Source organism: Podarcis gaigeae (assembly GCF_964106915.1).
Source record: "Podarcis gaigeae genome assembly, chromosome: 7".
In the NCBI taxonomy this organism is placed as follows: Eukaryota; Metazoa; Chordata; class Lepidosauria; order Squamata; family Lacertidae; genus Podarcis; species Podarcis gaigeae.
The window spans coordinates 25,062,277-25,205,799 of NC_139683.1; the positions used below are offsets into that span (position 1 = coordinate 25,062,277).

Below are 143,523 nucleotides of genomic sequence, written 5' to 3' on the forward strand. Positions count from 1 at the left end.
GATCCAGCAGGACTCTTCCTGCTTTTAGTTTCTTGTTTTTCCTCTTATTAATCCCTCCCCCCAAAAACAATAATCCAATCTGCTCTCTGTATGTACTTAATGCTGCTGTGGCTACGACAAGCCAATGGATTCTTGTCCAAGCAACTCAAGAACTGTTTAGTACAGCTTGTCAGACACTTGGCTCAGTCCAAAGCCCTTCCTATTCCAAATCAGATGCTTCAGGTATTTTGCCTTCATTAACTGCGAATAGAAATCAAATGCCCATTACGGGCAGGTATTAAATACAATCTCACAAAGACAGTGCAACACAGAAAATGTGCAGAAAACTGCACCCCTTATGTTTTATGGTAAGAACCCATTATTGCTCCAACATTGATTTTGTATTTAAAACAAGAAGAAACAAAATCAGTTTTAAAATACTACATCCAGTTTTTTTTTCTGAATTGTATTGTCCGGTCTACAGGCAAAGGGTTAGAACCGATCCTGTTCGGTCAAACGGACCAGAACAGAATTCTGTTGACAAGCAGAATCTATTTTCGCAGAATTGCATGGATTAGAACACATGGATTTTATACTAAAAAACAACCAATTACAGATAGCACACAGGGATAGGGAGCCTGTGGCCCTCCAGATCTTGGTGAACTACAACTCCCATCATACTTGATCATTGGCAATGCATGCTGGGACTGATGGGAACTCGGGAGTTTGTTCCTCAAGTTTCCTTCCCATATCCAGATTTCAGGGAGACCTCTGAAACAACAATTATAGGTCTGCTACTTTGATTTTTTGTTCAACTATTTTGTTCTGAATAAACCGGTTTTGGTGAAAAGTTAGTCTTTTTAGGTGTTCTAATCCTCATCTAGGGACACGGGTGGTGCTGTGGGTTAAACCACTGAGCCTAGGACTTGCCAATCAGGTCAGCGGTTCGAATCCCCGCAATGGGGTGAGCTCCCGTTGCTCGGTCCCTGCTCCTGCCAACCTAGCTGTTTGAAAGCATGTCAAAGTGCAAGTAGATAAATAGGTACCACTCTGGCGGGAAGGTAAACGGCTTTTCTGTGAGCTGCTCTGGTTCGCCAGAAGCGGCTTAGTCATGCTGGCCACATGACCTGGAAGCTGTACGCTGGCTCCCTCGGCCAATAAAGCGAGATGAGCACCGCAACCCCAGAGTCGGCCACAACTGGACCTAATGGTCAGGGGTCCCTTTACATTTACTCCTCAGCTACAATTCTTATTTTTTAAAAAAAAAAAAATCTGTCATCTCATTTAACATCATTTTCCAAATAACACCACATTAAGGATTTTCTATGTCGCATAAACACACACTTGAAGCTACAGAGTATCCTGCTTTCATCTGCAATCTTATGCAAAAAAATTACTTTTCATAATGCATTAATTCCATATGGACATTGCAGTACTTGGCACTTCGATACTAGTTGATAACAGGAATGCAGTGTTTATAATTTTCATTCCTTCCCATCCATTTGTTTTCCCAAAGTGAAAAGCTAAGGATTACAGCCTTATACCAGAACATCAATCTGATTCTTGGATACAGAATGAGCTAAAGAGCTCCCTCTTGTGTGAGCAAAGCAGCCAACGGCACCCCAAACTTTAAGAAGAAATTTGAACTAGCCAACTGTGGGAGTACATTAGAAGCAAGAAGTCTTTTTTGGGTCAAATTTTCATTTTCATCATTATCAAGCCTGCAGTACTAGAGATTCAGATTTCCTTTTTACTGTGAGGGTCACAAAGGGGTGAACCATGTCCACTTCCGGTAGGGACAATGATAATTGACACAACATAGCCTTTTCTGCTTGAAGATTGTAGTCAGAAGAAAAACACACAATCACAGCTTTAATTTAAAAAATAACACCAGCACCAAATTAATCCCAGGTATTCGGGGCTTTATTTTTCACAGGCGAGTAACCAAAAGCAGAGTTGAAACCAGATTCCATGTGTTCATTAGATACTGTCTTTTTATACGTAACAGTGCTCCACCCAGGTTTAATACTGGCAGCTAGCAATAGATTTACTTTGGGTGGGTAACTTTTCTGTACTCTTGGCCTCGAGTGTGTGTGTGTGTGTGTGTGTGTGTGTGTGTATAAGCTTCTTCGCATCAGAGCTTTTTTTGCAAATGCTATAAACCGGTTGCCACTGTTTGGGCTGTGCCACAGAAAGTTAGGGCTCCCCCATCACTGACTGACAATACAGCACAGTCTCCAGCAGAACCATGTCAACCTCTCTCTTTTTTCAATAAGCACACAGTAAATAATTAATTTAAAAACAGCCACCACAAACTGGGGGAGTGAGAACGGTGGGATGAGGGGGACATGAAGAAGGCAGAAAGCAAGTTTCAAAGCATATAAATGGGAGCAAATACATTCCTTCCAGAATTCCCAACTCAAGGGTGAGAGTGCTACAGCCCCGGTGTGGAGCTCAGTGGTTATGGGACAAAACATTTGAGTCTGACCACATCGCATATTGGGACCTGATCAAAACCTGCGTTTTTCTAGTGGTCCAGGTTCCATTTCCATAGAAAGCATAGAGCACACACGTCACTCTGAACTGAGCGTGTACATGCCACTTTGAGATAGGATAAGCGATGGCTCTACAGAAAATCCCGCATTTCACGCAATACTTGAAGACTTTTACATAGCTGATATTTAGCAACATGGAAACATTCCTATAGGATGCTTTCCTTTCTATGAGGATTAAAGACTGTCCACTTTCTGACTGTCCACTCATGCAAGGTATTTTTAAATTCCTCAATGGAAAAAGTACACAGCCCAGGATTCAAAGTGTGTGTCTAAAGTACATCTGTGTGCACACAGATTATGTCGATGATGTTGGCTTCCCCTTCCAGCAGCAGTCCAGCCTCCACGGGATGCTACTTCACATGGTCCCTGCACCTTTCGGACCAGCCATTTCGGGAAGGCGGGGGTGCTAAGGGTGTGTCAGGGAGTTACTGCTGGAAGAGAAAGGCTGAAAAGCCCCAGTGAACACAAGGTGCATTGTCTTCCAGCCACAGTAAAATATTAACACTGATTTTGCCAAAGATCTGCATGTGCGCTCTATCTATGCATATAATTAACTGTGCATGTGAGCACTAGTTTCAGCTGACAAACATGGCTTTTGGCAGCACTGTATTATAACTAGGGCCACATCTCTACCAGTGTGAGTGGGAATTTTATTACTGACTCCAGCAGTCATATTTCTATGTGTTGCAGGCTCTGCAAAACAGGACAGGCTCTTTGGAAGAATGGGCATTATTAACACTAAACTGAACAGTGTGAAAAGTTCATTCGGAAGAGCCCTAACATTTTCTGACTTTGGTCTTGCATAAATAGAAAAACACACACATACACATTGGTCTCTCTTGAGTAACTGACTCTAAAGGGATTAAGACAGAAAACTAAGTGACCTTGAGCATCAACCAAAACAAAACCAAAAAACCAACCCATTTGGAAATTATGCAGCATGCTAAGAATACACAGATGTAAAAGTACACATATTTCAAAATATGATCAAGAAACCCAACATTTGTCAACGGGGAAAGTTCCAGACATGTACATTTTCCCCCAGGCCGGTAACATTTAGCACAGTTGCAGCAAATAGGATATAGCAGCTTTTGATGCAAGAGTTTGCACATTCATGATTGAAAAGAAAAACAGAGCTTTCCATGGATTAGCAGCTGCATAGTGAGCGCATTCAAAAAGCTGATCCTTTGTGGCACATAAGAAGTCATGGATTATGGTGGTCTTTTTTCTATTTACAGTCACTTCGCTTCATATCTTGCAGTGCATATCCCATGACATTATCACAGCAAGCAGCTCTTCCCAGCTGAAGTGCGAGGGAAAGGATGTGGGTTCTCACTTAACCAGTCACCTTAGCCATGTCTTTTGGAGTAAGTAGCCCCACAACGTGATTGGCACACACAAATCAAGACCAACTAAACACAGAAAGCAGAATCTACGCAAAACTGGCCTAATCCCAACAGTTTAAGATTTGGGGGTTCAATACTTCATTATTATGATTATTTCATTTCTTGGGAATGATGCCGTGAGACCAATTTTCCAATGGGTGAGGGGATTAAAAAAAACACACCAGGGAACAAAAACTGCTGAAGCATTCTGTAAAACTGACCCCTGGAAGAAGTGGAATTAGTTTGTATAAATGTGTGGGGGGGGTAATGTTACACCACAATAATACAAAGAACATTGTATCACCCATGGGGAAGCTGCTGTGTTAGGCCAGTTAGAGATTTGCAAAGCTTTAAGCATGAATTTTGGTTTATAATTTGGATCATTTTGCTGCTGTTGGGAGCTTAGGCCTTTAAAGAGAAAAGAACGGTGTAGCTGAAGTGATGATAAACATACAGGAAACTGGAGATGTTAGAAAATAATCAATATATATATATATGTATGTGCCAATGGCTCTGGGCCTGTCTTCTTGCCAAGGGCTGACACAGCCCTGATTGTGTAACAGAATGTCATGAACACAATGAACATTTAGCAATTATAAAAATGACCTGGACAAAAATCATGAATGTACTTTCTAATACTTAGCACCCTGCTGACTGAAATATGGAACTGTTGATTTCCTGAAAAAAATCTAACAGCACAGAAAAACTTAGGTGCCAGAGCATCTTTCAGTCAAAAAGGTTCTGTTGAAAACAAACAAGAATGTAAAAAGTCCACAACTGAAAAACGAACAAAAAACAACAACTGGTTGCCAGTTAACTTGGAGTTATCGTCCTCAATTAAAGAAAGGCCTTCAGAAGGCACCCACACACTACTTGAACAAAGACTATCACAGGAACCCTTCAGGAACAAGCAACTATTTTGCCTTTAAACATATTACTACGATTTTGAGTGTCAAGTGCAGAAGATCTGAGCCAATGGATGGCAAGTGACGGCAGCGAATGATTTGCGATACACGGATGAGCTCCATGTTAACAAGGTCCAAGGACTCTGGTTGCTGAAGATGTTGTCCCCCTGTCTCCTCCGCCTATTCTCTTGTCGACCTTCCAGCAGGGAGTTCAGAACCAGGCCCAGTTTTGCTTCTTTGCTCTCAGAGGCACACTTCTGGAACAAATCTAGAAACTGATTCTCTCTCTTTCTCCTCCTCTCTTGTCTGTCTCTCTATCTCTTGCCAATTCCATTGGTTACTTTTGTTTTCGAATGGCGATTCCTCCTCCTAGATGAATGGCTCTCGCTGTTGCTGGAGTGTTTGGGCGGACTATCTTCCATTCCTAACAAACAAGTCACATACACACACACACATTTATACAAGTGAGATGTGGTTATTTTAAAGAGCATCTTTTCTTACTGGCAAATGTAAATCTCTGGATTTATTAATGCATCCCGAGTCATTTTAGTTGAAACCGGTATGCCATCTAGTGGCTTAACTCCCAAATTATGTCCCCCAAATTATATCATCTGTTAAGAAAACCGTTTACCTACAATGTAATATAGTTGTCTCAACTCTTTCTTCAGTCTTGATATTAAGCTAGCTAGCACATGGAAACACTAGGTACTGGAGCAGGACTCTGGAGCAGAATAACTCTATAGACCAGTGTTTCACAAACTTTGGTATCCCGCTTTTTTTGGACTTCAATTACCATTTCCCCTGCCCACTGGTCTTGCTAGCTAGGGATGGTGGGAGTTGTAGTCCAAAAACAGGTGGAGACCCAAGTTTGGAAAACAACGGTCTATAGGTTTGCAAGGCAGGAGCTGTGGGTGAGATCCTGGTCTCCATATTCTGCTTCCCAAACCCTATGAAAATCTAGTGGGTGTGCATGTGAACTTTGAGGATCCTCAAGAGTGAGGGGTAGGAGATGAGAGCAGTGCACAACTGTAAGCAGATGGGACACTGCTGTTGGTGGGATGGGGAAGAGATAAAGAGAAAGGTTGAGAAGAAAGCAAGCAGAACAAACTCTTTACTCAGCCAACTCCCAGGAATGGTGGTGAGCTTCTTTGCAGGGGAATCAAGCAGTAGAATTCTAGCTGTGTGATTCCACATTTATCCACAGCTGCAAAGGGAACCACACTAACAGGACACATTTGTCATGCAGTTGACCGTGCCTACCTGGACCCCTGAATGGAGAAGTCTGGCCACCATGAGGCCACAGTTTTTTTGGCCACTTCTCCTGGGTGAGAAGTGCCTGCATGGATGTCAGATCAGGACAGGGATGACAATCAGCTGGGACCTATTTCTCAACACATGACAGCATTCAACCTGTGTGTGTGTCTGTGTTTTGTTTTGTTTTTTGTCACCCTGCAGTGTGTAGCATAAGGAGGCGGCCAGTTCTGAAGGCGAGACTTTTGCCTTGGGCTGCCAAAGCAGCCGATCAAACCCCAGGTTCCAAATTTAGAAGCTTTAACATTTAGTAGCTTTGGGAGGAATTCAACCGCAAGAAGCTTTGGGAGGAATTCAATTGCAAGAGCAATTTCCCCACTCCTCCCTGCACACTGTTCTGGAGATTCTTCTAACAGCCCCAAAGCCAAATTTTTTTTTGGGGGGGGGGAAGGAGAGGAAGGGGAGCCCCGCTGCACCAGCAGAATTCCTTGAGCAAGCTTCTGCAAGTGAGGGTCTGTTAGTTTAATCCAACCGTTTAATACGATTAAAGAATGGCAACGGAAAACAAGGAAGAAGTAGATGGTGGCATTATCGGACAGAAAAGTGTAAAAGATAAAACAACACAATTTAACACAGATGATGCTGGAAAAATTAGGGAACAAGGAAAAGGAACACTGGAGCCAAAAGTGGAAAAGGAAAGAAACTCAACAAAAAAACTTATCCCCAACATCCAGGCAACATGTTTAATATACCTTGGATGGAGTGTCGGAATAGTATTTGGGGCACAAATACATTTTTTTAAATGGCGGGGGGAGAAGGAGAGAAAAGGAAAAGGAAAAGCATTCTGTGGCCACTAAGCATGTTCAGCACTCCCTGGGCTGCTTTTTGGAGAGCTTCTCCTCTTTAGAGTTCCCTCACACCTCAAAAAATATTTCTTGAACTTTTGCAAACTTTGTGGTTCCCCCAAATCGGCCCCTTTTGTGTCAGTGGTGCTACTTCAGCTGCGAGTCAGAGAACTGAGATGCCCGTTAGCATGTACGATTCAGTTTTAGACCATTTTAATTCGATCCCCTTAACAACTAAACACAAGAAAGAAACATGCTGGTATGTTTCAAAAACCTAAATAAAATATACCAATTATCATCATTTATTAATTTATATAAGCACTTGCCAAAATGGAATATGCCACTAAAGCTGAAAAATATAAAGAAAAAAAAAATGTTTTCAGCACTGTAATATTTTGTAAGAAAAGTTTTTGTTTAGAATTTTTATAGATTTCAAGAAAGTTTTTAAAAGATGGGGGAAAGGAATTGCTAGGAAATTGTATTAAGAGATCATAGTACAGAAAAATGTGTTTTCATATGACGTAGAAGAAACACGAGTATATAAAAAAAAGATTACATAGAGCTTTAAAAAGCATGTTGAAAATCAGAAGGAAAAATCTGTGTTAATAAAAATTCTCTCTTTATATGTATATAGAAACAAGTGTTTCATTTACACTAAAATTTCAATTCATGACAAAGAACAATTGCTATATAAAGTGCGGGCTATTAAAATGCTTAACAGTAATTTTGTTTCATCCCCCACTCCATATTGACATAAGGACGGAGGGGCCTAGATCCAAGGAACCAGACAAATGGATCTGCATACCAAAGAGGGCTTGAACTTGGGTTTCTCAAATGGCAGCCCTACCCTGTAGCATCCCAACTCACAAAATGGGATGAGGACGTATTTCTTCAAAGAAGAAAGACAAACTTCCATTGGGCATGAACGTTGGAGAGCATCTGAAGAAGCTCCTTCGATCCCAGCCAATTTAACAATACAGCTGGGATGGGGATCGTGTGAGCCCTCAGAGGACTACAGCTTTCATTGTCCCTCATCGTGGACCACGATGGCTGGAGCCGTCCAGCAAAAAGCGGAGCGCCACAGGTGCTCCATCCCTCTGATTCAGAAGAGAGAGCAATCCTCAATGCATAAGCAGGCATTAAGAGATCAATGCAGACTCAAGGCAAGTGTGATGTTCCCTTTGTTCATCTATTCTCTTTTGTGCTACCGTTTCCAGTGTGAATTATTTCTAATGTTAAACGCAAGGCCATCGTTCACAATCCTTTGCCTGCGTGTCTTTGAGGTGGCTTATAAGTGCCGGCGTTAGTATAAGGGCACACGCCCTCAGAGCATCTCTGGCGCGTGACCCCTCCCTCGCTGCCACAGTCATCAGTGACGCCATGGTGATGAGGTCTGTCCTTGCTGTGGTGAAGCCTTCCGTCACAGCTCCTTGGCCCTTGTAGGCTGGAAATGTCATCTACTTACCCTAGAACCAGGGAGAAGGCTACAAAAAGCACTGAGTGCCCCAGAATCTTCAGTGCCCTAGAACTAAGTGCCCTGGAATCTAGACCTGCGAAGCCCAGTTGCTGCTTCACGCCACTTGGGGTGCCCATTTTCCTAGGCATCATCTTTATTGTGTACTGGCATGCTGCTGAAAGGTGGTCTATTAAACTAAATCTATCTATCTATCTATCTATCTATCTATCTATCTATCTATCTATCTGAGGGCCATTAAAAAACCAACTTGGGAATTCAGCCAAGAAAGCTGCTGAAAAGGAACCAACTAGGGTGGGTGGGGAGGGAGATGTTTGTATGTCTGTGTGTGAGAGAGAGTGGACACCCACACCCATATATCTCCAAGGACTATTTGGCTGGGACAGAATGTACCATACAAACCACCAGTACCTCTAGTAAACTTAGAGTTAAGCCAGGAAGCATCTGGGATGTATGAGCTGTCTTCACTTTCTGACAGCGTCTGTGGAGACAAAGAGGATCATCATGGGGTTTCCACCTTTGCAATCATTTACGCTTACTGCCTCCAAACTCTTATTAAACGTGCTTTCTGAAAACTGCAGAGATGACTGGTCGAACACTATACACGGTGCATTTTCCTCGCGCCTTCTTCCTAACGTACACACCGGGCTATACAGGTCTAACAGCTAGGAGGGGAGAGAAAAAGGCTTAATCATGTCCCCTGCACTTTGTTATGTAACCCAAACCTCCTCCTGCTGCTTGGCATTCCCATCTGCCCTTCCGCCCAGGTGCAATGACAATTTAAAAAATTGCTTTTCCAGCTGTAAGACTGGAATGATAGGGATGACTACACAGTAGGGAGTTAGTTGGGCCTGACTTCTGCTTAAGCAATGCAAGTCTTCCTGCAAAGAGCGGGCTTCTTAAATTTATGCATGAACAAATGCCATGTTTTTCCCCATTTACATGGTGCTCAATACCAAGTCAGCAGGCATATGATAGAAGGGATCATTTCCATCCTTTTTGGTAACAGAGCACCCACATCTATGTGGCGTAGGATTTATTGAGGTGCATAAAATCATGAGGTAAGAGCACCCGTTTAGTGAGGAGGGAAGGTGTTGCAAAATCAAGTTACTATTCAGTAATAAGACTGGCTAGATCTACAATTCAGAGCTCAAGAACCCTGCTGCATCAAGCCGAAAGGACCACTGAGTTCAGCATCCTGAGTCCACTGGACCAAAAGCCTTCTAAAGACTGAAGGACTCTTTCAGTCTGCAGAAGGCAAAATCTGGACCCAACCCATTAGAAATAGCCAAAATCAATGCTCTTATAATAAAATGCTTTTTGGGGGGTAATTTATTCTCTATGTCCAAGAACGGACCTTAGAATCTTGACACCTTACCCTCACCAAGCTCTGGCAAAATAGACTTTTAACATGGCTTCCACACAAGCATCTTTCAAAATGTGCCTTGTGCCCAGTTAAGCATTACCTTTTCTCGCTGTCCGTAGTGGTCCGCATACCAAACCATTCCATATAAACAAAGGAAAGTAGTAACGGCCTACAACATTGGGAAAAGGGATGAAAAGGAGGGAGAAGAGTCAAAACCTACCAGCTTCTACATTAATTCCTTTATTATTTCAGGCCATCACACCCCATCTTTCAACAAGTTGCCTCAGGATGACTTATAATGCATCGTTGGAGGTGAGCAATGTTGATGAACACTGAGCCTCTCTTCCTAGTGTATACATAAGTACCTATTTATACTACAAACATTTTTATTTTACACTACCACTATGAACAGGGAGGGCTATCACCCAATTAAAAAAAAACAAACCAAAACACAACTATGTATATGAATTTTAGGGTTGAATTCTACACCAGATGCCTGCTGCTTAAGAGGCGATAGCAAATATTAGGAATCTCTGGCCTGTGAGGTAAAGGAGGAACTTCTCCAGGCCTCCCTTTAGGACTCTCCTCAAGCGACACACCTCTCCCCAGTCCTGCTTTGTACACCACCCTTCAGTGTTTTGGCCTGGCTGGAATATGTACTCTAATCTGTGAATGCTTTTTTTCTTGTCTGGATGGAGGATAGAGAGAATAGAGCTTACTGGGTAATGGTAAAATTCACATTGAATGCTCTGTCCATTTTTCCTCTGGCCCCACACACCATTGGCGTGTGGTCCCTGAAAGGCTGCCCAGAAGAGCGTGAGACACTTGGGTTGAAATAAAAAATCCATCCCTGGCTATAGAATTTGGCAGAAGCTTCACTACGCCAGCAGAGCACCAGCCGGGGATAGATTTATTGGTGTAAGAATCCGCCATTTCAATTATTATTTTTAAGCAATGTGTCTAGGTTAAACATTGCAGCCCTGGTCACAAAGTTGTGTTAATGGGTAGATTGTGGCTTACATTTAGCCAATGACCAAAGAGAGATGGCAACTAACATGGTTGCCGTACCAAAGAGGAAGACCTAAGGAGCAAAGCATTGTGCAAAATAAAGAGCCACTTACCACACAAAGGAGCCAAAACACAACATATAATATCTGTGTTTTGGAGAAGAGGTCTTGACCAAATTTGATGCACACAATAGCTTCCAGGAAACCAATAACTCTGAGGGAATGACAAAAGAAGTACAGGCTGTTTTTAATTTAAGAGCATGCTTTGATATCTTCAGTGGGGGGCGGGGGTGTTTGCATGATTTTGTGAGCTAGTTTATAAATTGCTCTCATGTTATGGGGTGCTAAATAAGCTTTCAGGACCATCCATAATACAGCTCACTTTTGAAAGCCTTTAAAATCCTATACCTTGGGTCAGGCTCCGTCCCCCTTTATCAAAAACTCCTTCCATTTTTTGGTAACAACTTTGCTCCCCTTAATAAACAACCCCTTAGAGCATTTTTATATCTTTGTCAGAGCTGCTTTGTAATGCAAATGTAAAAAATGTACATGGGCTAGAATGGTAATTTGCATTACATGTGCCTCCATTTCTGTATTATCAGCAGGCGGGTGGCAACATAAATAGTATGTTGTGGATGTGTGAACATGCCATGAGAGAAGAGACTAGCTTCTGTCAAGTCAATAAAAGTAGTATCTGGTGGCATCACAGTTCAGTGGTAGAGCACATACTATGCATGCAGGGAGTCCTAGGTTTAATTCCTAGTATGCCCCATTATATGGGACGTGGGTGGCACTGTGGTCTAAACCACAGAGCCTATAATAGGGATGGAGAACCTGTGGCTCCAGTTAGCACGGCCAATGGCAGGGGTGATGGGAGAACTCCGGGTACAGGGCAGTATATAAATTCAATAAATAAACAAATAAACACTTCAACAACTTCTGGAGGACCACAGATTCCCTACCCCTGTTTTAATGTTTTAAAAAGAATGAACACGTTTCTAATTCTCATGTTTATGATGATTTCAAAAGCCAGAGGGGTATCTGAATAAAGTTTCTAGCGATGGAGGTCTTGTACAGATCCTTGCTTCTCTCTGTGATGATCTAGTACAAGTGGCAGAATAAAATTATGCAAAACAGGAGAAATTTGCATGATTATATGGGTTTCAAAATCCAGGTTTTCTTAATGAAGAATTTAAATTATGGAATTTCATTTCTTTCTCTCTCTCTCTCTCTCTCTCTTTCTTTTTTAAGCATACTGTGTGCACACATGCATAATGGCCATTATTTCTCTTAGAGCTTTCTTTTTCTTCCTTAAGTGTATTTTACAAGGATTTCACTGGATGAGCAAGTTCATTTAACTTACGGTTTAAGATTCTGCTTAAGGAAGGGAGCCTAATCCTTCTGGCAAGACACTAAGCAGCTTTTGCCAGATAGATGAAAATTCAGTTTACCACATTAAAAGAAAAACCAAGTGAGATACCAGTAAGTTGTCTGTTACATTAACTGTCTCTGATTATATTTATTTGTGTCTTGAGCAACTTGAACCAAGAGACGATCTGAACTGATGCAGGATTAAAATCCAACTCTCTGCCCCTGCTTCGTAACAGAGAGCATTAGGCAATCAAAGAGCTATGGCCAAAAGTAAAAAATGGGAACTCTAGTCCTATTTACTTCTACTAAGTATTGTGCAAGTATTTACGGGTGCATCTTACTTGTGCATCTTTACGTTTTTGGAAATTCAACAGCCATTATTTAGAAATAAGACAGACCTCTTAATTCAGACCTTTCTTACATTCTCTTTCCTCTTGTCTGGTCTTTTTTTAAAAAACTTTTGCCAATTGCTTTCATTCCCTCCCCTCCCTTTGTTGTCTTCCTCACACCAATGTCAAAATTTAGACCTTTGGGGTAGGGATCTGTCCCATTCCCACCAACCTTCTGTTATCATATCAAGGGGCACATACAGTGAAGGTGTTAAAGTAATAAAGAAACAGATGGAAGACTTGCCCCCAAATCCAGGTGCCAAGTTATTTCTTCCACTTCTTCTCTAAAAGTTATGGCTGTAATCCTTATATACTACCTGAAGGTCCCACTGAATTCAACAGAACTCTGAGAATACAACTACAGCAATATACTATCAGGCTCCATTCAAAGCATTCTAAAATGACAACAAAGCAAACCTTAGTCTAGATATACTACAGTCTATCTTCCAGCTTAGAAATGAGTGAGCTGGCCCAAACTAAGCACGGAATACTGCCAAGTAAAAGCAAGTTATGTAGCACAGGTGCTTCTCAGCCCTTAGCTCTGAATTTGTCTAAGGCACTTGCAGCAGAATGGATGTTTCCTGCATTTGTCTTAGTCGCACCTTGCTTCAGTCCCCTGCGCGTTAGCTGTATGCAGTCTGGATTACTGTAAAACACACTACAGTGATACCTCGGATTTTAGACGCTTCAGGTTGCGTTTTTTCAGGTTATTGACCCACCGAAACCCCGAAGTACAGGAATGGGTTACTTCCGGGTTTGGGGGGTCACGCATGCGCAGAAGCACTGAATCGCAACCCGCGCGTGTGCAGATGCGCCGCTGTGGGTTGTGAACGCTGCGGTTGCCAACGTGCATTCTGCACAGATCACGTTCGCAACACAAGCGCCCACTGTATGTGGGGTTTCTGCCTTACTCGCTCTGGAAGTTTCAAACGGTGCAACATGCAGCAGCAAAAACAATTCGAGGGGCTGGACGCTTCAATTTCACCTATGTTGCACTAGTAACTTTGGCTGCCTATGTATTTCCAGGTCCAATGTAAGGGGCTGGTAATAGCTCTTAATACCCCAGAGTCTGGGGCCAATAAAGACTTTTCTGTTCCGGTCAGCGTTTGGATGATTTTTTTTATTTTGGTGCTGTGTTTTAATAACTGTTTTATCTGCTGCTCTGATTTTGGCTGTGTTTCTTTCATGTGATTTTAGTAATATGGTTTTCGTTATTATGTTGGACTGCGTTGGAAAGGTAATGACCCTAAAAAGGTGGTTTAAATGGCTATTTAAGTAAAATAAATAAATAAACAGAAGAGAATTTGATGTCTCCGCTCTGAGAGCCCACTAAACTTTGTAGAAGGCAACCCCTGCCTCCCCTTTTCTGTTTAATTTTAATGCCAGTGGTGTTGTTCAACAAATAGTACTTAGGAAAGCAGGCTTCTTCTTCTTTGCCAAAAGTGGAGCAAAATTACGAATGAGACTTGGAGGATGGATCTGGCATGAAGTAAGTGATGACATGGGAATGTTCCTAGGCATGGCCAAGTCAACTGATTAAATTAGCCCGTTTAAATTTGCCAAGGGCACAAAGCAGCAGTTTAGAAGTCCCTCAGGGCCTATTAGCTCAGCGTGACCTTCTTAACAAGGGCAGACTATGCTGATCTGAACGCTGCTATTTTTGTAACCTCATGAGCTGAAAACCTTCCTTTGAAAGGCTTGGATGTTCTACACCAATTTGTTTCCTTTTCTCTTATGTTGTGTGCAGGAGAGAAAACAATCGGTTCCAGAGGATCACAGAAAGCTGGAAATAGCCTGGGGGTTGTCTAGTTCATACCAAACCAGATTTCTTCACACGCCAATATGCTCCACCTCATCCCCCCCCCCCCCGAATTCATGTTACAGAGTGCCACAAACAGAACCAACCGAGTCTGTGTGCACACTGTCCATTTAAGGCACATTTAAAGCACAGGACTTCCTCCATAGAAGGGTGCTGGGAATGCTCAGCTATGTTAGGGCTTTGGGAATTTTAATATCTATAGAGCTTTGAGAGAGACTGCCCCCCCCCCGAGTTATGTTATGTTTTTATATTAAATAAGGTAAAGGTAAAGGGACCCCTGACCGTTAGGTCCAGTCATGACCGATTCTGGGTTGCGGCGCTCATCTCGCTTTATTGGCTGAGGGAGCCGGCATACAGCTTCCGGGTCATGTGGCCAGCATGACTAAGCCGCTTCTGGCGAACCAGAGCAGCGCACGGAAATGCCGTTTACCTTCCCGCTAGAGCGGTACCTATTTGTCTACTTGCACTTTGACATGCTTTTGAACTGCTAGGTGGGCAGGAGCTGGGACCGAGCAATGGGAGCTCACCCCGTCGTGGGGATTCGAACCGCTGACCTTCTGATTGGCAAGTCCTAGGCTCTGTGGTTTAACCCACAGCGCCACCAGGGTCCCATTATTGAAATATTACTAAAATGCTAGCATGAATGGCCAGGGTTCCTGGTCCCCGGGACAGCCTCTACATGTTTAGCAGCCTTCCTCTCTGCACTCGTGTCCCCCCAAATGTGGCTGATGTGCTGGCAGAGCTGCCAAGGGATGCAGCTGTGGGGCAGCAACTTGGATGAAGTCAAGCAGGCTTGGTCGGTGCCAGGATAGGAATCTACCTTGCATCCCTATATCTGCCACCCTAAGTTACACAGAGAGCAAATAAGAACAACAAATAAATACCCCCCCCCCAGAGCGTGTAATTAAAAGATTTCGGGATGCAAAGTTGTTCTTTTCATTGAGTCAAACTACAACAGTCTCAATGTTTTCAACAAAAACTTACCCAAACACCCAGCACTGAGTTCCTACCCTTTTGCACTGTGTGTCTGTGAGATAAGCATAGTATTGCCTGGAAGTAAAAACAGAGGAGAAAATTTCAATGAAACAGATAGTTGCACATGTAGGCTATAGTTAGCAAAAGCAACAGGGCGGGGGCTGATATTCAATTTTTGAGGAAAGCAGCTCAGTTACTTGGAACACGGTAAAGGCTCAGCCATATTCGAGAACTACCTCAAACTTCTCTACTGCTATCTTGGAGATCAAGTAAATGCGACAATTGTAAACCAATGACTGAAACTTGTCAGCTATAAAGAGGGATATACAACTGAGGATGAGAAAGGGGGCAGAAAAGTCAGCTAGCATGTCAGTGGAATGTCTGTTTGCCTGAATGAAGCCACACAAAGGAGCACAAAGCAGCCACAGCCCTAAGCTTAGATTGACATGACTGCATTTTCTGCCAACTGTCTCTATTTTAATATTGTAAGTTGTTTCTCCTCCTTTTTTCCTTTTGAAATTGAGCTCCTGTGAGATTTGACTGAGGAAAGAAGGAATCAGAGTTTAGAAATTAAGAAGCGATTCAGGACAGAAATCTTTTGAACAATAAGAACGAAGACTTGTAATCCTTTGCACCTTTACCCAGAGTAAGCCCCACTGAATAAAAATGTGTTTTACTTCCAACAAAAAACTGCACTGCATGGAAATCTGTTGAATGGGAAACAGAATTGTGTTAAAAGCTTTTCAGGCTTGTAGCCAGGGGGGCGAGGAATTATTGAACATCTGGAATATACATTTGCCTAACACACTTGCTGTCATTTCACCCTGCTGTTTTACAGGTGATTTTACATTCCCTGACATGCTTGTTGTTATTTAATTGTATTAGTGTCTAAGTGAGCAATTGGGTGGAATGCCCTATGGCCCTTTTTGGACATACCAAGCCAGGTTTCCCCAACCAAATGCTCTCTAGGGATTTTGGACTACAAGTGCCACCACTTCTGACCACTGCCCATTCTGACAGACTGATGGAACTCATAGTCCAATCCCTGAGAGAGTACCGGGTTGAGGAAGGTTGCCCTAAACCTTAACAGCAGTGAATCTGGGGCTTATGTGCTCTCCGCTTCTCCTTTGGCAAAGCTGTGAGAAGGAGATCAAAAGCTCTGCTTCTTGTTTCCAGACTCTGGTTAGTTTGAGCTATGGCTTTTTTCAAACAAGTCAAGATCAAGTTTGTGATTCAAGGACCCGCCACCCGCTTGGGGATAAGAAAGACACATGGACACAGTATATTAGGTTAATGGGCTAAAAAAAGGCCACAACTTTGTGGATTACAGCATGTGAGAGGTATTGGCTTAGGCACTGGATAAAACAACAGAGCATGACTCCACCCCCTCAGGGAGGGGTGAGTCTATCAAGGGTTAACCACCAGTAGGGGGAGCCTGTTGATGCAAATACAACTGAAAGCTCCCCCCGTTGTCAGCGGGGGTCCTGCCATGGCCCTAGCCACCAGCAAGGGCGTCAGACAGGATCTACGACCGCTGGATTCCTTTACCGGAATACCCATAAAGTAGAGGGGTAGGCGATGGCCACACCCTGCCCTCCAATACACAACCATATTCCAATGCCTAACCGCCAATACCTAAAAGTTGTGACGATTTGCTACGAGGTAGGTGAAAAACCAAGTGGCCAGTGCCAAGGGGCCAGTTGGATAAAAATTCCTACCAGGCCCCTTGGCCAACCAAGGCGACCAACCAGAGGTCCATAGCAATGTCAAGAACCAAGCAGTGAACTAAAGGGAGGGTGGGTGGGTGATCCGACGAAAACCAGCAGCGGAATGAAAGGGAAGTGCTGCAGTGGCCACGTTTGAGTGGCAAAACCCCGCCCCCAAGCCTCCACCTGGTTGGTTGGCTACCTGGGGGCATGGGGCGGCAGCCAGGCCAGCTGGGCAGGGGGCTGCAATGCCCCTTGCCAACGTGGGAAACGGCTCCTGCTCACAACTCCTCCCCTCTTGTAAGGAGGAGAGGCTTTTTCAAACAAGTCAAGATCAAACAATGGCTTGTTTTAAGCTAAGCAGAGTTCCCTGGTTTGGACATAATGGAACACCCTGGTTAGTTTAAAATCTCTCTCTCATTCGGGAGGGAAGACATGAACACGAGGCTTGTTGCTGCTCATGTGTGTAACCCCAAATTATGGTTTAGCTTTACGTCCAAACCAGTTTTTTTTAATGTCCAAAAGTAAGTGGGCTGGAGCAAAGGCAAGGAACCTGTGACTACCCAGATGTTGTTGGATTCCAACTCCGACCAACCACAGCTGGCTTGGTGAGCAACATCTGTAGGGCCTCACTGGCTCCCCATCTCTGAGCTAGGCTTTTCGAGGACCCCAGCTGATGCCCAGCAATTTTACAGTGAGGAAGATTAAACGAACAAAAAGTACCTCACAGTGGGTGCTGTGATAATTCCAATGAAGAGGATCCTACCCCAGCTTAAGGGGTGACTTGCATGGAAAACAAAGATATGTTTCAAGAAAAATGTGTTCAGCTCGGTCAACTAAAAGAAGAAGAAACAGAAAGAAGAAAATAAGCTGGGAGCATTTGACATCCTAGACAAATAAGACAGATGCAACTTCTTAGCAACTGCTTACGTTCTGCTCCAGGACAATAAACATATGGCACTCCTGGTGGCCTGAGGAGAATTGTTGTCTCCATAAGGAACAGTAAATTATGAACTCCACAAAAAGAATTAAATTCTTTGGGAAAGTAATCAATACATTTAAATGCCTGTGTTGGGGAGCTAGATAAACCGCTTCACTTTTCTCTCTGTGTGTACAACTATGGAGTCAATTTACTTCTCTTTGCAAAAGTATCCTTTAATTGCATCCGGCCTAGCTTTATATAGCATGAGAAAGCAGATTTTGTAGTACCAATAAAAAGTATCACACTTGTAAATGATTATATTGATTTGTCTTTATTTTTACCACCATGAGGACTACATCTGGATTTTCTGTGTCAGGCCCCAGGCAGTTTTGTCATATCATATAGTTTTATTACAACATTTTTTTAGGCTACACTCCCTCAAGGAAGCTAAGGGCAGCACAAACAGTTCTTTCCACCCATGTTATCTCCATAACAGTTCTGTGGAATGGATTGGGCTGGGAGACAGTGACTGATCCAGAGTGAGCTTCATGGCTGAGTGGGGGTTTGTAACCTGGTTCTCTCCAGTCTTGGTCTTACACTCTTAACACGGGTATAGGGAACTTGTGACCCTCCAAATATTGTTAGATTCCAAATTCCATAAGCTTAAGCCAGCATGTCAACAGCTAAAATTTGGAAAGTTTAAAAAAATATTTCTGGCTTTGTTCAGTGCCTTTTTATAAACATTGGGTTTTTTTAGTTTTTACTGTTTAGGTTTCATGCTGGTTTTACTTTATGTGCTACTTTTTTTGTAAGCCGTTTTGAGTTACCTTTCATAAGTAAGCAATTAATAAGTGTAATTGATGATAATGAATTGTGTTAAAATAAAAATTCAAATCCATATTTTCATATGTTTTTTTAAAAAAACAACAACAACGCATTGCTGCAGAAAGGAGAAGGGATGGATTTGTGAATGAACACAGGTGAAACTAACACAAAAAGGAAACAGTCTGATCCAGTCAACCCAAGCTGAGATTCCCTGGGCTTTGTTTCCAATAGGTTTGCTGTTGTTGTTTTTACCTGCCAGATAATCATGAAAAGGTATACTCCAGCCACTCTTTGAAATGAAGACTTGGGATCAAACCAGCGAACGTAGGTCCAGCTTGCTGGAGTGAACTGTAACACAGCTCTCTTGATTTTACCTGTGGTGGTGTGAATGTCCCTGAAAGCAGAGAAGGACAACAGTAAAAAAAAGAGAAGGAAATCAACATTGCATTGCTATGTAACAAATGGTGTAAAATAACACAGCTCTATCATACTGGGGTTTGTAACAAGAAAGGTGCATTTAAGAAGCAGACCTATTGTAATTAAACAAACAAACGTTTGCGATCAGAAGAAGCAAACTTTTCCACATGCGTTATTTGCTCCTCAAATGCAACAAAGCTGAAAACGGGGGGTTATAGCCTATGTTAGGCATAGAGTAGACCCATTTAAATTAATGGGCATGGATAACTTAAGAGTCTGCTTGGAGAATAACTTAGTAGGAAACATCTCTTAATTTCCAATCCTATCAAAATACCAAGCTTTCAAAAAAGCAAAAAAAACCCCAAACACTTCTTTGAGGAAAAGTGTCTGAAAGATCTGAGAGCCAAGACCTCCCTATTTAATGTTAATAATTTAATTATCATGCTTCTAATTAAGGGCAAATAAGCATAAAACCACAAATTTTACTAACCAGAACCAGCCAAACAATTTTATTTTATTTTGGTATTTACAGTGCTCCTGAAGGTTGGGAGACCCTCTGGGGCAGCAGCCCATGAGGTGAAAGAAAGCGTAAGGCTCTCAGAAGCACCAGATTAAGAAGCTTAGAAACACCCCTCACAGCTTCCTGAGTTACCCCATATCCCATGATGTTCAGAGTAAATCTCTCCCTCACCGCTAGAGCTGAACACAAATCAAATTAACAACAAAAAAAGTAATTGTAATGTTGTACTCATTTCGAAATAATAACCGGGAAGTAACACAGAAAGTGACTTCCAATGTTCTGGTAAAATCAAAACATCATCAAATTAATTTAGATTCTTGGGTAATCAACTGTTAGCTGGATAAATGAATCCATGAGTGTGTATCACGGATGAGGAACATGTGGCCCTCTGTCTATTGTAGGACTCCAGTTTCCATCAGACTCAGCCAGCTAAGTCCAACAATATCTGGGTCACAGGTAGTGAGGTGCAACTGAAAAAACAGTCCTACTTTTCTTTCACTTTATGCTTTTATTTAACATTTTGGTCATTACTGGCCATGGTGTGTGACAAACAGTAAGAGGTGCAGCTAATGGGGAACAGGAAGTGAACTTAACTGTGCATGAATGGGGTTCTTTGATGCTGGCTTCTAGCGACAAACCCAGTGGATTTAATTACCATATTGGCCCGAATATAAGCCACACTTTTTTTTTCCAAATTCCGACTCTGCAAAGTTAAAGTGCGGCTTATATTCAGAGCCGAGCGCCAGCACCGGTAGCGCCAGGAGGCAGGCCGCACCCGCAAATAAGCCTTGAATTTCAAAGGTGCGGCTTATAGTCAGGCCAATACGGTACTGTCAGCAATGATAGTGGGTTTTATTTCCTTTATCTTCAGCAAAAACAGCAGTGCTAAGTATGTAAGGCATGCAGAAAGGTCAGCTTAGATTAAAGGTCTGAATCACATGGCTAAGTGCAAAACTACAACATTCCTAATCCCCACTCCTGAGGAGTACAGGATCAAAATTTAGAATGGAGGCTCTTTTCTCAGAGAGGTCTACAGAAAGAAAATCGTTTTAGAAATATGCTCTTGGCAAAAGTTTCATAAGGAAAACAAGCGAGTGAAACGGGAGGCCTTTAAAATACAGTTTTCATCTACTGCATTATAAAAAGAAGTATCAGGAAATAGTTTACTGTTCAGAAGTTTGGCCCTCACACTCCAATTCTGAAATATTAATTATATATTATTAAAAACCATGGGAGAGGTTTACTTGGACTTTATCAATAGAGTAAGATAATAGAAGTAAGGTGTATGTTCCATACTTATATGGGTGTCGCTTTGGAGAGATGAACCATATATTTTGGTTACATGAGTAACAATGCAATCCTACAAATGCTTACTCAGAAGTAACGCCCACTGTGTTCAGTAAGGCTTATTTCCAGGTAAATGTACACAGGATTGCACCATTAGAGGTAAAATCAGAGGCTGATGGAAATCAAATGTGAACGCAAGGGACCATGAACAATCACAGACTCTCCCCTTGCTTATTAATGGAAATAACATTGTAACACATTCATAATGTCATGATCCACCAACGTTGCCAAGGAAATGGATTTAAAAATAAATCGCAGCACCGATACCAATTTAGGAATCACCCAAGACAGTGAACATAGAACACGAAAGCAGCCTTGCTGGATGAGACCAAAGGCCCATCTAGTCCAGCTTCCTGTTCTCACAGTGGCCAACCAGAGGCCTATGCGATGCAAAAGCACTCTCCACACTCATGTTCCCCAGCAAGTGCTATGCAGATGCATGCCGCCTCTAATACACTGGGGCTGGATCCAGACACATCAAAGAAGCGTTCCAGTTAAACGCATTGTAAACTTTGTATGAGGAATCAGGTTGGCAAAAACAGAACTCCACAGCGCCACCTGGTGTCATGGTGTTATAATGCATGTACAATGCACATGCCAATATAGCTGAGTCCTGGGTCTATAGCGCCACATGCCTTGTGATTTCCCGGCTACAAAATTAAATCTAACATGAGGTTTTAGATTTGGGATAGCCCTGTATTACAAATTTTCACAATCAAGGAAGTATTTAGCATTTCCAACTTAGGGATTCAGAATTATCAACATAAATATATTTTAGCAGCCTGCAATGGGACAACCTCCACAATTCACAATCTACCAAACATTACATTTTATTATTTCAGAGTTTTCATACTGCAGTATCGTTAATATAATGATTATTTGCTTGTACTTGAGACCTACTTGAAGCTCGCCCAGTGATAGGTCCTCATCTCCAACCAACGACAAACTACCATGCCCAACCAGATGCCACCCCCGTTACATAGCAGGATGTCCAAAATGACTTGATCCCACCAGCATTCAGCAAAATTAGGCAGCAGATGCATGAAGAACAGCTGCAGAATACAGCAAAAAGATTCTGGGTAAGAAATTCATTCAGACAAAGGTATCTCATTAACATAAGAATGTGACTTTTACATAAGTTACAGGTGCTGAAAATACAGGAAATATTTTTCATACGACAGGTGAATCTGACCAAAGTCTATAAACCTACAGCTTCAGATGGCTTCTTGGTGAAAAAGCATTATTATGCTTTCCCTTTAAAGTGACAGCCGTGTGTTTCCAAAAGCTTAGGAGGCATGCACAGGGTTGCACTGTAAAATCAGTGCTGCAAATATTGCCTTTTCACTAGAAGATTTAATATTACAGGAGACACAAATTTTAGGAGGAAGTACTACACTACTGGTTTTAATTTAGGGAACATAACTGAGACAAGCTGCACAAACTATATAGTAATACTGAAGTCTATATTCATCCAGTATATTTCCAAGTAATTGAGTAAATAACTTACTTAGATAGACTGACTTAAACATGAAATAAATCTGATTTGGCGATTCCAGACACTTGTGTGCAAGAGGAAAGCTTTACATCTAGCATGTGTGCCAAATTTAAGGAGCAGACAATAAACTTGTGTTATGTTTGCAATGTGGACAAACTGCAAGGAAAGCCACATCAGTCATTCCCCACCCCAAGGATATAAAAAACTCTTCACTGAGAAGACGCAACCTACCTCGGTTAGCTCCCAGGTGATGCTAATAGTCCAGCACAGCCCATAGCTACGGATTAACAAAGCCTTCATTGCCCAGCCCCAGAAATGTCCAAAAGCAAATATGTCAAAATGGCTGAGGATTCGCTCCCAAGTAATAACATGGCAGTTCACAGCATATTCCTGTTGTTGATTTGGAGAAAGAAGAAGGTGTGTATGAGAGAGAGCAGAAGTTACAAGTCTATTCTGGAAACATTTTCAGAAGAAATAAAACTTCAGACTACAATATCAGAGACTATCAGAGAATGTTATTTACTTGTCTTATGGTCCGCTATAGCTTAGCTTTGTATTATCATTAGTTTATATACCATTTAATGCCAAAATAGGTTTCTATGCAGGCTGCAGTATAAAAACAAATTGCACACACATTAAAACATAAATATCCTTTAATTAAAATACACAACTGAACAAAAGGTAAGTGTATAATGCTGGATTGTAAATAATGAACATGATGATCCTTCGAGAATGGCTAACAATGTAACTCTGCACATGTTTACTCAGAATTAATCCCCATTGAGTTCAACTGGACTTACTCCCAGATAAGTCTAAATAGTATTGCAGCCTAATATTTTTTATTATTCTACTGGTCCTCATCACAGTACATGACTGAATGAAACACAATAAAAATTCTGTTTTCTACATCATTAGGGATAATTACTGCCAGATATGGAATATTCTATGTTTTAACCAAAAAAAGGGGGCAAATTCTGCAACCTAAGTAAATTAAACAAATAAGCATGCATTTACCTGCTCTGCTTTATTTACTCAAGGAGCAATACAGAACCTATAAATACCCCACTCCTGAAACACTGCCTTTGGTCTGAACAAGTTTTGTTTGCCCTCAGTGACATGGAGTGATAGTCAACTACATTTTATGCAAAGTGAACCCTCTGAAAATAATGAACATGACTAAATTGGGTCAGAGTAGGACTTCACTCAATACCACCCATAGTCACACAGCCAAATCGAACGGACTGCACATTGATGTCACTGTTCTCAGGAAGAAGGGCTGTTTTTCAAACAAAAAACTGCACTCAAGCTGCAGCCAAGAAGGCCGTGAAGAGACTCATAAATGAATATTCACACCACTGCGCAAAAACGTGGCAGGCAGGTTATGCCATTTCTTTGCGACTCTCTCCCAATTTGGAAAGCGGGGAGAAGTCCTCCTCCCCAAGAGAGATGCATTTTGCAAGGAGAAATAAATGTCTGTACGGTGCACCCTCTCATATGCCACATCCCTGCTAAAAAGGCCTCAAAACTTTAACCTTCCCAACCATAACCTCCCAACCATATCCAGTATCTTTTGGTGGTGCAGCAACAAAACTGCTAGCCCATTTGCAAAGCTAAGCAGAGTCCAGTATGGTTTCAAATTGGATGGGGGACGTGTTGAAATTCTTGCATTGCAGGGGATTGGACTAGATGACATTTGGGTCCCTTCCAACCCTATGATACTAGTATATTATTGCATGATATTTGAACTTTCTTACAGAGAGGACTGGAGAATTCCTATCCCTTTTCAAAGGGATAATGCATGCTATTCTAACACAGCAATATGGTAGCACTATATCCACTCTGGAATGAATATATTTTCTTGCAACACCATCAATACACACCATGATGTCTGCTTCCCTTGTCGCGTATCGGAGATTGGGATCGAGCCAGTACATCACGGATTTCACCTGCTCAAAGTTAAGGAAGAGCAGGAATGCCAGAAACAGAAAATAGAGAACACTCAAACCTGTAGGAAAACCAAAGTCAGATGTACAAAATGTTTGTTTGAAGAGCAATAACTAAAATCACACAAACAAACCATGTTATATCAATGCCAATGGAATAATTTAGATCAATAAAATCAAAACAAAAGAATAATAATGAAGTATTCATAATTAAGCAGCTTCCGGAAGATTCTTCTCATACAATTCCATATGGCTGGAAATCTCCCCCGCCCCTGTGAGGTACACGTGTGAAAATGTCAAATGTTGCATTCACATGTAACAGAAAAAGGAGCAAGACAAATGAGTATTGGACCATGAGGTACAACCCAGATTCTTCATATAACTTATCCACCATAGTTTATTCACAACCCTCCAGAATGTGGCAGTTCTTGATAAGTTGTTACTTCGTTCTAACCCCACCGTCATGGTTAAACAGGTCACACTCAAAGAGGAATTTAAGCATCCCATGGCAGCCAAGAGGTTTATTAATCCATCAGTCATAAAGCAGATGCAACCTTGGGTAGGTTTTTGAAGGGCATCCAAACTATTCATGTTGGAAATTCAGCTGTAATCATAATAGCTACAGCTGCTCCACATGTCAACAGATTATAGTTGTACAGGGTGTCATTTTTGAGAATACTGCTCAGTGCCTTAGGAGGCCGAGTCCCATTTTCCAAAGCAATTCTGGAACACTTGAGAACTGTCTCCAAATCTTTCCATAGATTAAATATTAACATGGTTGTGAAATGTTCATTAAGATGCTGAAAGAAGGGAGACTTGCTGTATCTTCCAACCACCCCATTCCTGAGAGCACTAGAAACTGCCATGATAATGATGATTTATTATTTATACCCCCCCCCAAGGGGAGAAGTGATTGGGTACCAATGAATATTTGCATCTTGCTCTCCCACCATTGTTCCATTCTCAATTTCCCTTTTCAAAACTCCAGTGTATTTGCATGCAGATACAATTAAGCTGAAACTGAGTTTTCATGACCAAGTGTCCTTTGCAATACCAATTAAATTTGCAGTCACAGGAATTCTGATCAACATCAGAGGGCTTGATCTTAGTGCCATCTCAGGAGATTTGGTGAGTAAGCACTAGAGATGGGAGCCTTCTTCTGTAGTGATTCTTTGACTCGGGAATGTTTTCCTAATTATTTATTTGTTGAGCTCAATCTTTCGCCAGAAACTGAAATCACTTCTGTTGCAACAGGCATTTAATGCATACCACTTAGTTCTACTGCTGCTGGTTTCAATGTGTAACATGTTTTGTTCTTGCTGCTCTTAGCAGAATGGCAGGAAAAATACAGTATAATTTTCAGGTAATGAATTACTAATTTTTGATGCTCTGGAATAGCATGAAAGCACATCTTTAAAAACAACTTACCAAAAACCATACGCCATATTGCAGGGTGTGGACGAGTGAAAGGCCCTGTAGAGAAAAAAGTTTTTCAATAACAGCAAACTGATGGATCAGAAAGAATTGCAACAGGTCATCTAAACATAATCTGAAGGAAATGCAACCATGCCAACCAAGAATCAATCCTGAGCAAGCTTTATAACAAATCAAGTTTTCTATTTAAAGCCATTAAAGGAACTACTGAGACTAATATCTGGATAAAGACACAGATCCTCAAGAACTTGTTGTTGGCGACACTGTAGAAATTACCATGGTATCCAAAAAACAAGGCTCTCTATGTTGTGAAAACAGTAATAGAAAAGTAAGTGCCCAACTTCATACCCAAAAGCAGATGAGGATCTGCAGGAAGATCAATGCTTGCCAGCAGGAATTCCCAGGTAGTGGGAACATTAGTGCTAGCATATCAGGGAATTGTGATACATTAGCAACAGCGAAAGGCAGAAGTGAATGTGCGGGCCTGAAAATTATGAATTTACAAGTGAAATGTTTGTGAGTGTGATGGTTCTGTCGAGGAGGAAGGGAGATATTGTGAGGACTATGTGTGTACAAGCACACACAAATACACACACTGCATGTCTTTGTGTACTCTATGCGCAGAGATGCATTATATACACCACTACAGAGGCCCTTGTCAAGAAAGACAGGATTTCCAGAGTTGGGAATGTGGCCAGGGGTTGCCATCCTTTCATTTACCATACTTTCCATGTTCAGATTTTGCATCCTTCCCATTCAAGTCGCATCCCCAGCTGTGGTCCACATTTACTTTGACCCATGGAATGAAGTACTGAGCTTGCCCCTGCCTGCCTGCATTTTCAGCGGGAGCTCCATTTCTTTGTCCAATGTGAGTGTATCTAGGAAACTGTTTTTACATATATTATGGAGGCTGCTTAAGGAACAATGGGGCATATAGCTCCATTATTTTAGGATCCAAGCCAGTAACTCAATGAAGTTCGCGGAGCAGAATGACAGCTTCCGGTCTTCCCGGTGTAGGGAGCTGCTGGGAGAAGGAAGAATTGCCCCAAACTGGGCAGACCTGTGCATAGTCTGGATAATTCAGACCTCTCTCAGCAGACCCTGTCCCTCATCCCTCATTGTTCAAGGAGGCTTCCCTTGATTGCAGCTGATTGCAGGGGAGAAAAGGGGACAGGAAAGTTTCCTTCTGTGAACTTCCTTGAGTTAACTTATCTTGGGATCCAAAGCAATTATTTCCAACATCTTGAAACTTGTGGTTAAGGACTTAAGGTTAGATTCCTGGAATCTAACCAGGAATTCATCCCATAGGGAAAGCAACTAAAAGCCATGGGTCACTCAATAAGGAGTCCCCCATCTACAACTTCTTGCTCAAAGCTTGTCCAAGGAGAACCCCTTTTTGCATCTCCAGATGTTTAACAAGCCTTGGAACTAGTTCTCCTTTTGCAACCATACTCATCAGTATGGAGTACTGCCACCTTTTGTTGTTTTGCTGCCTATGGCAGCCATTTTGTGCTGGCACCCATGATACTTGTAACAAGGCTGGAGTACCTGTGCCTCCTTTTTTACCAAAAACCCCCCCACTGCTCGGAACAAATCTAAGTGCAACAACTTTAATCAACCTATCAAATTTTAGGGACTTATTTAGCCAACCAACTAAGATTATTGGAATCTGCTAAGAAATGGAGAGAAGGAACAAGAATGTATGTAGCACAAGATTGTGATACAGTTCAAAGCAGGTTACTAATCTAGGATCCCCATGAAAGCCTGGAGGCCCAATCACAGAATATATGTACTATTTTAAAGCTGCAAATCTAAACACAATTACTTAGGAGTTAAGTCCCTGTTAACACAATGAGACTTACTTATGAGTAAATATGCTTGGGATTGTGCTGTAAGACTGACAGTACTTTAGTCCTGAGCCCAAATTTTATCTTCTCTGTTTCTGAGGTTTACTTTCAAGTCACTTTGTAAAAAGCTAGTTTTCCTATTCTGCGGTTTCTTCCAAATAGGGTACACAGGAGCTTGAATGAAAATAGTGTGAATTCATGTAGCAAAGGAACTAGGTGACTGGCAAAACTGGAGGAAGGGCACGCCGGGCAGGCCACTTAAAACTTCCAGCAAGCCAGTCATTAGATACCACAAAGGATATCAAGTGCCATGCACACAGGTTGAATTCGGGTGGAAAATCGTTCCTCTCGGCTACACCACTGAAATCAATACCTTTTAGAGACGCTACTGAGATCCAAATACAAATCCAGATTATATGGCTCAAAGCAGCTTAACGTGAGGTGTCCGAAGGCACACATCTGCTCAACTTTGCAGTCTTTGCATTAGAGTTATTTATGTCTGCATTTATCAGGTGCCTGGCTTTGTAACTTATAGCTCAGTGCCCTCTGTGTAAAAATGTAGCCCAGTGCAATCCCAATTATTCCTAGAGGGTATCAGACATCGTTTGATAAATCAGCAGTTCAGATGATGGAGTGGATGCTTCTCTGAAACCCCCCAGCAACAGTGCCACACTGAGAAGGTATTCTGGCTGCTGCTAAATGCTTCTCTTGTAACCTGGTAACCAAGGCAGTACTGACAATCAGGGCAAGGGAACTGGGCCAGTCGCAGAGGAGCGGGAACAAGTCCTCTTAGCAGCAGCTCCATCTCCCTGTGCAAGCATTCCCTGATATTCTGCCTCTTGCCAAAAATGCCCAGGACTGAATTCAGCTATAGCTTCGGCCAGAGAGCGCAATCAACTTAACTCACACCAACAGTTACTATACACAGTTGCTTTTACTGGAAGAAAGCCAGTCACCATCTGCTGCAGATAATGACCACGGCTACTATCTATTCCCATACCAGACACAATGAGATCACTCTAATGTTTCCAGTAACAGAGGCAGACGCAAGGTATTGAAAAACTGAATACTGGGTTTCAGTTAAGCAAGATTTATGGGATGCCACTTCCCTTTCCTCTCTCAGCAGTTTACCTAGGTACAACCCACCCTCTTTTAATCGAGTGTTGATAAACAGGGATAACAGTTGCAGTATGGACCTTCTGATGTGAACCCAGGTCTCAAATTTAAAAATACCATGCTTGTGAGATGAACTGCATAGCAAGTTAGCCTAGTCCAGAGGTGGCTAACCTCTATTTGGCCCAAAGGTCACATTTACACTTGAAGAACCTTCTGGGGCTGCATACCAGACACAGAGGTGGCCAAAAGGGGGTGCGCCCAATCCCACACTTTTGCACAGGTGTTCTCTGCCCCAGCTCAGCTAATCCAGGTTATCATTCCCTCTCTGCTCTCTGAACGATTGATCCAACAACCAGGGAGGGGTGTTTTACAACCCCATTCCCCATTAGGGTCCTTTGTTGGGAAGAGAGGTGTAAACCTCTCTGCCCACTCCAGTGCTGTATCTACTTTATTATTCCCCTCCCTTTTTTGTTTCTGCCACTAAAATAAGTGGCATCTTGAGGGATACATTTACATGGGGGCAAGGGCTGATCAATCACTGTCCAGTAGAAAAAGGAAACTGATAAGAATATCTCAGGCTGCAGTCCTCATGGAATATAGTGGGATTCACTTCTGAGTAAGCATGCATTAAAAAATCAAGCTGTTAGTGTCTCAAGGCTAATAGGAAGCTGCCTTGAGCCTCTTCAGTTTCAACTCAGAAGTTGTCACAGCTCAACAGTAGTGTACATGCTTTGCATATAAAATGATCCCAGTTTTAATCCCTGGCATTTCCAGCTAAAGTGCCAATGGGTGCAGAAAGGAACTCTGTTGGAAATCTTGGGGGAAATGCTGCTATTAATTTAGATGGACCATTGACCTGATTCAGCATAAGGAGTTACCCCCACATTATACAAGAAAATGAAACAACACAATTGTTTTGCTCTGAGCTAAACATATTTATTTCGAGCAGGGCATATGGATTTGCAAGGAGGCTCACATCCAGGTAGGCATGTGTGCGATCACACCTTTTATTTGCATTTAACCACCCCATATCAGAGCACCTCCTCGAGCATCATGCAATTATGTGTAGCTTTTCCCCCTCATTCTTTTAAAAATTCATTTTCTTTGCTGAAGAGGTCAAAGAAAGGGCTCACATTGTTTCACACAACTAATCATAAGAACAAAAGATTTAGAAATTTTGAACTCATTTTCTTTAGATGGAACAAAGCTGCTTCAATTTTAAAATGCCCAAATTGGAAATCTTTTTAAGATAGCAATAAAAATGCATGTTATTTCTGTTAAATATTGTTCCAAACTGGCTTTTGCTGTAGTAGGGAAGTAGGGGAAAAGTTGTTAAACACCTTCCCCACCCAGAAAGCTGTTTCCTACCACCTCTCCTTCAGGAAAGCAGCACCCACAGCACAGGAAGGGAGAAAGCCAAGAACATCCCTTTTGGGGAAGGGTATTGTCAGGGGTTCAGAAGGAGAGACACAGGAGGGGGAGCAAATGGAGAGTGAGGAGGAGGAGTACGAGGGAGGCGCAGGCAGTGACAGTGGCCAGAGTTATTCCACAAGCCTCTCTAGCGAATCGGAGGACTCACAGAAGGGAGCGCCGGTGGCCAGAGCGAAGGGGGCTCCAGGGGGGAAGCCCCAGGAGGAAGGGGCTAGCGGGGAGTCCCTGAGCAGCAGTTGGAAATCAGGACCAGCTTCTCCACCAGAGCGCAGTGGGGAGGGGGAGTCCCAGGAGTCGGGACCAGTGTCCTCACCACCAGAGGGAGGAGAGGAGTCAGGTTTGGCAACGCCCACATCAGGAAGCGGGGAAACGGTCAGAAGGAAAGTCACCGGCTGGGTGCTCGCGCCAAGTTCAAATGTACAGGAGCGCGGCACAGCAGGGAGCCCGGAAAGGGAGCCAGGTCCTAAAGCCCGCCGGAGGGAGGGGCAAGACTCAGGAGGCTCAGCGTCAGAGGAGTCCAGGAAGGAGGGAACCCCAGAGGGCAGAAAGACCCAGCGTAGGAGGTGGAGCCGGGCTAGAATCTTAAACTGGTGTGGGTGGAGCAGTGAGTCAGAGGGGACTTAGCCGGTCTAGCATCGAGACGTGGGTCTGCGCGCCCAGAGCTTGGAAATGGAAACTAAACTTTAATAAAGACTTTTGTATATAACATCCACTGGGCGTTGGTCCTCTGTGAGCTGGGACCTAGCGGCAGTCCTGACAGGTATCAAGAGGCACTTGCATATTTATAAAATAAAGCATATAAACATAACTAAAACACATCAACAGAAGACAACAGAAAAGCCTCTATCTCAGCTTTCCCTAAACTGGGGTCGTCCAAATGGGACTCCATCAGCCACAGCCAGTAAATAAATTAGGGCAGTTACCGTCCAAACCATATTGTAGAATTTGAAGAGACCACAAGGGTCACCTAGTCCAACCCCTCCGGCACTGCTGGCATCTTTTGCCCAATGTGGGGTTCAAACCCACAAGCCTGAAATTATGAGGCTCATGCTATATAGCAGGCACCTGGTGGGGAAAGGCTCTTCTATGGGAGCTGCCTTTTTTACCCTGAAACTGCATATGCTGTGTCTGTCAAGAGAACTCTAGCATGCAAGACTTTATTTATTTACTAACTGCAATTGCATGGTTGCCTAACAATGCATGTTCTACTAGTATCTCACGGAAATTAGACTCATCTTTCATTCCTTTTCAAGAGTATACTCTGGAGTATATGTTACTGCCTTGTTTTGCAGCTTGGCCCTGCACCAGATGCTCTTCCAGGGACCATCCCTTATCGAGGGAAAGTCTAAGAGAGACTGGGACCATTCTCAGAGAAAACAATAGACTATTAAACCAGAGTACCCATAAAACCGTTTGCTCCAAAGCCCCCAAGCACCTTTGTGTTTACCTTGCTCTCCTATCTGCAAAAGGAGTTGTAGAAAAAAACCAGCACAGAAATACTTGTGGAGTTACTTACCATTCGGAAAGGCTAAAACACTGATGATTAGAAAGAAGAAGATCACACAAAGGATGCCTTTCCAAATATTGTCTTCCGGGGTTGAATCATCCCTAAAAAGAAAAAGTTGGTAATTAAAACAACAACATAGGAGATTCAGGCTGCAATTCTATGCACATTTATCTGCGAGTAAATTTCACTGAACATAGCAGGCTTGATTTAATCTTTGTATGCTACTTTCCCAACAACTAAATTGAGCTCAGAGTAAAAAGGTAAAGGTACCCCTGCCCGTACGGGCCAGTCGTGTCCGACTCTAGGGTTGCGCGCTCATCTCGCTCAAGAGGCCGGGAGCCAGCGCTGTCTGGAGACACTTCCGGGTCTCGTGGCCAGCGTAATTAAGCGGCATCTGGCGAGCCAGGACCAGCGACGCACACGGAAACGCCATTTACCTTCCCGCTATAAAGCGGTACCTATTTATCTACTTGCACTTAGGGGTGCTTTCGAATTGCTAGGTGGGCAGGAGCTGGGACTGAATGACGGGAGGTCACCCCGCCGCGGGGATTCGAACCACCGACCTTGAGATCAGCAAGTCCTAGGAACTGAGGTTTTACTCACAGCGCCACCCGCTCAAAGTAGTTCACAGCAATAAAGCATAAAATACAAACATTTTCTAATAGAGTAAGCCTGCAACTTCTGCACATTTAACTTGTGCTCATTCAGCTTTATGAGCTTGGCGGGGTGGGGGGGAATCTTACAAAATTAAAGAGGGTGGGCGTCTAGGGAAAAGGCTTTGGCAATCCCACCCGCCATTGTACACAATGCATTTTGACCATATACCATTTTGGCTCTAGGTGCAGTTCCTCACCCCCACCCCACATATGTTGCAGGCTTAAGCTGGGGGGGGGGGCACTGTTTCACAGCTATTCCTTTCTTACCTGAAGGATCAGTTCCAGAGAGTAGCATTGGAGAAATGCCCTTTAGCACCCTTGCATTTGTATTATGGGGTTCCTTTGGGGCCTATTTTGTCCCCAATGCTATTTAACAGCTATATGAAGCTGCTGGGAGATTTAGATGAAAGTGTCACCAGTAAACTGATAACACATTTCTCCATTTCTCTGTAACATCTGAATCAGGACTGGCTGGGAAGCCTTTGGATCAGTGTCTGGGTACACAGGAGGGCTGGATGAGGACCAGCAAACTGAATTTAAACCCTGGCGAATCAGAGACCCTGTTGGAAAGAGGTTTCCATGTCTGGCAGAAAGGTTAGTTACCTGTTCTAGACAGGGTTGCACTTCCTTTGAAAGAACAGATACACAGCCTGGGGGTGCTCCCAGACATGTCTTTGTCTAGGCTAAGCCTGCTTTTCACCAGCTTTGGTTGATAAGACAGCTATGGCTATTTCTGGACTAAAACAGTTTGGACTCTGTGGTCTTGGCACTGGTAACCTCAAGACTGGATTATGGGACTGAGGTGCACTCTATGTGGCGCCTGCCTTGGGATGAACCCACATCGACACTGTGCAAAACCTCTGCTGAGGGAGCTGCGCTAGCTGCTAATATGCTACTAGGTTCAATTCAAGGTTTTGCTTTTAGCATTTGAAGTCCTAAACAGCTTGGGACCAGGTTACCTAAGGGACCGCCTCGCCCCAGGAGTATTCCTGCCTGGTCACTGTGTTCCTCATATAGGGCACTTCTGAGACTTAAGACATGCCACAGAGGTGCACTCAGTTTGTACTAGAAACTGGGCTCTTTGTATCACAGCTCCAGCCCTTGGGAGTCAATTACCAGCTGAAATTAGACCCAAGTGTCATAATGTTCAGGTGCCTAGCAAAAGTTATTTCAGATAAGAAGGCTTTCCCTGGGGTATGACCCAGTCATTTGTAAAATATTAATAGTACATTTGTAGAAATAGCTTTATTGGTTTTTTAGATTTTTTGTGTGTATCATTTTCATCTTGTTGCACTCGGCTTCAATGTTTGTAGGCTATGGGGCAGTTCATAAATTTGTAAAATAAACAACCCCCATAATGTTTTGGACGATTTGCATCATATGTGCCAAAAAGACTGTCTACATTTGAGTTAGGCAAGGGCAATCCAGCACTTGAATTTACATTCTTCCCTAGCTCTTCTCTATAGAAAATTATTGTGGCTCCAAGCAACCCCAGCTTTGCATTAAATCAGTATACAAGATATAAAATTTCTTTTTATAAATAACAAAAATGGGGACTATCTTTATGAGCTCTCACACACTTATTCAGAAAGAACTGCACTCCAAATGTCATCTTCTATGGCAGTGAATTCCAGTGTTTTCTATTTAAATAAAAATAAAAAACTTTTCTCATCTGTGTTTCACACCTTGAAAGAAGGAAAAATAGAAGAAGACTGCTTTCAACCTGTAGATTTATTCTATTTCGATTTTTCCCCCTTCTGTTGTTATATTTCCCCACTAGGTTTGGCTTTGCTTTATAGTTGTTCTATGATTTTGCAAACCACCTCAAGCTATGATAAAGGAAGAATATAGAGGGTTTCAAAGAAAGCAAAACTATTACTGTTATTAACATTAGCACTTAGTTTCGCCTTGAAAATTCTCACAGAAATGAAGGCCACCACATGCTTATAATAGTAACCAAGGGATACAGGTTCAGGCATCTCAGCTACATTAAGAGATAGAACAATGACACATATTTAAGCTCTTTGAAGCAACGTGCATAAGACATAGGCAAGATTTTAAAATATCTTTTTAAAAGAGGTCATGACCATGACTGCATTCATCTTAAGAACACCTCTCTGAATTTCTGCTAACACACTCACTCTGTCACGTCCTTGTTTAGCACTCAGTGTAAGTAATCTGAGGCGGAAAAGGTGACACAGGGCCAAACTAGAATTGCACGCAGGTGTTGGTTAACATTTCCCTAATGCTTTGTTTTAAAGGAAAGCAGCCTCAGGACACTCCAACCGGGAAGCAAAAAAGCCAACAGTTAGAGATGATGGGTGTAGCAGTTTAGCAACATATGCTCTGGGGCCACAGAAGCAGAGGAGACGGTGAAACAGGAACTTCAGGCTTACCAAAAAACCTGGACATGAGGCGATTTAGGAAGATGGGGAAATGCATAGAGGAACCCAGTTCAAACTGTTTCAATGCCAAATCATCAGCTTAGATTATCATCTTGATCTACAGTAAAACAACTCGCCCCTGCTCCCCTTCCATAACTGATGATGAATCAAAACAGAGCATAATCTTGATATGTGGTCAAACCAGCACATCAAGACAGGTGTGGCTGGAAGGGTAGTCTTGTGCTATTACAATGCATAATGTAAATTAGCTTGAAATATCAGCCTAGGCACTCTCAGCCTCCAAAATTAGAGACAAATTAGATGTCAATGCATCTGGTAAGTTAGCAATTTGTCGTCATTGTCTCTGCTCCATATTTGCTTTATGAGGCAAACACAGGAGGGGAAACATCTTTGCTTCCTAGCTCTGCCTTTGGCTAATACCCTTGTGCTTCTGGTTGTTCCTTAATCGTGCAACCTCTCTGCCAGGGATTCTGTGGTGCATGGCACAGGCTTGGAACAATAAACATCAGGGCAGGGAAATGGTTGGAACAATAAACATCAGGCAAACTTGTTGCAATGGAGCAGAATTGGCCTCTGTAGCACCAAAGCACATGACCAGAACTAGTGGGTGGAAATTGGAGAGAAACAAGATTTCGACAAAACGTCAAAAAACACCCTCACAGTACCAGCAGTTCAACAGCAGAACAGACTTGCTCAAGAGGTAATGGGCCCTGCTTCACAGAAGGTGTTTAAACAGATGCTGGACAGCTGCCCATCTGGGAAGGCAAGATGAACCCAGCATTAAGCAGAGGGCTGGACTACATGGCATCCATGGTCCTTTGCAAATCTAAATCTAAGCTTCTAGGGATGGCCGACTGGCAGATCTGGGCACAATTTTTAAGAAGTGTCCTACAGGGTATTACCATTGGTCCACCCAGTCCAGCACTTTAGCCAGTTGCTTCTAGGCATAGGTAGGAAACTCAGACTTGTGCCACCAGATCCCTGCCCAACTTAATCAAGGTATAGCAAAATATTTACCCTGTTTCATTCATACAGAAAAGAAAAACAGACCAAAATTGGCCACCCCTATTATTAACACTAACAAGTACAGTGGTGCCTCGCAAGACGAAAAGAATCCGTTCTGCGAGTCTCTTCGTCTAGCCGTTTTTTCGTCTTGCGAAGCAAGCCCATTGACGGCTTAGCGGATTAGCGCTATTAGCGGCTTTTAGCGGCTTAGAAAAAGGGGGGGAAGGGGAAAAAAACCCGCAGGAACTCGCAAGACATTTTCGTCTTGCGAAGCAAGCCCATAGGAAATTTGTTTTGCGAAGCACCTCCAAAACGGAAAACTCTTTCGTCTAGCAGGTTTTCCGTCTTGCAAGGCATTCGTCTTGCGGGGCACCACTGTAATGACAACGAAGCCGTGACAGTCTCTCTGAAGGACATAGGAACCGTATATCCAAACATCAGCAATAAAGTAAAATCCAAGAAATCAAAACACACATTATCACCAGAAAGGTGAAAATCCACTAAGAGAGGATGGTCTGGAAAGTTCATTTGCATAAAAGGATATCACTAGAATTGCCTTCAACAACATTCTGAAGGAGGTTTGAATTTTTTTTTCCCCAGAGAAAAGCAACAGGCATTTAAAGAAATTTCAAAAGGGAAAGGGCAACAAGGGAGAGGAAGGAATAAGCAAATAAATGAAGTAGTTATGTGAGGTAAGAAACCTGAACCCTTACATCTCCAGCTTGATCACTGAGATCATCTGCAGGAGCATCACTGGTCCCCCAAGTTGGCAAGATTCATCTGACAGCAACAATAACCAAGCCGGCTAATTCCTGTGGAATCCTCTGCCAATAGAGCTTCAGCAGGTGCCTTCTGTTTTAACCTTTAAATGCCTGCTGAGAAGTTTTCTATGTCAGCAAGCTTATGCAGGCAATTAAGAAAATATATATTCCTGTAATAGTAAATAGACGGTCTCCAAATTCAAATTTTTGTGTGGTTTTATTGCGTAAAGATGCACATCCATTAGGGTTCTTAATTAGCATCTCCCATCTCTCCTGCAAACTGATGCCTACTATTTATAGTCACCTCATCACATTTTAGCATAGTATAGCAGCCCTGAAACTAGTACAAAAGGTGTACGCACAGATCACATGCATTCATGGCTTTTTCACTGCATTATGTATAGTATGAAACTGTGATTGGTGACAGCGATCCACTGGCACACAAAGCTACATAAAGAGATGGAAAACTCTTATGTGCTATGGTCTACATGCTGCAGTTTGACACTAATTCTAATATGAAAGGCAACTCCATGTAGGAACTTTGTGAAATTGAAAGGGCCCTAAAACCACCTCCAATTTAATAAATGAAGAGTTATAATTTATCTAGAAAGCCCGACAGCTCAGTAAGTGACCAATAATTTTGTACAAAGTGTATCACTTGTACTTTGCCCTAGGGAAACAATTCAAAACACCTGCCAGCTAGTGCTGTAAGATACTTAAAAAACAAACAAACCTTTCCCGTGAGTAGCTTTATGAATTTGAGAGAGAAGTAATTGCTAGAAGCATGCTTTGACAAGAACAGGGTGGGGAATGAAAACTTCAGAAGGTTCTCTGTTTACTAAACCTATCCCAGCATATTTGCAAAGTTACATAAAGGGAGCATACATTAAATTACCATGTCCAACAACGTATGATTCTAAATGAACTTCTAGATAGCTGGCCAGTTAGAAGGATTTTTCTCGCCTAGTCTACTGGAGCCATGGTTCCCAACCTGTGGGCTGCAGATCCCCAGGGACCACAGTTACCCCAATGGGTCCACAAGTAATGCTCCTCTAACCAGCATTGATTTCCTCAGCCTCCCTCCTCTTTGCAGTGGCATCTCCACATGCGCTACATTGTCACTGAAGAACTGGCACCCCATGGAAAGTGAAGGAACGTGAATCAGCTGCTTTGGCCTGTAAGCTTCCTTGCTTTCCTTCCTTAGTGCTTGGTGTATTTAGAAGAGCCCAACAGCAAGGCATAGCAATGCATTAGTTTTCTATCTTTGCCTTCCCAGCTTTGTCTGTAGAGACTCATTGTGCCGGGCTTTCTGGGCCTTCTACATATAGGACTTATTGATGGGCCCTTAATTTGATTTTAACAGGCTCCATGCAGTGGACCATTAGCAGGATTTCTGCATCCTAATTCATAATTGCATTCAGATTCCTTAGGTTTAGCATTCTTGGAGGCGGTTTATAGTGCTTTGTTGGGATAAATTCTGTGGATTGGGGTTGCCCAATTATGTTGTGTGTGTTCTCGTCATTTGGTGTGCAGATCTTCTGGAGCTGGCTGTGGTTCTGAATAGCATTTGTTGCTCACGCTCACTGGCTTATAAAGAAGATGAATAAATACATATAATAAATATAAATAAAAAACTGCAAACAAGTTAACTGTATACATAAAAAGCTTTACTTTTAGGGATAAGGGATTTCATTGAGGTCTGCAACTGGTAACGCTGATTCTATACACAGGAATATATTACATTGGCAGGAATTAAAGTTTTCATTTTAATTCTGTTAGGGATTACATCAACTGAGTTTACTGGGGGGGATCAATTTGTATTTAGTTCAATTTGATTGGCTGGGTGGTTGATCATTGGGTATACTGGGGAAACCAATGAATGAATTCTTTATTATAAACAAATTCATCTTCCATACCTTTTTGAATCCATCAGTTGGGTTGATGCATCTGGGCTGGGGAAATGAACGAATTTACATTTATGAATGAATATGCTACCTATTTAAATACCTTTCGGAATTCATTACTTGAACTGTTGATTGATGGGGGGAATAAGTAAACAAATTAAAACACCAGGGTTATAAGGAAAACGAATTTCTGCTGCTTCTATTGATTCTGACACATTTGCAAATTCATCAGGAAAATGGTACTTTTTGCGATTCTGTGTTTTCTCAGATAACGGACTTGCCTAATTTTTTGAGAGGTTGAAAAAAAACCCTTAGTGGAACTTACACCTCGATAAACGTGCATAGGAAGAACCGATGGCACCCGCAACCCATCTTTCTTCCCTGGAGGAGCATAAGGACTCGTGAGAGATTTCCTCATTCGGGTGGTGAAGAGGACCAAGCCCTTCTCCGCCTCAGCAGGGCTGACCGTCGCCATCCCCACCCACCGCAGCCCCTACTTTGCCCCGAGGGGGCTCCTCTTCATCTTCTCCCCCAACACGGCTCCCCACAGCGCTGCCCGCCCACCAACCCTTTTCCCCCACCTGGTGAAGGCGAAGGCCATGAGGCTGAGGATGGTGAAGCTGAGCAGGGTGATGGTGTGCGGCCGGTAGAAGAACTCCAGCGTGATGTCCTCCACTTGCTGCTCGTTGATCATGCGGAAGTGAAGCCGGTAGTTCACGTCGTCCTTGCTGAGGGTCCGGCTGCCCATGTACGACGCCATCGCCTCGCCGCCCGGCGGCCGCCTCCTCCTCTTCCTCCGCCTCCTCCTCGCCTCGCCGGCGGCCACCGCGGCCGAAGGAGCCGGCGCGGGGTGGAAAGACGGCAGGGAGCGCGCTGGGCGGCTGGCCAGGCTGCTGCAGCGGCGCCGCGGCGGCCCCAGGAGGGGACGCGGGGGGAGAGGAGGCGCGACGGAGGGACGGGCCTTGCTGGGCCGCCGCAGGCCGCGGGGAGGAGCCGGCTGGGGAGCCTCGCCTCTTTCCCGCGCGTCAGAGGCCTTCGCCCGAGCGGGAAGCGCGACCGCCGCAGCGAGTCCGGGGCAGGCGAGGGCCTGCATGGCTGGGGCGAGCCGGGGACTTTCCTGACGGGGGCAACCCGGCGCCGGCGGGACGCCAGGTAAACGCCTCGCTTAGGTCTCGATACGGAGAAGGCTTTGTCAGGGGAGGGCGAGGGGTTGGACCCTGCGGACTCAGCGCCGGTCTGAGTTCATCTTCCCCTCGAGGAATCCCCTTTGGAACGGCGGCTTCTATTGTTGCGTCCCCGAAGGGCCTCTTGATTCGGTTCATCTCGATTCGGTTCTCTGCCTCAGTCAGTTTGCATGCTTCGCTCGGAAGTAAAGCCCAGGCTCTGGGTTCAGTGGGGTTTGCAACCAGAAACGTGGGAAGCTGCCCTGTACAGAGTCAGGGGTCAGGGATGATGGGAATAGTATCAAGGAATTGCAGAGCTGGAAGGGACCTTGAGGGTCATCTTGTCCACACACACATCCACACACCCGCAATGCAGGAATGTTTCTCCTAGCCCGAGACTCGAACCCACCACCCTGAGACTGAGTCTCATACTTTACCAACTGAGCTATCATATCATACAGCTTTTAGAAGACGTCTGAAGGCCGCCCTGTATTGGGAAGTTTTTTATGTTTGATGCTTTATTATGTTTTATATATTCTGTAAGCCGCCCAGAATGGCTGGGGAAACCCAGCCAGATGGACAGGGTATAAATAATAAAATAGTTGTTGTTTTTGTTGTTGCAATTTAGTTGGCAGCCAGCTGTCTTGAGAGACAACGGAAGAGTGCACCATCAGAGTAAAGTCAAACAGTTTGAGAGTTACAGTGCCAGACCAATATGGGAGCGATGTATTTTATTGCAGCTTGGGCAAATGAAGGCGTCCAGTTTCAAATACACCATGGGGTTTCTTCTCTCTGCACTCCTCCCAGCAGTCATTTCTCCTTTGGTCAATGCTGTGGACATGCAGTCCACCTATCTGTCTCTAGGCACTTCATGAGACAATAGTCCCAACAATATCTGGGGACTCAAAGTTGAGAGCAACTGGTCTACACTCTCCCAGCTCCACCTGGAGAACGCAGGGGATTGAATTTAGGGCCTTTTGCATGCAAGGTTCTACCATTGAGCTAAGGCCCTTCTCCAGATAAACTGCATAAGGCTATGTAGCAGTGTGCTGGGAGAATGAAGGTAGGATCCTGTGCACACTGCCTTGAGAGCTAGGGCCATTGAGCACAACAGGATATGTGTAGCCCAATTCTGTCCATATTTACATAGAAGTTAAAGCTGCAATTCTGACGCAAGCAGTTATCTACGTAGATTAGTTGTGCCCCTCTGTAAGAGTCACTTACAGCAGTTTACAAAAAGACACTCAAATTAATATCACAACCAAATCAAGGGATTTTTTCAGACAGCATTTTCCATGTTCTTCCCTGATACCATACCAGGGAGCAGCTCTTGGCAAAATCCTGGTGCAACTTTTCCAGTCATCTCCAGCCAGTTTAACTACAGGTGGGGGATGATGGGAGTTATATCCCCACAATACTTGTGAATCCAAGGATGTGGAGTGGGGCTGTGCAGATGGGACTTAGGATGGAAGCAGTCTTCTCTTTTTGGCATTGCCCAGGCAGCAAGTCATCTTAGCCAGCCAGCCAGCCTAAATGCACCAGAGTTCATAATTTATTTGTGGCACATAAACAAGCCAGAGAGAGTGTGTGTCTGTGTCCTTTGCTTGACTACTGAAGTCAATTCTTACTCCCCACGGGGAGATATACAAACCTGAAATAACGTAAAATTGTGATATTTTAAGCTAACATTTTCTTCTGTTTTATGTTCTGTGGTATAGCAGTGTTAGCTCCAGGGGTTCTGTGCGGGGAGGTTTGGGCAAGTTCAAAAGGTACTCATGTCCACAGTGGGCACTTTTTCTTGAATGGATCCATGTCCTCCTGCCAGTATCCGTTTGCTTGCTGCTGCCTCCCACCCGCTCTGGAGCTGATCTGTATCACTACCCAGAGGAATGGAGGGCGAGTGAGTGGAGGCTGCTATTGCTATTCTTTTTCCTTCCTATTGTTGCTGAGAAAGGACAGGGAAATGGGAAATGGGTAGTGACAGCAAGTAGCTGGATAGAGTAGCACAGCCAGGAAGCTCCAGAATTGGCAGTGGGACCCCTGCTGCTGTGTAGGACTCAAAGATTGTTGGAGTATTCCAAAAACATCTCCAAGAAAGTATTGCTACTCTACACTTATGCAGCATGACAGTAATATTATATTGCTTTATATCAGCTTTCTCTAGCTTGACATGTTGCAGATGTTTTAGACTACATCTCCCATCAGTCACAGGCAGTATGACTTATGCTTAGGGATGATGGAACTCGTAGTCCAACATCTGGAGGGCAGTAGTTTGGGGATGGATGCTTTAGACCTTTGCTATATGGTAGACATAGTGAAATAATACTTTTGCAAAATGGTTCTGAATGCACTTCAGTTCTGCTTAAATATTAATCGAATTCATTCATTGTTCCTGTGTAAACTTTTGTTCATACAAAATTGGTTTGAATGTTCCCTTGACCATTTTCTTTCTCAATTTTGACAGAATATTGACTAAGATGGCTTCATTGACTCGACAGATATCCAGATGTTGCCCCTTGCTAAAGAAAAACAGTGTTGTGAATAGTGCAAAACAGCTAAGAAAACAAACTGTCAAAACATGGACACTTCCTCTTCAACAATCCGGATTGCCATTGTTTTGTCCTTACAGATACTCATGTCAACTAGCGTCAAAGAACTCTAAGACTGTACTTTTTGATAGCCATTTAAGATTCTGTAGTTCAAGCACTGAACTGAATCAGAGTCCAGATAATAATTCATCCTTAGTTAACAGACCAGAAACTGAAATAATATCCAGTTCATATACCAAAGCATTGCTTGAAGAAGGTATGTAACGAATAAAATAAGGATGAAGGTTGTGACCCTCCTAACACAGTATCTAAAATTTAGATATTTAACCTCATTTCTTGTGCATTGCTTGTAAAGAGGCTTGGAATTACTGGATTGTGTTTCCAAATTATTGTTTGTAAGTGAAATCTTTAAGGGCTCAATTCTTCCTGCACTGCTGGGAGTTAAGCCATGGTTTGGCTTAGCTTTGCATCCAAATCCTAGTTTATGGCTTATGGCCTGCTTGGAGAGAGACAAACCATGGGCCCAGGTTTGAAATGTAATGCTAAGCCAACCATGGCTTAGGTCATGGCAGCACAACAAGAGAACAGTGAAGTCCCTGTGATTTTTGTCCCTTGCACACCAGCATTCTATATGTTCACCTTTAAATTATAGTCTGCTACCCTTCTAGAATTGGGGATGGGAGGGGCGGAATTTGATTCAATTCGCATTTAGGTGAACATAATTAATTTGTACTTTCTGAAACAATACATGAACCAAAACACAGTCCTTCCTCACACCGTTCTTCTCTAAATTTTGAAATGCAGTTCTCCTGTCAAATAATGTGTACAGAAGTGCATATTCTAGGGCAAAGTGTGTATAAATGCTTATATAAGAGAAAATAATGTTATATCAGGCATCATTCCTTTGCAGAAACGTGTATAGTTAGGCACAATTGTACATAACAATGTGTATTATCATGAGGACTTTTTTTAAAAAAAGTAAACTGATATAGAAATACAGGGGACTTAATTTAAGATTGGAAAATGAGAAACAGAGAGAAATTAAAAATGGCAGATACAGCCATCCCTGTTTGGAATACATAGGATAGGACTCCTCAATAACTATGCATTATCTGTCTCCAGGGCTCCACCTGCTGTTGTTTTTCTTCTGTTGCTTTGAACAGTAATATCCCAGTTGCTGTTGAAAGTCAGACAAACAGGAACAATGGGATCAGTGAACACTTGTGAATTGTCCACAATAATGAAATAATGTGACAGTAACTTATCCCATTCCCAGTTCAGTGTCTATTTTCTGTCCTTATGCTCATTTTTTCTGCATAGCAGAAGATCTCACTGTCACAAAGCTGATGATCATTCTGCTTCTAAATTTAAATTGTGCAATTTTCCTTCTCTGAATTAGTGGAATTATATTCCCCCTGGCCTCTGTGAAGGTAAACGCCGCACACAGAAGGAGAGAGAAAATGTTATATCTGTTGTTTTCTCAATGGTTCTTTTTCCTTAATGACCTTCAGGATTAGAAGACGCTTTGCCTTCATCCCCTTTTGAGGAAGTTTCGGAAGATGAGGCTCTTCAGATCAGGGCTGAGCCACCACTTCCTTTTGAATCATTCACGCTTCAAGATTATGTCAATCATTCAGAAACACTGCAGAAGCTGGTGCTTTTAGGTAAGCATAGCTGTACTGGGCAGGTTCTTCAAGATATGCTAAAGACTCTTCAGCCTTCTCTTCCTAGATCATGGTGCTGTGCATACAAAGTCATTATTTGCTTTTGATACAGTAAAATGGCAAAAAATGGTTTTGCATGCACAGCATGATAGCAGCAGAATGTATAGAGTAGAGGTAGCAGTGCCCTTCAGATGCTGAACCTGCAGCTCCCATCATCACTGACCATAGTGCTTGGGCAGTTGCGGTCCAAGCACCATGTTGGCTATCCCTGTATTCAAAAATATAGACCACAAAGCAAGAAGGGTATAGCGAGGGCAGGAAAATGCAAAGCACTGCAAAAGCATCTTTCACGTTTTTCAAGGGCAGGAAGCAGGTCGGTGTGAACTGTGAGGAATCGGTGAAAAATGAGAACTTGCTTAGAACGGCTTCATTTTAGCTACATGGACCTTAAGATTTGCAGCTTCAGGTTTGCAAAAGTACTATGTTGAATTGCAAGATGCCTATGACAGCAGTTTTCTGAATGGCTTCGTCTGGAACAGGGTTGAGAAACGCATGGCTCTCCAGGCGGGGACTCCAAATCCCATCAGCTCCAGCCAGCATGGCCAGTAGTCGAGAATGATGGAAATTATAGTCCAACAGCATACGGAGAGCGACAGAGAATTGTTCTAGAGAGTGAAACCAACCCAATCAATCAGTACACAATTATATGATTGTTTGTTGCAGATTTTAAAACCCCAGTAAGTAAAAACTTGAGGGCAGCCTTTGAGTCCATTCTGCCATTATCCTCAGTAGTACATAGCTGCTGTATCATAGCTCCTTTTGGCAGCACTAGATAACATTGCGACATATCATAAAAAAGCATTAAAGACGCTTTGCGTGAACTTGTACATTCTTACACTATTAGAAATCCAGAATTTTTCATTAAGCATCCCACTAAATTTATGTTTGAATGTGCTACAGGAGTTGATTTGTCCAAAGTGGAAAAACGTTCAGCTGCAGGCCAGCTACTTCTCAAGTTGGACTTTGAAAAAGATATAAAAAACATCATCCTGTTTCTCAAGGATGTTGGCTTGGAAGATAAGCAGCTTGGGCCATTTATCACAAGAAATCCCTATATTTTCAGAGAAGAAGTGGAAGATCTAAAGACAAGGTAAAATGACTTCTGTATTCATCAATCTCTTATCTTGTTCTCTCTCATCTATCTATCAACTCTCATCTATCCACATGCCTGAAATATTCATATATTTCATGTGTGTGTATACCTGAAATATGTTACTTTGCTTTGGGGATTTTGTACAGTCTGCTTAAGCTGTCCTTCTCACTCAAATGTTGTAGTAGGGGAAGGATAGCTGGTGATCCTATTCCACAATTTCAAGTGTTCAGCATCAGCAGATGCTGATTATGCTATGCAGAAGGTGGTCAGACTCCGTTATTGAAAATGATTATTTCCAAATGGAGTCCCAAAATGAGCAAACCTTTTTCATACATAGGTTTTGCTTTCATTGGGACATTTTCTGAAGCTGGGCGTGGGAGATACTTGGTCTGTTTTCAACAGAAATAGCAAAGTGTTTAGAATCATAACTGCAGAATTTTGTTCCAGACATTCTTCTGAACATGGCAGTTGTCAGAACAGTTTAGCTTTATGTAGACACCAGCTAAGCTAAAGGACAGCTTTCTCAAGTAAGGAGGATTAGAATTAATCTTGTGTTGTAAACATGAACCTAGGTGTAGGGGCAACTACACAAAAAATAGTGTTGTGGGAGTGGAATTAAAATTCAAACATTCTTTATCATTGGAATTATTCCTAGAGGCTGTTGGGCAGTGTGGAGTGGTAGAAAATAAATGGGGAAAGTAGGAAGTTGGTTAGAAATGCATTTCTCCTGACTCACCCTTCCTCTTGAAGGCTTGTTATTGACGGTTCTGGTTGAAAGACACCCACACTGTTCAGTATGATGAACAGAAGATTTCAGCCTATTAAGGCAGCGCATCCTAAACATAGGTAAAGGGACCCCTGACTGTTAAGTCCAGTCGCGGACAACTCTGGAGTTGTGGCGCTCATCTCGCTTTACAGGCCGAGGGAGCCGGGTCATGTGGCCAGCATGACTAAGCCACTTCTGGCAAACTAGAGCAGCGCACGGAAACGCCGTTTACCTTCCCGCCGGAGTGGTATCTACTTGCACTTTGATGTGCTTTTGAACTGCTAGGTTGGCAGGAGCTGGAACCGAGCAACAGGAGCTCACCCCATCACGGGGATTCGAACCGCCAACCTTCTGATCAGCAAGCCCTAGGCTCTGTGGTTTAGACCTGCGTCCTTTCATCCTAAACATAATGCAGTTAAAACAGAATGAACAGGAGCATAGACTTATTTGTCTAAAGTGAAAGTGTCATTTTTGCAATTGCCAGTATCCGCTTCAGAGAAAGAATGCAAAGCTGAGCAATAAAAAGCTTTATGTACCAGACAGCTTGAATAATTGTATTGACCCAGCTTAAGCCTCACACAATAACTTACTCAGACAGTCTGGAGCAGTGAAATGATGGCTCTCAAGAATGAGGCATCAATATGATCTCTTCATAAATATGTACACTAATCATGAAACATTTTTCAAGTGTGCATCTTTATGTAGCCAAAAGAGTACCATACCTGTGCATGACACAAGTGTTTACAGGCTTGGGTGAACCCCAAGATCTGCAGAAGAAGAAAAATTATTCAAGGATGAGGAAAAACTGGGGTGGGAAACCCTGAAAAGGCCCTACTAAGGAATGAGTCTACTCTGCTTAGTGGCCATGAAATGTTAGGTGACTGTTGAAGGGAGAGGAGTCAGGGGAATATAATGGAGTATATCTAAAGAAGACAGTGGTGGGTGGAACCCTGAAGAGGAGCACTCCACAATGCTCTGTTTTGTTGTAGTTCCTACATACCTCTCCAGAACATAGAATGCAATTAACAGGGGGAAAAAGGATTCAAAATTGGCTGGGTTTAGGCATTTGGGGCATCTCAGCAGGTTTAAAATCTAGTGTGCAGTTGTACTGGTGCTGCTGCAAAATGTGTTCATATCTGTTACCTACCAAATTAATAGTTAAAATTAGGATCAGAGGAATTTGCCTTATACCAGCTCATACCATTGGTCCATCTACCTCAGTAGTATCTTCATGGACTGGCAACAGCCATCGTGCCAGGGTTTCAAAAGGCACCTTTCTTGCTCCTGGGATAACAGACCCTAAATGATGTTTGCCTAAACTCAGATAGCTTTTTAGATAAGTAAATGCAGTAGTATGCAAATGTTTTGTATCTTCCTGTAGTGGCAGCATAAGCTGATGCAATAGAAGCAGGATGTGGTATTTTGTAAACCTGGGCTGAAGCAACAGCTGGTAGACTACATTGAAAATAATTTGTTTAGCATTGCCTAACTCAGTGTATGTCTCTAGACCCTGTGCTCCTAGTTAGGTGTGCACAGGCTTCCTAGTGTTGTGACTGAGCCACCAATGAGATATTGGATATTGTATGCTTTATTCTGCATCTTTTGTAAGCTGCTTTGAGACATTCGGAGAAAAGCAGGGTATAAATTTCTTAAATATAAATATAAAGTATAAATTTCGGGATGGCATGGGGATGAGGGACCAACTCCCTTCTCTTGCAGCGGCCCAATTAGTGCCATTGCCTTCCGTTAAGAGTTTGGGTGTAATCCTTGATGCCTCCCTTTCCATGGAGGTGCAAGTTACAGCAACAGCCAAGGCGACATTTTTCCACCTTCGCCGCATCAAGCAGTTGGTCCCTTACCTTTCCCGCCCCGACCTGGCCACAGTGATCCATGTGACGGTCATCTCCAGGCTTGACTACTGTAATTCGCTCTATGCGGGGCTGCCCTTGAAGCTGTCCCAGAAACTCCAGCGGGTACAGAATGCTGCAGCGAGGCTCCTCACGGGGTCTCTGCCATTGGAGCATATTCACCCAGTGCTTTTCAAGCTGCATTGGCTCCCGGTGGAGTACAGGATCAGATTTAAGGTGCTGCTTTTGACCTTTAAAGCCCTTCACGGCCTAGGACCCTCGTACCTACGGGACCGCCTCTCCTGGTGTGCCCCACGGAGAGCCTCAAGGTCCATAAATAACAACACCCTAGTGGTCCCAGGCCCTAAAGAAGTTAGATTGGTTTCAACCAGAGCCAGGGCCTTTTCAACTCTGGCTCTGGCCTGGTGGAACGCTCTGCCTCATGAGACCAGGGCCCTGCAGGATCTGATTTCTTTCCGCAGGGCCTGTAAGACAGAGTTGTTCCGCCTGGCCTTTGGCTTGGAGCCAATTTGATTCCCAACCTCTATCTTTTTTCCCCCTTTCTTTTCCTTCTTCTCCTGCGATGAGGCTACATTTTAATATTTTAATGTTCCATTATTTTAATGTTGTATTTTATTTTTGTTTTTAAGTTGTAATCATTCATCTTGTTTTTATTATTGCTTGTAAGCTGCTCTGAGCCCGGCCTTGGCTGGGGAGGGCGGGGTATAAATAAAAAAAATATTATTATTATTATTAAATATGTAGCTCTGTCCTATCTGAAATAAACCCCTTAAATTAATAGGTGTTACTTTATTTGATTTGGTTTGTATCCCACTATTCCATGGGGTAAGGGTACCTAATATACATTTTGCCAATATTTCTGTCTGTCCATAAAGGGGCTCACAATCTGAGCATAATGTTAAGATGGTCTGAGGCGGGGGGGGGGGGGAGGCCCTCTGGCCTAGGGGCTGGTTGTGCCCTCCAGAGCTCTCTATATCTGACCCTCAGGATTCTCCGTAGGACACATTCCCCACTGTTTCTTCATGGAGTGATTTTGCCCTGCTTGGAATGTGTCTTTGAACTGTGGGATATTTCTTGCTTGCCTGAATGAAGAGGCAGCAGTTGTAAATGCAAACCACAGATTTTTAGATTGCTGGAAAGTAGCCTACTATATAACCATAGAATGCTAGAATTGTAAAGACCACAAGGGTCGTCTATTCCAACCCCCTGCAATGCAGGAATCATTTGCCCAACATGGAGCTTGAACCCACGGCCCTGAGATGAAGAGTTTCATGCTCTACCAACTGAGCTATCATGTACCCTACTATACACAAGTAAGAGTTGCATGGATTGCTGCATCCACTTTTTGCCTCTGGCCTTTCCTACCACTGATGCACAGCCTGCAGAAGGTTTCCCATAAGGCAATGTGGCCCTTCATTGGCAAAAGGTTGCCCCCTGCTGGTTGGAGGGAACAAGTCATAGGAACATAGGAAGCTGCCTTATAACTGAGTCAGACCATTTATCCATCTTGCTCTCAGTATTGTCAGTACTGACTGGCAGCAGCTCTCCAGGGTTTCAGATAGGCAGTCTCTCCCAGCTTGACCTGGATGTACTAGGGGTTGAAATTGGGACCTTCTGTGTTCAAGGCAGATGTTCTGCCACTCAGCTCAGATTATCTTGCCTCTGTGGCTCCTCCCCGCTTACAGGGAGAATTTCACAACGTACAACTAGTTCCATTCTGCTCCCTTCACCTTCTCAGTGGAAACAAAAAGACACAGCTAAGAGGAGGATACTGTGGTAGGGAACCTAGGATTATATCCCTCCGAATAAATAGGCATATCAGAGCCTTTAAGGGCCTGGTCTTTAGCAGGCAGCATTGACAGTAGTGGCATCTAACCTGATTTGCTTCTCTTCTTCACCTGTATGTCGGTGTAGGATGTAGATATTTAGGATTGTTCCTGTGATTACTTTTTTCTTCTTCTAAAGATGCCCTTTAGTTCATCAGATCACCTTCATTAAATTGCCAGTTTTGATTGTGAAAGTGGACATTTCTTTCAGTGCAAGCCATTTTGGATCATGGGCTGGTCTTGACATAATTTTTGTTTAAATACAGCTGGAAATCATTAAATTAATCCAGGCGTAAAATATTTTGCACCAAGAGTGTTTATTTTCTTTGCCATTAATTGGAAATCATGGTATTTTGCTTTTGTCATACCTGCAGACTTTTCCACCCTTCTTCTTGGCAGCTTTGCTTGTTAATATTATTAAAACATCCGTCATTTTGAAACATACTGCTGAGGAACTGGCAGAGCTGGATAAATGATGGCCTTTCTTATTTCCTTCATTTTAATTTGGATCTTTCTTTCTTCCAGGGTAGCTTATCTAACATCAAAAAAATTCAGCAAGGAAGCAATTGCACAGATGGTCTCAGGGGCTCCATATTTACTCCTCTTTTCTGTGGAAAGACTGGATAATAGGCTGGGTTTCTTCCAAAAAGAACTTGGACTCAATTCACAAAAGGTGCCTTCTGTTTTCATTTGGATCGTGGTGATTGGGGGAGAGGGCCTATTGTTAAAATAACTAAACAAACTCCACAAGCAGGTAGCTAATATCTCTCGCATTACAGGGACCTAAAATACTGCTTCTAAAATACTATTATCTTATTAGAACCATATATAAAGTATACAACCTTGTGTGAACAGTTCAAACTAGTTCATCCAGATGTTTGGGGAACACCCATTACAATTTCATTGCTAGTTATCCTGAAATACTAATTTTACATGGAATAATGCCTATGCTAACAGATAAACAATTGACTTGGAATTTCAGTCAACAAGGTCACAGAATGGAGGTTCAGCTACACCAGGCATGGCCAAACTTGGCCCTCCAGATGTTTTGGGACTACAGTTCCCATCATCCCTGACCACTGGTCCTGTTAGCTAGGGATGATGGGAGTTGTAGTCCCAAAACATCTGGAGGGCCAAGTTTGGCCATGCCTGAGCTACACAATATGTTGAGAACTTGTCCTACGAAAGCCTTTTTGGCCTGCGGTAGAACGTATCTTAAAAGTAACCCCAGGACCCCAGAATGTTGAGAGGGTGCTGGGATCTTCTGTGGCTAGTTAAAGAGGAGAAACCTGAAGTTCCCTAAAGCTGCCATACCCCACCCACAACACAAACAGTGGAAGGCGGTCAACAGCAACCCAAGACTGGGCAGAGCCAAAAACCATACAATCCCAAACAGAACTCCAGAAAGTAGCTTTGGAGTTTCTGCTTACAGAGCTGAGGCTTTTAGGCGAGTGGAGCCAGCCTTAGGGAAGCTGTCTGAATACACCAGCACTCCTTTCACCCCACTCAAGCCTTTCCCTGTGGTGACTGGATGCTCAGGATACATTTTTCCAGGCAGCATGAAAGGTGAAACTGTGTGTAAAGAGTCACCCAGGCTGGATCTGTTCCTTAATTTGGGCTTCCATTAATTAGTGGCATCACTGGCTTGGGTGATCTTTCAGTTTATCCTTGGTCAGAGACCATGAAACAAAGCAAAAAAAAAAAAAGACTTCTACCAAGCACTGCGGGGCTTATCTTCTGCTCCCTCTGGCTGTGAAGTGGGCACTTTGCAACCCCTGACGCATGCAGTACCCTACAGTATATACATGAAGGAAAGATATTCATATATTCATTGATCCTGAGACACAGGCTGAAATACTGTACACACCCAGGAGTATGTCCTGTTGAAGAGGGGCTTATTTCAGCGGAGAGGTGCATAGCATTGCTCCAGTAGTGACCTGCCCAAGATTGCACGTACAGTGGAACCTCTACCTGCGACCATAATCCATTCCAAAGGTCCGTCCAGAGGTCGAAACAGGTCGCTGGGAGAGGCGCTGTTGTGCGCAGGTGCGGGTGGTGATTGCCCACTTCTGCGCATGTGTGAATGGCGATCGCCACTTCTGCACATGTGCGAATGGAGGCAACCCCCGCCGGATACTTCCGGGTTTGCCGCAGACGTTGGGCAAAATGAACGCAAGCGGAGGTGGACATAAGTAGAAGTTTGAATGTAATCATGTTAGAATAAATAAGTCTCTTCACACATTATTGTGCAGGGAAAATGCCACATATTGAGGGCCTTTTGCTCACCCAGTGGAAAATGTACACCTTTTCAAATAGAATAATACAGTGCTGTTTAAAAAATGTCTGGTAAAGAAATGCAAATACAGATTGATTTTATCTTAAGCAGATAATATCTAATACACATTACTTTACTTACTATTTTTCCTTCCTTGTATTTAAAATACAGACCAGAGATGTAGTAACTCGTCTTCCAAGGTTACTGACTGGCAGTCTTGAGCCTATTAAAGAAAACCTGAAGGTAAGTTAGGATAGTATCTTAGAGTAGTTAGCCATTTGAGCTCTTAGAAAAGCTTTAAGAGATGTAACAGGAAATATAAGTAGTACAGCAGCCTAGATACGATTGCACAGGCAGCAGGACTTAACACTTGTCAGGTAGCAAAATGTAGCGTGAATAATAACTTGGTCTTATAATCTGCTACTTAAAAACGTTGTTGAAGTGGATGCTGGAATCCTAGAGAAGGGTTGCCGCTGGTTCTACTGCTCAAGCACTGGAACTCTGATTCAATTAGGGTGTCTCTTGATGACGGAAAGCATCAATCAGTGGAATGAGGAGGCATGAGTCAGCTCAGCGATACTCCTTCACCGTATGTGACATGAGATTCTAAGGGTCATCAAAGTATCCCCCAAAACTCCTTGTGCCATTTTATTCGGGTTTTTGAAGGGACAAATGACAAAATGGCATTTTAAAGACTTAGGCACAAGCAGGGATCATTAGAACCTTTTCGTGAGTAAAAATGGCAATTTTAGACTTCCAATATAATTTAGTAGTTATGCGTGTTCCTCTAGTACAAGAGAGGACTTCAGGCTTTATGGAAAAGAATTGTGGTGGCCTCGTAAGTATGGGACTATGGACAATACTTCATGCCTGGCAGTTTGCACAAATGTGATGGAGGCTTCGTGCTTGTGCTTCTTCTTTTTTTATAAGCTGCCTGGGCAGCTTCCAGGTTGCTACAGAAGTGCCTCTCCTTTTTTTACCTGAAATTTTATTGCAAGTTTTCAACCTACAATACAATAAAAAGAAGTCTCTCTCCTGTGTCTCATCACTTATCAACATATTTCCCTCTTTCCCGATGTGTTTTAAGCTACATTAGCTGACTTCATCACAATCACTCTTTTTCAGGTGTATGAGCTGGAACTTGGTTTTAGTAAGAATGAAATTCGGCATATTGCACACAGAATCCCCAAGAATTTAGGTATAAGCAAAAGGAAGCTAACGGAGATCTTTGACTACGTGCACAACGTCATGGGCATTCCCCACAGCCTGATGGTTCACTTTCCTCAGGTGAGACTCTTGGATGCTACCTAGTTAACTGCAGTCATAGGAAGAAGTTTGAAAACTGGGAACTGTATTGAAGGGAAAGTTCTGTCGTCTACAGACTGTGTGATGGAAAGGCCTAGGTTAATATATTGTAGAATGGCATCAGTTTGCTGATATGATTGTTAGCCTTAAATGCCACATAGTAAATGTGGGCAGGTTTGAGCTAACAGGTTAGTCCTACTGTTTTCAGTATGTCTTACTAGCAAGTAATTGTACTTAGGAGGGCAGTCTTGGCAATTTCGGTCATTAACATTGATCTTGTTTCATTTCAGGTTTTTAATTCAAAGCTGCTAAGAATCAAAGAAAGACACATGTTTCTTAAATTCATTGGAAGAGCACAATATGATCCAAAACAGCCCAATTATATCTCCTTAGAAAAACTGGTATCCCTGCCAGATGATGTGTTCTGCACAGAAGTTGCCAAAGCAGAAAAAGAAGACTTCTGCGTTTTCTTGAAAACACTGTAAAATAAAATAAAAAAACCTTTGTTAATAAAATAAATTGGAAGGTGGTTTTCTTAATTGCATGTTTTGTGGCAAAAATGACAACTTGTGAAGCTACTTCGTTGAAAAAACCTACATCTAATCCTACATCTTAAAAATATACAAACAGGCATATTTTGTACTGCTGACAAAATACCAAAAGAAGACCCAAAAGAAAGACAATGATACTTACCAACTTGCTGGTGAGAAAGAGAGGAAGGGAATTTGTTGGAGCTTTTTTCTGTTACGTTTTGGTATATGGTTATGAAAACCAATAAAGAATCCTTTAAAAAATACAAACCTATTTAGAAGAGGGCACAACTAATATATAGGTGCACTGAGTTCAGCCCAGCACAGATACAGTATTTGTAAAAGGTAGATATTGCCACAAACCAATCATAAGAATAATTATAAAAGTATTTCTATTCTGCCATAGCATGAAATATCAGGGCAGTGTGCAGTGTTAAAAACACAACACATCATGTTTTTTTAAAAAATACACCTACTGGCTAATTAAAAAAATATATATAATTCTTGACTTGAAGGGCGGTGTTCATTCTACTTGGCCATAGTAATAGTGCTGCTTAGACTTAAAATCATAGAGTTGTAGAGTTGGAAGGGACCTGAGGGTCATCTAGTCCAACCCCCTTGTGATGTAGGAATATGCAGCTGTCCCATATGGGCAATCAAACCTGCAACCTTGGCAGTATCAGCATCACACTAACCAACTGTTCTATCCAGGCCAATATGAGCTGCTCACAAAATGTTCACAGCCAAAAAAGCACCACCACATGAAAACCAGATCAGTGGGGAATGGAAAGAAGTGGCTGCAAAAGGGGGCCAGAAAAATAAAAACTTAATTTAAAAAGTAGAAAGAGCCACCTCATTGTCTGTATAGGCCATGTCCCAGTTCACACTCAGAATATATTTTTAAATGTTCCCAGTAATAGAAGTGAGAGCTGCCCGTAGAACTCAAGGGGGATAAAAAGGAGTAACTGGAACCCTCACTACATTTTGTTAAGAGGCTTTTTGATTTTTGGCAGACTAATGCTAATAGGTCAGTATTAGTATTACTATGGCCCCAAATCTGTAGTTAATATCAGTAACTATGGCCATCTTAATTATAGGTCATGCCATGGCAATTGGCCAAGCTTTCTATTTATCAGCTATTTTACAAATCTTATTTCAGGGCTTTGTGTCTTTTGTGTGCCAGTAGTACTGCTGTATAACCACAAAACTGGTTGCATAGCACATTCTAAGGACCGGTACATAATTTCTGTTCCTTGCTATTCTAGTCAGTTCTGTACTTGGCAATATTCATTTAAAGGAGTGGAAGTCCAACTCAGAAAATAAGTCTTGTTTCCACACTTTTCTCGATGATGCCAAGGGTACACATGAAACTCATTGAGCTATTTCTCATGTTTATATATTTTTTGAGAACTGTAAGGTGGTGAGAGACATTGAACCTAACAAGGTTCAGCAGTTCCAGTTAATAACTATTAATATGGTTGTGAAAGTTAGCTCCAAAAAAGGAAAGGAGTTAATATTCAGGTATGGAATTAATAGTCTTCTGGAATGCAACAGGAGAATTTACCAATCAAAGGCCTTATTTTTATATTAGCAATGAAGAAAGGCAATGGATAAGACCCACGGATGAATGGCTTTTTCAGTGTGCTCATTTCCTTCATTAATTTTTTACCAGCATCAGCTTTTGTTATGGGTCTGCTTACTGGGTGCTTATTCTAGGAACATTTTTGGGTATGTAGCACACCACTCCTTATTTCAAGCATTCAACCCCTGGTGTTAGGAGTGCATTAATGGCACTGCAATCTCACCCCACCCTCATCATTTACTGGAGTTTCTCCAATTTTATTTAACAGCAGCACAGGAAAATAGTAAGCTATTGGAGTTCTTGGTTTTTATAATGCTTTTCTCAGTGTAGCTTGATTCTTATTTGGGTTGGTGTTGTTTTTTTTTTTTAGTAAAAACATAGCTGCCTAGTAACTACAGCTAAGAAAACAAAGCCCTATCGGAAACTGTTTATGGGGAAGTCGGTGGTTCTCTTTGCAGGCAGGGCTCCAACCAGTCGTTTGCGGCGCAATATTTTGAAGGTGAAATGCAGAGTTTGCCAAATACGCTGTTTCCAAAGAAGCTGTGCATGCGGGCAAATTATGGCCAGAATCAAATCAACACCAAGTTTCCTTCCTCCGCCATCACCTTCAAGCTCCCAGTGCTCCTTTCCAGCTACATTGCACCTGCCCTTGCCAGGTGTGAGGCAGGTGGCCACGGTTTATGGGGCAGGGGGGCGAGACTGGCGTGGACTGGGGCCTAATAAAGCCTGCCGCCCCCACGGCTGATGTTCTCCAGTTGCGGCGCTTTGTTTCCATGGGGTCCTCTCACGTTTTCTGAAATCGCAAGCGGGGAAACCACATCAGAACGAACCAGGAAGCGCCCGTTCCACGCAACAGAAAATCACATCCCGCGATTTTTTTTCTATGGTCCAGCCGCAGCGTAGGGACGCACAGGCGCGCGCAACCCACGTGACAGCACAAGGAGCGTATTTAGTGGGTAGGCCGGGTTGCGAGCACGTGATCTGAAAGGGGGGGGGGGTGAATGTAGGCTTTTCCCGAACGCCGGCGCGCGTGCGCGTTTCCTCAGAGGTCGTCAAGATGGCGGCGAGGGCACCGGGTGAGTGAGGAGAAGGGAAGAGTCGGTGGTAAAGGGGCTGCAGCGGGGAGGGAGGGGGGCGGGAAGCTTCCCGGTGAAAGAAAATGGTCGAGGGGGCCCGCCAGCAATACCTGGGGCGTGTGCGAGAGGTTATGATTGCTTGGTGGGGACGGAGAGGACACGGAGCGCCTTGCTGTTAACTCTTGGCGTGCCAAGCGGTTGTGGCTTTTACCACAGTGTAATCAGGGGTCAGCAAACTTTTTCAGCAGGGGGCTGGTCCACTGTCCCTCAGACCTTGTGGGGGGGGGGTCGGACTATATTTTGAAAAATAATAATGAACGAATTCCTATGCCCCACAAATAACCCAGGGATACATTTTAAATAAAAGCACACATTCTGCTCATGTGAAAACACCAGGAAGGCCCCACAAATAACCCAGAAATGCATTTTGAATAAAAGGACACATTCTACTCATGTAAAAACACGCTGACTCCCAGACCGTCCATGGGCCGGATTTAGAAGGTGATTGAGGCTTAGGTTGCCTACCCATGTTGTAATCCTTTAAGGGCATACTCAGAAGTAAGCCATGTCGCCTTCAACGCAGGCAATAGGGTTGCATATTAAGAGTTTCCGTAGGGAAGGGTGTTACTCTTGTGGGACCCTTATTCATGTGCTGCTTTGAGGTCCGCCTCATCGCCCTCGCCCCCCCTTGCTATCCACATAACCAGCAAAAGGTTAGTAGGTGAATCTTCTCACTGCCCAAAAAGCTTGATTTAGTTGTTTATAGTCACGCTTTGTGCTGTGCACCAGTAGCAATTTGTAATTGTCCCATGAGGACCCTCATTCTAAGTAATCAAAAGGTATGCGGAAAGCAAAGAGTAGATGAATGAAAAGCTCATTTGGGAGTTTCATTTTGGCCACCCTTGTCTCTTGAAACAAACATGTGGCAAACAGCCCTCTAGGACAGCAGCAAGTAGCAAACCTGTCACTCTCCTTTAGCTTGTGAATTGCAACACAATGCATCCTTATGGATGTGTCTCCTCCCCAGCTTGCAGCCAGCTAGGAGCTAAATAGCACCATAAACCTAGGTTATGGGCGCCACAATGAAGTGTCTAGGCACACTTTTTAAACTAACAATAATAAAAAGCTGAAAAATGAATGAACTGCAGCTAAAATATGTTTATTTTTCACATGGTCTAGTCCTTCCCCTGCCCACCCACCCCCTAATATTCCTAAGGAGAAAAAAGTTCTCCTTTCCTTCCACTCTGCAATTTTAATCTCAAATCTCAGGCACAGTACTGCACCCAGAGCTCAGCAACTGCTTGCACTAATGAAATTCACTGTCGCAAAATGCACCTAGAACAATGGGAGTTTCGAACACTGCTTGCAGTGCACGTAGTACAATGTTAATTATGAATCTAGCCATATACTGTCAACTATCAAAGGCAGGGGTAGGCAACCTAAGGTCTGTGTGCTGGATGCGGCCCAATCATCTTCTCAATCCGGCCTGTGGACGGTCTGGGAATCAGTATGATTTTGCATGAGTAGAATGTGTCCTTTATTTAAAATGCATCTCTTGGTTATTTGTGGAGCATAGGAATTCATTCATTTTTTTCCCTTCAAAATATTGTCTGGCCCACCACATGGTCTGAGGGATGGTGGACCAGCCCACGGCTGAAAAAGGTTGCTGACCCCTGATCAAAGGGGTAGTAATTCTTGAAGGCACTAAACATGTTAAAATGCTTATTGTTTTGAGAAAAGCCATGAAGTGACACTGCTTGCAATTGAGGCCAGGTTTTACTTCATGATTTGTTTATTGTTGCATAGCTGCTAATGCACAGTAGATGGTGGGTGCAGGTTGTGGGGCTCATAACTAAGCAAACGTTCGTCTCATCTGCTGTTGCATAGCTGTTTCATGGATATTTTGAGTAGCATTGTGTTTTTACATCCCTTTGACAAGTGCACAGCATCCAAACCGTTGTTCCTACTTTCTGTTTATTACAAGTGTTGCATGTTTATAAAAAACAAACTAAAATACTGTAGATTCTTTGTGTCTGAATAAATGCCTCTACCAGTTATACTCTTGAACTAACAGCGGTCATTAATACTTCCAGCTGCAGCCAGCGGTCGTCTCCTTGATAGTATTCGCAAATGGTATTACAGTGCAGCTGGATTCAACAAAATTGGTAGGTGTTGGAAGCCCTTTACTGTTGAAGTTGTTTGGTTTGGAACCTGACTAAGAAGAGTCTGTTGTGGGGGGAGAATTATCTTGCATTTTGTCGACTTTCTGCTAGTATCTTTCTTTGGATTCTTCTTCTTGGTGTTGTGACTGTGTGTGTTAATTTTTATTATCCACATGGGGTTTTTTGTAGAAAAGAAATGGGACAGTCTTAAATAAATCTGGTTAAACCAGTGGCCTTTGAGAATACAGAAGTTAGCTGTCCCTGTTTTCGGTCACGAACAATAGTAAAATATATATCAAAATCTAATACAGGTGTGGGTGGTTTAGGTTTGTCAGTTGACCAACCAGATGTTGTCATATGACCATGATAAAAAGTGCCAAATATTCCAGTTTATGTGGGTGGAACTTTAGCTTCTTATTTCCTTATGGTAAAATTTGTTAGCTGTTACAGGAACAAGGCTGCTTGCTTCCAAGCCCTACAATAGCCTGGCCTAAATCTAACTTGGTAGCAAAGTTTGTCCTGCTTGCTACCTACTATAATTGTCAGTATCCCCAAAGAAGAAGAGGAACACAAGTAAACAGTAGCAAAAGTCATTGCTTAGTACTACCCAAGACCTTAGCATCTTTGGTTATCCCCTCCCTGTGAACTGATTGCCTTCTCTGTAAACTGGATTTTGATCAAATAACAACAACAACAACAACAACAACAACTTCTTTGTTATTCATACCCTGCCCATCTGGCTGGGTTTCCCCAGCCACTCTGGGCAACTTACAACACATGATGATGATGATGATGATGATGATGATGATGATAATAAAAAAAATATTATTTATACCCGATACAGGGTTGCCTAAAAATCTATGAAAGTTAATTTCATTGGGTTTCAAGTATCAGCTACCTAATTTGTAACTAGCATGAGTAATAAAAACTATTGATGACTGGCAAAGCACTTCTGGCAGGTGTTAGGGGGTGGGGGTGCTGCTGAAAGTGCAGCAAGGACACATGCTACTGCCAGCAATATTCTTGCCTGCAATAGCCTATGTATGGCTTCAGAATGGTCTGGAGCAGGTCGAGCTGTCATTTCTTGGTTAGTGGCCTGACTTGGGTGTATATTTACTGCTTTGGAGTCTGCAGCTTTATCAGTGGGATGTTCTGTGAGTTATGGACATTCATCTAAAATACATGTTTCCAGGCACTTGGAGCTAATAAGCTGCTAAAAATTAATTTCTAGAGCTAGTGAAGAGAGATGCCATTGGTCTTGTTACTCCTGCAAAAAAAAAAGGGTTTTTTTTTTAATATCTCTACTGATCTTCATTTGTGTTAACATGAGAAGCATCTTTCTGCTACAGGACTTATGCGAGATGATACAGTGTATGAAAACGAAGATGTGAAAGAAGCGATAAGGAGACTTCCTGAAGATGTACGTAATGAGAGATTATTTCGCATCAAGAGAGCGTTGGACTTGTCCATGAGGCAACAAATCCTTCCAAAAGAACAGTGGATAAAATATGAAGAGGTATGGTTGCATACCCATATAATAAGAGTCAACCTAGTTTTCTAGGGAAGGCTGGTTGTAAGCTAACATAAATATTATGTTCAGCATAAATATTATGTTCTCCCATTAATCGGAGTTTTCTGGAAATCTTTGTATCAAATCTTCCAGTGCCCTAAAGACTCAATTAGGATGTAGCTTAGCATATTCAATAAGTATAGTTGGACTTTAATTAACACTTCGGTTTATAAGTAGGTGTGTGTGAGAGAGAGAATTATACATGCACACTTCCTGAGAATAAATACATGAAAAGGGTTAATTATAATTTGAAACTGCCCAATTTTGCTGGTATAGCCATTCATTGTAACCAACTATGAAATGATGCATTTTTTTAGAAAGAAATGCATTTTTTACACAGAAAAGGTGTAGTAGTGGGAAATTTTCCATCCCACATCATTGTTTCCTTGTCAGACAACATAAGGTACTGGATTTATCCAAACTAAGTCATGATTTAGTCCCATTGAAATCAAATAAGTTATTTATCATGACTTAAGTCCCATTGATTTCCGTTGTATTAAAGCATGACTGACTTAAGTATGACTTTAAACCACTGAATGGTGTCTGTTCATAATATTGATTATTACTTTGATGAATTGAGTTGAGTATTGGTTAACTCTTGTGATGCTAATCTAAGGCTGTAGATTAGCTTCTGGGTGGATGGAATGTTCATGGTTCAGTTCATAACTTTGAGGGGAATAGAACTTGCAGAAAACCTACTCTGTGATTCTTCAGCAAAAACATGGCTGGGAGGAGATAAGGGAACACTCACACTTTTCACTCACAGCACATGAGTGGAAACAGGCTATGTGAGCAGTCTGCCAAAAGACCCAGCAGATCTAGATCACAGCCAGAAACTTGCATGTGATCGTGATAACTGAATACATCTTCGAACATAATGTGGTTGGGACAACTTAACCTTAGAAATCAAGTCTTCCCTGCTGATCACGTCTTGCTTTGGGAGGATATATTTGTCTCCTTATTAATCTGCTGTTTGTCAGGTTTGGTGCAGTAAAACCTAATTTTATGAAACTTAATAGTGCATAAACCTTCAGGTACTTTATACATGACTTGTAGTATTGTATAAGTTGAGCCTTGCAGGAGGGGTTATAATTCTATCTCCATATATATTTTTTTTAAATGGTTCTCTGTTCTGTCATAGTTGAGCATGAGCAAAATATAGAATCCAAGGGCAGTGTTGTGTAGAGAAAGTCAAGCTTTGTCATAATCTGCCCCATAAGAATCTGTAAAACAAAGTAAGATAGTTCTAATATAGATCAGAGTTGTTAAGGGACAAAATCTTTTCACACCAAGCACTGGGATCACCAGGGGTAAAGGGCAGTGCTTGCCTCAGACAGTTTTTCATCCCATACCAGTGATGCCACCCATTACTTATATAAGAAAAAGTAAAACAAAAACAAAAAACGGCATATGGGGCAAAGTTGCAGTGTAACCAAAACCTTTAATGTCACATAGTCTAGCCACCAACAGCTTGACCTGCAGCTTGGGCATGCTTTACAGAGGAGAAGACAGTGAAATGGAGATCATTGCTGGCTAACAACTAGTACAGTGGTACTTCGGGTTAATAACTTAATTCGTTCTGGAGGTCCGTTCTTAACCTGAAACTGTTCTTAACCTGAGGTACCACTTTAGCTAATGGGGCCTCCCACTGCTGCCACGCCACTGCCGTTTTCTGTTCTCATCCTGAAGCAAAGTTCTTAACTCGAGGTACTATTTCTGGGTTAGCGGAGTCTGTAACCTGAAGCGTCTGTAACCCGGGGTAGTACTGTACAATACAGTGGTACCTCAGGTTACAGACGCTTCAGGTTACATACGCTTCAGGTTACAGACTCCCCTAACCCAGAAATAATACCTTGGGTTAAGAACTTTGCTTCAGGATGAGAACAGAAATCGCGCAGTGGCGGCGTAGCAGCAGGAGGCCACATTAGCTAAAGTGGTGCTTCAGGTTAAGAACAGTTTCAGGTTAAGAACGGACCTCCGGAACGAATTAATTATGTAACCAGAGGTAATAATAATAATAATAAATTTTATTTATATCCCGCCCTCCCCAGCCGAAGCCGGGCTCAGGGCGGCTAACAACACTAAAACAGTACAACATTATAAAACATTATAAAAATGAATTAAAATCAAAATTAATGGCAACCATAAACTAAAGTCTTGTAAAGATTGCCAAAGGAGGGAGTCAGGCTGCGCCCTGACCAAAGGCCAGGTGGAACAGCTCTGTCTTGCAGGCCCTGCGGAAAGATGTCAAGTCCTGCAGGGCCCTTGTCTCTTGTGACAGAGCGTTCCACCAGGTTGGAGCCGCAGCCGAAAAAGCCCTGGCTCTAGTTGAGGCCAGCCTAACCTCTCTGTGGCTTGGGACCTTCAAGGTGTTTTTATTTGAAGACCGTAAGTTCCTCTGTGGGGCATACCAGGAGAGGCGGTCCCGTAGGTACAAGGGCCCTAGGCCATATAGGGCTTTGAAGGTTAAAACCAGCACCTTAAACCTGATCCTGTACTCCACCGGGAGCCAGTGCAGCTGGTATAGCACCGGATGAATGTGATCTCTAAGCGAAGACCCCGTAAGGAGTCTCGCTGCGGCATTCTGCACCCGCTGGAGTTTCTGGGTCAGTCTCAAGGGCAGCCCCACGTAGAACGAGTTACAATAATCCAGTCTGGAGGTGACCGTCGCGTGGATCACAGTGGCTAGGTCAGGGCGAGAGAGGTAAGGAGCCAACTGCTTAGCTTGGCGGAGATGAAAAAATGCCGCCTTTGTTATAGCTGCAATCTGCGCCTCCATGGAGAGGGAGGTATCGAAGATTACACCCAAACTCTTAACGGACGGTGCTGGCACTAATTGCACCCCCGCAAGAGATGGGAGTTGCCCCCTCAGTCCCATGTCGTCCCGTCCCAGCCAGAGGACCTCTGTCTTCGAAGGATTTAACTTCAACCGGCTCCCACGAAACCATCCAGCCACAGCCTCCAAGCATCTGATCAGTGTGTCTGGGGCCGAGTCCGGGTGGCCGTCCATCAACAGATAGAGTTGGGTGTCATCAGCATACTGATGGCAGCCCAGCCCAAAACTCCGGACAAGCTGGGCGAGGGGGCGCATACCACTGTACTGAGTGAAAGATGTCTAGAGGTGTATCAGTGTTATTTGCAAATCTAGCTGCAGCAAACACAAATCCAGCAACAACTTAAAAACTAACAAGTATTATGGCATAAGCCTTCATGAACTAGTCTTCTAGTCATTGGAAATTTGTGCTATGATAAATTTGTTAAGAGTCAGTAGCACCCTCAAAGCTTTTGATTTTTGGTGGTGAAAGATTTCTTAACAGACGCTTGACTTATTTAAGGGCTTAATTGTAAACATGTTTAAACGCAAGACTCAAAAGTTAGACTGATTCTGTATGACAGTTTCAGTGACCGATAAGATGTTTCGTAGGGCAGATGCATTACTAATCACACAAATTTAGGGAAATGACTCTACAAGTAATAATTGTAGCAGGAAAGACCAGTTGGTGAATTATGGATTAAGCATTTTAAATTTAGGTCTGCCTGCTCTGTTCCTGAAATGGTGGTGAAGTATCAGATAATCCATGTTACTGTTGATGCTGCTCTTACAAAAATGAAATGTCCAATATCCTTAACACTCTCTCTCTCTCTCTCTCTCTCTCTCTTTTTTTTTTTTTAGGACAAACATTATCTTGAGCCATATCTGAAAGAAGTCATCCGTGAAAGACTTGAAAGAGAAGAGTGGGAAAAGAAATAGCTGCTGCTGCAATGCACTTCAGAAAAATGTTTTCTTTTAAGTTTTAAATTATTTTGTTCAGGTAGGGGTCTACTGAGAAAATCTGGGTGTGGAGAAATCTCATGTAAATCTTTCCTCACTTAATATTCATCCACCTAAAATAAACATTACCAAATCTACTTGGAATCCTTTCTCCTAATTTGCAAGGAATTGGTTCAAGTCTTTTCAGCTTCATTGCATACTAACATGGTGATTTGTGATCTTCATTCCAGCTGTTTGAGTAATTCTTTTTGTCATAATACAGATGTTTCCTGCAGCTGGATGGGTAGATAAGCAACAACCTTTGCTGTTTGTTTCTGTTCTTCTGATTCATTTCTTAAAAGGGATGCCCATCTGCAGAATGACTATATAGCCATCATCGCCTCTTGTCTCTGGAGGTGGGAATGCAGACACACTTAAGTATTCAGCAGCAGCAACACTAGATAGAGATTACGTAATCCCTATCGTGTCTACCCAAACAAATGAAACGCTGCATTAATAGATGCTTTTGGAATTTGTGTTTCTTGCCAATCTTTAAATAAAAGCAATTGCCTCATTTAACCTGAATTAGTTACTTGGATTTATTTGCTGAATTACTAAGGCATACCTAGTATACTTTAGCCATGCTGAATTACTAAAGTATACAGTCCTGAGCACACTTCTGGAGTAAAAGTTTCTTCAATACTCTACATATGGAGGCACGTATACCACCTTACCACCTGCTAAATGTAGCCAGGGCCAGATTTACGTTTGATGAGGCCCTAGGCTACTGAAGGTAACGGGGCCTTTTATATGTCCAGCTGTTCTTTGTCAACAACAAATTGTCGCTGTTTTTTGTGTTGAATATATGCTATATGGTAATTGCAAGTAGATAAATAGGTACCGCTCCGGCGGGAAGGTAAACGGCGTTTCCGTGCACTGCTCTGGTTTGCCAGAAGCGGCTTAGTCATGCTGGCCACATGACCCGGAAGCTGTCTGCGGACAAACACAGGCTCCCTCGGCCTATAGAGTGAGACGAGCACCGCAACCCCAGAGTCATCCGCGAATGGACCTAATGGTCAGGGGTACCTTTAACTTTACCTAATTTATATGAGCAAACCAGTGATATTTTAGGGAGCAGACTAGGAGGTGGGGCCCATTACTTACATCATAGGAGCCAACACAAAACACTGTTGCTGTATGTAGGTTTTATTTTATTAGTTTTTTTATCTTATATTTTGGAAATGTACATCTAGTGTTTTTTCCTTTAAATTTTTTTGGGGGGCCCCAAGAGAGTGGGGCCCTAAGCTTATAGCTTGTTTAACTTATATGTAAATCCGGCACTGGATGTAGCCCTTGTGTTGTGGCTTCTTTACCCTGGCCTTTGATACTTTATATGTATATAAAACTTTAGTTGTGATTGTAATGTGTTTTAAACTGTTTTAATGCTGTGTTTTATATTCCTGAAACCTGCCCTAGGACCTTCTGGTGATGGGCAGAAAATAAATAATATTGATTTGTTCTCTCATTCATAATATATATATATATATATATATACACACACACACACGCGCGCACACACACACACACACACAGTGCTTTTTTCTGGGGGGACGCAGGGGTATTCTATTCATACCCCTAAACATTTTTGTGAATTTAAGTTTGGCCTCATTGAGGAGCAGTATTTCAATATGAGAAGGAAAATGAGAGTACCCCTAAACATTTTTTTTTAGAAAAAAAGCACTGTACACAAACACATCCACGTGCAATAGTTCATAAACTATGTTGTATTATATAACTGTTTTTTCTATAAGCTACAGGAAAGCACTTTTCTCCTTTGGAGAATCAGATTGCTAGTGTGAAATAAAGAAGTATGAGGTTTGTGATTGCTGAGCTGCAGGTGGCGCCTGGGGCTCATCGATCTGTCAAAGAGCAAGTGAACGGAGTCCTCCTTTCAGATGCTACAGCAAAAGCTGGCAAAGCAGAGGTACAAGCGACTAATGAGGCTCTCCTCCTTGCTTCTTGATTATGCACAAATGTGCTCTGTGGTGCAAGCTGGCTGTTGTCGACATCTCCGGTTCCCCATCTGTTGATTACTTTCATAAACTCTACATGCCTCCGTGTGCTGAATACAAAATTAATCTACCCAGATTCTCTTTTAAAAGACATACCATTTTCCAAGACTAGAAGTACACATAATCTGGCTATGTTTTGAAACATACTTAAGAATGCAGAGTAACTCATCTACATAGCAGTTACAGAGTAACTGTAGCAAAATGTTTCAAGAGTTAGAAGAAACTAATTCTGATTCACCGAATGCTCCAATTTTATGCCTTAGAAACAGGAGCATCTGAATTTGCAATTCCTAGGTAAAGTTTGTCCCCTACCAGCAGCAGGCAGTTCAAGGGCTTCCCCAATTCCAATTCCTTTCTGTAGTGAACTGCTTTTCTGTCCTCAGCACAGAAAGAGAAAACTTCTAAATGAAGAGGACAGAATTCTGTTGAATTACAAAATTGCTGTAAAATGGAAGATTTCCCCCCCAGAAAGGCCCCTTAAGGGAAATCTTACTAAGTGCAGCACCATATACCCCATTGTCTTAATCTGGTGAGGCATAATGGGAGCAATTGAATAAAACTTGCAGAAGATAATTTGTGGGTTTATTGAATTCTTTCTTGAAAGACTGTGGCCGAAACTGAATTCAAAGGTAGCAGCACTTTACTTTGGGTGAGGGAAATTCAGACAAAGCGTATAAAGAGATCTAGAGCAAAGAATGGTTGGGAAGAAAGAGGGGTCTCAACCCTTTCAGAATGTAAGAAGTCTCTGCTGGGTCAGCTCAACGACTCATCTAGTCCAGCATCTTAGTCTCTCAATGCCTGACCAGATTCCTATGGGAAGTCTGAAACCAGGACCTGAGCTCCCTTCCCTCTGCTTTGCCACCAGTTTTCTCTCTCTTGGCAGGGGTTATTTTAGCACAGGTGTAGCCAGCCTGGTGCCATCCAGATGTAGTTTAAATCAAATTCCCATAATCTTTGACTAGTGGCCATACTGACTTGGGCTGATGGGAATCCCAACAACAACTGGAAGAGAAAAATAGGTGCAGTCAAGAAATGTAAAGGATTAGTTTCCTTCCCCCCTCCCACCAAATAAATGTCTTATAATCCTGCATGCACATGTGTGCACATGTAGTGTTCTCTAAAACTCATTGATGGCATAGTTTTTACACCCTGATACGCCATTATCACTTGCAGTTTTAGTCCTACCAAATGCTAGTCCTTTCTACCCTAATAAAACTAAGAAACTCTTTCCATAGAATGAATGGAAAGAGTTTGCCTTGGTTGTCTGTAATTTGCCTCTCCTTTTTAAGTGTTCCCCAGAACCACTGCTCATACATAACTACATACATACATAAATAAATACATACCTAATTGAAATGGTAAAGGTAAAGGACCCCATGACAGTTAAGTCCAGTCAAAGGCGACTATGGAGTTGCGGTGCTTGTCTCACTTTCAGGCTGAGGGAGTTGGCGTTTGTCCACAGACAGCTTTCCAGGTCATGTGTCCAGCATGAATAAACCGCTACTGGCGCAGGGAGGACCGTGACAACTGCCAGAGCGCGCGGGAATGCTGTTTACCTTCCCACTACAGCGGTACCTATTTATCTACTTGCACAGGCATGCTTTCGAACTGCTAGGTAGGCAGGAGCTGGGACAGAGCAACAGGAGCTCACTCCATTGTGCAGATTTGATCTGCCAACCTTCTGATCGACAAGCCCAAGAGGCTCAGTGGTTTAGACCACAGCGCCACCCACATCCCTTGTCTAATTGAAATATTGAACTCTTGACTGGTGGTGATTGATCTTTGATGGTAAAGTAGATTTGACGTCAGTACATCTGTGTGCTTGAACCCATATCAGTGCCAACTGCATAAAAACAGGGTCTGTAAAGGTAAGGAATGTTCTCTCCCTTGCCCTCCCACCCAAACTCCTTTTTGACAAAGTGCTAGGAAGTAAATTATGGGAGAAAGAAGATTTGAGTTGGCTCCTCTTTCTCTAAAACTGACTAATGAGAGTAGATCTGAATTCAAGCACCTAAATCTGTGCAGAGCTCAAGTATTGTGTCGAGAGAGATTTAATGAGTTTGCAGTACAGAAATGAATAATAACAAAATGCCCTAGTAACTATTAATAATAGGGGAGGGGCTGTAGATCAGCAGTAGAGTCAGTTCTTTGAATATAGAAAGGTCCAGGCTCAATCCGTGGTATTTCCAGTTAGGGCTGGGGAATTCTCTGCCTGAAACCCTGGACAGCCTTTGCCTCTCAGTGCAAATAATTGACACAGTAAAGCAGCTTCCCATTTTTCCAGAAATACCGTTAACTAAAACACATCTGAAACTGCATTGAAGCTGTTTAGCTGAATACTCAAAATGCAGTCACAGATCTGTATGTTCAGTTAGATTCCCATGTCAGGAAGGTAAGTGTGAGAATTTGCTGTTGTGTTGTTGTTTTTTGAGCAGGCACCAAAATGTGCATCAGTTCAGATAAGCAGAAAGACAAAATACTGACTGTGTTGGCTTACTAGCCTTGTGACTAATCCACCATTCTAAGGTTTAGTAAGAATAAGAAATGCCATGTTTTGGAATGGAAACAATAAAATAGCTTAGAAGAATTCTTCACCCTGGCACTAGATGGAGTTGTACCATAGATCAATAAAGCACTTCTTCAATTATTCTTTTTTAAATATATATAATTTCAAGATGACAGCTTCTTAAAGGTTTATAGCCCCGAGGGGAATTTACTACTAAGTCATGTACTGATGTAATGAAACCTAATATATGCTGTGTAAAATGAATTATGAGATACTATTTAGTTTCAGGATTTTATTACTTCAATCATTTGTAGCTGTATTTCCTTTTATATTACTGCTCAATCTTTAAACAGACCAGATGACTGTATAAAGAACACCTAATAAAATCTGGAGATGTTAAAACACAAATGTTAAATGTTCTAACATGCTTGCTGTATTTTATTTTTTTAAAATGCTAGCTTTCCCATCACAGTGTTGGATATTTGGGAAATATAAGGGAAAAAGCTCTATGTAGATAGAAATCATGGGCTGCTGCCAGTCAGTGTAGACAATATTGGGCTAGATGGACAAGTGATATAACTCAGTATAATAAGGCAGCTTTCTATGTTCCTGAAGTGCTCCTTTGCTGCCGGGCTGACAAGAGGTGGTTTGGGCGTGTGAGAATTGGTTTGCACTGTGCCTGATGGTATTAGCAATAGCAGATACAGAATTTTTAGGGGAAGGACCAACAGCTCCATGTTACTCTATATGCTCTGCATACAGATTTAGAGGACCTGGAACTGCCAGCCAAATTAGATATCAGGTACTGGGGCTGGGGATAATTCTTTCCTGAAATGGTGGAGAACCAATGTCATTTAAAAAAACTAGGATGGGCAACCTGTGGTTTTCCAGGAGTGGAATTATAACTCCATCACAAACCATTGGCCCATGGTAGCTGGAGCTACTAGGAACTGGTATTTTTGAGCTGCTCTGGGAGCCTTTTTCTGTTTTTCTGAAAAACAGTGAGGGTAAAAAAATAAATTAACTATTGGCCAGCTTTATCCTTGCACAGACCTGGGTTTTATTACTTTGCTCACTTGTAGCTGTATTTCCTTGTGTGTTATTTCTCAGTCAATTTTATCTGTTTAACATCAATACAAGCAAAATGATGGTTTTGTGTTTCAAAGGCTGTCCCTTTGCAAACTTTTGCTGCAGTGGAGTAGGTGATTGGGTTTTGGACAGTGTCCCAGCCAAACACTACTGAGCTTTCTCATCAGTTAGAATCCAACACTGCAGGGTGTTGTATTTTTATCACTGAATTTTGCCAATGGACCTGCCTAAAGGAAGCAGTAACTTGAAACACTTTTTCTAGAGCCAAGACCTACAGAGGTAAAGTGGAATTTAATCTGATATTCACTTTCTTGGAACGTATTCTTTGCTCATGTTGTTTTATAGATACTGGATTAGGTTCCTCTCTCAGAACAGCATTTGGCCCTCTTGATTATCATTACAATGGAAATGGTTTGCCCACCCTGAAAACAAACAGAGCTTGCAGAGATCAGGGCAATGCCGCAAATGCAAGTATTGTTGCTTGGCGCTTGTTCTAGTCATTGTTGGCTAGAGTTAATTTCGCATACTTACAGGGAAGGGAGACTTTGGCATATCACATTAGCATCTCTGTTATGGTTTAATGGCATTTCTCATTACTTGTTGTGCTCCTCTTTATTCATAGTGATTTATGGCTCTTAAATGAATGGTAATTCTAATTTTGATTTCATCTTGTTCCATCCTGAAGTCTTGAGATGATGATCTAGCACTATATGAGTGAAATTCTATCAATAATGACTTTGTAATCTGCCAGAGTATGCTGCAGACAAGCACAATGTTGAACAATACCAGCATGTGTATAACCCCAACTGCTCAATGCCTATTTTTGCTTTTAAAGTGTGCTTTGCTTCTGGAAAAGGAAAGGGCACAGATCTAATCAGGCCTCTATGGTGGCGATAGGGATGCGGGGAGAAATGTGATTATATTTGCATTTAAAGGCACCTGACCTAATCCACACCTTTCGAAACAATATGTGAACTGAAAAACAGCCACCCTTTGACATTTGCACTCCTGATTTTTGCAACACTGTTCTCCAGGCAAGTAGTAATATGTAGAGAAAGGATATACTAGGCTAAAGTATGTATTTCAAATGCATATAATTAGTGAAAATAATGCTTTAAAATGCCTTATATAAGGGGAAAAACACTTTGCAAAAATGTGTCTATCAGGGAAAATTGCTTTGCAATAATGTACTTGTGGCAAAGATTTTCTTTTTGAATCTTTAATTCAAATCTATTTCAGGATTTCTTTTAGATGTGGAGAATGCTACATGCTTTTTAAAAGCAAAATCCTTGCACTGGATCCCTTCCGTACTACACCAAATACTCCTGAATCAAATTATCCAGGCAGGGGGTTAGCTAATTGCTTGGCCTTTTCCTATCAGTTGAGGAAATGATCCCTCCCACTTATTTTGGCCACTTCCCTACATTTTGTGTGTTTTACTCTTGCCAAATCCTTTGGCTGAAGAAGAGTGGCTCCCCTCCTTCCCCCTCAAAAAAAAATCTAATAATAATCTGTAGCTCTTTAAATGCTTGGGAAACAAATCAGGGTCTCTCTTTACTGCTTCCTTTTTACTGTGTGGTGATAACATTTTTACCAGCATACAGCACTGTACCTACAAAACAAATTGCGGGACAAGTATTAAAATCCTGTTTATGGGGCCAAGTATATTCCTTCTGCAAGGGAGCCCCTTCCCCTTTAACTGCACTCAGAGCTTGAGATCCAAAGATGGTTTATTCATCTATGGGGTGGGGAACCAGCCTGTGGCCTTCTAAGTGTCTCTGGACACCCACACCCATGAATCCCAGCCAAGGTGGCCAATGGTCAGGGATGGTGAGAAATGGGGAACATGGCAGGCCTAATCACTTTGGAAGAGGCAGCCACACCTGCAGTTTCCATCTGATTCTGGAGGAATATTTAGAAACTTAAGAGACTTTTCATCAATAATAATAATAATAGCTTTAAAGATTTCCTGCACAGAAACTCCTGGGTGGATATGCCTGAAATTTGGTGGGCTTAATCCACTCTGGAGAAGCGCCTTTGCTCGCAGCTTTCATCCTCTTAAGTGAAAGGGGGCGAAATATAAAAGGTGCATGGAGATTTGCCATTGTAGTCAACAGGCGTGAAACAAGAGCTTTGGGTTTAGCACATCACACTTGGACCCAAATAATGAATGGAACCGAAACGACAACAAGCAGATCTGAAACAGATTGGGCTGCTTCCAAACGCAACAGACACAAATGCAAGGCGAGTCTTGTAGCCGTTGCACCCGTAGAGGTTTTTTCCCCCCTGCCGTCCACAGGGTGGTGCTGTGAACCCACCAGTCTCAAATCATATCCTTCCTTTGTACAGAGACCTACTGCGTACTGCATAAAAAGGGAGAAAATAGTACATCCAGATGTGACACACTTTGCACACTGTTGATCAGCGCTGGGAACCAGCAGTCGAACGGACCTGTGCAACAGAGCTCTCCGTCAACTAAATACTAAAAAAAAGACCTGGAAAGTGAAAGTGAATTGCTATGTTTGTGTTAACACGGGACACAACTTCAAGGAGCTTGTGACGCAAAACGAGCACCGAGGTGGGAAAAGCAAAATGCTGCTCTTAGCTTTAGCTTGATTGTTGTGTTTCTGCTCAATGCAACTCTGCGACTGTGGCTCTCCGTATTGGACCATAACCACCAGTAGTGCAAGTGCTGCTGCTGCCCTCTCCAAGCCACGTGTCTGCTAGGCAATCAGACATGGGGATGGCAATGAGGGTTAGTGGTTGCAGCAGCATACAACTGGCAACCTCTTACCTTTCCTTGTGTGTCCTCAGTGTCCACGGTGCAGATCCCCTGCTAAGCACTTCCATATTGTGTAGTGCTCAAGGCTGGCAGCTGGTGGTGGCAGCTGTCAGGAGCGAGCCAGCAATAAATCACACTGAGTTAACTCTTTATTAGAATAAACCAGGTCTGCTCAGGAGCGCTAGGCCTAATGAGCACAGCAACTCTCCTCAGTAGGTCTTGCCCCTATGAGGCAGTCATGGAGGCTGAAGGACCCTGCCTTCCCACAGCAGCCTAAGTCTCCTTCTCTCCCAGGTCCTTCCCAAGCAAGCTGAAACTTCGCTAGTGCACCTGCTTCATACCTCTACTCAACTTGGAAGACCAGACATCAGCCTGACTCATCTCTGCCTCTTGCCTCCCTTCTCTCCTGATTCTAGACTTCTCTCTGCCGCAGACTCTCCCTGCTCACTAAAACCTGGCACTTCTTCAGCTTCCGACACCTCCTTCTCTTCCCAATCTTCTCCCTCTGACCGCTCATCGTCAGCCCACCCTGCATTCTGAGCCTTCTTCCCTTGGAGGTTCACCCTCCCACCACTGCTCTGTGTCCAGGAAGGCAATGGCAGTAGCCTTGGTGTTCCTCCACAGGGACCTGCATGCCAGGACCTGATAGTGCTCTGGGGCAAATTTAGGGGGTGCTTGTGAGTGCCACCAGCCCTCATCATGTGAATGGGAATGTTAATTGGCCTTTCTTTGGGGATCCCTTGCTTCCTGGCATGACCTTTGAAATATACTCGGAGTCCTGTAGTGATTTCATGCTCTTTATTGCAGCTTGTAAAACAGTGATTGAATTGCCCCCCAAACCGCAGGCTTTTATATACATTATTTACAATGATTGGCTGATTCTGCTTCCCTCCTGGAGCCTGATTGGTCTTTTCCTGCAAGCCAAACAGTTGTTGCATTCTACGATCCTACCAGCCCAATAGGCTGATTAACTTCCTCCTGGAGCCTGATTGGTCTTTTCCTGTAAGCCCATCAGTTGTTGCATTCTAAGATCCTCCTTGCCTATTGTTCTAGGATCCACGCTTAGTACATAACAACCTTGCTGCTAGGCTCTGTGGCAGCTGCTGTGTGCGAGCGGTTTCTGGATCTCCAACATGCAGCTGCTGCTGCTTTCATGTTGTGGAAAGAAACTTCAGAGAGAGGTCTCATCACAAAGGTCTCATTTGCTTCCCATCTCTGGTGGGTGGTCCTTGTTTGAGAACTGCTGAGAGTGCCTAGTGTTTGTTGGTTGTGCCCTTCTAGTGTAAAGTACCTTTTACCAGGTAACCCTGTGCCCCTCTCCGAAGCACACAGTCTTTTTGCACTTTTGAGGCAGCCTGCTGTGCCACCGGATGCAAGATGTGAGGTGAGCTGCCGTGTGATTGGCCAGGGTTCATGCCAGATCTCAAGCGTGCTTTGGCCAGGCTTCAAGCCAGATCTCAAGCGAGCGGGGGGGGGGGGTGGCACGAGAAGGTGAGCCTTTCTGAGAATTAGGAACATTCCCCTCCCCTCCCCATTGACTTTCATGAAGGGGGGGGTGAATGCTATCCAGAGACTGTGAATCTGTTAACTCTCTGTCTTCTAGTGTTTCTTCTGCTAGCTATCCCCCATCCAGTATTTCCCAGCTTCTGCCTTCTGAACGATGCCCCTCTGCAAACCACTGTTCCAAATCTATGCTGTCCTCCTGCTCCTGGGAAGATTCAGGATCAGGAGGAGGGGGTGACTCCCACCATTCTTCCTCAATGCAGCCCTCCTCAGCATGGTCCCTGACATCTGAACAGAGTTAAGGTTCACCATAAGTCCTCACTGCCTGCTCCAGCCTGCACTACTCCCAGGGATGCTCCTTATTCAGCATCAAATTTGTTGGACTCAGCCCAGTTGCAATGGGGAGTTAAGCCAGCATATCACTGGCTGAGGCAGGCTTGGGGGCCTATGCTGGCATAGCTGGGAACCAGATCCAGTAGATCCTAACTCATCCAGGTGGATCTAGGGCGGGGGTCAGCAACCTGCGGCTCCAGAGCCGCATGTGGCTCTTTAAAGCCTTTGCTGCGGCTCCGGGGAGGAGGCGATGGGAGGAGGCGAGGAGCGGAGGCGAGGGGAGGAGGCGAGGAGCGGAGGCGAGGGGAGGAGGCGAGGGGAGGAAGCGAGGGGCGGAGGCGAGGGGAGGAGGCGAGGGGAGGAGGCGAGGGGAGGAGGCGAGGAGTGGAGGCGAGGGGAGGAGGCGAGGGGAGGAGGCGAGGAGTGGAGGCGAGGAGTGGAGGCGAGGGGAGGGGAGGAGGCGAGGAGTGGAGGCGAGGGGAGGAGGCGAGGGGAGGAGGCGAGGAGTGGAGGCGAGGGGCGGAGGCGAGGGGAGGAGGCGAGGGGAGGAGGCGAGGAGTGGAGGCGAGGGGAGGAGGCGAGGGGCGGAGGCGAGGGGCGGAGGCGAGGGGCGGAGGCGAGGGGAGGGGAGGAGGCGAGGGGAGGAGGCGAGGAGTGGAGGCGAGGGGAGGGGAGGAGGCGAGGGGAGGAGGCGAGGGGAGGGGAGGAGGCGAGGGGCGGAGGCGAGGGGAGGAGGCAAGGGGAGGAGGCGAGGAGTGGAGGCGAGGAGTGGAGGCGAGGGGAGGGGAGGAGGCGAGGGGCGGAGGCGAGGAGTGGAGGCGAGGAGTGGAGGCGAGGGGAGGGGAGGAGGCGAGGGGCGGAGGCGAGGAGTGGAGGCGAGGGGAGGGGAGGAGGCGAGGAGTGGAGGCGAGGAGTGGAGGCGAGGAGTGGAGGCGAGGAGTGGAGGCGAGGGGAGGGGAGGAGGCGAGGGGAGGGGAGGGGAGGAGGCGAGGGGAGGGGAGGAGGCGAGGGGAGGAGGCGAGGAGTGGAGGCGAGGGGAGGAGGCGAGGAGTGGAGGCGAGGGGAGGAGGCGAGGCGAGGGGAGGAGGCGAGGGGAGGAGGCTGAGGAGTTAGTTGCCTGAAGCCCCTTTTTAAACTTAAGCAGGGGGAAGTTTGGTGAATTGTTCTTTCCTTGGGGAAAGCAGGCTGCATTGAAAGGGGCCGTATACACTGGTCACTGTTTTGAAGGGGAGTGAAGAACACACACTCAAAAAAAGGTAACTTGTTAATTTTATTTCTATGAGGAGGAGTAATTCTGAGGGGTCAAACAAATGAATAATAAAAAGGTATTTTTATAATGACGAATGCCTCATTATTAATTATTATTTACATCAGACACTGATTATGATTTATGGTACACTGGGGCCCTGATTAATTTTCTATGGCATTTTGGGGCATTGATTATTGGGCATAGCAAGTTGCGGTCGCGTGGAATTTGTGCTTTGTGATTGTTTGAGGTGGGGGTTTTTTCTTGGGAGGCTGGGCGGCGCGAAGAGAGGGATTATTTTTATAATGACGAGGATGACATTGGGCCCTCATTATTAATTATTATTTGCATCAGGCACTGATTATGATTTATGGTTTACTGGGGCCCTGGTTAATTTTCTGTGGCATTTTGTGGCATTGATTATTGGGCATAGCAAGTCGCGGTCGCGTGGAATTCCACGTGGAGTTAGTTGCCTGAAGCCCCTTTTTAGTTGCTTGAAGCCCCTTTTTAAACTTAAGCAGGGGAAAGTTTGGTGAAAGTTTGGTGAATTGCTGCCAAGGAGTGTGGTGGAGTCTCCTTCTTTGGAGGTCTTTAAGCAGAGGCTTGACAACCATATCTCAGGAGTGCTCTGATGGTGTTTCCTGCTTGGCAGGGGGTTGGACTCGATGGAGTCCTGTCGATCTTCGGTTCCACATATGTATGTGAGCAGGTCTTCTCCAACATGAACTATATTAAAAACAAACACCGATCACGCCTCACAGATGACAGCTTGCAAGCCTGTGTGAAAATGAAGGTGACGTCTTACAGCCCTGATGTGCAGACACTGAGCACTGAGGTTCAGGAGCAAAAGTCCCATTAACCTGGTTACCTGGTTGTAAATTAAATATTTTAATTAGCTATTTGTCCTTTTTTCTTGAGATTGACAGCTGACTGCACGATCCTGTATATACAGCATTAAGGCAAGAAACAATATATACAGTGTTATATTTGTTTTAAATGTTGCAATGTTTTTGCGGCTCCCAGTTGTTGTTGTTTTTTTGGAAACGGGTCCAAGTGGCTCTTTTTGTCTTAAAGGTTGCAGACCCCTGATCTAGGGTAAGGACTGTGCCTTTAGATGCCTTTACAAGAATCATGAGGTCTAGTGACCTAAGTGACATAATTTTGCCATGCAGTCCACCTGTTTGGAAATGATTAATATGAAGACTCATGAACAACTATAATGCACTTGTTCTACTGGAGCCACAAGTTAGTCTGGTTCCATCGGCCAGTGTATACTTTGTCTCCCACTGTCTATAAGATGCAATCCACATACATTTTAAAAAATGAGTATTTGTCCTATGTGTCCATGTGGTGTGTTCTCTGCATGTAACTCATAATGCTGCTTCTTCACAAAGCCCTGCCACCACACATTGCCTTTAGTGTGGTGGCACCTGCCCTTTGGAATGTGCTCCCTGTGAACATAAAGCAAGCATGTACAGTAGTGCATTGATGTATCAAACTGATCTCCTACTGGTGACACATTTTCTACTTGTTTAATGAATGCAATTTTACTGTCGCTTTTATGCTGCTCACTGTCATATGACATTTTTTCTCTTAATGTTGACAATATAGTACAGAATTTTTTTTAGCAATCTGTACATTGCATATATGTTTTCTATAATGTTAATAGCTTGATCTGGAGCCTGCCGTTGTCACAGTGTTTGCTTGGAGAAGGCCCCTACCCTATGGTCATGAAAGAAGCATGTACTAAGGAGACAATAAAAGGTAAAGGTAAAGGTACCCCTGCCCGTACGGGCCAGTCTTGCCAGACTCTGGGGTTGTGCGCCCATCTCACTTAAGAGGCCAGGGGCCAGCGTTGTCCGGAGACACTTCCGGGTCACGTGGCCAGCGTGACATCGCTGCTCTGGCGAGCCAGAGCCGCACACGGAAACGCCGTTTACCTTCCCGCTGGTAAGCGGTCCCTATTTATCTACTTGCACCCGGAGGTGCTTTCGAACTGCTAGGTTGGCAGGCGCTGGGACTGAGCAGCGGGAGCGCACCCCGCCGCAGGGATTCGAACCGCCGACCTTTTGATCGGCAAGTCCTAGGCGCTGAGGCTTTAACCCACAGCGCCACCTGCGTCCCACAAGGAGACAATACTGCAGATATTTTTTTTATGGCACTGGATTGAATCCTTATAACTCAGCTGTTTTTTTAAAAGGGTGGGGGAATGGAAATCCCAAGAATAATACAATGGGAAATTAAATTGGCGACTGTAGAAGAGTTTGAAATTTAATCATCTTATGCATGTTAGAGAGGGCAAAAGAAAATGTCAATGTAATATGAATATAGTTGATAAGTTATTCCACTACTGGAATGGACATGATTCATTGAAGATAAACAACCAGGCTGAAACACTGACATATACAAACCAATTTGTTATATCAGAGTTGGGAAGCCTACAGCCCTCCACCAGCCAGCATGGCCAATGGACCAGGATGATGGGAGTTGTAGTCCAGCAACACCTGGAGGACCCCAGGTTCGCCAGTACTGCTATATATTGTCTACTCAAAATTAAGACCTGTTGAGTTGAAAGCGGCTTAATATCACATATGTGGACATAAAGTCACACCAGATCCAAATCCCATTCAGCAGTTGGGCTGCTGCTGCTGCTCTGCCTAAGCGTGGCGAAGAAAAATGAAATACTGTAGTGTTCTGTGCCAGGTTGCCAGATCACATGACTGATCTGAATGGGCTTAATCCCGCCCCCACAACATCTACACCCTGCCCCTTTTCTGGAACTTACGCTGGCCTCAGCTGTGTCAGCAGAGCCCTTGCTGAGATGGGATGAACAAGTTAAAGGTAAAGGGACCCCTGACCATTAGGTCCAGTTGCAGACGACTCTAGGGTTGTGGAGTTCATCTCGCTTTATTGGCCGAGGGAGCCGGCATACAGCTTCTGGGTCATGTGGCCAGCATGACTAAGCCGCTTCTGGCGAACCAGAGCAGTGCACGGAAACACCGTTTACCTTCCCGCCGGAGCAGTACCTATTTATCTACTTGCACTTTGACATGCTTTCGAACTGCTAGGTTGGCAGGAGCAGGAGCAACGGGAGTTCAATCCCGTTGCAGGGATTCGAACCGCTGACCTTCTGATCAGCAAGCCCTAGGCTCAGTGGTTTAACCCACAGCTCCACCCAAGTTACACTGCCATTATCTTCAGCTGAGCCAAGATTGGAGATTTGCCACCAGCAGAGCCCAGCTGACCTGGAGCTCTGCTGCACCCTAAACTGCTCACCCCAGCGACTCTTGCTCCAGAATTGGCCCCTTGGAGTCTAATTATTTCTTTACATTGTTAAAAGCAGGGCTTTTTTTCAGCTGGAATTCCGTTCTGGCACCTCTCAAGTAGGCATCATTGCCATTCTAAGAGAGGCAGGGAGGTGTTCGTGGTGAGTTCCAGCACCTCTTTTTCTAGATAAAATAGCACTGGTTAAAAGCATGGATTTTTTCCCCATTTTAACAGACCCTTTTGTCATTTTGATAATGACTAACAACTAAAATAAATAAAGAATCAAAGGCACATGCGTAGATGATTCATCTACTTCAGCAGCATGCCAAAAACCAGCGATGGACTGACTGTATATTTTCGCCCCTTTTGCCGCAGATGTACACAACAGCCTTGCCACCGACTGAAGCCGCCAGAACGGCTTGACTTTCTTCCTCTGGGCCCAGACGTTGGGGTGATTGTGAGAACAGGCTCCGAAGTTAAGCTCTAAAAGACTTACAACCCCCAAGGAATCGAGAAACACAGGCTCAGCAACGAATTCAGGAGAAGTGATTACACCATAATTTTAGAGATAATGCCTCATTTTGGGAATCGGCTGCAGGAGTGGGCGGCCTCTGGAGTTAGCTGAACAGCTGGGTAAATTACAAATGATAGTAAAACCAGGGGTTGAGTTTACATAGCTGGAGTCTCCAAGCAGAAATACAAATTATGACAAATTAATGGGAAGTGTGACATTCTCTGTACATGTAAATAAACACTGCAGTGGCGAACCTCTCTTGTTCCCCAAGTGCTAGTAAATAAAAGTATAAATGAGATCCCATGCAAAGTAAGCACATGCTTATAATTTTCCAGCATTGTTGATCCCCTGTGTGAAATTTCCTATTTTTATTGCTTCGGTGTTTAGGTTTTCGACAAAGCGGATAGCCATCTCTCACCCTGAAACCAATCAATAGGGCTATTTCTTGTATAAAATGACATTTCTATGGCAGATACAGGGAGAAGACACTGGGTTACATCCAATGGTGTGTTCCACTGATGCAACAGGAACCCCCTTTCCTCTCCTCACTCTGCTGAGCCCCCCAAATATTCTCTGGAGGGACCCCAAACACTCTGAAGCAGAGATTGCAAGGGAAGGATGTGTCATTGCGAAAACAGAAGTCTCCTATGCAAGTGGAACAGCAGTGCCGGATTAACCCTGTAGAGGCCCCTACGCAGTCGAAATCTCGGGGTGGGGGGCTCGCAAACTATCTCCTAATAAGTTTTTTATTTTACCAGCCAACAATTTTAATAAACCAATTTTGATCCATTGTCACGGCGCCCCTAAGAGGCATGGGGCCCAAAGGCCGGTGCCTACTCTGCCTATTTGGTAATCCAGCACAGGATACAACCTACTGTCCCAAATCTTTGTCTCCATGTACACTCTGCTGGACTCCAGCTCCCATGAGCCCCAACCACCATGGCCAATGGTCAGAGATCATGGGAGTTGTAGTCCAACAACCTCTGGAGGGCCACAGTTCAACATCCCTGCTGTGTGCCAATTACATTTCACTGAACTCGATGGGCAATGCAGGTGCAGAAGAATGGCTAGCTCCAAGTTCTTGTAGGCCCCCAAATGGTTGCTAAAGGGTGTATATTTGACTTCGGTTTAACTGATTTGTGGGCTGATCTAACCATCCTTTTTTAAAATGGCTTTTTAAGAGCTCTTCCTGCTATTTAAAAACACCTGCAGCGGGACAAGAACAAAATCAGTTAGTGTACGGTCAAATAAGAAAGTTTTCTTTCCCTCCCCTCTGGGAAATAGGAACCGAAACAATGCAGTCTTGAGATCCAGTTCAGAAGTGGTCCTGACTTGCTGGGTGGAGTTCAAGAACATTGTTAGTTCACATGGTAAACAACTCTACCAGCTGAAATTCTTGTCACCGTTTCGCTGTCCCTGGAGCTTTACATAACAATCCACTGAGTTAACTGAATGAAATAAATACCGTATGTGAAAGACAAATATTCGAGATTTTCTGCATTGAAATGTGTTCAAGGGAAGGGCAGTGGTAGGTGAGTGATTCTTGGAGAACTGGATATGAAAGAATGTGCCATTTCCCCCGATTTCAGGTTTTTCAGGGATAAACTGTCAATACTTTACAGGACCATAGTTTAAACTCTGTAAATAAATACATGTGATAAAATTGTGCAAATAGTGCATGGCAACATTTTCTCATTTTCTTCAGGGTCCCAGGGTCCCAAATTCGCTCCAATTCCACTGTACAAATCAGATTTTCCTGGGGAACATGGCTAGTCAAAAAAATAAAAAGCACTTGGGACACAGACCTATGCTTAGAAAACCCAGGATAAAAGGAAAGTGTGGATGAGCCTTGAGGATCAGTGACTGGCCCCAAGGTCACTCAGTGACCTTCATGGCTCAGTGGGAATTTGAACTCTGGTCTCCTAGGTCCCAGCCCAACACTCTACGTTGAAAACGTTGGCATTTGGAGTTAAAACACTCTGCAAATGTTGAACTTACGTAAATGCTGGATCCCTGTTGGAGGAGCACACTTAATCCTGGGTATAATCACACTGAGACTCTTGACTTTCGGAAAATAAGAAAGCTATGTTTGCTGCGTGAAATACATGCTTGATTGACAGGAAAGATCTCAGTTCTCTCTACCTCAGGTGGTGATGCCCTGAGCTAAGCTTGCTCTTGCATTTCAGCAAGAGACACACAAAAGGATGTCTCTTCTCCCAAGGTGAGAATAAAGAGGAAGTAGGTAGGAAATGAAGGAAGGTCAGCACAGGTTAGGTCAGAAAGGACAGTCTAGGAAACACAGCAGTTTCTCTCTCTGTCTACATCAGCCTCCAGTGCAAGGGGAGTTTCAACCCAACAAAATATTGATGAGATCATTACTTTACAACATTGTAGGGTGCTCTACAACGAATTATAATGGGCCAGATGGGTGGTATATAAATTATTATTATTATTATTATTATTATTATTATTATTATTATTATGCATAAGCATTTTATATAGAGTTAAGAATCTATGCATGGCAACTGAGGACTCATCCACTCAGTCCCAATCCCACTGAACCATTGTCTGCACTTTCTCAGCCTTGAGAACTAGAAACTTTCTCCTTTTTTTCGGAAAGAAAATAAATTGGATTTTCTCCAAATGCTTAGTTCAGTATCCCCTACCAAATCTCCAGCTTTCTAGTGTCATTGCAGAAGTTCAATGTGCAGAAACAGCCTAGGACATGATACGAGTGATTTTTCTGAAATTACAGGCGGACTGTTTCTAGAAAGCTTCGTTTAGAGCTGACTTTGCTTTTTAAACTTTAGTTACACCAAAGCCTTCAGGGATGAGAGAGTGGATAAAAAATTAAACAAACTTTTTTAAAAAACAACAACCATGAAGCCCTATCTTCTTCAGGGGAGACGGTTTCTCTCTGCCTAGTGAAAGGACAGTTGGTCAAGGCTGTGGTTAACACACAAACACACACACGGGTGCTCTTACCAAACTCATTATTTGTTCTTCTAAAAATCTATAAAGCCAACACTGAGGGCAGGTTGGGCAAGCAGGCACCACCAAACTAGGCACTGACAAGTGGTCAAAGGTTGGCCGACTGCACTGGTAGGGAATAGGGAGCAATGAAAATAGATAAGAACTATCTCCCTGCTCATAGCAGAGGCATGGCATTACTTCTGAACAATAGCCCAATTCCAAGGTTGTTCCCCAGTGACTAGAAAGCTGCCGTTTATCCTAGATGAAGTACAGTGGTACCTCGAGTTACATACGCTTCAGGTTACATACGCTTCAGGTTACAGACTCCGCTAACCCAGAAATAGTGCTTCAGGTTAAGAACTTTGCTTCAGGATGACAACAGAAATCGTGCTCCGGCGGCGCAGCAGCAGCGGGAGGCCCCATTAGCTAAAGTGGTGCTTCAGGTTAAGAACAGTTTCAGGTTAAGTATGGACCTCCGGAATGTATTAAGTACTTAACCAAAGGTACCACTGTATAGCTTCCTGTGGTAAAGGTAAAGGGATGCCTGACCATCAGGTCCAGTCGTGGCCGACTCTGGGGTTGCGGCGCTCATCTCACTTTACTGGCCGAGGGAGCCAGCGTACAGCTTCCGGGTCATGGCCAGCATAGATTCATAGAATCATAGAGTTGGAAGAGACCACAAGGGCCATCGAGTCCAACCCCCTGCCAAGCAGGAAACACCATCAGAGCACTCCTGACATGACTAAGCTGCTTCTGGCAAACCAGAGCAGCACACGGAAACACCGTTTACCTTCCCACCAGAGCGGTACCTATTTATCTACTTGCACTTTGATGTGCTTTCAAACTGCTAGGTTGGCAGGAGCAGGGACCGAGCAACGGGAGCTCACCCCATCGCGGGGATTCGAACCGCCAACCTTCTGATTTAACCCACAGCACCACCCGCGTCCCTAGCTTCTTGTGGTAGCAAGTCCCATATAACTATGCACAGTATGAAGAAGTACTATAATTTCTTTCTTCTGCAAACATGATTTTCCTCAAAGCTACCAAGAGAATAGAGGGCTAAACGTACGGTACTTAGAACCCAGTTCTCAGAAATAGGAGGAATGGTTGATCCCTGATATGAGCCAATCCTGGCCACCCAAAGTCCACCTAGGGCACTTTTAAAAGCGCCATAGTTTTAAAAAATGAAATAAAATACATGGAAAGCACATCTTTTGCATGCAACCTATATATTTTATTTGCTGAAAGCATTTTTAGCTCAGTCTTCATCGCAGAGCAATTTCAGAGCAGGTTGCACTGAAAATCCTTTTTGATCTTTTACGAGTACATAAAAGCAACAATATACCAAGATAAGCTAAATTACAGCCACATCAAATACTGATTTTGCAGTGATGAGGGCAGACCTGAACACTTGCCCCATGTGCTTGAGATGTCCAGTTATGTAATTCCAGGATATGTGTTGAAAAGCAAACATATATGGAGCACTGCATGTGATAATTTGCCTGAAGTGTGCAGCTATATCTGTACACACAACAAATGTTTTGCAGACAGGAAAACATTAATGCCTAGCCAGCAAGCAGGTGGTGATTAGAGGCAGGTTTCCCAAACTATGGTTTCTGGTGTTTCCCTGGAGCACACGTGCAAACTAAAGTCCATGGGATTAAAACCGCAATACAAAAACATGCAAGCAAAAGAAACAAAAGTAATAAAATACAATTATTTTATTATATCTTACAAGAAGCAACTTGGGTTGTACCCTGAATTGGCGACACTCATTTTAGAATAACAAGAAGTCAAGGCTTCAGTGTCATTAGCCAAAGTGTGGAATACTGTGCCAACAGAGATTCAGCATATGCCTTCTGTGCCAACTTATAAACACCTGCCAAAAACTTTTCTATTCCATCAGGCCTATCTATACAATAATTAAGAACACATATTTCCAAAATAGTTACACGATTTTTGATTTCAACTTTGTTAAATGATTTTAATTTTATGGTTTTACATACCAGAAACTGCTCTAATATATTTTTTTTATGAACAGTGGTTTATAACTTTGTTACATAAATAAATAAATCATAAATAAATAAAAAATTAAAATAACAGAGCATTTAGCATAGCGCATTCCAATCGCTCCAGCAGGCAGAAAAATCATTAAGTGATCTGCCAAGGCCCTAAGCAATTTTAGAATTGTCTGTTGGGGGAGAGGGGGAACCAGTGGAAAAGAGCATATTCAAAACGTGCTCAAGCTCAGACTTTGCCCAATGTCCAGAGGGGGCAGAAATGTATTCTGTAACTTTGGAAACCACTAAGAACAGCTCTCCTTCCATTGGCTCCTCCTTGGTTCCAGTGTGGAAGCAGGGTTTGGGGTATACTTCATAGGTAAGCCTGTCAATTGTAAAAAAAATCAACTTCTTTTTTAAACGGACGGCGAAATGCCATTCTTTCAGTCCGAATTTCCACTCAAGCTCTTGTCTCAGCTGTGTAGCTGGTGGAAAAATCAACCAGAGGCTTTCTACTCCTAACCCCCCCACCCTTTCCAGGAATTCATTTCAGCCAAAACTCACAAAGGAGAACATGCAAAGCAAAAGCTGGCAAAGAAATGACTTGGAGCATGTGCAGAGTGCCAGCTCCTTATTTCACTACAACAAATCTCCCAGCCTAACCTTTTTATGGCTTAGCAAACGCGCCTAATCGAGACGGTGAAGTGGCCAGATAATCTCCTTTCCGGCCTACACTGGCTCCTAAAATCCGAATTCGACCCCGCCTAGCAGCCGCACCCCAGGAGGATCCAGGGGCTCAGGAGAGGCAGGAGGGCAGCTCCCCTCCTTCAATCAAGTAAATCAATAAAAATAGTTAACTAATTGAGGTTCCTCCCCCCGCGCGCAACATAAATCCTGGCTACGCCCATTGCACTCTGCACATGCTCGGAAGGCACACCTCGCCCCCGGGGCTGAGTCCTGGTTGGAGGCGCAAAGCAGATTCCGGCTCCTGCAGCGTCCGGCTCCCCCCCCCACTCCCCCCCCCACAAAAACCCCTCCCGGGCGGGGGAGGAGGCGTATCCAGCGCGGGGAGGGGCGTGTCGTGTCGCGGGGCGTGTCCGGGCCGGGCTGTGGCCTCCCTTGCAGCCAGCGCCGCGCCGCAGACGGCCAGAGGGAGCTGCGCCGGGCTGGGCTGTGCGCGCTGCGCGAGGGACTCGCCTGGGCGGAGCGGGCGCGCGCTTGGCTCCGGGGCCGCCGCTCGCTCGCTATGAATGCGGCCCGGGCTCTGCTCTCCGCCGTGTTCCTCGCCTGCTTCTTCTGGGGGGATCTGCCCTGTTGCCAGCAGGCCACCATCCCCGCCGACGACGCGCCCAGCGAGCCTCTCCGGGAGTCCCACCAGGGCATGCGGAGCCCACAGGACGGCCAAGCCGCCGCCGCCGCCCGGAAGGGACCGTCCGCCTGGGCCCCGCCGCCGCGAGTAGAGCCCCACGAGTACATGCTCTCCCTCTACCGGACCTACTCCATCGCAGAGAAGCTGGGCATCAACGCCACCTTCTTCCAGTCCTCCAAAGCCGCCAACACCATCACCAGCTTCGTGGACAGGGGGCGAGGTAAGCCGACGGGGCGCAGCCGACGGGCAGCTTCTTCGGGAGGGTTCCCCGGGCCCGATCCACCTTCTGACACTTCCCCGGGCCCGATCCACCTTCTGACCCTTCCCCGAGCCCCATCCACCTTCTGACACTTTCCCGGGCCCGATCCACCGTCTCCTCCTCCCTCCCCCCCCCGAAATATCTCTTCTCCCCGCACCATCTTCTCTCCTTACAGCCTGCAGCCCCTCCGTTCCCTCCTCCCAAAACGGGCACCGATCCGACCGCACTCCCCCGGCTTCTCCGTCATTCCTTCAAGCTCTCGAATCCCTCTCAGCTCCTGTGCATAGCTGTCAACTTTCCCCTTTTTTTTAAAGGGAAATCCCCTTATTCCGAATAGGATTCCTCGCAAGAAAAGGGAAAAGTTGACAGCTGTGCTCCGCCACCAGCATCCTTCTGGAGTTCAGTTTGAATAGGAGGTCCCACACGCGTTTCGATGTGAACACACACACTCCGGAACACTTGCACTGGAGTAGCACGTGCCTTGCTTGGATGGGGGACCCCCTCCGCCTTTCTGCGCGCTTCGTGGGGCGTCTGCCCCTTCGACTCTGGTGGGTCCCTCCAAAGAGTCCAAGGCGCACAAGAGGCTGGGGCGCCCCTTTGAGAAAGCGGCGTCTGGTGGTCTCCACCGGGGGATCGCCGTTGGGTTGGGGACAAACGCTCGCGTTTGGTTTCTCCGTTGCGCCGGCGTCTCAGAAATAAACAGGGAAAGGAGAGCTCTGTTTCTGGAGCAAGTTTTCTCCCTTCTCTCTGCTGTCTTGCCTCTGCCAAACTTGATCCAACCTTAAAGCGCCCGGACTTCGACGGAAGCGCCTCTCTCATCTGCCAGAAATGTTTCGCAGGCTTTTTCCCCCATCGGGATGAGCTGCAGTTCTGGGTCGCGTTTTTTTTTCGGTGCTCTGTTAGGAAGCCGTTTCTACGGGAATTATTCTGTTCGGTGGATTAAAAGCGCAGCGGAATCCGGAGTAATCCGAAGGCGGGTGGGGATGTGTCTGTGTGTTCGCGGCCCCCGGTTTCCTTGTGGAAATCCAGAGCCAGGGGAGGGGGGGGGGTTATCCTCCCACCGGGCCCGATTTTGTATGAAACAAATTAAGGAGCGGGGGGAATTGTTCTTTTTCGGTCAGTTTCCAATAAAACTTTGCGAGGATCAGCGCTTGTTCGGTTCTAACAGCCAGGAAGGCGCGCCTCAGCTCCCACAGAATCAGAATCATTTAGCCACAATGAATATTAAAACCGGTGCAAAATAAAAAGGACCTTCAACCCCATTTGGCACGCGGTTACTGCTGAGTAAATCCCACCGGGTTGAATAGGGCTCCCTCCCTAATGCATGGCAGCCTCCGTGGGAATCCGCCGCCCCATACACATACCTCGTATCTTTTCCACAAAAACCCGCCATCTCCACTTTAAAAAAACCCACAAAAACCTAAACAAACAAATCTGGGTACAATCGCAGCATCTTCAGGTCGAGCTAGATCTCGGGATCTCCTAAAGATCGCTTCACCACCCACCCACATCCTTGTAGGTGATGCGCTTCTCTAAGCCTTTAAGCTTTCCGAAATCTCTGAGGATCCTTCTGGGGATCATAAATGATCCATAAATATGACTGTAAATTCGGTCATTCCCACATTCTTCCCTCCTTCTCTCACGCCCCCCCCCCCCCATTTAGCACGCTCTTTCCCCAAAGTCAGGTCTCGACCCACATCCTTGTTCAGGTCTCCCTGCCTGCCTCGTCCGGGCCCTTTGCGCGCAGCGGCTGCCCTCCTAACCGAGCCAGGGGCGGGTTCTTGAGCCTTGGAGGGAGCAAACATCAAAACCGCCGGCTGCAAATGGTAGCTGATTCCCTCCCGCTAAAAAAAGAGCAAAATAGAAGGAATGAACTAAAAGCTTGCGCTTCGTTTCAAAAGATCAGAGTAGCTCCCCTGTCCTTTAAAGGTCTCTGCCCCAAGGAGATGGGGACGCCAGCAATTAATGAGGGGGGGGCTTGAAACACCCCCTCAACCCACATAACAACCCCGAGACCGACTAATGAGGCATGGACACTTTCCAGGCATTGTTCAGCGTTTTCCTATATGCTCCATGGCCATCTTTATCCTCCTGGAGTAAATTGTTTCTTCTGTTTTTGTTTTTTAAAACGTTATTTATTTTCCTACTGGGAGATTTTAACTTACAGTACTTTCCCCCCCTCCCCGGGGTTTAAACTGTTTACACCCCCCATTTTTCCTTTCTCTCTCCCCCACCCCCAAATCCCGGCTCCTTACCAGCCGTTGCTCCCTACCTTACAGGTATCTCGCAGCCTGTCTTCAGGTTTAAATCTATTGCCGCCTTATTGCTTCGAAGGGCAATCGGAAAGTGAATAGGAAGAGGCGATTCCCTTCCATTCTCGCGGCAAGACCGCAAGCTTAACATGAGTCAGAGATTCGTAAGGTAGCTTTCACTGGGGAAGGGGAGCCCAGGAGATTACTCTCATCTGCGGTTCACGGAAAGAGTTAACCGCGCTTCTACTTGCGCCTCTTCCTCCGCCGGCCCCCCCCCCCCCCCAGAACGAGAGATTGATGCTAGGCATATTTGAAACACTGTTCTCGGATGGGTTATCCGTTTGCTCGTTCGTTGAGAAGCAATCCTTCTAAAGGAGGCCTTAGCTGGCAGCCTCGGTTAAAAATAGCTGGTCGGTGGCACCTGAACGGCTTCTTAATTCTCCATTCTCGCTCGCCACCCCACCAAGAATGGGTTTCTAAGGAGAGGAGGGGAGAATAGGGTGCTATCTGATTTTAAAAGAGATTATCTCGCTTCTCAGCTAGGAAACGGGCCCCCACCTTTCCTTGATGTTTTTTATGTGGTTTGTTTCAAAAACCACAAGCAACTTGGGACACACCTCTCCAGTTTAAATCGCTGCCTTCTAAACAAAAGGGATAGGAAGGGGGACAGTTTGCAGGCTACAGAGGACCCTGAAAACGTGACTCCAAAGATGGATCTCACTTTGCCCTCCTGGGAGATTTTTCTCCGAGGGAAGGCGGGCGATGGTGGCAGAGCAAACGGGAGAGCAATTCCCCCAGGAGGAGCCATGGTTTGGTGAAGAGGCGGGGGTGAGGAGGAGGAGGAGGAGGAAAGTATTCGTCGTCGTCCCCACCGCCGTCCCCATTGATTTTGATTTGATGTGTCACAGGCTGTGACCTCGTGCTGGACCTTCTGAGGGTTGCTTAGCATCAAGCCCCTGATTGGAGTAGTTCAACTCAGTGATCTAATTGAGTGTTCATGTCATAACATATCAAAGATTGTCTAGTCTCCCATAATGAAGGCGGGCCAGCCAATGGCGCACCCTCGACGGGGAGGACTTCAAGAGAACTTCCGTTCCTCTGAAGTGGCAGGCGACCCCCGCTTGGGCTCCCCCCTTTTTCTTTTTCAAAGCCCACCTCCCTGTGGGCTCCCCGCTCCCCCCGTCCTCCGGTTAATTGCTGAGATGGGCTTATGCAGCAGCAGCAGGAGCAGCTCCGGAGCACTCCTCTCCAAAGATTTGCAGGACTCCTGCCCGACGCGCAGCTACAGACTTTCCATTTCCCTAACGCGGAATAATTCTCCTCCAAGCCCTCCCTTAAGGATCGCCGCGGTCTTGGCTCCCCTGGTCAATATCACTTTAAACGAAAAGGCAGTAGAGTGGCTGGAATGGCTTTATTTTTTATTTTTATAGAAATCGACGCTCCCACGAATCCCACCCACCTTTCTTCTTTCACTCTGCTGGAGACTAGGGTGATTTATTGTGGATCTGGCTAAAGAAACTGTTCTCTTTCTCCCAAGTCATTATAAGTAACGCGGAGTGATGGGGTTCTTCTCTGCTTTCAGCTGAGCTTGGAGCGAAGAGAAGCGATCCTAAGTCTCGTCTCTCCTCCCAGCGCAGCGTCCCATGAGGGCCAGAGAGAGTCATAATACACACTCAGGAGTGCGCCCGAGCCATCCTTTCCACGGGGATAAATCCAGAGTGATTTCGGCTGCAAATCGATGGAACCTGCGTAGATCTAGGATGGCACGGTTAGGACTTCGCTGGTGGTTTTTAGAAGGGCGTTACTTAAAAAAAATAACACCCCGTAAAAAAAAAGAAACCCTCCTCCTTCCGTGCAGAACTTTCAGAATAGTTTATTAATCGGAGAGGGCTCCGCTGGCTCACATGCTTTATTATTTTTGTTGTTGCGTGTTAGGGGGGAAAGTGGGGGATAGTTAGCATTAACTCCTCCCCCCTTACCATAAAGCCCGATTACCCCCCCCTTTCACCACTCCTCCCAGTTATGGTCGCAAGATCAGACAGGACCTCGCTGTATGTAGGAAAATTACTGTTGGCGCATGAAGTAAACTCATTAAAACGCAGATGGTGCTTGGCTCGCTCGCTCCGCCGCCGCCGCCCTCCCTCTCCCCACGTTCAGAAACCCCACAATAAAGCAGAACAATTAGGATTGAGGGGTGAACCGCAAAGGCACTTCTTCTTCTTCTTCTTCTTCTTCTTCTTCTTCTTCTTCTTCTTCTTCTTCTTCTTTCCTTGAGAACTCTTTAGACATTCTTGGGCGGAAAAAATCCCATTTAGTTCTATGAGGGCTCAGAGCTCAGGCTCTGGGGTGAGAAATCGGCAGGCCTGCTTGAGAGCGAGTGATTGCTGTGATTTACTACCCGAGGAAGATGAAAGGCAGGTGAGGCTCAGGGGTTTGAAGAAGGGCTTGGGAATCCCAGGATTTGTGGAAGGCGAGGGAAGTGCAGGCAGGCAGTCTCTTAAACGCTTGGCATATTCTTGACCAGGGATATGCTAAAAACAAGCGGCAGGGCTGCAGGTTGGAAACAGTGGAAGCTTGCGGGTGTTGGGAATGCCCACTGACACGACGTCCATAAGGCATTTCTTTCCACGGAGTTCACACGTGCCTGGCGCATCAGAAATAAGGCTTGCTTGGAAGAAAGCAACCGCGACTGTGACTTTAGTTTCTCACGGCGCAGCCGAAGTCCGTGAGTTCCGTCGAACTGATTTCCTCGTAAGGCTGGAAAGCACGCTGCGTGGTTTCAAAAACAAGTAAACCTGCTCACGTGTGAATTGGCCAATGCGTGTGGATTAGCAGCAACAGTTTTGTAAGTGGCTACGCTCCCTGCGTCTCTGCTTTCTGCGCTTCGTTTCATTCTGACTTCGCTGTTGCTTCTTTCTAACGCACTCCTTCCACGTGTATGTATTCCTGTAACTGACGATAGCACGCTACACTCCGTGCATCTGGCCGAGTGCATCCTAGCTCGCGGAAGCTTATGCCACTTCAATACATATCTGTATTTGTATTCAAGGCGCTGTCTTGATTACAGTCGTGAATCTCCGTTTTGGAGCACGGTTCTCTCTGCCTCGCTGAGTTTGCCTTGGATGAGAGTCTTAAGGATTCACACGGGCTGCAGGGCAGGTCCATCTGCCGTGGGCACCTCCGCGTGTCTGGGATCGGGATGCCAGGCCGGGGACAGGAAGATCCGCAGGTTTCAGCAAAGGGACCGAGAGGGCTGAGCGTCGCAAGACCCTTTTCATAAGCAGGACACTAAAAAAAACACCCCAGCTTCTTTGAGGCTCCCCTTCCGTTCCAAGGACGGTGTCCAATATTCGCCCTACTCAGAGTAGACCCATTGAAGTGAATAGATCTGACCAATTTAGGTTCCTTAATTCCAGGTCTTCTCTGGGTTGGATTTGGATACAACCCCTTGTGTACCACATGCAGACCCTGCACAAAGCAGAAGAGAAGTGGACCGCGTGTTTGACCATCTTTTACACCTGAGTATTTTATCCTCGGGGGTCACCAAGGTGGCGCCCCCATGTGCTGTTAGACTCCAACTCTCATGGCCCAATGGTGAGAGTCGCAGTCCAACAGCATCTGTAGGTCACCATCCGTGGTAACCCTGCTGTGAGGCCTCTTGTAGCCTCTCCCTCTGAATCGGAGGACACGCGTGTGAATGTTGGAGAACTGGGAAGGGAAATGGAGTTTGTTTTTTAAGGTTTAAGCAAACAGCAGCAGTGGGAGACTCCCTGCCTCTGCCCGTTTACCCGGAGGTAAGTCCCACTTGCCCCTCAGTAGGTGGACTGGGGCATCAAGCGTCACGTGTGAACACTGCCCACGTGCTGGCTTTACATTGCTGCTGGTGTGGAACTTGAGGAAGATGCTGGTTTTGAAGCCTTGAGGTGGGTGGGTGTATCTCTTTCTCTCGCGCGTGTGTTTCCAAATTAGTGGCGATATTTCCTGCAAAAAGAAGGAGAAGGCAGGCAAGCAGGCCGCAAAGCGCGGCTGTGCTGGAGCTGGGCATCTCCCTCCGTTCTTCGTAGACGCGTCTTTCATATCCCTCGGGGGGATTTGCGGGTAGGCGAGAGGGAAGGGAAGTTTTTCGAGGGGCGGGGAGGCCCGCAGTTCAAAAACAACCCCTGCGGGGTGGGAAGCAGGGCTGGTCTGCCACGGCTGAGGAATGCGGGTCCCTCTGGCAGCTCCTTTCGGGCTGCGTGTTGACGGAAAGCGGCGGGTTTCTAGGTGGGACCATCCGCCGGCCGGCCGGGGCGAGGGAAGCGCAATCCGGGCCGCGCCTTCGGGGCTGTGTTGTGGTTGGCGAAAGCCGAATGAAATACAAGCAGGGAAGTATTTTAATGGGGAAGAAGGGAATTCACCGCTTTTAATGATGGGGCGACCTTGTATTCGATTTGTTTGAGCCCCTTATAAAAAACAAAACAAAAACAACAAACCGCTAATGCAGACCAGACGGACGGAGCGACGGAGCCCCGCAGACGGTTCCAATCTGCGCTCCCTGGCCCAGCAAAGAGGTAGAAGACCCGGGATGAAGGGAGGGGAACTAGCCTGGGGGTCCTTCTCCCCCCGCCCCCCCCCCAGCAAGCCAGCACTAAACTGAGTTGGAGGCATATTGTCTGGACGCAGGAAACGCCTGGGATGAGGACAGTACAGTTGTGTCCCCCTCCTAAGCATGTTTACTCCGGAGTAATCCCTACTGAGTTCAGTGGTACTCCCAAGAAAGCGCCTAACTTTAAGATGCCGCCCTAGACAGACTTATTTCGGAAGAAGCCTCGCTGAACTCGGTAGGACGCTTTTTTCCCTTTCTTTGGGAAGGGAGCGCAAGCGAGCGGACACATCTGGTTAGGTGTAGGGGCGGGGAATTAAATAACTTGTTTGCAACGAATGTCTGCAGGGTTTAGAGGCGTTTGGCAGGCACCTCTGGTGAGATCGGGAGGGCTTGGATCCAAATTGCTCTGTGTTACTCTTTGACGGTATTGGTCTGGGATCACTCCAGGCCTGTTGTTCCGGGGAAGGAGATTTGTAAGTCTAAGCCCGAGGCAACCTGATTTTGTATTTCTTTTTTATTTTAAGGGGGAAGCGCGGTAGGGGATCGTACAGCCACGTGGCTCGTGGTACAGTACTTATTTATGTATCCAAAACTTTGCTTGCCTTTCGGATTCTGCTCTGGGGATTGAATCCACCACAGTACTGGGAAGCGGTGAGACGTAGAGGATAAGAGAGGCGAAAACGCAGCACTTTACGCAGGGAGGAGGTTGGTTTCTTCATTGTAACATCCGTCTGTCCAGTAGCATCGCAATAGCTGGCCTTGATTCGGATTGGCCTAGGACCTCAGTTTGGAAGATTTCTCGCTCCCGAGTTCTCATTATGATGTAAACTGGGTGTGTTCGTGGAAATGTCTTTCCACAAAGGAAGCGCAGGTGCTCCAAGGAAAACAGCCCCGCCCTAGGAGCCCTAGAGCTTGCTGGCGGGAGGGCACTATATCTCCTGCGTCTCCCTTGGGGATTTCGCTGGCACATAGGCTTGGGAACAGAATGCTGATCGTAGGAATTTCATAGAATCGCAGGGTTGAAAAGTACCCCCAGGGGTGATCTAGTCCAATCCCTTGCAATGGAGGAATCCCTGACAGAGGGCCATCCAACCTCTGTTAAAAAACTTCCCACGAAGGAGAGTCCATCGCCTTTCGAGTGGTAGTTTGATATTGCCGAGGTCTTTGGACTGTCGTAGCCTGCTGCTGTTTATGGAACCGGTTTTTATACATCAGAAACCACGGAAGAAGTTTGTTGTGGGAGGAAGCAGCAAGCCAACAAGCAAATATATACAGTATTATGATCACACGCCTTAATGTTTCAGTGGTTTTCATAATGCGCAATATAAATTAATAATAATTATAATATGGTCACCTGCATCGACGTTGAAGTGCCTTTCTATATTCTGTAAACCGCCCAGAAGCCTATTTTTTGGCATGAAGCGGTACGGTAGGGCATGAGACTCCTAATTTCGCGATGGTGGGTTGAAGACCCACATTGGACAAAAAGATTTCTGCATTGCAGGGGTTTGACTAGATAATCCTCGGGATCCCTTCCAACTCTGTGATAATGAAATAAATGTAATAACAACAATGCTGTTTCTTGCCTCAGCCTCAGACCTGTGCTGACTTACCTGGGAATAAGCCCCACTGCCATTAATAGAACTTCTGAGTATTATTTTTATTTTAAATTTGTACACCGCCTTTCATCCGAAGATCCCCCGGCAGTTCACAATAGGAAGAAAACCAAACAAGCATAAGCACGTGTGCGGGACTGCTGTGTCATATATCCCCATTCACTCTCAGATGAGCTTCCTGGGCTCAGCCAAGGGGAAGTGGCTGCTCAGACTGGCTGGAATAAGCGGAATTTATCCTATCTCTCCCTTCCTTCCTTAGCGGCCCTTGGAGACCCACATTTTACGCGTGCCGGCGATAGGTGTATATCCCTCCTGAAGGAGGTCAGGACGAGAAATGCTTGTTTGAGAATTCCTGGTCCAAAGCTTTAGCCACTTCCCTAGCTGTGGAAAGGCCGTGTACATTATTTTGTGCCAGACAGTTATAGCCCTCCAGATTTTGCTGGGCAACTCCCATCAGCCCAAGGATAGCCAGTAGTCGGGGAGGTGTGATCCAACACCCACACTTTCATTTTGGTGCCTTTACTAGGTTCCTCCCTCCTCCCCTTTAAGCCTTACAACAAGCCAGAGAGAGGAAGAAGAAATGATTAACTAGTCCACGTTTTGGGTCCAAGCACGGGGTTTGAACCCGGTTCTTTTCGCTCGAAGCCCAGCGCTGCATCCGAAGTTGGTGCGCTGCAGATGTCCTTGGACTCCAAGTCCCGTCAGCACCAAGGAGGACGGATGATAGGAGTTAAACAACATCCGGAAGGGACTGCAGTGGCTCCCTCTCTGGACCCATCTGGCTCCAGGAAAGATGCACTTGTTCGACCTTCCGCATCCCATTGGGGATTTCCTTAGGACGGCGAGGGGCTTCGAGGCAGACTTCACCGCGCTGCCTACCTCTCCGGGTTGCTGGTGATCCTGAGTTAGAACTCTAGCTTAGGTGGCTCCATGCAGGAGAGCAGGGAGGGCCCGTCTCTCTTTCCATCTCCAGGGCGAACCCGGGCACCTCTTCCTACCTATCGCCGCCACAACAGTATGTTTGTGTGTGTTGGGAAGGATGTGGAGAGAGAGAGAGAGAGAGAGAGGTAACAAAAGGGAAAGGGGAATTATTTCACGCGCTGCTGAATCTCCTTGGTCTGTTTGCTGGGTTCAAGGGGCCTGACTCTCTCACCATCTTGGGGAAACCAAAGCTGCTCCAGTCATCAGATGTGGAAGCTGAATAGACACAGCTATTCTCCCTCTCGGCCTTCCTAGCCATGGGAGTAGCCAGGATTTTTGTTTGGGGGGGGGGGGACTCAGAACCTCAGTTTTGTATTGACATTGACACCCCCCTTAGCTACGCCCATGTTATCAGCCGTCTTTTGTTGCGCATTAATGACGCTCTGCTCCTGATTCTATGGGGCGGCTGCACGGGATCCCCCTCTCAGTGCTATTTGCTCCTGCAAAAGTCTGAGGGGGGGGGTCATACTGCTTCATTTCCCACCAGTGCATTTCCTGCAACACTTCCTGCTGTAACATTTCACTCCAAAAGTCCACTTTTGTCTTGCTGTTGACGCGCCGCACCCCACTGCCCCGCCCCCGGACAGCAATAAGGTGGTAGCATTGCGGAAGCATGGCAGAAAAAACTTCTTTAGCTGCATTGCAGCTATTTGGGCTAGATGAACTGTTGGGTCCCTTCCAACTCTATGATTCTGTCTAATCAAGCAGAATAAACCCACCATTAAAGGAGGATTATTGAGCCAAGAACACGTTGCAGACAATAAAACAGCAGTTTGTGGGCCATCTCTCGTATTTTTACTCTCAACAGCTTTTTCAGGGTTGCAGTTCTTTACACTCTTGCCTGGGAGAAAGCCCCACTGAAAATAATGGGATTTACTTCTGAGTAAAGAGCGTGCACATCCAACGGAAGCTTGCAGTCTCATGTTCTGTTGCGTTTGGGAGCTAAAGGAGTGGCGGATGCTCTCGTCAGAAAACATATTATTTATTTTAGTCACTCGAGAAGTTTTCTTTTTAGTGACACGCAAGTTGACCCGTTTTATCTTGACAACCTTTCAGTTCGACAAAGTGCAACTTTGCTCGCCAGAAAGTTGCGGAGACTTTTTAAAGGCGTTCCCTGGGCTCAGCAATTGTAGGGATTTCTTCACGCAATTGAAGTGAAGCAGTGGAGAAGGAGGAGCGGGAGGAAGCCGCTGGATTTCCCTGAGGGATCGCCTCTCCCCACTCGACCACCTGGATCTGCAGAAGGGCCACTATTAGAGGCGCCACATAAAGGCTACTCAGACCACACTTGGAAGAAAGCGTGCTTTTGGTGTGGGAGCACCCAAACATTGGAACTCCCTGCCTGTTGACACCAGGCCGGCGCCTTCCCTCGGCACTTCCGGGTACCTGCTTCAAACATTTTCATTTAGGCAAGCCTACCAGGGCGCAATAAAGCGAGATGAGCGCCGCAACCCCACAGTCGGCCACGACTGGACCTAATGGTCAGGGGTCCCTTTACCTTTTTACCAGGGCGCAACACGTAGACGTGCTTTAATCTCCCCCCCCCCCGTTAATTTGAATTGTCATTAATGCTTTCAATTACGTTAAAATTGCTTTTATTGATTATTTTAATGTAAACCCCTTGAAGGTTTTACTAAAATCAAGCTCTGTATACATGTTATTAAAATTAAAAAATGAAGCCCTGCTAAATGGCTGGAAAGGAGACTGTTTATCTTTAAACGCAGTGTTATGCGCACTTACTAGGGAGCCAGTCCCATTATAGTCCAGGGAGTAAACAAATAGGTTCGAACTGGCTGTGGCCAGTTTCTCGTATGATCGTCCCCATTTAATACAATGGGAAAACAGTGCCAGTTGGACCTATCTAGCGCTGGGTGAGCCATTCATCTCCGTAAATGGTTGGACTCCAGCTTCCGCTTCCGGCAGCCTGCATGTCCAGTGGTCAGGGATGATGGTAGTCGCCATCCTTCAACATCTGGAAGGCCAGGTGTCTCGCTTCGCCAGGTAATGGCCTGCTGTCCTTCACTCGTGTGCAGTGCAGCGCCGTCCCAAGCCCAGAAGCCCAGGGAATTCCGTAGCAACGTTTGATCGCAGCAGCCTTGACTGCCACCTCGATCGTTTTAATCTGATTTTGTAAAGCGGTCTAAACTCCCAGCCTCTCCATCTTTCTCAACCGCGCATTGGTATTTGGCAAAACACTATACGGGTTGTATACATTGCTAAGTCCAATCAGAGTAGACACATTGATATTAATGAACCCAAGCTAGTCACGTCCATTAACTTCGATTTGTCTACTCCAAGAGTGAATGCAACCCTGTTGCGGGTTGTGGTTTGAAAAATCCCAATTCTGCGTTTCTTCCTTAATTTCTTCTTGTGGCATATATATTTTCGGTCGTGGAAGATTCGAGTGCTGAAACGGTCCGAAACGGGAATAGTTTGATTATACACACACCCCTTCGATTACACCTGGCTGGTTAACTGAGTTTAAATTCTGGTTTTCCACGAAGACACTGGCTTGCTGATTAGGCTGTTCGGGCTAAATCTATCAAGGCTTGAAGGATTACTTGGATTGATGTTCCCTAACAGCAGTCTATGCCAGCCTCCCCAACCTGTTGCATTGCACTCCAGTTCCCATCAGCCCCGGCCAGTACAGCAGATGGTCAGGAATGATGGGAGTTGTAGTTTAAGCGCATCCAGCAGAATCGGCGAATGCTGGTGTATTTAATGCAGTTAAGAGTGGGGCTCCTGTTGTATGACATGGCCTTGGTTGGACTACATATCCCATCATCCTTGTCTGTTGGTGTTCCTTTCAGCTGAGGCTGATGGGAATTGGAGCCCAACAACTACTGGAGAGTCCCCATTCCGGGTGTCAAGGCTTCACAGCAGCCTCCAACCTAGTTTGGGCAACCACTTGAAACATCCGGAGGGGCCACCAAGTTGGAGAAGGTGGAGACTTCGGTTAGGAGAGCGAGGCGCCCTCCCTTTTCGACGAGCGCTTTCCAAGACGGTTAAGTGACCGGAGCGCACCATTAATTAAAACCCGTCCTGGAGTAATATATATTATACAACTCTCCTTCGGGTGGAAAACAATGCCACCCAAGGCGAAAAGGCCCGTTTCGCTCTGCCTCAGACGGGCCGAGGCGCAAGACGAGGCTGTCACGGCTGTTACTGTGCAGGCTGCGGGTGTTTCTTGACCAGCCACCAGGAGGGTCCTCGACGGGGGCTTTCAGCCGCCAATGAAGAGCGGGGCTTCCATGGGCCTCCCAAACAGCTAGGGTGCTTTCCTCGCTCCTTGCGCTTCAGCCTAGCTTGGGGACAGACGGGAGGAACGGGGCAGTCGTCCGAATCTTCTGGTAAAGAGAAAAAGATAAAGCCTTGAGGACTAGCGCCTTGGCGTGCCATCTCCAGGGAATACTGGTGGCTTGCACGAATCTCGGCGAAAAGACGAGGGGGGCGGAGAGACGAGCCGCTTCACACCAGATGCATCTCAGTGCACGCCTTTCGATTTTGTTTTATTTTCTTTTTAAAGAAAAACCTCCTTTCGAGGGCGAGAAATCACCTGACACGCCAAGGAGGAGGCGGTGAGGCAGGAGGGAATCGGGGAGGGGCAACCGGAACGGAAAGAGGTAGCAAGCTTAAAATGTTTAACCTGATTTAATTGTAGGGCTTCTAACCATGCAGCCAGAAGTCTGCTTACTCACAAAGAAGTCCCACGAGGCTTCCTCGACGACTGCAGCTCAAAGACAGCAGCCTCGCGGGCCAATGCTGCCCGCCCATATCTCCACTAGTAAAAGGAGGCGCCGTTTTTGTTAGACTGAGAATCCAGGGAGCTATCTAGAATTACCCCGAGGGACTTTTTCCTAGGAAGGGTCAAGATCCTCCGGGAGCTAGAAATTTGCCCCAAGCTGCTCACCTCATAGTGGTAGATTCCGGGAACTTTGATTGAAATGAATGATGCATAGAAAGAGCCCACTCAATTATAAGCCGCGCAACCCTATCCTAAGCACGTTCACTCAGAAGTAAGCCCAGCCAAAGACTACGTGACTTACTCTCTCGTAAAACTGCGGTCCTAGGATCCTGAAATCTACTGGCTGCAGTGGGATTTTCCTCTGATCAGAAGAGGTTAGGCTTACACGGTGTAGAAGCGCGTGTGTAGTCTTCTCTACAAACAAACGCGAAGGGAATTGGTTCAGAGCGTAAGTGCTTTGAAGCCGCAGCATCGCGTGTTTTTTTGGTTTTAAATCGTTTTTTGAAAGAGTACTTGGTTGAAACGCAGCAAGCGAGCTGACGGTCGCTTAGAATTCCGATCCCTTCCTGCTTAATTCCCAAAGGATGGCTCGCAGCTTTACATTCATTTCTTTGAAGCACGCTTACTTGGGAAGCAAGTTCTCTTGCAGCCGCCAAGCTATCTGAGCGCAGAAATGGTGGGCGCGATCCTACGCACGCTTAGGAAGGAGCCTTAGGCAGATGTAAAAAGCGCTGCTGAGTCTCTGAGAAACCTGGATAGGGATGGACAAGAAACTTTTTCTGGAATTGCTTCCGAGTAGATCTGCTGCAAATCCTCCCTCCCTTCAGACGACACGCCTTTATGAACCCAACAGAAGGAACTGCTGAACAAATTCGATGAGGTCTGGAGCGTCCAAAATAGTTGAACCCAGAGGGGGAAGGGATGCAGAGAGAGAATATAACTCGGACATCGTTGCCCAATGCAAGCGAGACTTTAGGAAAAATAAATTGCGCCGAGAATCCAATGCAAGCCCGTGTTCCGCCCTTCTCTCGGATTGTTGCATTCCTTGATCAGTCCTCACTCGGTTGTTTTGGGGTCCCCTTCTGGGCCCCTCCATCGCTCTCCTATATATATATATATATATATTTCTGCGAAGCGTTGGACTCGTTGACCCTGCTGAAAGCTCCTGTGTGCGGAGACGGTGCCGTTTGGGCTCCATAAATCAGCGGCACTCACAGCCTGAACATGTGGGAAAGAGAGGGAATAATGAAACAGGCTAAATAGGAATCCACCCAAGAAATCTCCTATGTTTCGGGCCGCCGCCCTTGAGTTACTTCCTTGCGTAAATCAAGCCGACTGAAATCAGTGGGACGTAATTCAGCCTGAAAACCCCCAAGGAATCAATGAGTCTGGATCCCGCCCCCCTCTTTTATTAGGGCGGACGGGGATCGTATTACAGGTCAGGACGGAGCTCTAGTTCCGTTTAGGAGTAACCGCAGCGAGCCGGGGAGAGGGCGGAGGGTTACCCCACCCTTTCCTGAAAGAAGCAACTTTTCCTTTCTAGAAACGCCCCCGTTTCCAGTTTAATTTAAGGCGCCGGAATCTCGGGGAGCTGAAGAGGCGCGACTCCGGCGTTTGCTGCAGCGCCGATCCTAAGCGGGGAAGAGAGAGACCCGTTCCCTTGGGTAGGGCTTTCTGCCTAGGTGAGTGAGTTGGTTTGCGGCTGCAACCTCAGATTAGCTGGTTTGGAAATTGCTGGGTAAGGATCGCATGGTTTTCACTTCAAAGCAGAGATTCCCTCGGTTGAGGGTTGGAGTGTGTGGACCCACATTTGTTCCTGAAGTTTCAAACACCTCTTCCTCTTTCTTCTTCCCCGTATCTGATTGTCAATAAACCAACAGGCAGAGAAGATTTTGCTCATTCTTCTTATTTTTTAAAAATCGTTCTTATGGCGCTTTGCAGCGCATCTTACATAAGTCTTGGCTCAAATGTGGATCCGTCCTGGGATAGCTCAGTTGGTAGAGCATGGGACTCAGTCTCAGGACTGTGGGTTCAAGCCTCACATTGGGTGAAATATTGGACTACGTGACCTTTGAAGTCCCAGCTCTGGTTCTATGAAAAGGGAACGGAACTGTGTTGGCTTGTTCGTCTCTGAAGCAACTCCTCCGCTATGCGCTTTGAAATGGCTACGTCGGTTCTGGCATTCGCTACGGCCGTGTTTATTTTTCTAAAATGTATTTATTTATCTTTTTAATTGCTTTCTGAACCCTTGATGTGCCTGAGGTGAGGTGTGGCCTTTGAAATCTTCTCTCACTTTAATGAAGCACTTTCTTGACCGTCCACTGAGGAAGGGATTAATTCGGATTGAGGGGTTACCAAACCAAGCCAGCCAGAAGTCAAAACGGCTAGTTTCCACAGAGGCTGAAACGAGACTTCTAACTAAACTGGAGGATGTGGGAGGACAGACCCCACCATCATTTGCATCTCATCGTGTGTATGTGAATATATATTAATTTTGGACTTTCCTTTTGCAGATTTGATGTGTTGGGTGTTGGGATTTTCTTTGGTTAGGCTTGAAATGATAGATAAATCCTGTCGCCTTGTTTTAATGGGAACAAACAACAGCAGAAAACAAAGGCCTTCGCGTCTGAATAAATCGAAACGCGCCTTGCCGTCTGGGTCCTAATTCTGTGCAAATTCCCTTGGACTTTTATGGCATTTATTCCCAAGAAAGCGACCCCATTTTTATTCTAGGGGTTTGCGGATTATCGACTAATTTAACCGGCCAATCGATAAACGCATTAGAAAATGGTGCGCCTGCAGCCCAGTTCCTCACCTCCGGTTAGTGCCAATTCAACAGAGGCGCCAAAGCGAATCTGGAGGGCGCTTGACTCGGAGGGAGCGTGTGTACGATTGTGCCCACCTTCCGGAGACTGGAAATTTGAATTCTTCTCCCTTGCTCCTGGGCCCTGGATTACTCCCACTTTCATTGATGGGGTTTAGGGAACGTTTGCTGAACTCAGTCAGTGGCCCCGGGGCTCTTCCCAATCCTCGTCTGAGCGGCTTTGCTACGGAGAGGGTTAACCCAAGTAAATCTCGGATTACAGCCAGATTCTCTGCTAGCATATAGCAGATAGGCGCAATCTCTCTCTCTCTCTCTCTCTCTCTCTCTCTTTCCCTCTCCTCGTATTTAAACCCCACAACAACCCTGTGAGGTAGGTGAAGGAAAAGGCAGATGCTTTATGCAGAGTCTGACCACTGGTCGAGGTAGCTCAATACCGTCTACACTGACTGGCAGCTGCTCTCCAGGGTTTCAGACAGGGAGTCTCTCCCAGCCCTACCTGGAATGATTGAACCTGGGACCTCCGAGCGCCAGCAGAGCGATTATTGCATCATCCCGGTATCCAGCAAGGCGATTATTACGTAATCGCCTTGATTCAACCGGCGGATTGCGTTTGTTATTAGCAACGATAAACTTCCCCTCACGCCCCCGCAAAGGCAGCTGAGCTTCCCTACCTCGTTTTGAAGTGAAGCTATGCTCATTAAGATCAAATGGCAGCGGGTGGAGGAGCGTGGCTATGATAAACTGAGATTAGAGTCTAAAGTGACCTAACCAGCCCCATTGCCCGGGAGGCAACACCACGCCGCTCCTTCTCCTGTCTGACGACTGCACCGACAACCATTTCCCTCCGCATCCACCATGCATCTGTCCCCAGACAGGGACAGGGGTCCCCAGATAGGGGTGGGAATATCTCTTGTCTTAAAAGCCTGGAGGGCAGGTAAACGGTGTTTCCGTGCGCTGCTTTGGTTCACCAGAAGCGGCTTTGTTATGCTGGCCACGTGATCCGGAAGCTGTACGCTGGCTCCCTCGGCCAATAAAGCGAGATGAGCATCGCAACTCCAGAGTCGGTCACAACTGGACCTAATGGTCAGGGGTTCCTTTACCTTTATCTTGCTACCACCGTCACACACAAGTCCCTTGAGGTTGGTATGTGAGCTGAGGGGAAAGCAGAAGTGGAGAGAGGTAGAGTGCTGTGTTAAGTGTGTGCGATTGTATGCCTACCTGTGTGAGTGCAACATGCGTGTTGGGTGTGGATGGATGAAGCAACACACCCACCCACCAGTACTGAACAAGAACAAATGAGTTCCAAGGTAGGGATGGAGAACCTGTGGTGCTCCAGGTGGTTGTTTTTTTGGACTCTTACCTGCCCCAGCCCAGCATGGCCACTGGTCGCAGATGATGCTGGAGGACCACCATCCCTGTCCTAAGCACTTTGCCTTGCTATCAAATCCACTCTTTACTAAGAGTCAAACTTGCAATTGTGTTTATTCGAAAGTAGTTCCCATTGAACATTTCCCCAAGCCAAGGGGACTTTCTAAGCATTCATCCCCACCTATTCTGCATATTCCTTCATGCCCCTGCTGGCATCTTCAACTCTATTCCCATTCCTCCTCCTGCCTCCTTTTTTGCAACCCCCTTTGCACTCCCATTTCCACCTTCACAAACTTTTCTCACCCTCCCTCTTTTCTCAGCACCCCCTTGCACACAGATCACCCCCATTTACCATGTCTTATTCTCTCTCCTATTGCATAGCCAGCCTTTGCACATATATACCATATTACTATTACTGTATCTTAAAAACCCCCCAATAAAAATACATACCACATTATCACCTTCACCCTCTTTTCCTTGCCTCCTCATTCCTCCATTTCTCAACTCTCCCTTACAGACAGACCCCTCCTTTTTCATGCTTCCTGCTCTTTCCAGCCCCCCACTTTGCACGTACACCCACAACCATGGTGATACATGTTACTGTAGCTTTAAGATGAATAGAATTGCATCAGCCTCCTTTTTCAGTTACAGAAGGTTCAGTGGATGGTATATGGGTGTTTGCAAAATATCTCTTCTAAATTTGTGACATATTGAACTTCATGGTTGTTGTTGTTGTTTAGTTGTTTAGTCGTGTCTGACTCTTCGTGACCCCATGGACCAGAGCACGCCAGGCACTCCTGTCTTCCACTGCCTCCCGCAGTTTGGTCAAACTCATGTTCGAAGCTTCGAGAACACTGTCCAACCATCTCATCCTCTGTCGTCTCCTTCTCCTTGTGCCCTCCATCTTTCCCAACACCAGGGTCTTTTCCAGGGAGTCTTCTCTTCTCATGAGGTGGCCAAAGTAGTGGAGCCTCAGCTTCACGATCTGTCCTTCCAGTGAGCACTCAGGGCTGATTTCCTTCAGAATGGATAGGTTTGATCTTCTTGCAGTCCTTGGGACTCTCAAGAGTCTCCTCCAGCACCATAATTCAAAAGCGTCAATTCTTCGGCGATCAGCCTTCTTTATGGTCCAGCTCTCACTTCATGGTATCAGGAGTGAAATACCTTGTGGGGCAGAGCTATGGAATATTTGAGGGCTCAGCACCCTCTGTTTCTCACATACTACACAGCTGAAGAATAGAAGAGAGGCAAGGTATTTGCAAGGTATTTATATCTATTTCTATCCAAACCCCACTCTCTCCCTGCCACCCTTTCAGTGGTGTAGTGTGGGTTGCTGGTGGCCAGAACAGGGCAAGTGTTGCACTGGTGGATTGGTCAACTGGGCATGGAGCCTATGAGGCACATGGCTGCCGGTGGTCGCGCGCCTTCTCAGCTTGACAGCTCCGCCTCCCAGCTTGGCCAGCCATGTGGGCATTGTGCCAAGCAGTGCTCCTCTCAGAATTTTGTGCTGGGGCCAAAAGGTTTGGGGTGAATAGCCTCCAGCAGAGGCTATTCTCCTGGGCATGTGCTTCATGCAAACAATTCTAAGTATGGACCCAAAATGTTCAAGTGTTTGTTCTCTTTGCTAAAAGTATCTTTTTCTTATGCTAAGTCTTCTGACCACTGAGCAATGCAGTGAGGTATACTTTCTTTCCAGTGTTGCAACACCAGACTTTTTGGCCACCAACAAGGCACACCTGGCCCAAGTACATTTGACCCTCTGGTCAAGGCTTGTGGTAATAGAATATGACTTAGTGTGAGCATCCAATAATTTTATGGATTTCTCAGGACTAAGATGATATGGATGACGACTTCCATCCAGAACGCTGCTACGATCCTCTCCCTTAGAATAATACAACTGAACACCACTGGCCTGAAACCGTGTCCAAGTTACTCAGTAGTAAGGGCCACTGAACTCGGTTGGACACACTGCTGAGTAAATATGCACCAGGCCAGGCATGTAAAGCTAGAATAGGTGAATATGCTTTGAATCTACGCTGCTGCAAATCTTTTTGTTATCCTACGTTAAGGGTGGGGAACCTCAGGTCTAGGGCCTCCCAGACCTCAGGAGCTAGGATACTCTCCAAGCTATGCCCATCGCTGGGACACCCTCCTTTCCCCAGGTCACGTCCCTAACTAATTGTATGGTGATCCCTCCTTCAGTGCTTTTTGCCTGATGGGAGTGTGTCCTTGAACTGTGGATCATGCCTTTTGCTTTCCTGGTTGTGGAAAAGAGACACAGAGAGGGTGCAGAAACCTCTGACCTGTAGGTTAGGGTGGAATGTAGCCCTCGCAAAGGAAAGAGCAAACTTTTTCAGCAGGGGGCTGGTCTACTGTCCCTCAGACCTTGTGGGGGGCTGGGCTATTTTTTTGGGGGGGGTGAACGAATTCCTATGCCCCACAAATAACCCAGAGATGCATTTTAAATAAAAGGACACCTTCTACTCATGTAAAAACATGCTGATTCCCGGACCATTCGTGGACCAGATTGAGAAGGCAATTGGGCCGCATCCGGCCCACGGGCCTTAGTTTGCCTACCTATGGGAAAGAGTCACCTCTGTAGCTCCTCCCACTTTTTGCCTCTAGCCCTGCCTACCACTGGGACGTGTTCCCCGAAGGCTGCCTATGAGGAAATGTGGCCCTTGGTCTGGAAAAGGTTCCCCTATTCCTCTGCTATGCAATCCCAAACAACGTGTCAGCTCCTGCCTATGGGTGAAATGCATAGCTCAAAGGAGCGCAGGAACCCTGAGCCAATTTTAGCTGGAAGGGTTATGGCACTCTCTTTTGGGGTGGGGGCGCCAATGTGAAATTGATTCTTCCTGTCACGGGCAAGTTGGAAGGTCTTGATTCCCATCCATCACCCTCCTGCGCCTCCCCTCCGCCCCACCCGTCTTCCCAAGACCTTTTAACCAAGTCCTTTAGCTTGTAAAAACACACTGATTAGGAATACTAGTAGTGACCTTCGCGATCAATAAATAACCGGGTCTCTTGCAAGCCCTTTCAGCCTCCCTTTCCCAGCTTGAGCTGCAGTGCAGAGCTCACGAGAGCAGGCTCTGTGTGGTGACACTTTTACTGTTGAAATATATACTGATTTTTATTAGCTCTTGGGGGAAACCCAGAGGCTGGGGGAATTTTTTTGTATTTGCTGGCCTGTAAACCTTTTTTATTGGAAAGCAGCTAAGGTGGGGGGGGGGGAGAGGTTTGAATCTGGTTTGCTTTTCACAGCCTACACTTTGTACACAATATGTGTCAAAAAAAAAGAAATCCAGGTTTGTCTCAGGGTGGATGTAATCCACGTGAGCACACATATAAGCAGGTTTTAGAAAAACAAAAGAAATGTGATTTTAAAATATACACAGTATAAAACAAAGGAAGAGGGCTTTGTGGTAGAGCATCTATTTTGCATGCAGAAGATCCCAGGTTCTTAAGAGAGCAAGGCAACAACAGAGAGCAGATCCCCAGCACTACAGATCTACTCTCAATACTCCTGGTTTTGTTTTAGGGGAACAGCAGGGGATCCACTAGCAGCTACTGCAGCCCACCCAGTCTCTCTGCCCTGGGGGATCCTGTTAGCCTGGACCTTTGAGAGAAAGATATGTAGGGACCTTCTACACAGCAATTGCAATAAATGCTCAGGCCAAGTTTTTCTGCAGCATCCACAGGACACTGTCCTCATCAAATACCTCCTGCATTCCCATCCTCCCTAATCCAGAGTAGACAATTTTTTCCATGGAAATGGTAAATTGGGATGAAGTGGGGAAATAATACAGGGCAGCATTTTGACGAGGATGGCAATATATGGATGTCGCAGAAAGCTTGTATCCACAAGCAGCAACCACAATAACTGGCCGTCAGGACTCACCAAAGCACTGTGATTCGAAATGCAAGGAAAGCCACTTAAGAGCTTCCCTAACACCTTGAAATGTCAAGAGGCAACAGAAATTGCCTTCCGAAAAAGTGGAGCTAGACCTCCTCTTTGGGCTATACAGATAAATGCCATCTACAGTTGCGTTAACTGATGCGCAGCCTATCTCAGTTGGTAGAGTGTGAGGCTCTTTAAGCTCTGGGTTGTGGGTTCAAGTCCCAGGTTGCATTGACTAGATGACCCTCTTGGTCCCTTCCAATTCTACAACTCCATGGTTTGAGTGGCAGTCCATTGCGTCGCCCTCCCACCACCCCCCCTTAGGAAAGAAGTCCCCTGGATTCCATTAGGGACCTGTAGGCGTCTTTTAGCAGCGTGCAGAGGAGCAAGTCCGCGCTCCCCTTTCTCTCTCGTGCCAAGCCAGGCTGCTGGAAGAGGTCAATTCTACCTGGGCAAGGGCCGCCTCCTCCCTACCCCGCGCACGTTCCCGCTTCAGAGGTGAAACTGACTGCAATTATGCGTTTTATCTTGCAGACGATCTTTCGCCCAGCGCTTTAAGGAGACAGAAGTATTTGTTTGATGTATCGACTCTCTCCGACAAAGAGGAGCTGGTGGGAGCGGAGCTGCGGCTCTTTCGCAAAGCCGCTGGCGATCATTCCTCCAAGGCGCAGACAGGCCTGGCCCATGTGCAGGTCTCGCCCTGCCTGTCGGGCCGCCTCCTGGACTCCAGGACTTGGAGCCTGCACGAGGCGGCGTCGGCCCAGGCCGGGGGCGGCTGGGTGGTGTTTGATGTGTGGCAGGCGCTGCAGCCTCACCAGCCCTGGAAAAAGCAGCAGCCGCCGCCGCAGCAACTGTGCCTTGAGGTGCGCGCCGTCGCGGGGACTCGAACTCATGCCCAGCAGCCCCTGCTGGACCTGCGCGATCTGGGTCTGGGGCGAGGCGCTCGGGCGCAGCAGGAGAAGGCTCTGCTGGTGGTTTTCACCAAGTCCCGTCGGAAGAACCTCTTCTCCGAGCTGCGCCACGAAAGGGGAGCCCAGCAGCAGAGCGCGCACGCGCCTCCCCAGGAATCGACGGCCGCCGCGCAGTTGCGCTTGCAGAGCCGTCGGATGAGGCGCACGGCTTTCCACAACCGCCACGGCAAGCGGCACGGCAAGAAAGCGCGGCTGCGGTGCAGCAAAAAGGCCCTGCACGTGAACTTCAAGGAGCTGGGCTGGGACGACTGGATTATCGCCCCTCTAGAGTACGAGGCGTACCACTGCGAGGGCGTGTGCGACTTCCCGCTGCGCTCGCACCTGGAGCCCACGAACCACGCCATCATCCAGACCCTCATGAACTCCATGGACCCGGGCTCGACGCCGCCCAGCTGCTGCGTGCCCACCAAACTGACGCCCATCAGCATCCTGTACACGGACGCGGGCAACAACGTCGTCTACAAGCAGTACGAGGATATGGTCGTCGAGTCCTGCGGGTGCAGGTAGCGCCGCGCCTCTCTGTCTCCCCCTGGAGGGAAGAAAAAGAAGCACCAGGGAACTTGGGGAGAGAGAAGGAGAGAGAGCGCCAGCGCGCCCACGAGGAACTCGCTAGGGGTAGCCCTGCGCAGGGAGGAGAAAGCAAAAGAGGCGCTCGACGGGGCGGCCGCCGCTGCAGTTGCCGCCGCCTCGCGGGCCTGGGAAGCCCTCTGGAGTGGGATTGAGGAGCGCGCCTGCGCCCTGCTCAGCCCGTTCCCCCTAAGCGCTCCGTGCACTTGTCAAGGGGTAGCCACGTCGGGGCGGAGAGGCGAAGAGGCCTGCTAGAAATTGTGCCTGCTCCCACCCCTCCCTGCTGCCCATCAGCTTTCCAAGTTCAGGATTCCCTTTTGGTAGACGGAGCAGATGGCAGTTTAAGGAGCGAGGAAAGCCAGGCGCAAGAACAGCTCTCCTCTGGTTCGGAAAACACGGGGCAAAGGCTAGGAGGAGAGTGGGCGTCTTCCTGATGCTCTGTGGCTAGGAGTAGCTGGCCCCAGTCTGCTCCCCCGTATTTGATATTAGGAGGGGTATTGGTCAGGCAGAGTTTTTCCAGAAATGGGGGTCACTTTAGTTTGATCTCCTCTTACCTCCAAATCAGAGATGCTCAGAGTAGGGGGTGCAGGGAAGCAGAGGGGACCAGAAAGGGAATCCAGATCAGCAGTGTCTTGGAGATCAGTATTGTGATAAACGGTGATAGCTGCTTTCATGAGTGATGCTCATGGTGGCTGATATCTCCCCCATCCTAGGATACTCATGTCCCTCTTCCACTTTCCATCCTCCACAAGTAACTTAGCACATGCTTACAAACTGCCTGGATGGTTTTGTTTTCCAGATTGTAGTTTTACCCAGGTGGGCAGATAGGAAAGCACCTGTCTCAGAGACACTTCCTGTCGAGAGATCAGCAGGCAAATCATTGCAGGGGGTTGGACTAGATGATCCACTGGGTCCCTTCTAGCTCTACAATTCTATGAAAGCAGGAGGCTGAGGTCTAGGGGATTGCCGTGGGGAAAGGGGCCGTGGGAACAAAATGCCAAATACTCCTGTGAAGTGTCAGATTGTATTCTTTGCGTTGTCTGAAGATATAGGCTTTCTTTTAAGAGGAGAAATGGGAACGAGCCACTGCAGAACAGAGCTGGCTTGATGTTCCTCCAGAAACATCAGGAAGTATTCTTCTTTCTGTAGCTTTGCAGGATTAGCCGGCTGAAACAGCCTTCGACACCCCTCCCCCCCCCAAAGTGCAATGCCAAACTGTAATTACCAGTGAGGTTGGGCTTTAGATCCTAGTAATGAAAAGCTGTGAAAGGAGTTTAAAGAAAGCACACACAAGATGGGGCCCCCATTTTTTAAAAGAAGATGGGTTTGGAAACGCCTTTTAGTTCCAAGGTAAGTTTCGCCAGGTAGCTGAATTAAGTTCCAGGAGAAGGCAGGCGCCTTGCAGGAAGCTACAGCAGTATTACACAGTTGCGCAAAGTGATGCCGAGAGCAAGCGCGTCGCTATGAACATTTGCCTTCTTTCCCAGCCTTCCGCGAAGAATGGCGTGACGTACAAGATAATGCACTTCTGAGCATTTCTGAAGTCCATGGGGAGATTCCTTCTTCCGGTGAATTCTAGAGCGGTTAGACTATATCTTGACTTCACAGAGCTGCAAAATGGCCGGGGGTGGGGGGTGGGATGGGGGAGAGAAGTACAAGTGTAAAAAAAGTAAATAAGTAAATAAATAATATAATGATGCTAATAAAAGAAAGTCTCGGTCAGGAGCAATAATTGTTCTTTAATGCACACTTTGGTTTGGATGCACTGTTGTTCGTATTGAAGCTGTAAATACTTGTTTATTTAAACAGACTGCAAAGTGCAGAAATGGTGGCAAACAACATTCATTTCTCCCCCTCCCCCTAAATGTCCAAAACATGATATGCACTCAAATGTCTAATTTTTTTTTTGGTTAAAAAAAGTTTATATTTGAGCTGTACAGAGTTGAGCATTAATCCAATATTTCAGCTGTATGTCTGTAACATTATCATTCCCCTCCCCTTCTTGAAATGTTATTGCAAGAGTTAAAATTCCATGTTAATAATGGAGAGTTCTTTTTTTTCTGTTGTCTACCTCACTACATTGCAAGAGCACAATCCATCGGGAAGGTCTGCATGCCTTGCTGCGGAAGGCCTGTAGCTTAGTGGTAGAGCATCAGCTTTGCCTGCAGAAGTTTCCAGGTTTGATCCCCGGGCAGAGCTGGGAGAGACTTCCTGTCTGAAACCCTGGAAAGTTGCAGCCAGTCATTGCGAACAATACTGAACAAAATGGGCCATTGGTATTAATCAACTTCCTTTGTTCTCGCACTGTTACACAGTTCCTATTTCAGTGAAGCTGAAGAAGGAGAACTTCCTGCTGGGTTGTGCGCCAAATAATATGCAACTCTTAAGGCTGCGTACCCATGGCATTTTATTCAAGAACCAATGGAGACAGTGCTTCCCCCTCCCCATGTCGTCCGCACACAATTTAGATCTGTTGCATATTTTTTTGCCCCTGAAAAGCTCTTCTTGAGAAACTGACTTTGTTCTGGAAATAAAAGCTCATTGCGGATGGATTCTGCATTGCTGTGCAATGTGCTCATTTGCAAATAGATGGAAGCAGCTGTAGGCAGTCCCAGCAGTGGGTGTGGATATGTATCCCTACACCTGTTCGGTGATGCTATGGGTGGGCATATATAATCAAGTTTCCAGTCACCACTTCCTGCTTCGTTCAACTGGGGCATGTGCAGGGAAGAAAAGAAAAGAATAGGGGTTAGCCTAAACAAGGGGAGGGGTTTCAAATGTCTTATCAGGTAACCACACCCACCCTTGCGGATAGCAGGATCTAGAATCTACAGTAGTTTGAAAGTGACGTGTTGTGGACAAGAATGAACAGTTCCTGATTGAGAAAAAATATCACTTTTGTGCTACGAAGTGTGTACGGAGCCTAACACTCTTTAAGGTAAATTACCGGTAATATTCAGAACATTTTTACTGGATGGTACTTAAACCACAACTGTATTATTAAACTCTTTCCTCCCTGGAAGCCAGTTGCTTTTTCTGTTCTATTTTGATTAAATACCCATGCATTAAAAACCAAAAAAACCCAAATCATATCTGGATGTTGGCTACAATTCTTAAAATCTATTAGTCGACCTGAAAGAGGCACCAATTAAAAAACAAAATTCACAGACCTTTGTGATTTAAACCCCCCTTTTAATGTATATTCTCAAGAACTTCTTAAGGGTAACTTCTGAAAATACGGAAGGATTTCATGAAGAGTGGAAGCTACATCTGTTGGGTAATCCCAGTGAAAAGGAGAAGCAGCATATAAATGGCAGCTGTGTTTGATACTTTTAAAATACAATATACTCTATGCAGCACAAAGGGGCAGGGGAAAGGTGAACATGTCTGCATGAAATAGAACAGAATCACGAAATATTGCCTCACAATGATCATATTAATAACAGCAGCACAACTGTCCATAACTCAGACACTGTTGAGTTTGCGGTGGAAAGTTGCAGTGCTCTTCTACATACGGTTTGTGCCACAGTGCTTTAAATGGAGGGAGCACATTTTTGCACAGGTAGGAAGAACAGTATGCATCTGCTTGCTTGCTTGAAATGGTTGGAACCCTCTTCCCCAACCTGGTGCCTTCTAGATACTTTGGAGTACAATTCACATACAGCTCCAGGCAGCTGTGTTTGGAGGTGGCTTAGTGTTGTGTCCACACCAGGGCTTCTGTAGCTGTGATGCCGTTCTGTATGGAGAAGGTAGGCCATTCTTTATCCTACTTGAAGGCAGTAGATGTAAGTGAATATTATTTAAATCTTACTAATTTCAATGGAGTTTAAGCATTCCTAATGCTCTCTGTGTTAAACCTGCTGCATAGAAGTAAGGCCTTTTAGATTATAAATGTGATGAGAGCAAACGTGTTTGTCTTCTCTCACAAAGAAAGACAATTTGTTGTGGACCGTTCCTCCTTTCCGCACGAGCTATGTGGATTCAGGTCTGTGGGCAGGAAAAGCTGATTTTGAATGGTACCAAGGTGTGACAGCCTTGTCTCCATCCCTTCAGCAATGCATTCTTCACAGCTCCAACTGACTAGAAGTTAAATGTTCATGCCTTCATTACATGGAGCAGGCAAGTGAATTTAAAAATAAGCTCTCCCTTTAATGCAATTTTTTGTCTTCAAGGTCTTTTCTTGCTAACTTTACTTAGGTAACTTTCTTATGTTTCTGACGGTAGTGTTGGACCTATTGTGCAAATACCAGGCATGCTTTGGTGGTATGCAAAAGAAGGATGTGGGTGGCACTGTGGTCTAAACCACAGAGCCTAGGGCTTGCCGATCGGAAGGTTGGCAGTTCAAATCCCCATGAGGGGGTGAGCTCCCTTTGCTCGGTCCCTGCCCCTGCCAACCTAGCAGTTCGAAAGCACGTCAAAGTGCAAATAGATAAATAGGTACCACTCCAGCGGGAAGGTAAACAGTGTTTCTGTGCTCTGCTCTGGTTTCACCAGAAGTGGCTTAGTCATGCTGGCCACATGACCCGGAAGTTGTACGCCAGCTCCCTTGGCCAATAAAGCAAAATGAGCACTGTAACCCCAGAGTCGTTCTCGACTGGACTCAACTGTCAGGGGTCCTTTACCTTTTAAAAGAAGAAGAGCACCAATAAAATCACTAAGACCCATGCCCAGTGGTCTGTATTTTCTATGTAGTGCAAACCTAGAATTCATGCCCTGATAAGTTAACATTTAGTACGAGCCGAAGCTAATGAACAAGCATTTATGTGAGCAGTCTTGGTCCATGGGATCTAACTACCTTTTGGTTTCACGTCAAACCTATGGGATGGGGAACCATCGGCCCTTCAGATGGTTGGCCAGTGGGGTGGGGTAACACAGCTCACCTGTTCTCTCAGCCGTGTTGCTGTGCTTCCTGGGAGAGAGATGGATAAGGGGGGTGGGAAGGTTGGTGCAGTGAGCATTGACCATGCTGGCTGAAGCTGGTGGGAATAACAGACCAGAAAAAATCAGGAAGACCATAGGTTCCTCATCCCTGATGGGCAGTTTGTGCCTGTGGGGAGGGGCCTGAACTCAGAGGCATGGCAAAATCTTGGACATCTGCCATAGCACTTGGCAGCAGCGCCTGGGAAAAGGAGCTGGGATAACTTCCACCAACTGGAGTAAAAACAAAAATGGTTCTAGGCTAGATGGGACAATCATCTGACACAGTACAAGGTGCAGGGGTTGCTTTTCATGTTCCACCTTGGGTAGAACCTGCATACTGCAGTACAGTGTAAACTCGCCTGTGCCAAAATTTAGTGGAAGTTTAGAACAACTCATGCATTAAATCACCTGATTCCATAAGCAGGGATGGAAGGCTGATTAGACTGGGTGGATGGGAGGAGGCACAAGTTGTTCCTAATGTCTGAAATCAGCAAAGATTTGTCACCACACATCCAAACTGAGCACTTCAAAGCCCCGGTGAATTAAATGGAAATGTTCTTGGTGGGAAATGGAAACATGCTTCAAATCTGCTGGATCGTGACCTTCATTTTTTATTTTAAAAAATGCAATGTATCTTTTCTTTTAAGGAAATAAATTGCATAAGTTGACATATCTGAAGGGAAAGGAGATGGCCTGCCGGGGAATTTCAAGCCTAAGTACTAACAGAGCTTACAAGCCTATTAGTATACATTCTATGCAGTGGCGTAGCGTGGGGGGTGCAGGGGGGCCCGGCTGCACCGGGCGCAACATCTGGGGGTTAGGGGGCGCAAATCCACGGGTTAGGGGGCGCAAATCCACGGGTTAGGGGGTGCAAATTACTTGCCTTGCCCCGGGTGCTGACAACCCACACTACGCCACTGATTCTATGTTACAGAAACCCATTCTATGATACATGATAAAATAGATTTATTTAATGGAGGAACTCCCAAACAGGATCTCTCTTTTGTCTGGGATGCAAAGCAATATGCCTTCTCTTTCAGATTCACCGTTCAGTTCAACATTTTTGAGCATGCCTAAATAACACGTATGCAGTGCATTTCCTGGCCAGAAGAGGGCGAAATACCTGCTGAGCTTGAAATCGGATATTGCCTAATTGCATTGTGGCATATGAAGAAAAAAAATATGGCTGTCCTTTCATTCTTTGGTACCCAACAGGTTAAAGGAGGCACCTGTAGGATTAGGTGATGGAGGGAGAGAGGGAGGTGGCTAAATTTTGTCGCTGAAGGTTTCCCATCCAGCCTCTAACATTTACCTTTCAGACACTATTTTGCAGTTTGGCCATTCCATCCTCCCCCCACCACAAGGTGAGATACGGGCTCCCCAATGTCAACAACAGGAGAGGCTTTGCCAGAGTCCATCTCATAGATGCCACAGGAGGACAGACCAAAAGAAAAGGGTAGGTATTCGAAAGGCATAAAGGAGGAAACTGGCACAGCCTCTGTTGTTAACTCCAAATATCCAAAGAGATGTATGTAAATTCTCCCCCTCACCTTGCTTCAGGTCCACCTCTCATCCTACACCTCCTTGCTGGTCTTTACCATCCTGTTGGGTTTGTTTTTTGCATGCTGCCTGCTTGCTGAGTTTCCAACTTAGTTACCCTCTGCCCTCCTTTCTGCTTGCTGATCCCTGCAATGCTTTGGTTAGCTTTTGTGACCTGCCCCTTGCTAACCAACCTTTGAATACCTCTGTTGCTCTGAATATTTACTGTATTTTTTGCTCTATAAGATTCACTTTTCCCCTCCTAAAAAGTAAGGGGAAATGTGTGTGCGTCTTATGGAGCGAATGCAGGCTGCGCAGCTATCCCAGAAGCCAGAACAGCAAGAGGGATCACTGCTTTCGCTGCGCAGCGAATCCCTCTTGCTGTTCTGGGATTCAGAATATTTTTTTTCCTTGTTTTCCTCCTCCAAAAACTAGGTGTGTCTTATGGTCTGGTGCGTTTTATAGAGAGAAAAATATGGTACCTAGCATTTGGTGGTTGCTCATACTCTCCATGTCTCCCCTCCTCTGTCTGCCTTGGCCCGCGTGCCTGGCATTCAGGGCTGTTTACTGATTTTGTTCGAGTACACAAAAGTGTAACGTCGGAAGGATCTGCACCCATGCTTCTCCGTGAACCAGGCGTTAGCTTCTGGTGGAGGTCAGGGTAAGCAAAGTGCTGCAAGCTAGGAATTCGGCAGGGGCTGCTAGCAATTCTGGGGTTTGCAGGAAGACCCTTAAAAGGCGCGATAAGCAAGGTATGCATGCAATCTGCACAATAAAATTCTGTGCCAAGGAAATTCATATTCAGTGCCAAGAGAAGCTGGATGTTACCCATATTTGTTAGGCAAATTAAGCAGATCTGCACATTTTAAAGTGATTCCCCCCTGTCCCCCATATTTTATGTTACCCTTTTGCATACTTTATTCCAGTTTTGTTGGTAGTGGAGAACTCTGGAAAACCCTGAAACTCCATCCCCAACCAGTGGGTGTTTAGTGGTTTTGAGATTTTAGCAGAAATAGCCTACCCACTTTCAAGCACATCTGTTTATCCATAAGGGCTAAAAAAAACCCATGCTGTCTCTCTCATATAGATTACAAACTGAGAACAGAGATTATTAGGAAGCTGGATTCTGCACCCTGTACCACATCCTGTAAATTGTCTATGCCCCTGCAGAATAACATAGACACAAAACTCTGATGATATATCACTGGGCTAGACAAAATTGGCTAGAAAGGAGTTGCCAAGCTCTGGCACTCTAAAATACTTGGGAGGTCAGTCGGTAGAGAGACAGAATCATTTAAATGTGTCACCCAAGGTGCCCCAAGTGCAGAAGATCACCTTTTGCTTTATGCAGTGTTAGGTTCCCTGCAGCCGGGCTGCGATAGGATGCAATGGAACAGGCTTATAAAATGATTTAGAAGGAAATAACATTTTCCCTCCCCATGCCCCCACCTCATCAAACTGAAGGCCTGCTCTCAATTTGGAATGGGGAGGCTTCTCTGTTATGAAGTTTGGTAAAGTAATACGACGGTGTGAGGGCAGGATCATTTCTGATATTTGAGGATCGTTTGTCACTCAAATCCCTCTTGAAACCAAGTGTAATATTGAGGCACACCTAGAAAAGATTTAGCTGTTGACCCTGGGCGCAAAAATATGTGCTCATGAGGCACTGTATACGGCACACAAAAGATACGAGACGTTGTGGTTTGGCATTCACAATTTGTTACTTGGTGTACCCCAGGTGCTGAAATGAAGGGCTTGTTACCTAACCACTGGGTGATAACTTGGGAAACTGTTTCCCCAGTGGAATAAATTGTTTTAGGGATGTAAAATATGTTCCAGAGCCGGCCCTCCCATTAGGTAAAGGGAGGAAACCATTGTACTGAATGGCCATAATGCTGGAAAACACGATAAGTTTTAATTTACAGAGCAATTATTATGTATTGAGATGTATGAATATGCATTGAATGGCTTTGCGTTTTCAGAAACAAGGAAATAAAAAGAAAAAAGTCTCTCCATAAATAGAAGGCCTAGAGACTTATTCCTACTCATTCTAATAAACTGAACTTGTATGTAGTTTAAAAACTATCCTTTATAACTAAACCTCTCCCCGCTCCCTTCCTCCTCCACCTTATCCTGCCGTTTCCCCAAACTCAGACTGAAGGCAGCTTACACAAATTGAACAACACAGATAAAAGACATATAAAAGATAAAAGTTTTAAAAGCAATTAAACTCTAAATAAGGGTTTGTTATTTATTTGTATACCACCCTTCATCTGAAGATCAATAGAAAAGCAAATCTATGAAAATACAAATAGTAAAGGCAGCACAGCACAATTAAAAGCTCTTCCTTTTAAAAAAGAATCCTAGCCAGTCTTCGCCTGCTGGAGGAAGGACAACAAGGAAGGAGCCAGTTTAGCCTCTCTAGGAAGAGAGTGCCAACGTATGGGGGCAGCCACCAAGAAGGCCCTCTCCTCTGTCCTCACTAAGCAAACCTGTGATGGTGGGCATGCCTGAGAGAAGGGCTTCCCCCTGAAGATCTCAGAGCCTGTGGGAGAATATAGTCCTTCAGAGATCCTGGGCCTAAGCCATATATGGCTTTATAGGTCATAACCAGCACTTTGACTTAGTTTGTAAAGAAGTGTAAGCTGAAAATGTGCAGGGGTGTTGACATCAGGCAGGTGCCTTCACTGTACTCTTTTCAGCACCTGCTAAAAACATTTTGTTTAGACAAGCCTAATTAGATATGTGGAATGTTAATTTGTATTCTCTTTTCAGTTTATCATTGTTTTTATTTTTTTAAAAGAAAAGCCGTTGCTTTTCGCTGTTTTTGCCAATAAGTCTATTGTTTTAAAATTACAAATGTAAAACAATAAAGTAATAAATAATAAGTAATTATAAATAAAATGTATAAATGTTATGAAATAAATGAAAGAAGCAAGTAATTTATAATGCACACTTTGCCCTAATTTATGCATTTGTGTATCAGGCTGGATATTAAGCAGAACAGTTGTGAGTGTGAGAGGGAGAGAGAGCAGTTGGCTTGGTATTAATGCTGTAAATGTCTGCATTGGTAAAAAGAAATATTTTTTATTCCTTTTTAGAAGGGATGTAGCTATGGGCTGTCATTCTGAATGCCTGCACTTCAGCATTTAACCCCCCCCGCCCCCCGTGGGTGTTCTTGACTCTCATTGGCTTCTCTGAGGTGGGAATGGCGATACTTGGGGTTTCCTTCTGAGGAAGGAGCACTGTGTTGTATTGTATCAGCTCCTCAAGCAGATGCTGTTGGTGGACAGCAATTTACAGACACTGTAACAGTGCATTGAGCATTGGAGACTTTTTGTGCATACCACGGGGGCCATTACCTGACCTAGCCTGACACAACACGCACAGCGTAATTGCTCCACTCTCTTTCCTCAAAATCAAAGAGAGATTCTCCCTTTTAAGGCAGTGGAAAGCAGTGGTTTCAGAAATATGTGCGTGACCCGAGGGAAGAGACAGGTGGCTCCATATTGCATGATCTCTGAAATGAACATTGGCATGTCTCTGTCGCTGATAGCATGTGTTGCATTCCAGTGTGTAAGCAATATTACAACCAATAATGAATATTTTTAAAGGCGCTTTTACACTGGCATAAGCAGTGTGGATATTATTTACACAGAGAGAAAGATTGCTTGAAGCAGTTCTTGGCGAATAATGCTGCACTTGTTCCATGACTGTTCATTTTAGACAGGGCCACTGGCTGCCTATTCTTTCTCTTTCTTTAAAGAAAATTGTTTTCAAAGTATTGAGAAAATATTTATTTTCTATCTTTATACTTTTAGCTCTTTTGAGGGGTTTTTAATTGGTTAAGTAAAAGCCTATTAATTGTGCACCAGTGCCAAGCCTTAAAAATCTCACACAGAATAATACTCCAAACTCTGCTGAGACCCCAAAGCAGCCTTGTGTCAGCTGGGTCAATAATTCCATTGACAATTGTACATTAGAATGGCAAATATTTTCTTCCTCTCTAAACCTCCAGAGTCTGGATGATTCGCTCCTTCAGAGATTTGTTCCTATAGTCCTCCCTTCCCTTGCTTTTTGGTCCTTGCTTAATGTAGCCCAAACTACTGCTGCCTGTTCTCCCCCATAACTGAGAACTGAGCATTTGTCCACATAAAAGCATGCATATTTTAAAGCAAGTTTCTAGTTATTTGGGTAGCTTGAAAGTGAGAGAGCGATAGCTCGTGAAATCTCAAAAGATAGAAAGACTACAGCACAGAGTACAGGCCACCCCACTTATGTTTACATGGTTCTTCTTTTCCCCCAAGTATTTGCATGAAGGTTGTTGACACAGACATTTTGCTCCTGCTTATAGTTCCTTGCAAAGGGACGTGGGTGGCGCTGTGGGTTAAAACACAGAGCCTAGGACTTGCCGATCAGAAGGTTGGCGGTTCGAATCCCCATGACGGGGTGAGCTCCTGTTGCTCAGTCCCTGCTCCTGCCAACCTAGCAGTTTGAAAGCATGTCAAGGTGCAAGTAGATAAATAGGTACCGCTCCAGCGGGAAGGTAAACGGCGTTTCCGTGCGCTGCTCTGGTTCTTCAGAAGCGGCTTAGTCATGCTGGCCACATGACCCGGAAGCTGTACGTCGGCTCCCTCGGCCAATAAAGCAAGATGAGTGCCACAAACCCAGAGTCGGCCATGACTGGGCCTAATGGTCAGGGGTCCTTTTACCTTTTTATAGTTCCTTGCAGATGGGAACATATCCATAGATCCCATGAAGAGCAATGAAGAAAAAGCTACTGTGAGGAATTTTGAAGGCTGTCAGAGCTGGAAGGAGGAGGCAATTAATTTAGCCTTGGCTCCTCCAGATGTCCTACTTATTATGGATACATGTTGATTTTTGATCATGATAGTATCAGGTTGGTTATACGTGATCCTGCCAGTGGCGGATTTCACGTTTCAGCGGTGCCCTGTGTGTTGCTAAAATTTGTCCTTGCCCTGCTTCTCATCTTCTGTTCTAAGTCATTGTTGTGGTGCTCCTTGCAGGGCCCTCTCGTCTCAGCGCCCAGTTTGGGCAAACCAGTCGTGCTCTCCTAAATCCACCTCTGATTCTGCTTTCAACACTGCTTGTGCCTGTAAAAATTTAAAGGTAGACATTCTGCTTCCTTTCCAATCAGTACATGTCCTGTAGCTTTCTGCTGAAATCCTATAACTTTTCCTACCATAAATGTTGTGGAGTTTTTAAAATTACAGGGAACCAGGCAGAGGGCCTTCTTGGTAGTAGCGCCCACCCTGTGGAACGTCCTCCCATCAGATGTCAAGGAAATAAACAACTATCTGACTTTTAGAAGACATCTGAAGACATCCCTGTTTAGGGAAGCTTTTCATATTTGATGAATTATTGTATTTTAATATTTTTCTGGAAGCCACCCAGAGTGGCTGGGGAAACCCAGCCAGATGGGCAGGGTATAAATAATAAATTTATTATTATTATTATTATTATTATTATTATTATTATTATTGCATCAACGACATGTGGCAGAATATACCCGCAAAACAAAGAAATGTAAAACGCCCCTTGGGATGGGCCCTGGTAGTTCATGGTACTTTCAGAATGTACTTTCTAGCTGCTCAAAACTGAAAGAAATGTAACGGAATGACAGCTAACCCCACTGACCTGGGAGTTAGCCAGACATGGATCTAGGGCAGCGTGACCATTTCCCCTGCATTAGGTGCCAAGCAGAGGGGTGCACCGTAGGGCATCACAACTATGATCCAGTGCACACAAAGAACGGAAAGCAAGAAGCGTGTGTGTGTGTGTGTGAATTTTAGCCTTGCACAAGGTGCCGCTGAAATTTGAAAGACCAAAGTCTCTGAGTAAGCCTCATGGTTTTGAAGAATAACCATAGAATCATAGAACTGTCAAGTTGAAAGGGACAACAAGGGTCATCTAGTCAAACCCCGTGCAATGAAGGAATCTCAGCTAAAGCTTAGTGGATTCCTATAGAAACCAGCATTTGGGTGAGCTAGCCAAAATAGTCTGTTTGTTGTTGTTGCATCACTTCTTCTACTTTTGTACATCGAGTTGTGGATTATCTCATTCTTTCAAAAAGGCACCTATTGAGATTTTTGCAACATGGATATTTATTTCGATGTAAATCAAATCCAGGCCATTTAAACACACATCAGAGTTTTGTTAATTGGTTGACAGCCTTACATTTCATCTGAGTTTGTTTTAGTACAAGTTCTCATGTGGAAGAAATACTCTCCATGCTCTGCATTATTATTTTTTTACTGTCTTTTAACTCGCTGCTTTTGCTCTTTTCTCATAATGAAAAGTGCCCAGAAATTCTGTGCTGCAATTACAAAGCATTATCTGTTGTTGCGAGTTCTCAGCCGACGTTCTCAGCTGATGTTCTTCTTTCTTCTCTTCTTTATGTATCACCAGGGGCTTGATCCAATAAAAGTATCATACCTCATACATCATGCCTCTGAAGACAGAGAAAGAATACACCTCACCGGCTTCTCCTGGTACCAAATAGCTCTTTTATCAGCTCCACAAAGTTTTCTTGCCCACTTCTGAACTCTTCTGGGGCAGGATCACGCTGAAGTTTTCGCTTAGTGACAGAAACCGAATGCTTCCTGCTTTAATGTTTATTCAGTTCAACATTTTACATTCCTGGAGAGATACCAGGCTGTCATTAATGGATTGTTGGCTTTCTGCCAGTAGCTAATAGTTTTGGGGGTTTAAGGTGGTGGTTGCTGTGTTGGGTTCTTTGTTTTTTTTCCCTTTACTTTGCAGCGCAGCTGCTGGATTTGCATAAGGAGTTGAGCTTTTTCTTCTTCCTCTTCAGAATTTCTGAGATGTACCGGTGCCGTGGCCCAGTGTTTAAATATAGACTGCAGATCATTAAAGTAGCACCTAAAAGGACTTTAAAATATGTTCCCTATAGGGTGGGGGTGGGGTGGGGGGTGAGTAAGCACCCTTTTGTCCTGACACTGATGGGTCATCGTCACTGACTTCTCTGTCTTTTAAAGGAAACAAGAACAGGCAAGAACCAAAATTATCCAGAAGGCCAATTCAGATGAAGCTCTAAATACACATTGAGCCTATTTGCAGTAGGGGAGAGAGACTGTCTCCTTCAGATGTCAATGAGATACAGAACTACAGTGGTACCTCGGGTTACAGACACTTCAGGTTACAGATGCTTCAGGTTACAGACTCCGCTAACCCAGAAATAGTACCTCGGGTTAAGAAATTTACCTCAGGATGAGAACAGAAATCGTGCGGCGGCAGCGGGAGGCCCCATTAGCTAAAGTGGTACCTCAGGTTAAGAACAGTTTCAAGTTAAGAACAGACCTCCAGAACAAATTAAGTTCTTAACCCGAGGTACCACTGTACTTTTAGAATACATCTGAAGGCAGCTCTGTATTGGAAAGTTTTTAATGTTTGATGTTTTACTATGTTTTATATATGCTGAAGGCCACCCAGAGTGGCTGGGGAAACCCAGCCAGATGCGTGGGGTATAAAGAATAAACAACAACAACAACAACAACAACAGCTACTACTACTACTACTATTATTATTTTCTTCTTCTTCTTCTTCTTCTTCTTCTTCTTCGGGATGCTACTTTCTCTTAAAGGTGTGGTTTTCCACAAACAGAAAACTGCCAGTTTTTGCTCTACAATAAAAGCAATAATTTCCCCCCAGTTTTTCCCCCTAGCCGGAACTCACCAGAACTCAGTTCCGGCATCTCTCAGGTGGGTGGCATTGCCAAGATAAAAGAACCATCTTAGGGACTCTACTCTGGATTTGTGTAGGGTTAACTCCTTAGCCTTTTCTTCTCCTGAAGATACCCCACAAAGCAGCAGAGGTTTAGGATCAGAATTTTCCTTCTCCTAGATGCATTATCTTCCCAGGTTGACAAGCCTCACCTGCCCCTCACTTCGCTCCACACCACGTGCAAAAACCATTGGATCAGACATACCTATTGTAGGTTGCCAAAACCTAAAAGGTGGCAACTTTAGCATAATTTTAACAAAGTACCCAAGATTATATTTAGCAAGGGCTGCAAAATTAAGAACCATCCTATTAAATGGGATGTGGGAGTTGGTTTCCCCTCTCCACAAGTAATTCATGATAGTCTTTACAACTCATACAGCTTCTGAGTTTAATCTCATTTTTATAAGGCCATTAAAGCTGTTAGATTCTACATTTCAGTCCCAGTTTTGTTCTGTTAGACAGGAAGCAAAGTTAATGGCCTAATTATTTCTAAAATGGTTAATTCCCCTTCTTTCAGCATATATATACATTTATCTTCCCCTATGCATTTCAATGGTCTGATGTCACAAAAGAAAAACTCATGCTTTGGTGCTACAGGTCAAGTTTACTTAACACAGCAGTGTTTCTAAAACAGGATGATGCCATCTCAGTTAGATTTCCCAGAATAACAGAATGCTTTTGCGGGAGAATTGTTTGCAAAAGCATTCCGAGCAACCCTCCCAAACCAAGTCTTCTATAAAATATGCCGGCGATAAAATAGTATGTGCTGGAAAAGCAAAGTGGTGGGACTCAGTTAGAAATAAGGGAAACTGTAATATCCTTTGGCAGATTCTTATAGAAACCTGCAGTAAGAGCCCAATTCTGCTTTTGAAATATCAGCCACTCACGCATCTCTTAGCATACCCTCCTCTAACAATTAGCACAATGGAAAGAGCAAGAGCTCTCAAGTGTTTGCATTGCCGGTGAGAGCACTTCAAATTCCCTCCTTTCAGTTCCGGCCACTCTCCCCTTGTTGACTTTTCCCATTTGTTACCCATCAAATGCCTGGCCCTTCCTAAGAAATTAGACAGCGCCTTTGAATGGATTGCCCTTCAAAAAGAAGGTTAGAATTTTAAGGCAGGGGTCTCTCCTGCCCAAGGCCCACTGAAATCATTAGGAGTAGCATGAAAACACAACCTTAGGCACATTCACGATGGAAGCACACCCAACACACATTTAAAGCACAATATCCCCCCCCCCCCAATCATGGGGTTTGCTAAGGGTGCTGGGAACTGTAGCTGTGAGGGGAAAACTATAGTTCCCAGAATGTCTTGGGGGATGTTATGTGTTACATCCTAAAAGATCTACACTGGTTCCCAATACGTTTCCAAGCACAACTCAAAGTGTTGGTGCTGACTTTTAAAGCTCTAAATGGCCTTGGCCCTGTATACCTGAAGGAGCGTTTCCATCCCCATTATTCAGCCTGGACACTGAAGTCCAGCTCTGAGGGCCTCCTTGCAGTTCCCTCACAGTGAGAAGTTCCAGGGAACCAGGCAGGGGGTCTTCTCAGTAGTGGCTCCTGCCCTGTGGAACGCCCTCCCAATCAGATGCCAAAGAAAGAAACAATTACAGTGGTACCTTGGGTTACAGACGCTGCAGGTTACAGACTCCGCTAACCCAGGAATAGTACCTCAGGTTAAGAACTTTGCTTCAGGATGAGAACAGAAATCACGCGGCAGCAGCGGGAGGCCCCATTAGTTAAAGTGGTGCTTCAGGTTAAGAACAGTTTCAGGTTAAGAACGGACCTCCGGAACGAATTAAGTACGTAACCAGAGGTACCACTGTACATGACTTTCCAAAGACATCAGAAGTCAGCCCTGTATTGGGAAGTTTATAATGTTTGATGTCTCACTGTGTTTTTATATTCTGTTGAAAGCTGCCCAGAGTGGTTGGGGCAACCCAGTTGGGTGGGATGTAAGTTGTTAATAATAATAATAATAATAATAATAATAATAATAATAATAATAATAATAATAATATATTATAACTGCTTATATTATAAGTATCCTGAGCAGGAAGGGTAGGATAAACTACAACATTTTGCTTGATGTTTCACTTGTCTGCACCAGTGTGCTTTTTTAAATGAAAAACTGCCTTTAAAAACTATTTAAACTTTTGCAGAGAGAAAAGAGTAAGAACAAATGTATTTAAGGAATGCTGCATTCTCTTTATTGTATTTTAGCAACGAAAATCCTTACGATGTTAGGAAGTATTTCAAATGCACTGATTGGTTTTCTGACATATTTATGACATCTGACCATTTAATAGACAGAGCTAATTAAAAATATTTTAGAAACCCAAACTAGTTGTGGAGGCCTCATCTAGGGTAATTCACCTTTCGGTTTGTGCTGGGGCAGGTAGACTCCGCTCTGTGCCCCTCTGATCCCCGTCTGCTCATTTAACACCTGGCGTTTTGTTCTCCTCTTCCAAATGATTTCCGAACTACTCTGTCACTCCTGCTGCTTCTGTCAAAGACAAGCCAATCTGGGACTTCATTAAATGAGCAAAATGTGTTCCATATTATGGCAAAGGTACAAATAAAACTGGAATTTTGCACATGATGGTGCATATTTCTAATTTCCCAAAGGCTGTAAATTAATGACCAGTAAATGAAGAGAAAAGAAATGCAGGGAACAATTTCTTCTGCACAGCATGTTGTCAGTTCATGGAATTTGCTACCAGAAGAGGCTGGTGTGTCAAACACCATGGCTGGGTTTGAAAAATGACTGCGCAATTTTATGACAATTAATCACCTTTGCAGTTGTGCAACTGAGGTGGAGACTATCAAATCTTCTGCTTTTTCTATCTATTTATTTTTAAACACCAAACTACCCAGCCGAAGCTTGACATCATTTGCACCCCCATTTTCATATATGTACATCCCCATTCACGCTACTTACATATTCCACTTATATGCCAGTCTCATTCACGAGACATCCTTTAGACAAAGTCTGAGTGACTGGAATGTTTGTGAAGATTCCTTACCATCTCAGATGGCCTTTCAGTCAAGCAAAGTCAGCCAAAGTTTCAGAAACAACATCTATTTTATGAACTGTTTCTTTCATCTGTTAAGTTTAAGGTTGGTTTGTTTTTAAGCGGGAGCACAAGGGAAGCTACAATTTCCCTACGAATCTGCACATTCTGCCCTTTAATTTTTTCCATAATCCAATACTTTGCAGCTTTACACACCATAATCTTTGCAAATACATATAGTATCAAGTGTGCACGCAGCAGCCAGGCCCTGTGACCAACAGGACTTTGCAGGACTGGGGCCTTCCTAAGTTTGTTCTGAAGAGGCAAGGCGCAGCCTCACAGGTGAGGCCAATTGGTAACTCACAGCACCTGGTGGCAAGAGCTGGGAAGGGATATAAGGTCAGCATTTTCCTCCAGCTCTTTGCCCACAACAATGCACTCCCTGCCTTCCTGTGTTTGGCTTCTTGCTTCCTGATCCTTGAACCTCGGCTTCTTGATTCCTTGCTTCTTGATCCTCGGACCCTTGGCTCCTGGCTTCTGGACCCCTATTACTGCTCCCACCCCAAAATCTTGCCCCTGGTCCTGACGTCCCCTGTTGGGACTTCGATCGCCCGTGAACCGGACCATGACATATAGTGAGGGGGAACTATTTTTGATATCATAGCTTTCAAAGGCAATGACTTGGATCCAGCAATTCAGCTGCTCTTCTGCAGAGGTAGGGTCATCCCTTATGCAGTTCTACGAACTAGATTTAGAGGGTCACAGGATCCCCTAGAGTGGTTTGTGGGGAGAAGTGTGGAAGGCTGCAGTTGGAACATGGAAAAAATGATGGTGGGGCCCTGAATGGAATTGTCGTCTGCTTACACAATGGGTTCTTTGGCCAAGCAATCAAGTTGATCTCCCAACTCAGCCCTGGCCATTTTTAAACTAAGAATTTTTTATAACAATTTTTCCCCTTGGCCAGACATGTTAACAGTAAGATAATCTATGTATTGGGGTCTCCGGGGAGCCATTGATCACATCTCATTAATCAGTCATCATGAAGGACTCTGGCTAACCCCTTTGGGGCAGTCCTTCACATGAATTGTCAGTATTACAGTCTCTCTGGGTTTGCTTGTAAAGAGAGGTTGTCCACATCGTGTCTCTCCCCTGGATTTGCCAGAAGCTGCGTCTGACCTCAGAGGACTTTGAAATGTGATTCATTTTGCCTTCTAGAATGTCCATTCCTCTGGGCAGTGATTAAAATGCCTTTGATGTGGGTCACTGTGTAAGGGTGAGGGCTAAGTGATGTCATCAGTTTCCCCTCCGCTCTCCTCTGATGGACTAGTTCAGCTCTGCCAATGTCAACACAAAACTGTGATGTGTGCTGTGTTCGGGGTTGGTGTGTTGCTTCGCTTTAACTTTGCTGGAACAACTGGGATTGTGAAGTGCTAAACGCTTTGGCCGAGGTGCCAATTTGGTCATTAGGTAGGCACTAAAGAGGAGCTACGTAATATGTTATCATGAAGAAGGAACTTTCTGTGGTCTTCAGCTTTAGACAGCTAAACAGAGACCAGCCTTTGTCAACCTGTTCGACAGTGGAATTTGCTGCCAAGGAGTGTGGTGGAGTCTCCTTCTCTGGAGGTCTTTAAGCAGAGGCTTGACAACCATATGTCAGGAGTGCTCTGATGGTGTTTCCTGCTTGGCAGGGGGTTGGACTCGATGGCCCTTGTGGTCCCTTCCAACTCTGATTCTATGATTCCAGATGTCTTGGACTATAACTCCCATGTGGAGGGAGCCAGGTTGAAAAAGGCTGATTGAGATCCCTTTTTGTTGACTTGCAAGCATATTGGATTGGGTCCAGGGCATCCCTTGCATGGTCAGGACTAATGCAATGTTCACGGAAGGAGCTAGGACTCAGGGAAGGCACCTGCTGTAGGAAGGAGGGGGCATGGAAAGAGAGGATTTTCACCAACCCCCTCACACCCAAACTCCCGCACCACCTCCTTCACTACCTGTTTTGGCAGATCTCACAGCCCTCCAATTCAATTTTCAGGAGGTAAATGGGGCTGCAGTAGGAAGGAGAAGAAGATGGCAAATCTGGTCTCCCTCTCTGTCTCCCACCAGTGGGAGTATTCCATCAGTAAAGTCCTGCTCTTGAGAACTTAGGGTCCAAATCACTATAATGAGTGGGAAACCTGCTTAAAATTGTAGGCATGTGACATGCAGCTGCACCCACAGATTATCATGGAAACTCTGAATCCAAGCTATTTTAGATTATTTTTACTTTTTATATGGGGCAAGAATAAAGGCAGTGAATATAGATGGTATTGGGGTTTTTTAGGCTTCCTGGCACTTGTCTGTACATGTGAAATAAAGTATAATATTATCACATCAGGCTGTGGCCAGGGAGGGGAGAACACAACCATTCCATTGGCAATGGCTGAATCACCAGCAATTCTGGGTGTCGCCTCTTCTTATAGGTTCCATTAGAACAACCTGTAACTAAGCTTGCTTATATCCTTCTCCTTCCCAATCCATTTTCCTCTTGTGCTGTGTCTTTTTAGATTGTATGCCCGAGAGCAGGGTCTTTTTTCTAAAGTGGTTTGTAGGCCGCCCTGGAGCCTTTTGTTGGCCAAAGAGTAAGCGAAAGAAAACAACAATCTTTTAAATAACAACTAAATAAATGCCTGGATCAAATGAGAAATAAATTCACTGAGTGGCTTAGGCAAGTCTCAGATCCTATTTGCAACATGGGAATAATAATGGTGGTCAGCTTTGCAAGTTGGTTGTAAGCAGGGCTGTCTTACCCATAGATGCTAGGGGTGTGGGGCACCCGGGCGCCAGGCTCTCAAGGGTGCCAGGCCGAGAGTCTGGGGCCCAAGAATTGAGTCTGGGGAAGAGCCCACCCGTCGGTCGGAGTGCTGCGGTGGGCTCTTCTGCTGCGGGCAGCTCTGTGCCGTGGGTTTGGGGGCAACCAAGCCAGCGAGATGCTGAGCCAGGGATTGGGCAAGTTGGGGGGGGGTGCCAGACAGATCTTTGCACCCCAGTGCCACATTTGCTTAAGACAGCCCTGGTTGTAAGGATGGTGTGAATCCCTTTGAATGATAAAGAGCCCACTCTGTACAAATGCTTAAGTAGTCAGTATCAATAATATGTGTTAATAACTCCTGGCATGGCTTTCCTCTTAGGGTTCCAGCAAACAACTTAGAGCTTGTAGTTCTTCCCCCTTTTCCCATTTCTAGAGTGACAGTCTAAGATCAGTTGATAATTCCCTCCCCCCGTAGGTCTTGACACAATTTGCTCCCATTTCCTGATATCAAATTCCTTTGTGCTTCCCCTGGGATCTCCAAAATGCCTTGGCCGACACATTCCCCCAGGGTGCTGCCATATTCAATCATGGTTCGTGTGATTTTTACTCTGCAGACTTCAGTGTCATTGGACAATGGTTGGTTATGAAATGATCCAGTCTACTGGAACTCTTGCCCCATCGGGGCCAGCCCAGAATATGGTGCCTCGTCAAGCAGCTGCATTGAGGGCGGTGTCCCCACGATTCCTTTGCAATGGTATAGGATAGAGGATTGCTGCTCCATGTGGCTGCTGAGCCTGTCTATACAATGGGCATAGCCTTTCAAGTTGCACTGCTCCTCCTGCAAGGAGAGTCGTGGAAGAGTGGCGAATGGTACCCAATCCTCCTTGAAACCTCCTTATCTGCCCTGGTGTTGATCCAATCCATAGAAAGGCAGGAAACTCTGGAGATGAAGTTTGAATCTTCCAGCATTGAGCCATGCCATAGTCTGGTCCACAGTGCCATTTTTCAGTGGTGATGTTGCAAGCTGAACTTTCAAGGGATTTCTGCTTGTTGATGCTCTTACATGCTGATATTATGGTTTGGAATATCCTGCAAAAGTACAACAAGTCAGGCAGGTTCATTGTGCTGGACCAATCACAGGATACACTGACCACAATAAAGGATGTAGCAAATTTTAATGGATTTTACTCTCTTTTTTCACCACTGCTCACAATGGTGGCATCAGGGTGAGTTAATTTCCCAGAATGCCTTGCACCACATCATTCCAGGGCATTCAGGTGGGTTTGTGGGTGGGTGCCTCCCGCTACACACAAAAAGATGCCCCCCCCACTGGTAGCTGCTATTCTGCCCCCGCGAATGTACCAGAATGATGCAAAATCTGTGGTATTCTGAGAAAATAAAATAGTTGCTACAAGAAGGGGGGGCTCCAAAACCAGCTGTTGTCACTAGAAAAAGTAAGACACCACCTCCACAAAAAAAAAAAAAAGAATGACAAATGGATATGAATGGGACAATGAAAACAGGTCCATTCTTACTCCTTGGTTATTCATGGCATGGCAGCAAATGAAAGCTAACTTGAATGGGCCTCATTCATATCAATTTCTCATCCATTGCGTAAGTTTAGGTTCTCTTCTCTGGGCCAAGAAACTCCTGCCTTTGCAGCCACTGCCACATTCCTCAGTATTACCATTTCCCCCAACTGTGCTGGCTTCACAACACAATGGACATAAACGTGACCACATTTTCCTGCCCGAGTGGGTGTAAAAAGATGATTTGGTAGGTGTTAATGGTGTTAATTCGCAAGGTGCTAATGTGTCAATAATTATAGACATATTTCAGCAGCTGGTTTCGTGCTCGCCAAAGTGGTATTACATGGAAAATTAATAGTTCTGCAGTTGCACAGAGGTGTGTATGGTCTCTGGACTGAGGAGTAAGGACTCCATTGTTGTGCGGGGTCTTGCGGTTCAGCTGAGACCCTCCTCCTCTTATAATTAAATAACTCTGCTTCATGAATGCGGCAATGTAATTTCTTATAGGCAATGCATTTTCTATGAATTCCCTGAGTGGATCAGAGACGGCATGCAAAAATAGGGCAGGACCTGCCTAGTTCCTGATCCCATCCTTCATATGCAGCGTCACTCAGACCAAAGGTGATAACTCCCGCCCTCCTTTTGGGTGGCATGTGGAGGGAGCAGGGACCCAGACTCAGCCTCTTTTTCTACTCCTCAAATAGTCAATGAAAATAGAGGCAATGCACGTACTTTTGTAACCCATGAAAATCTTTAATAACAATTACAGTGGTACCTTAGGTTACAGAAGCTTCAGGTTACAGATTCCGCTAACCCAGAAATAGTACCTCGGGTTAAGAATTTTGCTTCAGGATGAGAACAGAAATCGCACGGTGGCAGTGCGGTGGCAGTGGGAGGCCCCATTAGCTAAAGTGGTATCTCAGATTAAGAACAGTTTCAGGTTAAGAATGGACCTCCAGAACGAATGAAGTTCTTAACCCAAGGTACCACTGTACACTTTTTACAACTAGTCCATGATCTGTGTGGAGCCATAAGTACACAACAACCTGCTGTAATATGTGTGGACTGGGAGTCTCTCCAACACTTTCAAACCTATCTGTGCAATCATAACAACTAGAACCTTGCATTTGTTGTTTTAATACAGTTGAACATTGAATTATGCTGTAAGCCGCCCAGAGTGGCTGGGGAAACCGAGCCAGATAGGCGGGGTATAAATAATAAAACCACTTCTTCTTTCTTCTCTTCTGAGCTTGCAATGAACTGCAGAACAATACCAACACAATTGGCTGTGGAAGTTAGGGGCAAACCACTGGGCCTGCCATTTTTAACAAACCCTGTCTGGGTAGTACATAGCAACCTTTATTTATTTATTTTGCCCCCCCCCCACATGCTTTTTATTGTGCATTAATGATTATTTGTGTTTATGATGCTACTGGGGTGGTCACACTCATCCTGCTTTCAATATCTCATCACTTCCTGCTTGAAATCCCTTAACTTTTTATTCTGCAAATGGTTTGGATTATTTTTGCCCTGGTTTTGTCCTGCTTTAGCCCCTCCAGACAGCAATAATGGGGGGGGGGGAGACTGGGGGAGCATGACAGAACAAACTGAAGTAGAATAAATCCAGCACTAATACACTAGTATTGTGTCAATAACATGTTATAAAACACATGCACATTATAATATCAGTCTGGAAGGGCCCTTGTTTTCTTGTGCTTCTTTTCTCATGCTTTGCTTTTTGAGGTTTTCCAGTACAACCCCCCCCCCCCGTTCTATAATTGTCAAAAACTGACAGTGTGTAGCTTCTTCCATTAATATAGGTGCTTTCCAGGTTTCACCTTGAAACATTTGGTATTGCCTACTGTTTGAAATGAGATTGATGCCTAGATGCTCAAGTTCTCTAACCCAGTTATGGGAGTTTAAGAGGTCTAGAAATCTAGCTACCTTTGTTTCATGTGCTTCTGAATATTGTATTTACCCAAAAAGCATGCACAATGCAAAAAGAGAGAGAAGTAAGTTAAGATGAACTCAGCTGCTGATCTGCTAGCAGGTTTTCTTTGCAGCTTAGAAGCACAGGGCCAAATCTTCAGGCAATTTAGGCTGAAATCCTTGAGTGACTTACCCGGGAGTAAGTCCCATTGAACTCAGTGGTGCTTACAGCTGAGTAGTCATGCAAAGGACTGCTCTGTTTGCCTCTAAAGGGGCCCTTTTTCAGTCATGGCATAACCCTGGATGCGATCCAGTCCTTCATCATCCAGCAAGTCACAAAGCTTAGATTAATTTTAAAAGCATGGAGGGGAGATATTGCTCTAGCAGCTGTTTCAAATAGCAGCCCAAAAGCGGCTTGACTTTCAATGTCTCCATTTTTAATGGATTGAATTATGAGAAGGGTTCACATTATCATTTGGATGGAATTCAGTTATTTGCAGATGGAATGATATCCAGAGTCCTTCCTGTATTTCAGGGGATTTCCCCCCTCTTAAGTAGACTTGAAGTTGATTTGCAAAAGGCACAGAGCTCCCTCCCTAGTACCTGACACACCGTATAAGCGTGATTCACAACTGCTAATTAAAAAAAGAATCCAGAATGACAGGCAGAAAGGTTTGCCTGTGTCTACTTTGTACACAAGCAGGGCACTATCTGAGTTCATGAATGGTTCATTGATAGTGCACTTTAACTTATCTGCATTTCTTGACTGCTCCCAGTTGGCAAAAAAATGCTGGATACATTTGCATCGGATACTCACCAGACTGCACCCCAAATTGATTATCAGCATCAGATCCCAAAATAACTTGATTCCATGAAATGTTAGCTGTTGTTTTCTATTACACTCTACAGTACTCTATTGTCTCTCTCCCTCTCTTTTTTGGAAATGGGCACATTTTGTTGCATAAAATCACTGGAAGCCCTGTAAGAGGACAAGCAGGAGAGTCAAACGCTTCCTGTGTGATGTCTCTTGCAGGCTGAATCAATGCAAACCCCACTTAGACCAGGTGTACTTCAGTAATATTTTGAGAGCCAAATATTTATCTTGACATGCTGGTGTCCACTAACAGTTTACATCTAGTGGAAGATGTTCAGATTTAAGCCTGTTCGAAGTCTGGCAAGGTGCAGGGATTGAGAGGGAAGGGAAGCAAAGCTAGAATCAGTCTGTGAAGTTTAGTGGGCAGAAGGATGTTGACTTGTAGTTATTAGTTATTGCATTTATTTTTCCCTTTTAATCTAAAAGTCTCAAAGCCGCTTCCAACAGCATAAAATGCAAATCAGTTAAAAACCAGACTTCAAGATGAAAATTCATTGAACAAAATTCAGCTCCTACCAACATTCCTACCAGGGAAAGGTCTCCATGGGGGATGGAAGAAAACACCAATCCAGTACACATTTAATGCCATAATCTATCAATTTTGGACTTTCCAAAACAATATGCAAACCAAAACTCAGCTTGCTTTTGAAATTTGCATTTGTCCAAATTTTGCAATGCTCCAGCCAATGTTTGCAAAAGTGTATATATTAAGGGAAAGTGTCTGCACACCATGAATAATTTTAGAGATCTCCAGTCACACCCACAAAATACATTGAAAGCGCAGGCCTACCCCACAGAATCCTGGGAACTGTAGTTTGTTAAAGGTCCTGGGAATTATAGCTCTGTAAGGTGTAAGCCAAGGGATGCGGGTGGTGCTGTGGGTTAAACCACAGAGCCTAGGACTTGCCAATCAGAAGGTCGGTGGCTTTGAATCCCCGCAACGGGGTGAGCTCCCGTTGCCCGGTCCCTGCTCCTGCCAACCTAGCAATTTGAAAGCACGTCAAAGTGCAAGTAGATAAATAGGTACCGCTCTGGCAGGAAGGTAAATGGCATTTCAGTGTGCTGTTCTGGTTCGCTAGAAGCGGCTTAGTCATGCTGGCCATGTGACCCGGAAGCTGTACGCCGGTTCCCTCGGCCAATAAAGCGAGATGAGGGCCGCAACCTCAGAGTCGTCCGCGACTGGACCTAATGGTCAGGGGGTCCCTTTATCTTTACCTTTAAGGTGTAAGCCACACTTCCTAGGATTCTCTGAGGAAAGCCATATGCTTTAAATGTGTGGTGTAGATATGACCTGGTCCCCAAACACTGGAATCTTCCATTATAAGAAAACTTGCTCCAGCCCCTTGATCATTTTGGCTGCCCTTTTCTGTTCCGAACGAAAAAGCCAAACCCAAAGGCAGAGAACAAGAGCACTCTTCTCTCCTGTGGCTTCCAGCAACTGGCATTCAAAAGCATCGCTGCCATCGTAGCTTGTAACCATCGATAGCCCTCTCCTCTGTGAACTTGTCAAACTTCTTTTAAAGCCGTCCAAGATGTTCTCCATCACGGCCTCTTGTGGGAATCAAACCAATCATAAAATGGTGTTCATGAAACAAGTGGAAAAATACAAATCAGTAGATTGGCTCAATATTTTAACATAGCTGGATCGCCCTCAGCAAAAGTCTCATTTTAATAGTTTAGCTAGTGGGAAGGAGAATGCAGAAGCCTGTGGGCCATTTCTATCTGAGCATATGCTTGGAACTCATGCTGGATCCACTCCCCAGATGCAGATACTTACCCAGTCTCTGCCCCTCTCTGTTCCCTGAGCATTCCTGCCCCCAAATAGCACCAAAGTCACCATTCCCTGACCCCACCCGACCATCCTAAACATGAGGAATGGCTGGAGTATTAATATTTATGAATCTAAATATCCCCCCCCCCGCAAGATCATCCAGATCTGCTTCCAAATAAGAGTCCCTGTCCCTTAGTGAAACGCGGGAACTTTACATGGTCTGATTTGTACAACCAAAGTTAAGGGAACCTCACCCCCCGGTTGCCAATCTGCAGCTGTTCCTCTGGAGTTTTCTTTTCAGGAACAGTATGCAAAGTTCACACCCAAATCCCATGAAGATGGCACACCCACATACATCGCATTTCATTTGACCCATGCCCCCAATAGGATTTTGATTATTATTGCACCCTAGCTAGACTTGCAGGTCCTCTGTGCCAAGGAGAGTTAAGCAGAGCCTCTTTCACAGCTGCTGGGAATTGGGCTGTGGGGCCAGAAAGACAGTCATATATTTATTTATTTTAAAGAAGTATAGTATAGTACCACAAAGTTTTTGTACTAAAGCTGGTTAATAGTTCTATAACAAAAGCGCCTCTAATTCTTCAAGGAAAGGGAGGAGAGGCACACACACATAAACACGTTTACAATCCAGCACCATTTATCAAGACCTTCCCCAATGACATTACAGTAAAGGTAAAGGTAAAGGTAAAGGGACCCCCGACCATTAGGTCCAGTCGTGGTCGACTCTGGGGTTGCGGCGCTCATCTTTATTGGCCGAGGGAGCTGGCGTACAGCTTCCAGGTCATGTGGCCAGCATGACTAACCTGCTTCTGGCGAACCAGAGAAGTGCACAGAAATGCCGTTTACCTTCCCGCCGGAGCGGTACCTATTTATCTACTTGCACTTTGATGTGCTTTCGAACTGCTAGGTTGGCAGGAGCTGGGGCCGAGCAACGGGAGCTCACCCCGTCGTGGAGATTCGAACCGCCAACCTTCTGATCGGCAAGTCCTAGGCTCTGTGGTTTAACCCACAGTGCCACCTGCGTAATCACCAAAAGAAAACAGATCCATTTAACCATGTTAGTGGTATCAGTTAGTGCATGATTTAGAAATTATTGTGAATTCATTTGCAAAAATGTTAATTGAAGATTATCCTTCCTCTTTGGGAGGCGGGCATTAGAGAGTATGAGATATTGAAAATATGAGTAATTAAAATATGAGTCGATTATAAGAGATTAATTCAATTTATTAGAAGGAAGACAACTGGAAAACAAGATTCTTCCAGCCTATGGGCTATTAGTGGCTTGTGAGGGCTGCAACTTCCTAGGTAGTGTTTAAAAACCTTACCATTTGTCTTGTGTTGTAAGGGGATCTGGTGTATGGAAGAAAACTGCAGCACAATCCTGTCCATGTTTACTCAGAAGAAATCCCCACTGAGGGCTTATCCACGCTTACCTTTGTCTTTACGCTTCCTAGGTATATGTCCATGCTTTACAGCTCTGTGTCAAAGCGCTTTTTTAAAATTTTGCCTGTCACTTTCCCTAGGAAAACCCGCTCTTTAATGAAGAATCAGAACAAACAGCAATCTGTGTTTTCTGCAGATTGCCATTCATTCCAATTCAGCAGTAAAGAGTGGGTTTTCGCAGGGAAAGCAGCAGGGGAAGGAAGGAAGGAAGGAAGGAAGGAAGGAAGGAAGGAAGGAAGGAAGGAAGGAAGGAAGGAAGGAAGGAAAGCACTTTAAAGCTCAGCCCTGTGCCTAGAAATGTGGCAAGAAAGATAGTCTGGAGAAGTCCCAAGTTTAATGTGTCCCCCAAGTAAGCATGCATACAACTGTAGTCCAAAGCACTAAGGAGAAAAACCTATGGCAAGATCCAAGGGGACGAGCAGCTCTCTGGCTCAGCTGAAGATAAACTGGTGTAAATTCATCCTAGCTTAGCTGGGGCTCAGTCAAAGCTGGCTGAGCCAAGGCCAGTGTGAGCCCCCAAAAGGGAGCAGTCTGCAGGCTTGGGACCAGAGAGAAAGAGAGAACTTAGGCTGGATCCTAAGCCTGTTCAGCTAAGTCACATGACCTGGCAACCTGGCATAGAACACTGTTTTAAAGACATGTTCCCCCTTTGCCAGGCTTGGACAGAACAGCTGAACAGGGTGTAACTTTATGATGTCTTAATTTACACCGGCTTCTTTTACACCAGCTTCTTGTGCATAGAGTTGCTCCCAGAGCTTTCTGATTTCCCATGAGTTGTATCTAATTGTTCTATACTCAGAGTAGACCCACTGAGTATCCCTGATTTTTAATGGGTCTGTCCTGAGTAAGGCTAACAGTGTATAGGAAATACTTGACGCCAAATGATTCTCTTGCATAAATTACTGTGCGCTATTTTTTTAAAATATAAGCAATGTCTTAAAAATAATATTATTCCACACTTCCAGTACAGAAGATACAATATCACCTTTGCACTGTATGCATTGACCTGCTCAATTTATGACCTTGTTTAGAGATTGCAGTTTTTGAAAGATTACATGTGTGTACTTATGACCTAAAATGTGTGGAAAGATAGATCTGTTGCAGTAGAACTCTTAAAATGTGCCATTAGTACAGTTCACTTGTCACTTGGAATTCAGGAGTCAGGCCTTATTCTGCTGTGAAAACCATTTAGAAGCCAGTGGTCTTATTGCTCCACATCCTTTCATAACAAACCTGACGATGTTTGGGAAATGTCATGAGCAAAAAGCCTTGCAAAGAGATTCATACAATGTGCAGAGAGCCCAAATAAATATTAGCATGCAACAGGGACAGAATACATGTGAGTACCAATCTTCACATCAGTATAGTGAAGGAACTTGTGGCCCTCCAGATGTTGCTAGACTAGAATGCCCTTCATCCCAGGCCTTCATCCGTGCTGGCCAGGGCTAATGGCAGCTGTAGTCCAACAACATCTGGACGGCTACAGGCTCCTCACTCCTGGTGTAGTGTTTATTGCTTAGCGTCAGAGTGGCATGCTAAGAAGCTAAATCGACAACTCTTGCTCTGGAGTCTGCAGAACAAGTGAGCACAGGTTCTTTCCCATATTATCTGACTACCAGTCAAAACAGTCTGGGCAAATATTATGCAATTCCTTACATCTTAGGCTTTGCATTGACCTTTGTCAGGACTTTCAATGTCTCTTTTTTAAAAAACAAAAAACACACACTTGATTATGCAAACGTGTATCTTCAGCTCATGTTAACACACTTTCCCCTGCCTCGACGTTGCACTTTATGAGCATTTTACCTTCCTGGCTCACACCTTCAATTTCATTGTTGTTGTTTAGTCGTTTAGTCGTGTCTGACTCTTCGTGACCCCATGGGCCAGAGCACGCCTTCCCACCACAGAGGTACCTATTTATCTACTTGCATTGGTGTGCTTTCGAACTGCTAGGTTGGCAGGAGCTGGGACAGAACAATGGGAGCTCACCCCGTTGCAGGGATTCGAACTGCTGACTTTCCGATTGGCAAGCCCAAGTGAGCTAGCAAAGCAGATGCTTCCCTTGTCCGTCTTCTCGATCCAGCACCTGACCTTCAGTCTGCCCATAGCCGTATCTTCTGCCTCTGACGCCTGGTTCCTGCATGCCTCATCTGGTATCAGGTGCCTCCAGCTCCTTCATGACCATCTCACCTGATTCTGGCTCATTTGACCGATGGCAGAATCAGATCTTGCTTCAGCCTGTTGTCAAGCTGAGTCCATGACCTGATAGCAGCTTTCTTTCCTTCAGCCAATTTAACAATTCCAAGAAAATAGTATAATAAAAAAGAGCATCTCAACTGGTATTCTCATGGTCTTCGGTGACTTGGGGGAAACCATGTGTGGTGTCCTCGGGCAGATTGCAGAAGAACCTCCTTCCATCGGGCCTGTAAGACAGAGCTATTCCACCTGGCCTTTAATTTGAATTCAGCCTGATCTTTTATTTCTCTTCCCTTCTCTCCTCCTCCCCTTTTATGAAGATCACCCACTCTGAGACTCCACAGGTTATTCTCCCCTGGCCTCCTCGCTGGCCCAAGTAGGACCAATTCAGCCAGCTGGCCCTGGGGATTATCTAATGCTTATTTCCCCTAAACTGAATTTTATTGTTACTCATGTTTTTATACTGTATTTTATGCTGCTTTTATAATTGTTTTAAATTTGTTGTTAGCTGTCCTGCGCCCGGTTTTTTTGAACCGGGAAGGGTGGGGTATAAATAAATAAAAATGTATTATTATTATTATTATGAATGTTGAGCATTTTTGGACCGTGTGGAGCAAGGAAGTGTTTCAAGTGAATTTTCTGCACGTACAATGAATGTACGAACCACGTAAAGCTACTGAGGAAGTGTCCAGATTAAAAAGCGAAAGCTCAAACTGCTAACTTAATGGGCGGGAGTCAAGGGTCACCTACCTCATCTGCACGGTATATTAAGAGGGCAGTTTTCCAGCTTGATCTTTTAGCCTCCCAAGATCTGTCAGGCAGCTAGCGTTGGGGAGCTGAGTAAGAGGGTCATGCAAGGAACCTGAGTAATTCTATTGAACAGCGCAGGAGAATGTTGTTTGCTTACCGCACTCTTCCATGACAGGTGCAGTCTTCTTACCTTACCCGCCTCCTCCTCTCATGAAATGCACCGGCCTGTGAGGAGAGCCTTTTAACAAAGATGAGCTGCATTCTCTTTTTCATCCCACCATGCAAAAACGCGGCTTGGCTTTTGTCTCAAGGCAGCCAGCAGGTATTTGGAGAACGTTCTGATGGTTGGCGAAAAGCACTGTTCGCTCAGCAGGTCAAATGCAGGTCAGCCCTGGGCAAATACTAGTCTACAAAAGAGCACAAAATAGCTGTCTTATCTAATGGCCAAGCAGAACGCCACCAGCTGCCAAACCCACACAACTTAGCATGGAGTGGAAAACTCTTCTATTTAAACCTGTTGAGTCTAAGAATGGGCTAATATTTCAATTTCAGTTTCTCATTTCCCCACCCCCGATCTTAAATGTTCAGTTCTCCACATTACCATATCAGGGTTTGGTTTGTTTTGTTTTAGTCCTTGTGGAAACCCTTTAGTGCAATTTTTCCTAACGTACACATTTTTTGCAAAAATAATCTTCACTAATATAATGCACATTTCATGGTATGTCCATGAATATGTGCGATTATATGAACACCTCATCCCACTATGGCTGGAGATCTGCATTGCAAAAGTCGGAGAAGTGTGAATTCAGAAAGTTTCTAATAAGTAAATTCATAGAATCATAGTACATGGTTGGAAGGGACCCCCAAATGTCATTTAGTCCAACCCCCTAATTCCCACGAACTTGTTCAAGAGAGAAAAAATAATCCCAGGAAGCACCTGACTTCCACACATCTTTTTATCCCTTCCCACATATTTATTTATTTCTAGGCTATGCGCTTCCTCTTTCCAGTGCTTCAGTGCTGTGGCACTGTAGTCCAAGGAAGCTGGGAACTGTAGTTCTATGGGTGTAAACTACAGTTACCAGGATCCTTTAGGGGAAGTCATGTGCTTTAAATGTAGGTGTGTAAGCAGCCATTAACAGCTGGCACAATCCTACACATGTCTACTCAGAAATTATTTAATAATATTACATTAACAACACATCCCAGCTTTGCAGACAAGCACAAAAATGTTCCATTGATATGAAAGTGATTTCATAAAGGCTGCCATCAATACGGGTTGATCTGGGAGTACACACAACATTAATCTAAACCACTCTCTTTAATACTGTATCCATATAAATTAAAAAATATACAGTAGAAATTATGGAATAAAACCTATAATGTTAATGAAAGACATTTTTCCAGATATAAATGAGCTGTAAAGCCATAATTTGCAATAAAACAGTCCCATATTTGTCTGTAGAAGGAAATGTGGTTGTATAAGGATTGCTTAACTACGAAAGCAAGTCAGGGAGATCAAACAGCCCTCATTTTTAATCTGAGTTGGCCACTTTGTCCAATGAGAACTGCCAAACACATTTCAGTTTTTGTCTTTAGATATATGCAAGCTGTAACTAATAATTTGCAAATCGAAAAGTCCCAGACTTGTCTGCAGGAGTAAACTTGATTATATTAGGACTGCTGAGCGCTGAAGCAAAAGTTGTGCAGATCAGACTGTCCCCGATTTTCATTTTAGATGGCCACTTGATTCAATGAGCACAGCCAAACACATTTTGGATTTTGTCTTCACCAGAGATTATTTTACAACAACAAACTGGAAAGGGCTTGATTTGCAAAACTTGTGCTTTAGCTATTCCTGCCGGATCAAAATGTATTTCTACAACTAAATTTGGGGTTGTTTTACTTGCAGTTTTTTTTCTTTAAAGGTTGCTTCTATTGGTCCATTGCTCAACCGCAGTCATATGTTTCTATATGGGTTGTTCTTGTTGTTCTTTAGTTGTCTAGTCGTCTCCGACTCTTCATGACCCCATGGACCATAGCACACCAGGCACTCCTGTCTTCCACTGCCTCCCGCAGTTTGGTCAAACTCATGTTAGTAGCTTCAAGAACACTGTCCAACCATCTCGTCCTCTGTCATCCCCTTCTCCTTGTGCTCTCAATCTTTCCCAACATGGGTACTATATATTAAAGGCAGCACAGAATGAGGACCTCCAGATGTTGTGAACCATGACTCCCATCAGCTCCAGTCAGCATCAGTGGCCAGGAGCTCTGGAAGTTGGCGCCCAAAACATCTGGAAAGCACCATATTGGTTTTCCTTGGTGTAGAATATTAATTTTGTGCGTACTATCAGATGAGCTCTTAGGGGGCACACTGTAGACTTTTTTGGGGTGCAGTACTTTCATTTTGCGGGACGCAGGTGGCGCTGTGGGTTAAAGCCTCAGCGCCTAGGACTTGCCGATTGAAAGGTCGGCGGTTCGAATCCCTGCGGCGGGGTGCGCTCCCGCTGCTCGGTCCCAGCGCCTGCCAACCTAGCAGTTCGAAAGCACCTCCGGGTGCAAGTAGATAAATAGGGACCGCTTACCAGCGGGAAGGTAAACGGCGTTTCCGTGTGCGGCTCTGGCTCGCCAGATGCAGCTTTGTCACGCTGGCCACGTGACCCAGAAGTGTCTCCGGACAGCGCTGGCCCCTGGCCTCTTAAGTGAGATGGGCGCACAACCCCAGAGTCTGTCAAGACTGGCCCGTACGGGCAGGGGTACTTTTACCTTTACTTACTTTCATTTTGCAGAGTTGCTTTGTGGTCAAGGGTGCCATATGAATGCAAAAAGAACATGCTATGATTTGTAACTTGACTCCATTGACTCAGGTGCTACAGCGATGGCCACCAATTCAGTTTAAGCACTTTAAGTGGTGGCTCCTCATTTGTGAAATGTCTGAGGGACATCTGGCCCCATCTCCCTATATATTTTAGCTGACTATTTAGAATATATCTTTAGGGGTGGGTGTTTGGAGGGGAGAGCTCCTTGCTGCTGATATTAGTAACTGTTTTTCAGTATCTGTTGCCATGTGTTTTGACAGGATTGTGCTTATTTTAAAGTGTGTGTGTGTGTGTGTGTGTGTGTGTGTGTGTGTGTGTGCATAGAGAGAGAGTTGTGCAAAAGGCAGTATACAAAGCATCTAAAATAATAATAAAATTCACAAGGAATGAGGGTACCAATGATTTGGAATGCCAGTCACTGCAGAAGAGCAGCAGGAGAGGGCAATTTCCCCCATGTCCTGTTTGTGGGGTTCCCATGGGCATCCCTGGGAAGCAGTATGCCGGAATAGCTGGGCCTTTGGCTGATGCAGAAGGACTTTTCTTATTTTCCTAGGTGCTCCTTTTTCAAAATTGTTGTTGAAACCTCCACTGATTTTAATGTAGGGAAATGCATGAGTGTGCACCCACAAAGAGATCTGCTCACCAGGTGAGTAAAGGCAAATTGTCCTGCATTTTTGGATCCATAAACTCATCTGTTCCATAAGCTGCCAGTAAACAACGTCTGATTCAGGTTTATGCCACAGACAACGTTAGTTCCCTCTCCCCTTTCAAAAATGCTGTAAGCCAGACTGGCAGGATAGCTGTCAAAGAAGCTGACCAAGAGATGCCTGTTCTGTGTTTGTCATTCGATTTCTAAACAAGTTGAGTCTTGTCTTGGGTCCCTTTGTTAGCAAGTGCCCAGCCTTAAATATATCTGTATGTCTGCAGTGGGATTGGGGGGGGGGACAGAGTCACACGGTGCATTTTGGGCGCAATTGTTGTGGCTCAAAGTGGCCCTTTCTGTGCGCAGGTCACATTCCATTTTGCGCATACACCAAATCCATGCGGCAGCCATTCCTCTTAGTATTCAGACTAGGCTATGTGGCAGGGATACTGCTCCCCTCCCAAATAAAACACTTTGTGGGGCTTCCTTTGCAAGTTCTCTTCTTAGTGAGCAGGAACATGGCTAAAAGAGTTCTTTTGGTGAAGCATTTGGAGCAAGGCTGTCATCTTTCTTAAGTCCAAAACATCCCCCACTCCCTCCCCCCACCCACTCTTTCCTTTCAAAACCTTCAGTCCTTTTAAATTTATTCCTTTGATTTAATCTTGCTGTTGTTCTTGAGTCATGTGCCCCTTTCCCCTTAGAATAGTTCTGGTCTGAAGAGTTTGCTTTAAGTTCAGTGTAGTCTTTATGTAGTCTGTCTAAAGTGATTTCATTCAGCCACGGTCTGTCTTATATTATTCAATTCTCTCTCTCTCTCTCTCTCTCTCTCTCTCTCTCTCTCTCTCTCTCGTATCTTTTTCACACACACACCTTAGTGTGTCCCAGCAAGTGATTTTTAGGTACAGGCAACCCCCTGCATTACGTGCGTTCAATAAACGGCCTCAGTACTGTATACCTGAAGGAGCGTCTCCACCCCCATCGTTCAGCCCGGACACTGAGA

At 44.9% G+C, this 143,523-nt stretch overlaps 4 protein-coding genes across 5 annotated transcripts; 3 read left to right on the forward strand and 1 right to left on the reverse strand.

The window, feature by feature from the left end:
* Window positions 1-1,880: 1,880 nt before the first annotated feature.
* Window positions 1,881-39,388, reverse strand: PTDSS1 (phosphatidylserine synthase 1). The gene is made up of 13 exons (XM_083749802.1): window positions 39,144-39,388; window positions 31,841-31,932; window positions 25,925-25,969; window positions 24,434-24,558; window positions 22,785-22,943; window positions 21,959-22,110; window positions 19,027-19,168; window positions 17,751-17,863; window positions 15,331-15,396; window positions 10,882-10,981; window positions 9,861-9,929; window positions 8,806-8,875; window positions 1,881-5,248 (listed from the first exon to the last, which is right to left on the reverse strand). The coding sequence occupies exons 1-13, from the start codon at window positions 39,320-39,322 to the stop codon at window positions 5,139-5,141; spliced, it is 1,422 nt and encodes a 473-aa protein (XP_083605928.1). The 5' UTR covers window positions 39,323-39,388; the 3' UTR covers window positions 1,881-5,138.
* Window positions 39,389-39,539: 151 nt separating this feature from the next.
* Window positions 39,540-53,660, forward strand: MTERF3 (mitochondrial transcription termination factor 3). Of its 2 annotated transcripts, none has more exons than XM_083749807.1 (8): window positions 39,540-39,714; window positions 42,190-42,530; window positions 43,786-43,938; window positions 44,899-45,088; window positions 50,077-50,224; window positions 51,998-52,069; window positions 52,952-53,113; window positions 53,422-53,660. In XM_083749807.1, exons 2-8 carry the CDS (start codon window positions 42,203-42,205, stop codon window positions 53,614-53,616), a joined length of 1,248 nt encoding a protein of 415 aa, XP_083605933.1. In that variant the 5' UTR covers window positions 39,540-39,714; window positions 42,190-42,202; the 3' UTR covers window positions 53,617-53,660. The 2 variants fall into 2 exon arrangements, with proteins under 2 accessions (XP_083605933.1, XP_083605932.1); XM_083749806.1 differs by lacking the exon at window positions 39,540-39,714 and adding an exon at window positions 41,254-41,621.
* A 2,572-nt stretch (window positions 53,661-56,232) lies between these two features.
* Window positions 56,233-64,381, forward strand: UQCRB (ubiquinol-cytochrome c reductase binding protein). Its single transcript, XM_083749865.1, has 4 exons — window positions 56,233-56,319; window positions 58,413-58,484; window positions 59,831-59,997; window positions 63,725-64,381. Exons 1-4 carry the CDS (start codon window positions 56,301-56,303, stop codon window positions 63,800-63,802), a joined length of 336 nt encoding a protein of 111 aa, XP_083605991.1. The 5' UTR covers window positions 56,233-56,300; the 3' UTR covers window positions 63,803-64,381.
* Window positions 64,382-85,231: 20,850 nt separating this feature from the next.
* Window positions 85,232-111,615, forward strand: GDF6 (growth differentiation factor 6). The gene is made up of 2 exons (XM_083749821.1): window positions 85,232-85,676; window positions 107,522-111,615. Exons 1-2 carry the CDS (start codon window positions 85,334-85,336, stop codon window positions 108,463-108,465), a joined length of 1,287 nt encoding a protein of 428 aa, XP_083605947.1. The 5' UTR covers window positions 85,232-85,333; the 3' UTR covers window positions 108,466-111,615.
* Window positions 111,616-143,523: the final 31,908 nt, after the last annotated feature.

What these genes read in the sequence shown, in the direction of transcription:
- PTDSS1 (XM_083749802.1), bottom strand. Translation starts at nt 39,322, where the DNA reads ATGGCGTCGTACATGGGCAGCCGGACCCTCAGCAAGGACGACGTGAAC. An exon ending in TCACCTGGGAGCTAACCGAG is followed by an intron (nt 22,111 to 22,784) that starts GTAGGTTGCGTC and finishes TGTATTCTGCAG; the next exon opens with CTGTTCTTCATGCATCTGCT. An exon ending in ACTCAGTGCTGGGTGTTTGG is followed by an intron (nt 10,982 to 15,330) that starts GTAAGTTTTTGT and finishes TCATTCCCTCAG; the next exon opens with AGTTATTGGTTTCCTGGAAG.
- MTERF3 (XM_083749806.1), top strand. Translation starts at nt 41,428, where the DNA reads ATGTTCTGTGGTATAGCAGTGTTAGCTCCAGGGGTTCTGTGCGGGGAG. An exon ending in GCAGAAGCTGGTGCTTTTAG is followed by an intron (nt 43,939 to 44,898) that starts GTAAGCATAGCT and finishes AATGTGCTACAG; the next exon opens with GAGTTGATTTGTCCAAAGTG. An exon ending in GTGGAAGATCTAAAGACAAG is followed by an intron (nt 45,089 to 50,076) that starts GTAAAATGACTT and finishes TCTTTCTTCCAG; the next exon opens with GGTAGCTTATCTAACATCAA.
- GDF6 (XM_083749821.1), top strand. Translation starts at nt 85,334, where the DNA reads ATGAATGCGGCCCGGGCTCTGCTCTCCGCCGTGTTCCTCGCCTGCTTC. An exon ending in CTTCGTGGACAGGGGGCGAG is followed by an intron (nt 85,677 to 107,521) that starts GTAAGCCGACGG and finishes TTTATCTTGCAG; the next exon opens with ACGATCTTTCGCCCAGCGCT.
- UQCRB (XM_083749865.1), top strand. An exon ending in AGCTGGATTCAACAAAATTG is followed by an intron (nt 58,485 to 59,830) that starts GTAGGTGTTGGA and finishes TTTCTGCTACAG; the next exon opens with GACTTATGCGAGATGATACA. An exon ending in AGTGGATAAAATATGAAGAG is followed by an intron (nt 59,998 to 63,724) that starts GTATGGTTGCAT and finishes TTTTTTTTTTAG; the next exon opens with GACAAACATTATCTTGAGCC.